General features: G+C 45.7%; 1 protein-coding gene and 1 pseudogene across 2 annotated transcripts; both read left to right on the top strand.

Annotated features, from left to right (window-relative positions):
• The first annotated feature begins 27,331 nt into the window (after positions 1-27,331).
• On the top strand, positions 27,332-28,613 carry LOC147092658 (putative G protein-coupled receptor 139). Its single transcript, XM_085975753.1, has one exon. The coding sequence runs from the start codon at positions 27,374-27,376 to the stop codon at positions 28,235-28,237; it is 864 nt and encodes a 287-aa protein (XP_085831879.1). The 5' UTR covers positions 27,332-27,373; the 3' UTR covers positions 28,238-28,613.
• Positions 28,614-54,970: 26,357 nt separating this feature from the next.
• Positions 54,971-126,371, top strand: LOC147092657 (beta-1,3-galactosyltransferase 5-like; annotated as a pseudogene). Its single transcript, XR_015075018.1, has 2 exons — positions 54,971-55,081; positions 125,064-126,371. The product of XR_015075018.1 is annotated as a beta-1,3-galactosyltransferase 5-like (transcript).
• The last annotated feature ends 17,808 nt before the right edge of the window (positions 126,372-144,179 follow it).

The following is a 144,179-nucleotide window of genomic DNA, read 5'->3' as shown; positions in this document are numbered from 1 at the left end:
TCCAGCTGAGCTAGTCCCTGGGTATCTCTGTCCAGCTGAGCCAATCCCTGGGTCTCTCTGTCCAGCTCAGCTAGTCACTGGGTATCCCTGTCCAGCTCTGCTAGTCCCTGGGTATCTCCGTCTAGCTGAGCGAGTCCCTGGGTATCTCTGTCCAGCTGTTCTACTCCCTGGGTATCTCTGTCCAGCTGAGCTGGTCCCTGGGTATCCCTGTCCAGCTCTGCTAGTCCCTGGGTATCTCTGTCTAGCTGAGCGAGTCCCTGGGTATCGCTGTCCAGCTGTTCTAGTCCCTGGGTATCTCTGTCCAGCTGTGCTAGTCCCTGGGTATCTCTGTCCAGCTGTGCTAGTCCCTGGGTATCTCTGTCCAGCTGAGCTAGTCCCTGGGTATCTCTGTCTTGCTGAGCGCATCCCTGTGTATCGCTGTCCAGCTGTGCTAGTCCCTGTGTATCTCTGTCCAACTCAGCTAGTCCCTGGGAATCTCTGTCCAGCTGAGCTAGTCCCTGGGTACCTCTGTCCAGCTATGCTAGTCCCTGAGTGTCTCTGGCCTGCTGAGCTAGTCCCTGGGTATCTCTGTCCAGCTGTGCTAGTCCCTGCGTACCACTGTCCAGCTGTGCTAGTCCCTGGGTATCTGTCCAGCTCAGCAAATCCCTGGGTATCTCTGTCCAGCTGTCCTAGACCCTGGGTATCTCTGTCCAGCTGCGCTAGTCCCTGCATCCCGCTGTCCAGCTGTGCTAATTCCTGGGTATCCCTTTGCAGCTGAGCTAGACCCTGGGTATCTCTGTCCAGCTGTCCTAGACCCTGGGTATCTCTGTCCAGGTGTCCTAGACCCTGGGTATCTCTGTCCAGCTGTGCTAGTCCCTGGGTATCTCTGTCCAGCTGAGCTAGTTCCTGGGTATCACTGTCCAGCTGTGCTAATTCCTGGGTATACATTTGCAGCTGAGCTAGACCCTGGGTATCTCTGTCCAGCTGTCCTAGACCCTGCGTATTTCTATCCAGCTGAGCTAGACCCTGGGTATCTCTGTCCAGCTGTCCTAGACCCTGGGTATCTCTGTCCAGCTGAGCTAGTTCCTGGGTATCACTGACTAGCTCAGCTAATCCCTGGGTATCGCTGTCCAGCTGAGCTAGTCCCTGGGTATCTGTGTCCAGCTGAGCTAGTCCCTGGGCATCTCTGTCCAGCTCTGCTAGTCCCTGGGTATCTCTGTCCAGCTGTCCTAGTCTCTGTGTATCTCTGTCCAGCTATCCTAGTCCCTGGGTATCCCTGTCCAGCTGAGCTAGTCCCTGGGTATCGCTGTCCAGCTGAGCTAGTCCTTGGGTATCTCTGTCCAGCTGAGCTAGTCCCTGGATATCTCTGTCCAGCTGAGCAAGTCCCTGGGTATCCCTGTCCAGCTGAGCTAGTCCCTGTGCACCGCTGTCCAGCTGTGCAAGTCCCTGGGTATCTCTGTCCAGCTGAGCTAATCCCTGGGTATCCCTGTCCAGCTGAGCTAGTCCCTGCGTACCGCTGTCCAGCTGAGCTAGTCCCTGGGTATCACTGTCCAGCTGAACTAGTCCCTGGGTACCGCTGTCCAGCTGTGCTAGTCCCTGAGTCTCTCTGTCCAGCTGTGCTTCACCCGGGTGATCTCTGTCCATCTGTGCTAGTCCCTGGGTCACTCTATCCAGCTGTTCTTGGCCCGGGAGATCCCTGTCCAGCTGAGCTTGGCCCGGGCAATCCCTGTCCAGCTGAGCAACTCAGAGCTGATACATGTTGAATTAGCCCCTCAATGACCCATCGTAGAAACATGATGTTGAGAATCAGCGGTTGTGACCAATCAAAACCCGCCACAGTCACAGAGTTAGAATGACCATTTCCTGGAGGCGGAGGGCAGCCGGTTTCCGTCTAAATGGATCCTAATGGGAGTGATCTGATTGAGAAGATTCAGGGAAGGGCATTCGGGAACTCCTCCGGGAGTTTAATGATCTTTTAATGGATATTGCTCCCGTGTGACTTGTGTTGTTTCGAACGGTGAAATGTGTGTTAAAGAGATTCAGTATTTCACCTTATTCCTCAACACTGTCTCTGAACTGAGATCAAAAAGTTAGAAGTTTACGTCGTGTAGTGGTTATCACCTTTGCTTCGCATGGGAAATGTCCCTGCTCACTCGGTGAACATTTTCTTCACTGTGCAACAGAAAGCTGTGGGTTTATTCATAGTGATTGAAACAATCATCTTCATCTGACGGATTAACTGCTTTGTAAGAATTACTTCCCTGACAGGGAGTCGAATTGAGGTCGCCGCGGTGTGCATGCCACATCCTAAACACTGGGCCACCAGGGAGCGCAGGCTTCAAATCTTGCAACCGTCATAAATACAATTGGGCTTATCCCTGTTAAATATAGACATGTTTCTGCTTTCTTGTGTTGGATGTCCTGTAAATGGATTCCATGACTGCTGCTGACAAATCTGTTTACATGGATCTGTAATATTGATTCATTTATTCAGGTGAAGCTGCCTTCAGTATAACAATATTTTCTGGTTATTTATTTCTATCTTACTTTTCAATTACACGTAAACACATTTATACAGAACACAGATACACACAAATACATTGATAAAGAATACACAGCTACAAAGACATTTAATCATCACTAGCTCACTGATACACCCAAAATCCATTTAGAATTATCAAAGTTTCAATCATAGATCTTTATAGGTTTATATCCTGATGTATATTATACAAAAAAACTGACATACATACAAATCATCGCACTCATCACATAAGCACACATTATATATATAAACATGACAACCATATACACACACTCACAGTTTGTATTGTCACACCGCCCTGTTTGTAGTTCTAGGAAAAGTCTACACACCTAACATTTCCTTGTTTTTCAGAAGCTGCCCGTGCTCTTGTGTATTTGGTGCAGTTTCCTGCTTCAACAGTGGGGGTTCTGAGGGATGATTCTGGGGCTCAGTGCATGTATTTGGATTTGCTGCAGTCCACTGGCAACATGTGATGAAAGCGGGCATGACAATGTCGCTGACAGCTGAACACTGGACGGTGAATATGCTTTAACTTTTCCAGTGTATTCGTCCGTTGTTCACAGATCACTGGAAATTCATAGAGTCATGGAATAGTACAGCACAGAAGGTGTCCATTTGGCCCACCGAGTCTGTGCCAGCTCTTTCGAAGAGCCATCCAGTTAGTCCCGCTTCCCGCTCTTTCCCCATATCCCTGCAATTTTTATCCTTTGAGTCTTATCCAATTCCATTTTGAAGGCAGCTATTGTATTTGTGTCCATCACCCTATCAGGCAATACATTCAAAATCCTCACCACTCATTGAGTAAAAGGTTGTTCCTCATGTCGCCTCTGGTTCTTTTGTCAATCACCTTAAATCTGTACCTTCTGCTAATCGATCCTTCAACCATTGGAAACAATTTCTCTTTAGTGACTATCTAAACACGTCATGATTTTATACCCCTCTATCAAATCTCCTCTCAGCCTCCTCTGCTCTATGGAGAACGGCCCCAGCATATCCATTCTATCCACGTCACTGTAATCCCTCATTCATGAAATAATTTTATTTCCTTTCGACTGAAGACATGAAAAGCCAGGACATGCAACGAGATAAGAGGCCTTCTTGAATCATGCAAAGATTTCTAAAATTACGCAGTCATAATTAAAAACCACGGTTACAGTTTGTTTCAGTGTAAAAGAAGTGGATTGAAAATAACAATCGCCCATATTTTCCGATCCCTACGTGTGTGTACGAGGGGTGCACACACTTGCAGGGACCTCGCAAGAGCCTGTTTCAGGCATTGAAAAATGCATGGGCTGAAAACCGGCACTTCCGATCTGTCCAGATTCCTCTGGGCTGATCAACCAGCTGCCCTGAAGGGTCTGTGCGGGTGGAGAGCTCCGCTGAAATCGTTAAAAATCTTACGCCTGGTAAAATCAGGTGTAAGGCCTGCTTTTTGTATGAGGCCCCTTGGGTCGGAGCGATCATAATATGATCGAATTCTACATTAAGATGGAGAATGAAGTGGTTGACTCAGAAACTAGGGTCCTCAATTTAAATAAAGGAAACTACGATGGTATGAGGAGCGAGTTGGGTAGGATTGATTGGGGAATGGCACTCAAAGGGCTGACGGTGGATAGGCAATGGCAAACATTCAAAGACCGAATGGATGAACTACAGAAGTTTTTCATCCCAGTTTGGCATAAAAATAAAACAAAAAAGGTGACTCAACCGTGGCTAACAAGGGAAATTAGGGATAGCATAAGATCCAAGGAGAGGACATACAAATTGGCCAGAAAAAGCAATAATCCTGAGGATTGGGAGAAGTTCAGGATTCAACAAAGGAGGACAAAGGGATTAATTAAAAAAGGGAAAATAGAATATGAGAGTAAGCTTGCAGGGAACATAAAAGCTGACTGTAAAAGCTTTTATAGATATGTGAAGAGAAAAAGATTGGTGAAGTCAAGCATAGGTCCCTTGCAGTCAGAATCGGGGGAATTTATAATGGGGAACAAAGAAATGGCAGACCAACTAAATTCATATTTTGGTTCTGTCTTCACAAAGGAGGACACAAATAACCTCCCAGAAATACTGGGGAACATAGGGTCTGATGAAAGGGTGGAACTGAAAGAAATCAGTATTTGAAGGGAAATGGTGTTAGGAAAATTGATGGGACTGAAGGCAGATAAATCCCCAGGGCCTGATAATCTACATCCCAGGGTACTTAAGGAAGTGGCCCTACAAATAGTAGATGCATTGCTGGTCATCTTCCAGAACTCAATAGACTCTGGAACAGTGCCCATGGATTGGAGGATAGCTAATGTTACCCCACTGCTCAAAAAAGGTGGCAGAGAAAAAGCAGGGAATTATAAGCCTGACATCAGTAGTGGGGAAAATGCTAGAGTCCATTATAAATGATGTAATAGCAGAGCACTTGGAAAGCAGTGACAGGATCGGACAAAGTCAACATGGATTTACAAAAAATAAATCATGCTTGACTAATCTACTGGAATTTTTTGAGGATGTAACTGGTAAAATAGATAAGGGAGAACCAGTGGATGTGGTGTATTTGGACTTTCAGAAGGCTTTCGATAAGGTCCCGCATAAGAGATTAGCGTGCAAAATTAAGGCACATGGGATTGGGGCAAGGTATTGACTTGGACAGAGAACTGGTTGGCGGACAGAAAGCAAAGAGTTGGAATAAATGGGTCATTTTCCGAGTGGCAGGCAGTGACTAGTGGGGTACCGCAAGGATCAGTCCTAGGACCCCAGCTGTTCACAATATATATTAATGATCTGGACGAGGGAATTGGGTGTAATATCTACAAATTTGCAGACGACACAAAGTTGGGTGGGAGGTTATGCTGTGAGGAGGATGTCATGAAACTCCAATACGATTTGGACAGGTTAGGTGATTGGGCAGAAACATGGCAAATGCACTATAATGTGGATAAATGTGAGTTTATCCACTTTGGTGGCAAAAACAGGAAGGCAGATTATTATTTGAATGGCAATAGATTGGGAGAAGGGGAAGTGCAAAGAGACCTGGGTGTTCTTGTGCAGCAGTCGCTGAAGGTAAGCATGCAGGTGCAGCAGGTGGTTGAGAAGGCAAATGGTATGTTAGCCTTCGTAGCAAGAGGGTTCGAGTACAGGAACAAGGATGTCTTGCTACAGTTGTACAGGGCCTTGGTGAGACCGCACCTTGAGTATTGTGTGCAGTTTTGGTCGCCTTATCTGAGGAAGGACGTACTTGCCATGGAAGGAGGGCAACGAAGATTCACCAGGCTGATACCTGGAATGGCAGGAATGACGTATGAGGAGAGATTGTGTTGATTGGGCTTATACTCACTGGAATTTAGAAGATTGAGAGGGGATCTCATCGAAACCTGTAAAATTCTGTCAGGCCTGGACAGACTGGATGCTGGAAGGATGTTCCTGATGGTCGGGGAGTCCAGAACCAGGGGTCATAGTTTAAGGATAAGGGGTAGGACATTTAGGACTGAAATGAGGAGGAATTTCTTCACCCAGAAAGTGGTGAACCTGTGGAATTCTTTGCCACAGAGGGCGATGGAGGCCAGTTCATTAAATATATTCAAGAAAGAGTTGGATATATTTCTTAAAGCTAAAGGGATCAGGGGATATAAGGAGAAGGCAGGGACAGGGTACTGAATTTGGATGATCAGCCATGATCTCATTGAATGGCGGAGAAGGCTCGAAGGGCCGAATGGCCTACTCCTGCTCCTATCTTCAATTTTTATATATTTCTAAACATAGAAGATAGGAGCAGGAGTGGCCATTCGGTCCCTCGAGCCTGCTCCGCCATTTAATGAGATCGTTGCTGGTCATCCAAATTCAGTACCCTGTCCCTGCTTTCTCCCCATATCCCTCGATCCCTTTAGCCTTAAGAAATTTATCTAACTCCTTCTTGAATATATTTAATGAATTGGCCTCAACTGCCTTCTGTGGTAGAGAACCCCCACAGATTCACCACTCTCTGGGTGAAGAAATTCCTCCTCATCTCTGTCCTAAATGGCTTACCCCTTATCCTTAGACTGTGACCCCTGGTTCAGGACTCCCCCGCCATCGGGAACATCCTTCCAGCATCTAGACTGTCTAGTACTGTAGAATTTTATACGTTTCAATGAGATCGCCTCTCATTATTCTAAATTCCAGCGAATATAAGCCCAATCGACCCAATCTCTCCTCATACGTCATTCCTGCCACTCCAGGTATCAGTCTGGTGAATCTTCACTGCACTCCCTCCATGACAAAAACATCCTGCCTCAGATAAGGTGACCAAAACTGCATACAATAATCAAGGTGTGGTCTCATCAAGGCCGTGGACAACTGCAGCAAGACATCCTTGCTCCTGTACTCAAATCCTCTCGCTACAAAGGGCAACATACCATTTGCCTTCTTAACTGCCTGTTGCACCTGGATGCTTACCATCAGCGACTGGTGCACAAGGACACCAGGTTTCTTTGCACTTCCCCTTCTCCCAATCTATTGCCTGTCAGACAATAACCTGCCTTTACTGTTTTTGCCACCAACGTGGATAACCTCGCATTTACCCACATTATACTGCATCTGCCTTGCATCTGCCCAATCACCCAACCTGTCCAAATCATACTGGAGTTTCTCGGCATCCTCCTTACAGCACACACACCCACCCAACTTTGTGTTGTCTGCAAACTTGCAGATATTACATCTAGTTCCCTCATCTAGATCATTAATATATATTGTGAATGGCTGGGTTCCTAGCACCAATTCCTGCGGTACCTCACTGCCTGCCACTCGGAAAAAGACCCATTTATTCCAACTCTTTGCTTCCTATTTGCCAACCAGTTCTCTATCGAAGTCAGTACCTTAACCCCAAACCCATGTGCTTTAACTTTGCAAGCTAATCTCTTATGCGTGAACTTATTGAAAGCCTTCTGAAAGTCCAAATAAACCACATCCACTGGTTCTCCCTTATCAATTCTACGAGTTACATCCTCAAAAAATTCCAGTAGTTTAGGCAAGCACGATTTACCTTTTGTAATCCATGTTGACTTTGTCTGATCCTGTCACTGTTTTCCAAGTGCTTTGCCATTACATCTTTTATATAATTGACTCTAACATTTTCCTCACTGCCGATGTCAGGCTTACCGGTTTATAATTCCCTGTTTTCTCTCTACCACCTTTCTTGAATAGTGGGGTTACATTAGCTAACCTCTAATCCATGGGATCTGTTCCAGAGTCTATGGAATTTTGGAAGATGACCAGTAATGCATCTACTAATTCTAGGGCCACTTCCTTAAGTACCCTAGGATGTAGATTATCAGGCCCTGGGCATTTATCGGACTTCGATCCCGTCAATTTCCCTAACACCATTTCCCTACAAATACTGATTTCATTCAGTTCCTCCCTCTCATTAGACCCTATGCTCCCCGACATTTCTGGGAGATTGTTTATTTCCTCCTTTGTGAAGACAGAACCAAAGTTTGTCAATTCTTTGTTCCCCTTTCTAAATTCCCCTGATTCTGACTGCAAGGGGCCTACTCTTGACTTCACCAATCTTTTTCTCTTCCCATATCTATAGAAGATTTGCAGTCAGTTTTTATGTTCCATGCAAGCTTACTCTCATCCTCTATTTTCCCCCGCTTAAGTAATTCCTCTGTCCTGCTTTGCTGAATCCTAAACTGCTCCCAATCCTCAGGTTTGCTGCTTTTTCTGGCCAATTTATATGACCTGTCCTTGGATCTTATGCTATCCCTAATTTCCCTTGTTAGCCACGGTTGAGTCACCTTTTTTGTTTTATTGTTATGCCAAACAGGGAAGGAAAAATTACGTAGTTCATCCATGCGATCTTTAAATGTTTGCCATTGCCTATCCACCATCCACCTTTTAAGTAATGTTCCCCAATCCATCCTTGCCAACTCGCGCCTTATACCATCGTAGTTTCCTTTATTTAATTTCAGGTTCCCAGACTCTGAGTCAAATACTTCATTGTCCATCTTAATGAAGAATTCTATCATATTATGATCGCTCCGAGCCAAGCGGCCTCGCACAACAGGATTGCTAATTATTCCTTTCTCATTACATAATACCCAGTCTAAGCTGGCCTGATCTCCAGTTGGTTCCTCGACATATTAGTCCAGGAAACCATCCCGTATACACTCCAGGAATTCCTCCTCCACAGTATTGTTACTAACTTGGTTAGCCCAATCTATATGTAGATTAAAGTCACCCATGTTAATTGCTGTGCCCTTATTGCAAACATCTCTAATTCCCATTTAATGTCATCCCCAACCTCAGCATTACTGTTTGGGGGTCTGTATACAACTCCCACTAACGTTTTCTGCCGTTGTATGATGTTGTATTTCTCAGCTCTACCCATACAGATTCCACATCATCAGAGCTGGCATAAGAGTATAAAAGAAGCAGAGAAAAACATTTTCTCACTCATGTATAATTTAAAAAAGTTATGTTTATTTTTAGCCCCGTAAAAAACTTCAATTTTTATTCCAAATATTTAATTTTTGTTTAATATATTTAATTTAATGTAATTTTAACTAATTTTAAAAATGTGACTTTTAAAAATATTTATTCAATGTTTTGATGTGTTTTTGGAGTTAGCTCCATTCTTACTTTTGACGAGTCTAAGCTGAGAGATCTGTCAAAAGTATAATTGGGGATTCCCTTCTTTCATTGGTTCCCCACCGCCCATGTGATCCCAGAAACGCTTGCGAAACGCATGCGCTCGTGGGATGCCTGGGCCTCTGCGCATTTCGAAGTGGAGAGACCCAGGAGCAGAAATGTCTGAAACCGGAGCCCTGAGAAAGCCTCTGATGGGAAAGTACGGGCTACTAAAGCGCCAATTAGCGCCAGCGTTGAGACAGATTCGAACAACTGATGACGTTTATGCTGCGAAGTGACCGCCGAGCTAAAGCTGACCCCGATCGAAGGGGCAGAATAAAGTAAATATAAAGGATGAGCTCACACATATCAGGCGCATTGCGGGTCTGGCCACCGTCAAACCCCTCCTTTCTCATTCAATAGAGGAAGAAGAGACTCACCGGGAGTCAGACGGCAGAAAGATTCATAAATAGAACAACAAAAGACACAAATACAAGTAACACCCACTTTCCAAACATTTTCACTGTGAAATTCTTTCCCTTTATTGAAAAGGTTACTGATGTAAATCTGAAAAACAGCACCATGAAATTGCCGGTTCACTCGTGATGAATTTGCAGAAAGAGGAATTGAGCATCTCGCTGAGCAGTGTGAGGTGAAGCACTGGTTTCCGGACTGGAGCGGTTATCAGCTTCGGCTCATGCGCGGATTGTCCCGGGCCAGGGCGGGAACATTGTGCCAGAGAATATTATTGTCTGAGAAATAGCCATCCGTTAAGTTTAACGAAAGTTGCAGCAGATTCCTGATGTCAGAAGCAATGAACATTTTAAACCAGTCTCCTGTGTGTGAAATGAGATGTGGGTCACAGTTCATCACAGAAAAATATTGAAGTATCGACTCTGGGTTAGTCAGCATTTCCTTCAATCTGCAAAAAGAAGGCCATCAGTTCACTAATGGTGATTAAATAAATTATTTCTCATATTTGATGCATGAAGTCATTTTATTAAAAGATTTAATTTTATTTCTTATTTCCCTGATGCCGAATCGATCTCGGATCCCCAGTGCTAAAAGCACCGAAATCCTAACTACTAGCCCACCAGGGAAAACTGAATGAAAGGAATGTGATAATCTTAAATACAACTGGGTCTATCCGTTTTGGGTACAAATTTATTTTTGACTTGTTTTAAATGTGAATACATTTCATGACTCTGCTGCGAACACATATAATTCCATCTATCTGTGATATTGATTCATTTATTGGAGGGCATCTGTCTTCATTCCAAATGTGATTCCCTGTATCTGTGATATTGATTCATTTATTGGGGGGAATCTGTCTTCATTCCAAATGTGTTTCCCTGTATCTGTGATATTGATTCATTTATTGGGGCATCTGTCTTCATTCCAAATGCATTTCCCTGTCTGTGATATTGATTCATTTATTGGAGCATCTCTCTTCATTCCAAATGTGTTTCCCTGTACCTGTGATATTGATTCATTTATTGGGGGAATCTGCTTTCATTCCAAATGTTTTTCTGTGTATCCATGATATTGATCCATTTATTCTGGGGCATCTGTCTTTATTCCAAATGTGTTTTCCTGTATCTGTGATATTGACTCATTTATTCTGGGGCATCTGTCTTCATTCCAAATGTATTTTGTAAGTATTTACTTCTCAATGTGGTACTTTTAAATTACACATAAATACATGTATATAACAGACACACACAAATACAATGATAAATAAAACACAGACACACACAAATATATGTATAACTAGTGCATAATATGCCGAAGTATGTTTAGAAATATCACTGATGCAATTATATATATTTATAATTTTATGTAGGATACCTCATATTAGCAAAATAAACTTTAAATTGGCACACATATAAAGCATCACACGCATTACATAATCAATAACTTTATGCACACGCATCAGAACTACACAGGAGACCAGTTAAGAATTCGGAAACCCAATGGAAATAAGGGAAAAGTGAAGGTATAGATACTGAATTGACTCAGTGACAGGAAGCAAAGTGTGGTGATGGATGGGTGATTTTCAGACGGGGAGGTGGTTTGCAGTGGTGTTCCCAAGGATCAGTTGTTGGTCCATTACTCTTTGCAGTTTTTATAAACGACCTAGACTCGGCTGTAGGGAGCAGCATTTACAATTGCAGATGTTACAAAATTCGGGAACGTTGTAGACAGTGATAAGAACAGTTGTAGACTCCAGGATGACAAAGGCAGGATGGTGAAATGGGCAGAAGCATGGCAGATAGAGTTCAATGCGGAAATGTCTGACGTTATGCACTTTGGGAGGACTGAAATGGAAAGAAAGTTTACTATAAATAGAACGATTTTGAAAAGTGTAGATGAGCAGAGAGACCTTGGTGTCCATATACACAAACCTTAATGGTGGCAGGGCAAGGTGATAATGTGCTTTAAAAACATATGGATTACATGGGTTTATAAATAGGGGCATTGAATATAAAAGCAAAGAGATCATGCTCGGATTTTATAATTCACTGGTGAGCCCACAGCTGGAGTACTGTGGACAATTCTGGGCAACACACTTCAGGAACGATGTAAAGGCCTTAGGAAGGGGACAGAGGAGGTTTACCAGGATGTTACCAGGGATGAGGGACTTCAGTTATGAGGAGTGGTTGTTAAAGTTAGGACTGTTCTCCTTGGAACAGAGAAGGTGAAGAGGTGAGCTAATAGAGTGTTTCAAGACGATGAGAGGTTTTGATAGAGTAGATCGAGAAAACAATTATTCCCTCTGCCGAGAGGTTCAATAACCAGAGGTTATAGATTGAAAATCACTGGCAAAAGAGGGGAGATGAGGAGATTTAGAATCATAGGATAATAGAATGGTTACAGCACAGAAAGAGGTCATTCGGCCCGTCGAGCCCGTGCCAGCTCTCTGCAGGAGCATTTCAGTTAGTCCCACTCCCCCGCCCTTTCCCCCAGGCCCTGCATTTTCTTTCCCTCAGGTACTTTACCAACTCCTTTTTGAAAGCCGCGATTGAGTCTGCTCCAGCACTCTTTCAGGCATGGCATTCCAGGTCATTAATATTCGCTGCGTAAAGAAGATTTTCATCATGTCGCCTTTGGTTCTTCTGCCAATTACCTTAATTTTATTTTCACTCAGGGAGTTGTCGGGATCTGGAACGCTCTACCTGAAAAGATGGTGGAAGCTGATTCTGTAAATATTTAAAAAGGAGTTGGACAGGTACTTGATGATGAGGAACTCACAGGGTTACAGGCAAGAAGCGGGGTTGTGGGACTGAGCACGGCTGCTCTTTCTAAGCAAGCACAGACACGACGGGCCGAATGTCCTGCTCCTGTGCTGTGAGTTTCTATGATTCTATATTTACACACCCACAGTTTATATTTTCACACGGCCTTGTTTGTAGTTCTAACAACTGTCTACACGCCGAAAGTTTAATTGTTTCTCAGAAGCTGCTCGACCTGTTGTGTATTTTGAGCAGTTTGTAAGTTTCTTTTGGCTGATGTGATGACCTTGTGGCGCAACGATAGCGCATCTAATTCCAGGTCAGAAAGCTGCGTTTTGGAATCACGTTGGAGTCAGAATATTTTTGAACGTTGATTGTAGTCTGAACAATTCCGGATGAATATTTCCTTTGCTTTTTCACAATAAACAGAACCTTGCTATAAAGTCTGTCTCTCTAGTTCCTCCGCGTCAGGGAGAGAAGCGCCAGGTACCCTAATTTATTAATGTAACAAACAGACACAAACACACGTGTTCAGTAAAATGTTCCACACAGCTTAATAAAACCTGGGCCCCTCTCCACTTGTAGGGGGTCTCCCAATGCGCTTCAGAGAAGTGTGATCAAAAATATGGAAGGCAAATCCAAAGAAGGAACTATTAAGACCAAAAGACTCCTCACAGCTTACGGTTTTAAGGAGCCTCTTACAGGAAACGGGAGGTTTTGGGAAGGAAATTCCAGGCAGTGAGGCACAGGTTATGGCAGATTATTTGCAGTGTGAAGAGAAAGGTGGCGGCACAAGAGGCCGGAGTCACAGAATCATAGAATCTTAGCAACAATGAATATGGCAGCACAGAATGAGGCCATTCGGCCCGTCCTGCCTGTGCCGGCTCTTTGAACAAACTCTCCAATTCAGTCCCACACCGAGCTATTTCCCCACAACCCTGCTAATTAGTGATCTTCAAACACATGTCCAATACCGCTTGAAAGTTTCTATTGAATCTAATTCCCCCTAAAGACTAAAAACTCTCAATCCTTCTCCTCCGTTGCCTTTTACAAACATTTCACTGATCGAAACCACACAGGTCGCACAGGAAATTGTTTTTTTAACTGATTATCGTTCTGAAGGTGCTCCCTAACTGTCCTTCCCTAATCTCCTGAGACATATAATTCTCGTCGGGATCCTTTCACAGGATCACAGAATGATATAATGATACAGCACAGAAGGAGGCCATTCAGCCCCTCGTGCCTGTGCCGGTTCTTGGTAGATCTATCCCATTAATCTCAGGCCCCTGCCATGTCCTCATAGACCGGTAACTTGTTCCCTTCAAGTATTTTTCCAGTTCTCCTTTGAAAGTTACTATTGAATTTGCTTCCACCGCTCTGTCAGGCGGTGCATTCTAGATCACAACAACTCGCGTGTAAACAAAATCTCGCCTCTGGTTCTTCCTCGCCGTGGACCGTCTGCTGTCGGTCCCCAGGACGTGGCCATTCTAATTCTGTGACTGTCGCTAGTTCTGTTCGGACAGAGTTTTGACTGAAACGTCACACCTGCCTCGCAAAGGGCAATGAAGCAGAGGAGGTTGTAATCTCTGAGCAAATCTGAGGCCAGTCGGAAATGTTTGTTTATCGGAATCCCTAACTCTCTCTGATCCTTTTAAACGTTTTACCATTTACTGTACATTACTTGAAGGGAAACATGCAGGACTATGGGGAAAGAGCAGGGGAGATGAATTAATGGGATAGCTCTGCCAAAGAGCCGGCACAGGCATGATGGGCCGAATGGCCTCCTTCTGTGCGGTATCATTCTATAATTCTATGATTACCTGCCATCTACAAAGTTGTCTCCGGCACGTACAGTGAAGCGGAGGCCAGTTTTCACTCTTAAACCAGGAACTATAATATTAAGGAACAGGTGCCGCGTTTTCAAACTGGCGACACTGCCGCAGGAATTCAGAGCTGGGGGTCGCTGTGAAATCAACATGAAAGGTTGAAAAAACATTCACCCAATGGGAAGCTGGAACCAACGACTCCTGAAATTAAGAGTTTAATGCTCTTCTGACTGAACTAGCCAGGCCTGGTTAAACTTTCCTTCCTTGTCGCTTATTACAGCGAGGCGGCTGCTGGCTCCACCCCACGGGTTCAACTTGTTCTACAAGCCACGGACGAAGTCCTCCAGAATTCCAAGGTGTATAATAAAGTCAACAATCAAACCATTCATTGACCACAGGGGTTCAGGCAGTGTTCTGATGGCCTTTGTCCTTGTCAATAACTCTTGTCTATTTCCCGGTGTTTCCCGATACTCTCTGTATCTCTGGCTGTCTTTCTCAGAGTGTGACCACATGCAGGTTGATTTTGAACGAATACCTGTGTTTATGTCTGCTGCATTAAATAAAGGAGGCGCTTCTCTCCATGACACTGGGGAACTAGTGAGACAGACTTTAGAGCAACGTTTTAGTTATGTCGAAAAACAAAGAAATCTTGTGTGTATCTGGAATTGGACGAACACAATAAACAGATTTTTAGTTGCAAACGATATTTTGGTGTCGGAATTGAACTGATTGCATCTCCTCAAACTACTAATTAATTTCACGCTAATATTACACTGCATCTACTTTGACCTGTGGGGATTATCCATGTTCTGAGATGAATGAAGATGCAGTGAGAGGTGACAGAATGTCCAGGAAACAATTCCCGCAGTGAGATCCGCTGGTAGAGCCGGACTGTGTAACTCAGTGAAGACAGGACGTTCCCCGGAGTGGAACCGGGGGAATCTGCAGGACGTTGACATCATTCTGGGGAGTCCGCTCTCTTTGCACAGGCACGGTGGGCCAAATGCTCTCCTTCTGTGCTGTATCATTCTATGTCTCTATGATAACGTGGCACCGACAAAGTTATCTCTGGCACTTTTGTTGAGTATGTTCAGTGCTGAGATAGATAGATTTTTGAACTCTAGTGGAGTCAAGAGATATGATGATTGCGCGGGAAAGCAGAGTTGAGGTAGAAGATCATTGATGATCTTATTGAATGGCGGAGCAGGCTCGAGGTGCCGTATGGCCGACTCCTGCTCCTCATTCTTATGTTCTTATGCAGAGTAGGATTACTATCAGAAATGTTAAAGTGTGGTTATTAATAATGTTACTGTATATTCATCAAAAATAATGTTAGAATAGGGGTACCGCCAAAGCTGAAAGAGTTGACTGACAACCAGTAATAATACTGTAGACCTGCCATCAGTACGGTTACATGTCGTTCATAGCAAGTAATGATAGGTTAAGCAGCAATGCTAGAGTGCGGTCACTACCGGTAATGCTAGAGTATGCTTATCACAAGTAGGATAACTACCAGCAATACTTGATTAGATTCCTCAAAATGCATGTCAGTGTAGGGCCATTACCATTAATGTTAGAGTAGGGGGATCACCAGCAATATTACAATAGGGCTATCACCAGTAAAGTTAGTGTACGGTCACCAGCAGTAATGTTAGAGTGGGGTCACCACCAGTAATGTGTGAGCAGGGCCACCACCCTTAATGATAGAGTAGAGTCACCACCAGTAATGTTAGATTAGAGTGGAATCTTCTAAGACCTGTGGAATTCTCTACCATAGAAGGCTGTGGAGGCCAAGTCACTGAATATATTTAAGAAGGAAGTAGATAGACTTCTAGGCACAAAGGTATCAAGGATTATGGGGAGAGAGCGGGAATATGATATTCAGATAGAGGATCAGCCATGATCATATTGAATGGCAGAGCAGGCTCGAAGAGATGAATGGCCTACTCCTGCTCCTATTTTACTATGTTTCTTTTCTTTGGTCATCACCAGTAATGTTAGGGTAGAGTCACCACCAGTAATGTTAGAGTACGGTCACAACCGGTAATATTAGAGTAGAGTCAACACAAGTCATTTTAGAGTAAGGTCACCACCAGTAATGTTAGAGTAGCGTCACCAGCAGTAATGTTACAGTAGAGTCACCAGCAGTAATGTTTGAATAGGGTCAGCACCAGTACTTTTACATTAGGATCACCAGAATTAATGTTAGATTAGGGTCACAACCAGTAAAGTTAGTGCTGGGTCACTAACTGTCATTTTAGAGTAGGATCGCCACCAGTAATGTTTCAGTAGGGTCATCACCAATAATATTAGTCTAGAGTCACCACCAGTAATGTTAGAGTAGAACCACCACCAGTAGTGTTAGAGTAGGGTTAGCACCAGTAATGTTAGAGTAGGGTCACAACTAGTAATGTTAGTGCAGGGTCGCCACCAGTGGTGTTAGAGTAGGGTCACCACCAGTAATGTTAGAGTCGAGTCACCACCAGTAATGTTAGAGTTGGGTCACAACCAGTAATGTTAGAGTTGGGTCACCACCAGCAATGTTCAAGTAGGGTCACCACCAGTAAGGTTACATTAGGCTCACATAAGTAATGTTAGAGTAGGGCCAACACCAGTAATGTTAGCGTTGGGTCACTAAATGTCATGTTAGAGTAGGGTCACCACCAGTAATGTTAGATCAGTGTCACCAACAAAAATGTTAGAGTTGGGTCACTACGAGTCATTTTAGAGTAGTTTCACTACCAGTGAATTTTGAGTAGGGTCACCAATTTTGAGAAGGGTTACATAGAAGATAGGAGCAGGAGTAGGCCATTCGGCCCCTCGAGCCTGTTCTGCCATTTAATGAGATCATGGCTGACAAGAGTATGTCATGGCATGTTAGATTAGTGTCATCACCAGTAATGTTGGATTAGGGTCACCAACAGTAATGTTGGAGTAGGGTCACCACCAGTAATGTTAGAGTAGAGTCACCACCAGTAATGTTAGAGTAGAGTCACCACCAGTAATGTTAGAGTAGAGTCACCACCAGTAATGTTAGAGTAGAGTCACCACCAGTAATGCTAGAGTAAAGTCACCACCAGTAATGTTAGAGTAGAGTCACCACCAGTAATGTTAGAGTAGGGTCACCACCAGTAAGGTTAGAGTAGGCTCACCACCAGTAATGTTAGAGTAGGGTCACCACCAGTAATGTTAGAGTAGAGTCACCACCAGTAATGTTAGAGTAGAGTCACCACCAGTAATGGTGGAGTAGGGTCACCACCAGTAAGGTTAGAGTAGGGTCACCACCAGTAATGTTAGAGTAGGGTCACCAGCAGTAATGTTAGAGTAGGGGCACCACCAGTAATGTTAGAGTAGGGTCACCACTAGTAATGCCAGATTTGGGGCACAACCAGTACTGTCAGATTAACTTCACCACCAGCAATGTTAGAGTAGGGTCACCCCAGTAATGTTACAGAAGTGACAAAACCTGTAAAGTTAGAGTTAGGTAACCAGCAGTCATTTTAGATTAGGGTCACCACCAGAAAATATGCAGCAGAGTCACCAGCCTTTATGTTAGAGTAGGTCACCAGCAGTAATGTTAGAGTAGGATCACCACCATTAATGTTAGAGAAGTGTCAGAACCAATAATGTTAGAGTAGGGTCAGCACCAGTGATGTTGTGCTGGAGTCTCCACAAGTAATGTTGGAATATGGTCACCGCCAGTAATTGTAGAGCAGGATCAACAAATTTATGATTGAGTAATTTTACCAGCAGTAACGTTAGAGTGTGCTCTCACCATTAATATTTAGTTATTATTACCAGCGGTAATGTCAGACTATAATAACCACCAGTAACGGTAGAATAGGATCAAAACCAGTAACGGTAGAACAGGATCACCAGCATTAATGTTAGAGTAAAGTCACCACCAGCAATATTAGAGTAGTGTCACCACCAGCAATGTTAGAGAGGAGCCAACACCAGTAATGTTAGAGTAGGGTCACCACCAGTAATGTAAGAGTACAACTACCACCAGTAATATTAGAGCAGAGTCACCACCAGTAATGTTAGAGTAGAGTCAGCAGCATTAATGTTAGAGTAGTTTCACCACAAGTAATGTTAGAGTAGGGACACCACCAGCAATGTTAGAGTAGGGTCCTCACCAGTAATGTTACTGTAACGTCACCACCGTAATGTTAGAATAGATTCACCATCAGTAATGCTAGAGTAGAGTCACCACCATTAATGGTAGAGTAGGGTCACCACCAGTAATGCTGGGTAGGATCACCAGCAGTAATGTTAGAGTAGTGTCACCACCAGTAACGCTACTGTTGGGTCACTACCAGTAATGTTAGAGTGGAGTCACCACCATTAATGATAGAATAGTGTCACCACCAGTAATGTTACAGTAGAGTCACCACCAGTAATGTTAGAGTAGACTCACCACCAGTAATTTAAGAGAGGAGTCAGAGTCATAGAGTTATACAGGACAGAAAGAGACCCTTTGGTTCATCCTGTCCGCGCCGGCCATCAAAACCTGTCTATTATAAATCCATTTTTCAGCACTTGGTCCGTAGACTTGTATGCTATGGCCTTTCAAGTGCTCATCTAAATGCTTCTTGAATGTTGTGAGGGTTCCTGCCTCTACCATCCTTTCAGGCACTGACTTCCAGATTCCAACCACCCACTAGGTAATTTTTTTTTCCCTCAAATCCCCTGTCACCCTCCTGCCCCTTACGCTGAAACTATATCCCTGGTTATTGACCCCTCTACTAAGGGGAAAAGTTCCTTTCTATCTACCCTATCTATGCCCCTCATAATTTTGTACACCTCAATCAGGTCCCCGCTCAGCCTTCCTGCTCCAAGGAAAACAACCCCAGTCTCTCTTCAAAGCGGAAGTGCTCCAGCCAAGGTAACATCCTGGTGAATCTCATCTGCAAGTTCTCCAATGCAATCACATCCCTCCTATAGGGGTGGTGACCCTCACCTAACATTACTGGTGGTGACCAGAACGGCACACATTAATCCATCTGTGGTCTAGCTAACGTTTTGTACAGCTCCGCCTTAACGTCCCTGCACTTATATTCTATGCCTCAGCTAATGAAGGCAAGTATCCCATATGCCTTTTTAAACATCTTGTCTACCTGCCCCGCTGCCTACAGGGATCTATGTACATGCATGCAAAGGACCCTCTGATCCTTTGTCCTTCCTAGGGTCCTACCATTCATTGTTTATTCCCTTGCCTCACACTTTTCAGGGTTAAATATCATTTGCCACTGTTCTGCCCATTTAAGCAACCCGGCAATATCGTCCTGTAGCCTGAGACTTCCCTCCTCGCTATTTACCACTCCACCAATTTTTGTGCCATCTGCGAACTTACTGATCATATATCCTACATTCATATCTAAATCATTAATGTACACTACAAACAGCAAAGAAACCCCCCAGCACCGATCCCTGCGGTACACCACTGCACACAGGCTTCGAGTCACAAAAACAACCTTCGATCATCGCCCTCTGCCTCCTGCCACTAAGTCAATTTTGGATCCAATGTGCCAAAATGCCCTGGATCCCATGGGCTCTTACCTTCTTGACTCGTCTCCCATGTGGGACTTTGTCAGAAGCCTTACTGAAGTCTACCTAGACTACATTTACTACACTACCCTCATTCACACACCTAGTCAACCTCTCGAAAAATGCAATCAAATTGGTTAGACTTGATGTCCCCCTGACAAAGCGATGCTGACTATCCTTGATTAATCCTTGCCTCTCCAAGCGGAGACTAATTCTGTCCCTCGGATTTTTTCCAATAATTTCCTTACCACTGATATTAGGCTCACTGGCCTGTAATTCCCTGGTTTATCACTACTACCCTTCTTGAATAATGGTACTACTTTAGCTGTTCTCCAGTCCACTGGCACCTCCCCTGTGGCCAGACAGGTTCTGAAAATTTGTGTCAGAGCCCGTGCAATGTCCTCCCTTTCCTCACACAGCAGCCTGGGATACATCTCGACTGGTCCTGGGGATTTTTCCAATTTTAAGCCCGCTAAAACTGGTAGTACCTCCTCCCTCTCAATACTAAGTTGTTCACGTATATCACAACCCCCGTATCTGATTTATATGCCTATATCGTCCTTCTCCATAGTGAACACAGATACAAAATATTCATTTAAAACCTCAACTATATCTTCCGGCTCTACACAGAGTTTGCCACCTTGGTCCCTAATGGGCCCTACACTTTAACTGGTTATCCTCTTGCCTTTTAGTAAACTTATAAAACAACTTGCAATTTTCTTTTATTTTGCCTGCCAGTGTTTTTTCATGCCCCCTCTTTGCTCACCTAATTTATTTTTTAAATACCCACCCCTGCACTTTCTATACTCCGCTAGGGATTCCACTGTTTTAGTCCTTTGTATCTGCCAAAAGCCTCCCTTTTTTCCTGTTCCATTCTTGTATATCCCTTGACATCCAGGGTACCCTGGGCTTGTTGGTCCCACACTTGACCTTTACGGGAACATCTTGGCATTGTACTCTCTCTATTTCCTCTCTGAAAGACTCCCACTGCTCTGATGTGAATTTTCCTACAAGTAGCTCATCCCAGTCCAATTTGGCCAGATCCTGCCTTATCATATTAAATCGGCCTTCCCCAATTTAGAACCTTTATTTCTGGTCCATCTTGTCCATTTCCATGACTACCATTAATCTCACCGAATTGTGGTCACTGTCACCAAAATGCTATCCTACTGACACGTCTACAACTTGCCTGGCTACATTCCCTAGAATTAGGTCCAGTACAGCCCCCTCTCTTGTAGGACTTTCTACATACTTGCTCAAAAAGCTCTCCTGGATGCACTTTAAGAATTCTGTACCCTCTGAGCCTTTCACACTCTGACTATCCTAGTTAATATTGGGGAATTTGAAATCCCTTACTATTATTACCCTATTATTTCTACAGTTCTCTGAAATTTGCCTACATATCCTTTCCTCTATCTCCCCCTGAGTACACTCCCAGCAACGTGCTTGCTCCCATTTTGTTTCTAAATTCGACCCACATATCCTCATTAGAGGAACCTGCTAAGATATCTTCCCTCCTTACAGCAGTATTTGACTCCTTGATTAATATTGCAACATCCCCTCCCAATTTATACCCCTCTCTGTGTCGCCTGAAGATTCTATACCCCAGAATATTGAGCTGCCAGTCCTGCCCCTCACTCAACCATGTCACTGTGATAGCAACAACATCATACTCACATATGTCCATCAACATCTTCAATTCATCTGCCTTACTCGCAAGACTCCTTGCATTCAAATAAATGCCATCCAGCCTTGCCATACACCATTGTGCCATTAAATATTTGCTCTGCCTTCCGGGCTGACTTGTTTTTTCCTCTATATTTGGTTGTGCATCACCCGCTTCTATAGCTGCATTCCATAACCCATCCCCCTGCCAAGTTCGTTTATCTGCCCCCCCCGGCCCCCCTCACAACAGTACTAGCAAACCTCCCTGCAAGGATGTTGGCCCTTTCTGGTTCAGGTGCAACCCGTCTGACTTGTACAGGTCTCAACTTCCCCAGAAGCAGACCCAGTGATTCAGGAAACTAAAGCCCTCCCTCTTGCACCAACTCTTTAGCCACTCATTCGTCTGCTCTATTCTCCTATTCCTATACTCACTAGTACGTGGCACCGGGAGTAATCCAGAGATTACAACCATTGAGTTTTGTCCTGCTTTTTAATGTGCTATCTAGCTCCCTAAACTCTTGTTGCAAGACCTCATCCCTCTTTCTACCCACGTCGTTGGTACCAATGTGAACCACGACCTCTGACTGTTCGCCCTCCCCCTTGAGAATGCCCTGCAGCCGTTCAGTGACACCCTTGACCCTGGCACCAGGGAGGCAACATACCATCCTGGAGTCATGTCTGCGGCCACAGAAGCTTCTATCTGTTCCCCTTACGGTAGAATCCCCTATCACTAATGCTCTCCCACTAATTTTGCTCCCCTCCTGTGCAGTTGAGCCCCTCATAGTGCCACGGACTTGGCTCTTGCTGCATTCCCCTGAGAAACGATCTCCCTCAATCAGTATCCAAAATAGAAAACCTGTTAGAGAGGGAGATGGACCCAGGGGACTCCTGCACTACCTTCCTTGTTGATTTACTCTGTCTGGCAGTCACCCATTTCCTGTCTGCCTGTGCACTCTTTACCTGCGGTGTGACCACCTCGTTAAACATGCTAGCCACGAAGATCTCAGCTTTGCGGATGCTCCACAGTGACGCAAGCCAGAACTGCAACCCCAAAAAGCAGTTTTGAGTAGCTGCAGCTGGAAACACTTCCTGCACAAGTGTTCGCCCTGGACACCTAAAATGTCCCTGACTTCTCACATAACACAGGAGGAGCACTCCATGCTGCCAAGCTGCCTTGCCATGTCCTACCCTTAAGTTACTCCCTTTACTTCCTTTAAATAAAAGAATACTAAATACACTAGGGACCGTACTTCCATTTAAATGCTACATACTCTAAACTAGTGACCTTACTTTTACTTTAACGAATGGATGGTAAAAATACTCATCAGGTCCTACTTACCAATCAGCTCCTTCCCTGGTTGTGACGTCACTTTAACGGTGTTGCAGCTGTTTTTGTTTGACTGCTCCCGCTCTTGGGCTCTTTCCTGGGTGTAAAGTAAGAACCATTTCTGACAGGGTGAAAAGTTAGGAAAAACAAAGGCGAGCAAGGGAGCTCCTCCTTCCACTCCTCACCTAAATCCCCGATTCACCAAACTCGCAGCACTCTGTTTAAACTGCACTCACGAACAGTAATATTAGAGTAGAGTCACCACCAGTACTGTTAAAGTATGGCCACCACCACTAATGTTAGAGTAGAGACACCAACAATAATGTTACTGTTGGGCCACCGCCAGTAACGTTAAAGTAGTGTCAACACCAGTAATGTTACTGTCGGGTCACCACCACTAATGTTAGAGTAGAGTCACCACCAGTAATGTTAGAGTAGAATCATCACCAGTAATGTAAGAGTTTGATCACCAACAGTAATGTTAGAGTAGGGCCACCACCAGTATTGTTAGAGTAGGGGCACCACAAATAATGTTAGAGTAGAGTCACCTCCAGTAATGTTAGAGTAGAGTCATCAGCAGTAATGTAAGAGTAGAGTCACCACCATTAATGTTACTGTAGGGTCAACACCAGCAATGTTAGAGTAGAGTCATCAGCAGTAATGTAAGAGTAGAGTCACCACCATTAATGTTACTGTAGGGTCAACACCAGCAATGTTAGAGTAGGGTCACCACGAGGACTGTTAGCGTAGAGTCACCACCAGTAATCTTCGAGTAGGGTCAGCACCATGAATGTTAGCATAGAGTCACCACCAGTAACGTTAGAGTAGGGTAACCACCAGTAATGTTAGTATAGTGTCATCACCAGTAATGTTGGAATAGATTCACCACCAGTAATGTCAGAGTAGGGTCACCACCAGTAATGATATAGTCGGGTCACCACCAGTAATGTTAGAGTGGAGTCACCACTAATAACGTTAGAGTAGGGTCACCACCAGTAATGTTAGAGTAGGGTCACCACGTGTAATGTTAGATTAGGTTCACCACCAGTACTGTTAGAGTAGAGCCAGCAGCAGTAATGTTAGAGTAGGGTAACCAACAGTAATGTTAGTGTAGGGTCACCATAAGTAATGTAATACCATGGTCACCACCAGTTATGTTAGAGTAGGGTCACCACCAGTAATGTTAGTGTAGTGTCACCAACGGTAACGTTAGAGTAGGGTCACCACCAGTAATGTTAGAGAAGAGTCACCACCAGTAATGTTAGAGTAGGGTCACCACCAGTAATGTTAGGGAAGAGTCACCACCAGTAATGATAGAGTAGGGTCACCAGCAGTAATGTTGTAGTTGGTTCACCACCAGTAGTGTTAGGGTAGAGTCACCACCAGCAATGTTAGAGTAGGGTCACCAGCAATAATGTTAGAATAGGGTCACCACCAGTAATGTAAGCGTAGAGTTACCACCAATAATCATAAAGTACAGTAACCACCAGTAATATTAGAGTAGGGTCACCACCAATAATGTTGCTGTAGGGTCACCAGCAGTAATGTTAGAGTAGGGTCACCACCAGTAACGCTGGATTAGAGTCAACACCAGTAATGTTACTGAAGGGTCACCACCAGTAATGTTAGAGTAGAATCTCCACCAGTAATGTTAGAGTGGAATCAACACCAGTAATGTTAGAGAAGGGTCACCATCAGTAATTTTAGAGTAGATTCTCCACCAGTAATGCTAGTGTAGGGTCACAATCGGTAATGTTTTGGCATGGTCACCACTAGTAATGTTAGTGTAGTGTCATCAAATATAATGTTAGTGTAGTGTCACCAACAGTAATGTTAGAGTAGGGTCACCACCAGTAATGTTAGAGTGGAGTCACCACCAGTAATGTTAGAGTAGTTTCACCACCAGTAATGTTAGAGTAGGGTCACACCAGTAAAGGTAGACTAAGGTCACCACCAGTAATGTTAGAGTAGGGTCACCACCAGTAATGTTAGAGTAGAGTCACCACCAGTAATGTTAGAGTAGAGTCACCACTAGTAATGTTAGAGTAGACTCACCACCAGTAACGTTAGAGTAGGGTCACCACCAGTAATGTTAGAGTAGGGTCACCACCAGTAATGTTAGAGTAGAGACACCACCAGTAATGTTAGAGTAGAGTCACCAGCAGTAATGTTAGAGTAGCTTCACCACCAGTAATGTTGGATTAGGGTCACCACCAGTAATGGTAGACTAACGTCGCCACCAGTAATGTTAGAGTAGGGTCACCACCAGTAATGTTAGAGTAGGTTCACCACCAGTAATGTTAGAGTAGGGTTACCACCATTAATGTTAGGGAAGGGTCACCACCAGTAATGTTGGAGTAGTTTGACCATCAGTAATGTTAGAGTAGATTCACCACCAGTAATATTAGTGTAGGGTCACCACCAGTACTGTTAGAGTTGAGTCACCACCAGTAATGTTAGAGTAGGGTCACCAGCAGTAATGTTAGAGTAGGGTTACCAGCATTAATGTTAGGTTAGAGTAACCACCAGTAATCTTAGAGTAGTTTGACCATCAGTAATGTTAGAGTAGAGCCGCCATCAGTAATGTTACATTGGGCCCTCACCTGTAATTTGAGCGATGAATCATGGCCAGCATTGTTAGCGATGAATCATGGCCAGTAATCTTAGAGCGTGTCATCACTAGGTATCATTACAGTAAAAAAAAACACATTTAACTTCCACAATGAATGAGTGAACTTTTCACCGAATGAATTTGAGACCCCAAGAGCCTAACGCAGTGCCCAGGAGGGATGTTCCATTCAGCGTTGCGTACAATTTCCACATAGGCGGCCCGGCGCACTGAAGCGGAAAATCGCCACTTGTTTGTTAAGTGACTGTAATTAACGCCACTTATTGTGTAACACATTATTTTCTGAACGGGGCACAGATTTTCTATAAATGGGGAGTATTACTGATCTCATACACATTCCATTCTGAACCGTAAAGCTGGACAGATTTCGCAGGTTTTTTATTTAATGGAACTGCCAACAATTCTGCAGATAAAGCAAGTTTACTACCCTATTCTCGCAACATTTGGGGCTCCCGGTAAGTCAATGTATTCTGTTGGTTAATAGCTGTGGACTATCTTAGTGTTAATATAACCGATTCCGAGCATGTCCTCATTGCAGAGTCATTGATCCACCGGAATCAGTCGGTGAATATCAGCGGGAACGCTATTCGTCCGCGCGGCCGCTGATGCGCTGTTCTGGTCGCTCGATCGTGGCCACCGGGACCTCAACCTTCCTCCGTCTTCTGAGGGAGGGCCAGGCTGATCCCCCGGCCCCTCCAACAGTATATAGATCATTAAAGAATGTGTTGCTTAATGTCCATGGTAAACATTTCATCTGTACCGTTGTTTCCTGTCTACTTTAAGCTGATAATTCCTTGTTCCGCAGCCATCCATCAGAGGGCTGTGAAAGATATTTGGAGCAATAATTGCCGCTCAGGGAGCTGCTCCACTCCGCTCGGCTGCAAAGAACCTTCGCGGCTCCACCAGCTCGCGCTCTGTTACCGAGCAGCTCCATCGAGGCCATTAGAAATAGAAAAAACGCAGAGTTTCGACCTACATCGAATGTTTGTGGCTCAGCTGAATGTATTATTTGAATTCATATCTTTTCAGTAATTATTTGTAAATTATATTGAATACAACTGACATCTGATGCCGCTCCCGAGATCCCCCTCGTCAAGTAAACCGATGAGATTAAATGTAAAATTCCATCGATTGCTCACTGGGGCCGCTGTTGTAACTCATCAAATTGGCTCGGTGCATCACAAGATACCAGCCGCATGGCGGGATGAGTTCAGCACACCACACTGCAATGGAATATCTGTTTGGATGTATTTAAGCGAATCCGTTTGTTTATTGACTGTGAAAATTAACAAGTTATAGAACCATCCAAGGTTCCCCTTTAAGGGACTTTAATCTGTAACAGTGCTGTCCCTGTGAGGTACTGCAGCTTGACCTGGACCGCACCGTTAAAGGCTGAACGGAACCGCAATGGTTTTCTAACGAAAGGTTTCAACAGGAAACGTAAACGTTGTTTCCCTCACCACAGATGATGCTTCTCCTGCTGAGTATTTCCACCATTTTCTGTTTTCAGGCATGAATATAGTGTCAGTGGCGATAGCGATGGAGCTTCATTCGGAAGAGATGGATCATGTTCGGCTGATCCGGAGTCGCCCGTTTTACACTGTCGCCCAAAATCATAATTCCCCTCCGTTGAGCCATTAGTGCCAGGCTGTCGGTGGTGTTGGGGTCGCTATCCGTTACCATTGCCGTTACTGAATATGAGCGCCCTCCCAGCACCAACATCCACCCACCGGCTTGACTCAGTCTGACTGAAGTGTGCTGGAAGGACGGCGCCTTCTCAGCCCCTCGATATTGAGTGTTTAACGATTACTTTCGTTTGAAAAGGGCTATTGTCAATGTTCGTCTGTATAATAAAGTGTGCATAACCTTCAGCAGGAACACATCGGTTCATCTCCTGACAATACGATGTAAGATTTATCCGAGTGTCCCCATTACTTACCCTTGTCCCTCTTTCTTACAGCGAACCTATTGACAATGGTGATTCTCTCCAGAGGAAAATGCGGCCTTTCCAAATGTATCTCAGTCTACATGGTGGCCATGGCAACAGCAGATCTACTGGTCATGATCCTCAATGTAATCGTATATAACATTTTGAGTAAACACTTCCCATATTCATTCCTGTCCTACACATCCGTTTGTAAGGTCATGATGTACATGTCTTGCACCAACCTGGATATGTCGGTGTGGTTTACCGTCTCCTTCACATTTGACCGTTTTATTGCTATATGTTGTCAGAAGTTTAAAACAACGTATTGCACAGTGAGAACTGCGGCCGCGGTTATAACAACGGTCTCTGTCCTGGTTTATTTAGGGAAAATCCCATTTTGGTTTGCCTTTGAACAAAAAGAAATAATTAACAATGTTCCCTGGGGAATCCGCCCCACTGCGGCCTTTTTCTTATCGCCTGCAGGTGTAGCTTACTTCCGCTTGCAAAATATTTTCATTACGTGGCTTCCTTTTGTTTTGATATTATTGCTTAATTGTTTGACAATCAGGCGTATTTTAGTGGCCAGTAGAGCCCGCAGGGGACTCCGTGGTCACAGCAGTGAGAATCAGAGCGATCCAGAGATGGAGAACCGAAGGAAATCCATCATTTTACTGTTCACTGTATCGGCCAGTTTTGTATTGTTGTGGCTGACGTCTGCCGTAAGTTTTATACTTAACAACCTGGCCGTGCATCACCGAGGCGATTATACAGCCCCTGCTTACATCGCCTCTGAGACCGGATATCTGCTCATGTATTTGAGTTCCTGTACAAACACGTGTATATATGCAGCTACACAAACTAAATTCAGGGAAGAGCTGAAAAAGCTGGTGAAATCTCCTTGGGCATTTATTCAGATATTGGTTAAAAAAATTAAAAGTCAAACCAAAGCTTCCTGTCCAAACTAGAGTTAAATTATAGCTCGTGTTCTATTTTAGAATGTCTGCCTTTCTGTTCGGTCGAAAGCAGATTGTTGTTTTGAAATTGAACAGGTATCAGAAATCACTTCTCCCACTTTGTGCCGTGTGTTTTATGTGTGATGCATTCCCCGGGTGAACATAACCGTTTCCTGCTAAAACAGCGCCCTTCCCGCTCAAGATTCAAAGAGGCCGGTCATGATTGAGTTTCAGCAGTGGAGTGGAACATGTGCGCATCAGCGTTAATTGCCTCACAACGCAGGCACTGGAATGAGACTCCTTGTTTAATTAACAGATACAGTTTCCTTTAATATAGAAACAATGGCCAGAAATTCGGGTCTCCACGGGTGACTAAGCACGGGGTAATCACGCGTAGGCCCAACGAAAGTGCTGGTTTTGTGCATGCACTGCGCATGCGCGGTAAACCGGCACTTCAGTTCCCCTGAAAGAAGGGGTTAAGAGGCAGAGCGCGTGCGGGGGGGGAGGCTGCGCGTGCGCTTCGAACTTCCGTTTTTTTTCCAGGTTTCTCCGGGAAGGTAAGTCTGCAGAGGTTAGACATGTAAAAACCAGGCGCAAGGCCTGATTTTAACAAGGTAACTGGTGAATTAATTAAAATTAAAACATTTTTTCCACAGGTTTATTATTTGTAAATACAGTAAAGAAAGGTATGTTTATTTTTAGCCCCGTAAGGAAATGTAATTAACTTTTTCAAAAATGTAAATTGTTGTTTAAAATAGTTACTTCATGTAATTTATAGTTATTATAAAAATGTGATTTTAAAAAATGTATTTGAAGTTTTAGTGATGTTTTGGGGCTTATGGTATTTATAGGTTTGACAGGTCTTCCTGTCAAAATTATGAATAAAGCATTCCCTGCTACCATTGGCTCTCCATTGCCCACGTGATCCTAGGGGAAGCATTGAACTAACTGCGCCACTGGGATACGCAAGCACTGCGCGCGGGCAGTTGGAGGAGGCCCAGGATTGCAATTCCACGTGGGCCTACAGCTCAACGGCTAGCGCGCAAGATATGTGCAGGTCGGAGGCTTGCACCCACGGGAAGCCGCCGACCCGAATTTCTGGGCCAATGTTTTACAATGCTGGTTATCTGTAATTGTGTAATTTCGGTGTGAATATTGCAGGCGCTGGACTCCCCATCAGACTCCACCCCCATTGTCTCCAGAACCAATGGAACGGGGCCCTGTCTCCTGACCAGTGTCTAATGATGGAGACAGTAGGAACTTGACTTGTCAATGTGACATTAGACATCTTTGTTTACAGATATTTACTGAAATCCTCAACTGGTCATCACAGTGTTGGAATGTTATAACAGTCCATTTTCCACCCAACCAGTCCTTGTTGGCATTTACTCTCCAGCCGAGCCAATAGTTCCAATGACTTCACCCACACGTTCTCAACATCCCTTCAACCTATTTATATTCAGCCACATTTGCAATGTAATCTTCAATATTGATGTAACTTCTTCCTCCGTTATATTCAGTCTCACAACTCACCATGTAAAGAGGTTTTTCGTACCATTAGTTCAAATCGCTTACATTTATTAGTTAATCTCTGGCCGTTAGTCCTTGATCCTTCAACTAATTGAAGGTGTTCACTTCCATCTATCTTGTCCCATCCCTTCTTAATGTAAACCACCTGGGCAGGACTCGCCAAAAGATACGAGTCTGGTATCAATGCATAGTCTAGTGAAAGTCTGGACACTGTAGTGAAGTTGGTTAATTGCTAGCTTTCTCTTGGAGATGGTTGTGTCCTTGCTTTAGGTGAAGAAAGGAAATAATATAATTGATAGCCTGGCAAATATGTGAAACATCGGGACCATTCAAGGGCGATCCTAATCATTCACCGACCGACCCCCGATCCATTCATAGATTGCCAGAAGGGACAGGAATGGCTTGCATCGGATGACTGGCACTGTAAGTTCCTGGGAGATCGCTGTGTTTGCAGAAGTGACGCTTTGTGCATGAAGCAACCAGTCTGCTCTATGCGTGATGAAGTTACTCTGGAGAAAGAATCCAAAACATGGTCAGTCACGCAGGCAACAACACTACATGAAATGGTTAATGTGTCTCTGGAGAGTGAGAACATGTGTAAAACCAATGAATGGAGATCTCAGCAATAGAATAGGCCGAGGTAGACCTATGATGATGAGGAGATATTGTTTAGTTTTGACCTGAAATACTCTAACGTCAACAAAGAGGGCGCTGTAAGGAAAGGGTTAATCAGGCTAGCTGAACGTACGCTAATATTACACTGTGTTGTTTTTTCTTTTTTTCTTTCTATTGTAGTAATGTTAATTTTCAGCATTTTCCTGTTAAGCCGGAAATACAAGTCTATTTAAAGTATCGCGGGGCTGTTGGGCCAGGGCTGACCCTGCAGCAATGGTCAGTTTCAGGATGAAGTAATAAGCTATTTATTTAAACACATCCCATTGCAAACAGATTCGTCAATTTCAGGGAACTTTCTTCCTTTGGTAACAGTTTGGGAAGAGAGTTAGTTTTGCAAAAGGAAAACATCTGGACATCGATCATCATTTTCAAATAGTACTTTAGATACAGAGACAGTCTCACTAGTAAAGGTTTCACTTGGTACCATTGCAATTATATGAGTGAAATTATCTTTCAGATAAATCAATTATATTGTCTTTATGTGCAGTTTTATTTTAACTTTGATATAATTGTGTAATGCAGAATTGTGAGGATTTACATGTACTGGGAGCGAGAAAAATGAATAAAAACGAACTTTTGAATGAGTATTCGGTTTCGTAAAGGCCTCCGATACTGAGCTCAGGACTGTGACATATTTGGGTCATCACACCAATCATCATCAGGTGTGGATCTAATGTTTACCTTTTAATTGTGTGTGTAAGGAATATTTCATGTATTATGTACTTAATAAACCTATGACGCCTCACTCCAATGTTCAAGAACATTATTGAAAAGCTAATGCTGACAATAGCCTTTGTAATTTAATTGTGAATGGGCTTCATTTATTAACTGTGATTAAGACTCCGTTTTACCCGTCATTCTTTAACGTTTCACTTGACCCAGAAGTTCTCCAAAGCCAAAATCCTCTTGGTTGCAGGGCCACGTGGAGCGCCGGCTCTGTCAGTCTGTCTGGCATCCAACATCTGGGAAATTGCTCATTTGCCACGGGCAGTTCTGTGTAACAGGCTCATTCTCATTTAACTGGATATTTTCATTTAACTGGATTCAGACGGCCAACCGTATTTAAGGCAGGAGTCAGGCAGCAGGCAAAGGTTTTAAATCTATCAGTCAGCGATGTTCTGCACCCAGATACAATCGTGAGAAGTGGATGTGTAATCAACCACATTATCCAAAAATAACATGTAAAATAAAAAGCAAAAGCATGAAAATTAACCATTACATTACCAGGTCACATTGAATCTGATGTCGTTGACATTCCCTGTCCCCCGTTTCTAATTAACTAGTTGTTCTATTCCCTTTTGTTTCTATATTTCTAATTAAACAGTTACTGTGTTTCCCTGACAATCCCATCTCCTCTATTTCTAAATAAACAGTTACTGACCCCCAGTACCCTTGTTCTAAAAGAACAGTTATTTACTGTGTTACCTTTTATTTTATTTCTAATTAGACTGTTCATTTATTACCATGAAACACCTTGTCCTCTATTTCAAATTGTACAGTTGCTGTCTTCCCCTGTCCCCTAATTCTAAATGAAATGTTATTGTGTTCCGCTGGTCCCTATTTCTATCATCAGTTGCCATATTCCACTGACCTCTTTTTCTAATTAAACAATTACTGTATTCCACTGAATTCCCCTTTATTCTATTTCTAATTTTGCTGGCTTGTTCCCCTGAATTTCCCTGTCCTCTAGATTTTATTATGAAGATTAGGAAGAATCCTGTTCCATAGATAGACAGTCGCTACTGAAATGTTGTTTCCAGAGAACAGTTTTGAATTTACCCTCTTCAATCTCAGGTCGTGTCCTCTGGTCCTACTGTTCTGGACAAGCTGAAACAGCTCGACATGGTCCACATTATCGAGTGGATTAAGAGCAGTAACTCGCACACATTCAGCTCCTGGATATTCCTGGGATCCTTGTGTGTTAGTCATAGGATTGTTAACATGAAAAGAGTACCTGAACTTCTGGTGCTGAGGTCAAAAGTTTCAGTGGTTTTCAATTCAGGATCGAACAGCCTAAATCTCAGGCCGGTATAAAAAAACTAAGCAGACTTGCCCTGTTACTAAAATTTCACTATGGAAATCTCATATACTAACATACTCTACTTCACTACAAAGTTGCTAAAATAAACATTTTGAGTAGCGCGCAAGATCCCATTCGATTTAATGTTTGATGATTAAGTTGCTAATGGCCTAGTCAAAAACGCTGAAGGAATGTTGGCCTTTATCTCAACCGGGATGAAAAATTAAGGTGAGCAAGTTATGTTTCTGTTGCAGCGAGCCTTGGTGAGAGCCTATCTGGAGTGCTTCATTCGGTTTATGGCACTGCACCTCGGGAAGGATGCATTGTCTTTGAGGAGGTGCAGCTTAAACATCGCCTTAAATATTGAAAACTAACAGAGGCACAGACGGGGGATGAACACGCGCTCTGCGGTTTATCAGACCGACTGATTAATGCTGGATCACCGCAAAAGCTCCACGCATCATCATTGACCCCGGACATACCACTCCAGGTGTCATACTCCAGATGTCACCTACCAGGTGCCACACTCCAGATGCCATAGGCCTGATGTCAAACTTTTGCAATGTTCGTTTCTGAATTGATCTTCCGCCTCAAGGAGCTGGTGTTCTGATTGGTACTCGTTACATTTCTACCTCCATTAAAATGCATTAATAATATTCGCTTCAACATATTTCATGTGGTAGCGAGTTCCACATTCTAAACACTCTCTGGAAAAAGAGTTACTCTTGAATTCCTACTGGATTTATTAGCGAATATCATATATATCAGCACTATTTCGGATACCCCACAATCATAAATATTTTCCATACTTCTAGCCCCTGATAATTTTGGATACTCTATTAGGTCGGCCCTGAGCCTTTTCTTTTCTAGAGAAAACGTTCCCTGCATGTCGAGTCATTCTTGATATTTATAACCTCTCAGTGAATTAGATTTTTCCCTCGTGTTGTTTTTCTCACCACCTGCCGCAAGCCCAGTCTTCTTTTCAGCTTCTCCAGTGCCTCTATATCGCTTTTTTTTGTAGTTTTCAGACCAAAGTGTGCACAGTACACCAAGGTGCAATACAAGTCTACTGTTGGAGTATGTGGCCATCTTATTCCCCCTCCCAAAATAAAACACCACACGCATATTTATATTGAAATTAAATTGCCATTTACACTCCCATTCTGTAAGTTTGTTACCATCTTATTGTATGTGGTCGTAGTATTCTTCAGCATTAACTAACGCTGCCAATTTGGTGCCAACAGCAGACTTGATAGTGCACTTCAGATTATTGAGTCCAAGAATATTGTGCAAATGGTGATAACAGTGGTCCCAGCAACGATCATTGTTCAACGTCACTTCCGGCCTGCCACCAGTCTGAGTAACCCCCACTCTCTGTTTCTTCTGTAGCCAATTTGTTTTCAATTCTGTTACTTGTCCCCTGACTCCACATGCGCGAATCTTAGTCTTGAGTCTATGATGTGGAACCTTATCAAAGGCCTTTTGCATATTGACTGGAGTGGGAGACTCAATGGAATAGATCATATCAATGTATTGGGAAAGTCAATGGATCAGGATCTGTCAATGGGTTGGGGTAGTCAATAGACTGGGATATATAAATTGATGAGCACTTTCGATGATTGCAAACATCTATTCTTTTCAGAAACAGCAGCAGATTACGTTAGCATAGTGGTAACGTTTCTGGCATAGAAATCCAGAAGCCTGGGCTAATTATCCAGAGACGTTACTTCAAATCCCACCGAGGCATTTTGTGAATTTAAATTCAATAAATTCAACAAATCTGCAATAAAATGCTAATATCACTAATGGTGTCCATTAAACTATCAGATTTTCGTAAACACAACCAATTCACTAATGCCCCTTATGGAAGGAAACGTGCCATACTTACCTGATCTGTGACTCCAGACCCGCAGACATATGTTGACTCTTAACTACCCTCAGAAATGCCCTAACAATCCAATCAGTTGTATCAAATCACTGCAAAAATAGAATGAAATCGGATTGACCACTAGGCATTGGATTAGGACACAACCACGGCATGCCCAGCCAAGCCAACCATTTAAGACCCTGCTCACTAACATATGGGGCCTGGGGCCAAAATTGGGAGAGCTGTTTCCCAGACTAGTCAAGCAACAGCCTGACATAGTCATACTCACAGAATCTTACCTTTCAGTCAACGTCCCAGACTTCTCCATCACCAAGGAAACCTCAGTCTGATTACGACCTACCTTATCTGATGAATTATTATTCCTCCCTTTTGAATAGCACAGGGCACAGAATATAATCTGGGTGGGGGAGTTCAATGCCCATCACTTAGTGTGGCTCGGTAGCACCACTACTATCCGAGCTGGCCGAGTCCTGAAGGACACTACCGCTACACTGAGCTTGCTGCAGGTGGTGAGAGCATTAACATGAGGGAAAAACATACTTGAACTCGTCCTAAAAATCTGCCTGTCCCAGTAGAAACTCTACATGTCAGATTTGGCAGGAGTGACCACCGCACAAATTTGTGGAGACGAAATCCCGTTTTCACATTGAGAACACACTCCACCATGTTGTGTGGCACAACCACCGTGCGAAATCGGACAGATTCAGGTCACTCCTGCCTTCCACCCTATTACAGACCTTCCTTTTAGTCCCCCCAACTCTCCCAGCCTCTGTACTTGCTTAATACCTGTTACATCTCTATGATGCACAATGATCGACCTGAAACGTTAGCTTTATTTCCCGATAGATGATACACACTTCAACCACGGTGCACTGGTCGTGGAGGGAGTGAATGTTAAAGGTGCTGGATGAGGTGCCAATCAAGTGGGCTGCTTTGTCCTGGATGGTGTCGATCTTCTTGAGTGTTGTAGGAGCTGCACTCATCCAGGCAAGTGAAGATATTTCATCACACTCCAGACTTGTGCCTTTCGATGGTGGAAAGGCTTTGGGGATTGAGACTGAAAGTCACTTGCCGCAGAATACCCAGCCTCTGACCTGCTCTTGCAGCTGCAGTATTTATATGGCAGGTCCAGTGAAGTTTCTGATCAATGGATATTAATGTTGGGGGATTCCGGCTACGGTAATAATATTGAATGTCAAGGGGCGGTGGTTATACGCTCTCGTCTGGGAGATATTCATTGCCTGGTACATGTGTGGTGCGAATTTTAATTGCCACTTGTCAGAAAAAGCCTTAATGTATTTCAGGTCTTGCTGCATTCGGGCATGTACTCCATCATTATCTGAGGAGTTGCGAATGGCACTAAACACTGCGCAATCATCAGTGAACATCCCGACTTCTGACCTTATTATGGAGGGCAGGTTATTGATGAAGCAGCTGAAGATGGTTGGGCCTATGACATTGTCCTGAGGGACACCTGCAACGATGACCTGAATCTGAGATGTTGGGCCTCCAATAACCGCGACCAGCCAACCTTGTGCTCGCTAAGATCCCAGCAAATGGAGATTTTTTTCCCTTGATTCCCGTGGACTTCAGTTTTTCTAGGGCTCATTGATGCCACATCCTGACAAATGCTGCCTCGATATCAAGGGCAATCACTCTCATTCCCCTCTGGAAATCAATTATCTTTTCCATGCTTGGACCAAGGCTGTAATGAGGTCTGGAGCCACGTGGTCTTTGCGGAACCCAAACTGAGCATCGGTGAGCAGGTTATTGGGGAGTATATGCTGCTTGATAGCACTGTCGATGATACCTTCAATCACGCTGCTGATAACTGAGAGTACACTGAAGGGTCGGCAATGCCCAGGTTGGATTTTTCCTGTTCCTTTGTGGATAGGGCATACCAGGCAATTTTCCGTGTTGTCGGGTAGATGCCAGTGTTGTCAATGTAATGGAATAGCTTGCATAGAGGCGCAGCAAGTTTTGGAATACAAGTCTTCAGCACGCCAGCCAGGATATTGAAGGCGGCCTTAGCCTGTGCTGTATCCAGTATGCACAACCGTTACTTGATATCGTGTCTAGTGAATCGAATGAGCTGAAGACTGGCTTCTGTGATGGTGGGGACCTCGGGAGGAGGCCAGCCTCGTTCATCCAATGGGAACTTCTGTCTGAAGAAGCTTTCGAACTCTTCAGCCTTGACTTCTGCTTTCATGTCATGGGCTTTGCCATCATTGAGGATGGGGAAGTTCGTAGAACCCCGTCCTCCCATTAGTTGCTTAATTGACCACCAGCATACACATCTGTATGCGGCAGGACTGCAGAGCGTTGATCTGATCCCTTACCTTGGGAATTGTTTAGCTCTGTCAATGGATATGGACGCGAGATTTCTCACTTTTAATGGGAAGCATACTGGATTGAGAAACAAGAATGCATGATAAACGACCAGTCCATCATCATGCAAATGAGTTAGCTGAAATACGGGCAAGCAGCGATCAAAAAGAATTATGGACAGGATCTAATAACAGACGTAGAAATATCTTAATACAATGGATATTTAGATATACTGGTCATATCGCACAATGTTAAAAGATCGAGCCTTGCAAAGGCATAAAGTGGAGTTGAACCCGCGTTCTTTGTCTTATAATACCTACGCCTTAAAGCTTATCTCGCCGCAACTTAAATGGTGCTGATAAATTTAACTTTATTCCACTGCTGATGCCAAATAAATATCATCATCAATAGATTGGGAAAGTGAAAGGATAGATACCATCAATAGATTGGGAAAGTAAATGGACAGATGCCATCAATGGACTGGGAAATTGAATGGCCAGATACAATCAATGGATTGGGAAAATGAATGGACAGATACAATCAATGGATTGGGAAAGTGAATGGACAGATACAATCAATGGTTTGGGAAAGTGAATGGACAAATACCATCAGTGGATTGGGAAAGCAAATGGGCGAATACTATCAATGGATTGGGAAAGTGAATGGACAGATAACATCACTGATTGGGGAAAGTGAATGGACAGATACAAGAAATTTATTGTGAAAGTCAATGGACAGATATCATGAACGGATTGGGAAAGTGAATGGACGGATTCCATCAATGGATTGGGTAAGTGAATGGGTGGATATCAGCAATGGGTTGAATAAGTAAATGGGCTGATACCATCAATGGATTGGGAAAGTGAATGGACAGATACCACCAATGGATTAGGAAAGTGAATGGGCAGATAGCATCAATGGATTGGGAATGTGAATGGACGGATATCATCAATTAATTAGGAAAGTGAATGGGCAAATACTACCAGTGGAATGGAAAAGTGAATGGACAGATACCATCAATGATTGGGGAAAGTGAATGGACATATAAAATTAATTGATTGTGAAAGGGAATGGATAGATACCTTCAATATTTTGGGAAAGTAATTGGGCAAATACTACCAATGGAATGGGTAAGTGAACAGACAGATTCCATCAATGATTGGGGAAAGTGAATGGACAGATACCATCAATGGATTGGGAAAGTGAATGGACAAATACCATCAAGAGCCTGGGAAAGTGAATGGACAGATACCATCAATGGATGGGAAAATGAATGGTGAGACACCATCAATGGATTGGGAAAGTGAATGGACGGATACCATCAACGGACTGGGGAAGTAAATAGACAGGTACCATCAATGGATTGGGAAAGTGAATGGACAGATACCATCAATGGACTCGGAAAGTGAATGGACAGATAACATCAATGGATTGGGAAAGCAAATGGGTGTATACTATTTATTGATTGGGAAAGTGAATGGAAGATACAATAAATTGATTGTGAAAGTGAATGGACGGATACCATCAATGGATTGGGAGAGTGAATGGACAGTTACCATCAATGGATTGGGAAAGTTAATGACAGTTACCATCAATGGAATGGGAAAGTGAACGGACAGATAACATCAATGGATTGGGAAACTGACTGGACTGATACCATCAATGGATTGGGAAAGTTAATGACAGATACCATCAATGGATTGGGAAAGTGAATGGACAGATACCATCAATGGATTGGGAAAGTGAATGGAGATATATCATCTACGGATTGGGAAACTGAATCGATCGATATCATCAATGGTTTTGGAAAGCAAATGGGCAAAAACTATCCATGGATTGGGAAAGTGAATGGACAGATGCCACCACTGATTGGGGAAAGTGAATGGACAGATACAAGAAATTTATTGTGAAAGTGAATGGACAGATACCATCAATGGATTGGGAAAGTGAATGGACGGATACCATCAATGGTCTGGGAAAGTTAATGGACAGATACCATCAATGGATTGGGAAAGTGAATGGACAGATACCATCAATGGATTGGGAAAGTGAATGGACAGATATCATCAATGGATTGGGGAAGTGAATGGATAGATACCATCAATGATTGGGGAAAGTGAATGGACAGATAAAATAAATTGATTGTGAAAGTGAATGGACAGACACCATCAATAGACTGGGAAAGTGAATGGACAGATGCCATCAATGGATTGGGAAAGTGAATGGACAGATAACATCAACCGATTGGGAAAGCAAATGGGTGTATGCTATCTATTGATTGGGAAAGTGATTGGACAGATACAATAAATTGATTGTGAAAGTGAATGGTCGGATACCTTCAATGGATTGGGAGAGTGAATGGACAGATACCTTCAATGGAGTGGGAAAGTGAATGGACAGATACCTTCAATGGATTGGGAAAGTGAATGGACAGATACCATCAATGGATTGGGTAAGTGAATGGACAGATACCATCGAAGTATTGGGAAAGTGAATGGACAGATACCTTCAATGGATTGGGTAAGTGAATGGATAGATACCATCAATGGATTGGGAAAGTGAACGGACAGATAACTTCAATGGATTGGGAAACTGAATGGAGAGATACATCAATGGATTCTGAAAATGAATGCACAGATAGCATCAATGGATTGGGAAAGTGACTGGACGGATACTATCAATGGGTTGGGAAAGTGTATGGGCAGACACCATTAATGCTTGCGGGAAGTGAATGGACAGATACATAAATGGATTTGGAAAGTGAATGGACAGATCCCATCAATGCATGGGGAAAGTGAATGGACAGATACATCAATGGATTGGGCAAGTGAATGGATGATGTTTTCCTGTCACGCTGTGGGATATATGAATGGATTGGGAAGTCACTGGAATCGGAAATGTAAGTATTTCTGTTCATCTCTATCTCTGCCTGTCTCCAGGTCTTCTAAATGTTTTGCCTCCGGTTTCCTCGGACTCCTTCATCTGCAGTTATTCATGTGGCAGATTAGATTACAGAACGGAAACTGCGAGGCGAGGGGTCTCCGAGTGAGGGTCGCTGTCACTCTCACACCCACAAATATGAGACTGATAGACAAAGGCAGTAAGTGATTCGGTTTATTGTTGCCCCTGTCCGATTTCTGCCGCTGTCCGATTTCAAACCAGTGAATCAAGGATCGGCGAGTCCTGAAGAAGTGCTCAATGCTCAACGTGCCCAAGTTTATACAGAGAGATTGTCACAGCAGCTGATACATTCAGAAATATAGCGGCTGGGCAATGTACGAGCCACTCGCAAAACATCGCTAGGAATATTTGCCACCGAGAGAGTGCAACAAAGGTTCACCAGATTGTTTACTGGGATGGGGGGATTTTTCTAACAGGACAGATTGAGTAGGCTAGGCCTTTATTCTCTGGAGTTTAGAAGAATGAGGTGACTTCATTGAATCATTCAGAATTCTTACAGGGCTTGAGAGAGTAGCTGCAGGGAGGATGGTTCCCCTGGCTGGGGAGTCGAGAACCAACGGTCACAGTCTCAGAATAAGGAGTCAGTCCTTTAGGACTAAGCTGAGGTCCAATTTCTTCACTCAGAGGGAGGTGAATCTTTGGAATTCTCTACCCACGAGGGCTGTGGAGGTTCAGTCGTTGACGTTATTCAAGATAGAAATCGATAGATTTTTGAATATTAATATATTGAAGGGATATGGGGACCGTGCAGGAAAGTAGAGATGCGGCAGAAGATCAACCGTGATCTTATTGAATAGTGAAGCAGGCTCGAAGGGCCAAATGATCTACTTCTGCTCCTAATTCTTATATTCTATATATTCAAACCCAACACAGGCACGGATGTCAAACTCAAGCTAGTCAGTTTAAAAGACAGACGCCTTACCTCTTGGCCCCCGCGCCGCCGTTATACAAACGCCAGATGGCACACTTCAGGTATAATATTCCCGATATTACACTCCAGATGTCAAATACTTTTCAACCTTAGTTTGGGAATTGACATACCCCCCACGCGGAGCTGGAGTTCTTTCCGATAGTTTGAACTCCAGATGACCTGATATTGGCTTCTGTTAAACGATACATTCGAAGAAACGGCGCCACCGTCAGTGCGGCGAACAGTGCTGCGCCGGGGCGGAGCCAACAGCCGCCTGGCTGCAATAAGTGACAATGACGCCTCATTGAATCAGGACCGGCTCGCTCAGTCGGTGGAGCGTTGCATTCTCAATCTCAGTGTCAGGGATTACAAACCCACGTTGCGCTGAGTTTTATTTTGTTTTCATGGTCTGAATCCAGCTGTGAATTCCCGCGGTAGTTCATTCTCAGACTGGCAATCAGTAACTAGTGGTGTTCCGCAGAGGTCTGTGCTGGGTCCCCAACTCTTTACAATCTATATTAACGATTTGGAGGAGGGGACTGAGTGTAACATATCAAAGTTTGCAAATGATACTAAGATTGGGGGGGGGCAAGTAGTGAGTGAGGAGGACATAAAAAACCTGCAAGGGGACATAGACAGGCTAAGTAAGTGGGCAGAGATTTGGCAGATGGAATACAATACTGGAAAGTGTGAGGTTATGCACTTTGGCAGGAAAAATCATAGAGCAAGTTATTATCATAATGGCAAGAAACTGGAAAGTACTGTAGTACAAAGGGATCTGGGGGTCCTGGTGCACGAAACTCAAAAGGTTAGTATGCAGGTGCAGCAAATGATTAAGAAGGCCAATGGAATGTTGGCTTTCATTGCTAGGGGGATAGAATATAAAAATAGGGAGGTATTGCTTCAGTTGTACAAGGTATTGGTGAGGCCACACCTGGAATACTGCATACAGTTTTGGTGTCCATACTTAAGAAAAGACATACTTGCTCTCGAGTCAGTACAAAGAAGGTTCACTCGGTTAATCCCGGGGATGAGGGGATGGACATATGAGGAGAGGTTGAATAGATTGGGACTCTACTCATTGGAGTTCAGAAGAATGAGAGGCGATCTTATTGAAACATATAAGATTGTGAAGGGGTCGGATCGGGTGGATGCGGGGAGGATGTTCCCGATGATGGGTGAAACTAGAACTAGGGGGCATAGTCTTAGAATAAGGGGCTGCTCTTTCAAAACTGAGATGAGGAGGAACTACTTCACTCAGAGGGTGGTATGTCCATGGAATATGCTGCCCCACAAAGCTGTAGAAGCTACATCATTACATAAATTTAAAACAGAAATAGACAGTTTCCTAGAAGTAAAGGGAATTAAAGGTTACGGGGAGCGGGCAGGAATTTGGACATGAGTCTAGGTTCGGATCGGTTATGGCCCTGTGGGTAGCGGAGCGGGCCCAGGGGTCGTGTAGCCTGATCCTGCTCCTATTTCGTGTGTCTAATTCTGTTAGATTCAGGAGATGGTTCTGTGATAGTAGATTGGCGGTTAGGATCAGATCAGCCATGATCTTATTGAATGGCGGAGCAGGCTCGAGGGGCCGATTGGCCTACTCCTGCTCCTATTTCTTATGTTCTTATGTTCTTATGAAAACGGGTCTTTAACCGGCACCTTTTGCTTAATAATATAATTGCTGTTTTAAGATTGAAAACTGGCCTCTGCTTCACTGTAACTGCCAGAGACAACATTGTAGGTGCCAGGTCATCATAGAATTATAGAATGATACAGCACAGAAGGAGGCCATTCTTCCCATCGTGCTTGTCCCGGCTCTTTGGCAGAGCTGTCCAATTAATCCCACTCCCCTGCTCTTTCCCCATAGACCTGTATTTTCCCCTTCAAGTAATGTACGATAAATGGTAAAACTTTAAAATAACAGGAAATGTTAGGGATTCTGATACACAAACATTTCTGACGGGTCTTAGATTTTCTCAGAGGTTACAACCTCTCCTGCTTCATTGCCCTTTGCGAGGCAGCTGCGACGTTCCAGTCAAAACCCTATCCGAACAAAACTGGTGATAGCCACAGAATTAGAATGTCCAGGTGCTGGGTACCGATACCAGCCGGTCCACGTCGAGGAAGAGCCAGAGGCGACATGACAAAATATTTTTTTACACAGCGAGTTGTTGGTAATTGAGGGAACGCTCCACGAGTGTGATACCACCTGCACATCATTAAATCACGATATTTTAGGAAATGACTGCAGAGCAGAATAAGGAGGATGGAGTGCTTGGTTTATGGGTGAGTATGTGAGCAGCAGTGTGGTGCGGGGCTGGCTGTGCTCTCATTATCGGAGGGTCAGGTCCTGCGCACTATTCAATATAACTGTGGCACTCGATCTGCAGCATACGCGGAGCTGGCAGCGGTGATGTCGGTGCTTGAAGAAGGCACTCGGGAGGAGGAGTTGGGTATTGTTATCGATTCCGGTCATCATAATGGTCCCGTATTTTCCGATGCCTACGGGTGTGTACTGGCTGTGTACACACCCGTAGGGACGTTGGAAATGCTGGTTTCAGGCATGCGAAGCGCAAGAGCTGAAAACCGGCGTTTCCGATCTGTCAAGAATCCTCTTGATAAATCAGCGGCATGCGCAGGAAAAGTAGCCCTACTTGATCAGATTTCCGATGCTTTCTCAACTGCGTGAGTTCAGTTACGTCCGAAACAGCTGCGACTAGTAGAAGCAGGCGTACAGCCTGCATTCTACCGGAAGAAGCTTCAGGAAGAAGACCTTTTTCAGCAGTGGGCTTGGAAACGGAACATTTTTAACTGTGAAAGTGATCAAAGTTCTTTTTAGAAAGCCTGTTGTAAGTGTTTAACAACTTTAATTTTATAATACTTTATTAGTTTTAGATCTTATTTTGAGGAGCGTAGTTAATTTAAAGAGCAACTCTCTCTGTGCGCAAGGTTAACATTCCATTGAATTGGATTTAATTTTTAAACGTGAAAATGGCTGTTTAATAACGATGTATTTCACATTTACTAATGTTTTAAATAATTATGCCAGTATAAATAAATTATATTATATATGTTAACATTTTTATGCCCTTTAAAAATTGTATGTACGAATTTGTGAAAATGTTAAAGTTCTTTGAAAATCATCTCGGGCCGTGATATTAATCAGGCGGGTATAACGTTTTCCAGATCCGATACTGCACGTTTCCCACCACAGCCCGACGTGATTTTCTAGACAATCACTTTATTAAAATTACTTTAACAACTCTTTCCATTGTTTCCATACAAGTACTTCATCTGTTTAAAGAGGAAGCCTGTGAGGGAGAAACATGCCCTTTGCCCTGATCCTCGGTGCGATTTTGCACCAGAGAATTGGAAACGCCAGGGAACAACAAAGAAGACTGTGGGTCCATCACCGTCTCCAGATCAGGAGGAGGTACTACTTACCCCAGAGAGTGTACAGGGAGAGGCTCTCATTTGAGTTGCTGTCAGAAGAGTTGTGTGTGAGGATGCATCGCTTCAGTAAAGAGACAATCGGCCGACCATCTAACATGTTAAAGGAGGACCTTCCAACACGCTCGAAGACCCCGACTGCCTTGTCAGTGAACATGGAGGTAACCACAGCACTGAACTTGTTTGCAAGCGGGTCAATACAGGCAGGCACCAGTGACAATTCCAACATCTCCCAGAGCGCTGTGCTGGCCGGCATTAACCGGGTCACAGATGCTATTTTCCGTAGGGTTTCAGAATGCATAGACTTTGACTTGTCCACCTTCAATCAAAAAGAGATGGCCCTTATATTTTATAGCATTGCTGGATTCCCCAAAGTGATTGGGGTCTTCGATGGAACCCATGTTGTATTGAAGGCATCAATTGATGCACCTGTGACATACATCAACAGGAAGGGGTTTCATTTATTGAATGTCATGATAGTCCATGATGCGCACCTCAGGATCCTAAACATAAATGCAGGACAAAGGAGTGCTCATGACTCCTTTGTTCTCCGTAACTCGGCTTATATGGCATGCTCAGCACATTCGCTCCAGGATCCGCATGGATATTGGGTGACAATATTGGGCTACCTGCTAAAACCGTGGCTGAGGACTCCCTACCTCAAGACCAATAATGAGGCTCAGGGGAGATACAGCCAGGCACACGTGTCCACACGGCAAGTGGTGGAGAGGACAATTGGGGTTCTGAAATCACGCTTCCGGTTCCTTGACAGGTCAGACGGTACCTTACAGTATTAACCTCTGAAAGTAGCAAGGATTGTGGTGGCCTGTTATGCTTTGCATAAATTTGCCCTGTGGGAAGGACTGACCCTTAACCCAGCAGATGAGCTCCCTGCTGAAATGGAGGACATGGACGATGCCAATGTGCCTGATGTCAGGCCTGACACGGAGGATCCAAGCGCTGCCGAAAGCAAAGCTGCTCGGGAACTGCTAGCAGCCAACACCTTCACGAGATGATGATAGTGTCGCCTCCGACTTCCCCCTCCCTCAGCAAGGCAAAGAAAGGAACAGACACATTTTAAAGCGGAACAGTGAACATTTATTGCAGCATCAAAGGCATTTGAGGTACAGTTTTGATGTTCTCATTATTTAATTTTTAAATGTTAACAAGCTATTTTCTACTTTGCAGACATTCACAAAACTAATTTTATTGAATACAATTTCTAAGCAGTTTAAAGTTACTTTTTTGTTTTTTTAGTGCAATAAAGACATTCAATTTGGAAACTAGGCATTTTCTAATTTTCAAACAGTTGTAATGTTGAATTACTTTGCAAATAAAAAAGTTGAAATATTTTTCAATGTTACTAGAGGCTGCACATTTTAAACGAAACGTTACATACACTTTCAGTCACAAATTTATATTTCAATATATATCAACAACATTTAAATAAAACGAAACAATAAAGAATTGAATGATATACCCCACTCACATCTGTGCATGAGGGTCAAGGAAGGTGGATTGTGCAAAAGGTGGCAACATACTGTCTCCTGCACTTTGCATTTCCCCGTGACCGGAGGCCTCTGCTCCAAATTGAAAGGCCCCTCTTTGCCATCTCTTGCCTTTCAGCAATTGCCTCTTGACAGGGTTGCTGCTGATGCTGCTGCTGCCGCTGCTGCTGAAAGGCAATGTTTGCTTGCATCAGGACTGGCGGAGCTGCTGTCCCGTCGGCCTGCACTGTCTCTGCACTGGGACCAGTCAAGGGCGGTTCTGCAGGAGTCAAAGTAATGGCGGCCAAACCTGGTTTAAGCAACTGCAATAGTTGACCGAGAGACTCATTAATCTGATTAAGCACCATGTTATCATTTTATCAGCAAAATCAATTCCCTGCCTGTTAGAGGCAAGATTCAACTTCATTCCCATGAAGAGTACACATCTCTTGGCTCAAACCTTCAATCTGTTGCAGCTGAGCTTCTATGCCATTCCGATGCATTGAACGACTGGCTGCCTCTCCCATCTGCTCTGCAGTATCACTTTGGTGTCTGGCTGTGGAACTACAGTCATCTGTGCCTCGCACAGAGCCAGAGGGGCCAGGAGATGGAGAGCTGCTGTGCAGCAACCCAAGGTCATTACCCCGCCCTTCCACTAGCTCACACAATGCAAATTCATCCTCCTCCTCCACCTCACTTACTGCTCGCACTGCACCTGAAACCCCTCCCCCAATGCCCTCTGCAGCAACAGACTCAACGCACTGTTCATCTCGTGTGTGAGAAGGATGCTGTCTACCTGTGGGAAGGAAACAGTAAACATTTACAAAGGTGAAGCAGGATCTGCCACAACACAGAAGCTGATATTCAACACACACCTAACAGTTTTAAACATACAGCTGGGCAGACCAACTCACCTTTCCTTACCCCAATGTCTGATTGGGCAGCAGGCACTGAGCATCCGCTACTGATTCCAAGCAACTGCTCGACCCTTTCCTCATGCTTCGATACATCCCTTAGCATGACAACACCTTCACCTGTCAATGCACATTCACTGGCGTTGTTAACAATTTTACACCAAAATGAAAATAGAAAATATGAAACGTCATGAAACTGCAGTTTTTTTCTGCAGAGTTCACCCACCTGCCTCTGAGACACAGGACCAAATGTTGCTTTGGAGGCAGTTTTTTTTTCCACTCACTAATTGAAATTTTACAACTCAAAGTTGTGGAGTCAAGATAAGAGCACAATGGATGACCCTGAGCTGGTCCCAAAGCCATAAAATGTAATGACACGCTCAGATGCCTGGATAATGAAGTTATTTTACCACACCCGTGCATCTAAGAGATTTTTAAAAATAGTTCAGTTAAACTTAAAGAAATGTTACAATTGACTTTTCTAATAACTGGCAGATCGCATCAAATCATTAAATTTTGGGGGTTATTTGTTCCGCTGTCCGTGGAATGGTGGAGTTCGCGCTGAGAGCCTTCTGACAAGCTGTCATCTGTCCTTTGCACGGCGCCCTGGACTTCTCATTCCCAAGGATCCGCAGGCACTTCACCTCAACCTCATTGAGGAGTGTGCTGATGTCATCAGCAGTGAAATTCTGAGCTCTCTTAATCATGCCAATTGTGCTTGGTCCTACCATTTCACTTTGCTGATTAATTAAAAATAATGAAAACGTTTTCAGGGCTTTTAAAACTCTTTAAATTGCTTGAAATCTCTTTAAAACTATTTAAGGTTCTTCAAATCCATGTAAAAGTCTTTAAAAGTTTCTAAAAGATTACAGAAGTTTTTTTTTCCCAAAAAACTATAAAGAAAGAACTTACCATTGAGATTTTCAGTTACTTTCAGTGCTAAACGCCTCTGAAGAATTTAACAAATAGGGGGCGTGGCCTATTAAAATAAAAATTTTGACAGCTCCTGTGGGCGGGTCTCCCATATGATCGAAGCCCGAGGCTCCCACGCTGCGCTCTTGGGCGGCATGATGTCATACGGTGCCCAGGCGTCCCCCTGATGAAATCGGAAGAATACGTGGGCCAAGAGTATTTATTTCGGTGCGGATCTATTTTGCATGTCGCGGGCTTCTGTCCGCAGGATGCCTCCGCGTGGAAAATACAGATCCATTTTGTTCTAAGTCACATCGTTACATCCGGTCCCATTGGACTCCAGATTGAACAACAACTGTCTCACAGACGCTTGTATCGAGGAACTATGCTCCGGTCTCTACAAGAACAAAATACTGAAAATTTTGAATCTCAATTCCAATAAAAATTATGGCGAAAGTCAAAGTTGTTTCACAAATAAAGCCTATTTTCAGATATAGAAACTCATTTCATATACCGTAAAGAGCCTTTCTACATGCTTAATTTTATATTTACTTGAATAGCTAGATTCAATCCATACCATAGATTAAAGGGCATTATACGATTGTTGTGCTAAAACATGGGTTGATTGAGGATAATTGAAAGATTTTTACTTTTTCGCTGCTACTGGTACACTTGAGTGTTGGTTCACACATCGAGATTCTGCGAACACAAACCAGGAGGGAGAGAATTAAAATAAATTTTATAATGTGACAGGAAGTTAACGGTCTTGAAATTGGACATCAATAGCAACCTGCCAATGTCACCACGGCCTCGGGCTTACAGCCACTGAAAATGGGCACAGTGATACCGGGGGTGGAGATTTGTATCGCAGCATTGATTCCAGTCTAACGCCCTCCTGGTGGCGATGGTGGAGACATCCAACCCGAACTTCCCGTCCAGGAGCGGTGTTGCAGCTTCTTACAGCCTCTTGGAGCGAGGCTGTGGAGTTCGCAAAGAATTGTTGGCAACTAAAAGGCTGTGAATTAAAGGGACAATGCATTCAGAGCTAAGGAAAATTAAAACGCAGTGAAAAAATCCAGTTTTCAGCCATTACGCACTTCCAAAAAAACAGTATTAAATAAATCTCAAATGCGAGTCTTCAGAACTTAAAGCAGAATTCACTTCCCCACCTTAAAAAAATGGGAAATGTGCCTCAGCACTAACACAAATGGCTCAGCCAGCCAGGGCAGGGGCATCCAGGTTCCCACACGCAGCACTCCAGCTGTGTGCAGGGGATCAATACTGCAAGAGAGGTCCTCTACCCATAGGGGTCAGGAGGTCCACCAGAATGAAGGAAGTGGGACCACATCAGAGAGGCCATCACTGCCAGCAGCTTAGCCCCACCACCTGGCTCCAGTCCCCAAATAAGCTTCATGGCCTCAGACCACTTTTCAAGTTTAGTGAATACATCTTCTAAAGCCGTCTCCTACCAACTGTATCACTAGCCTCATGCATTGCATGACCCCGCCCTCTAATCACTCACCTACCAAGAATCAGTCCCAGTCACGGGCATATATCCCATTCCTAGCCTCCCCTCGCCCCCTTGGATGAGACGTGCAGTTCATTCTTGAGTGGGGCATGGCTAGGCCCTTGGCCAGCGGCGGGGCTGAAAGGATATATGCTGCTGGTATCCTCATACCTTATCGCCCTGCTCGCATGCACCTCCTGCTTTCTCGCCCTCCCCTCACCAGAGCTCTGCCATTGTGCCTTCCACATTTCACACACCCAGCAAATGCAAAAACAGAGAGCAGAGTGAAGAAGAATAAAAGGAATAGGAATAATAATAATAATAAGAAGAAGAAGCACCATATCTCGATGGGGCACTCCCAGTCGTAAGCTCCTCAAGGTTGGTCAGCAAGGCCATCTGCATTGTCCCCCATTGGAAGTCAGCAACTTTCCACCAGCCATGCTGCACCCACTGCGGTAGCACGTATAACATCAGTAGGATAGGGAAACGCACACATAAGACAGTCACTAAGAGAATGCATAAGTGTGATGAATTGATTTCTTAATGTCATATTGGATGGATATATGTATAATGATGGTATGGAAATTTTACTTTGAGTGGTTTTCTTGCTACATTGTGGCCAACAGAACGTTGCTTGCTGATTGACGTCACCCTCTCTTCATTTAAATCTCCAAGCCAGCACTTTCATCTGCAGCGCTAAGGCCCTCACCAAAATGGAAGCCGCCTAGTCCCGCGCCAGAGAAGGGCACTTGAGTGGCAGCCGCCATTTTCCCCAGGATATCGGAGCAAACGGATGGTGGTAAGTAGTGCAATTTCTGAGACAATAGCCCAGGCTACTCCGACACTCTACATAGCCCAGGTTACCCTGGCCCACTGCAGACTCAATAGAACAGGAACAGTGACCTTCTAGAGATTCAGTAGCGCAGGGTGCTCAGACACTCTACTGACTGAGAAGTGCAAGCACTCTGACCCTCTACAGACCCATTAGCTCAGTGTACTCTTACACTCTTTATAGCTCAGCATACTCTGACCCTCAGCAGTTCCAATATTTGAGGGTACTCTGATTCTCTGCAGACAAAATAGCTCAGATAATTCTGAACCTTTATATAAAAAGGACTTGGAAGCACTCGAGAAAATGCAAAAAAAGAGTGATTACAGCTATCGGGAAAAATTGAACAGGTTGGTGCTTTTTTCTTCAGAAACGAGAAGGCTTCGAGGTGACCTGATGGAATCATTAACTTTGTGAATGGTTTGGACAGGGCAGACGTGGAGTGAATGTTTCCATTTCTGGGAGAATCCAAAGCTAGGGGTCATAAATGCAAGGTAGTTATTAATAAATTCAATAGGTAAATAAGGAGACATTTCTTTACTCAATTAGTCTTTAAAATATGGAACTTACTATAACAGGATGTGGCTGAGGCAAGTAACTTCGATGCTTTCAAAAGGAAACTAGATGAGTACCGGATAAAAAATGGAATAGAATGATATGTTCAAAGGCTGCTTTACGGTAGATGGAATGAGAGGAGACTTGTGTGGAGTATAAACACCAGCACAGACTATTTGGGCCGAATGGCCTGTTTCTGTGTTATATATTCTAATCAATTTTATCTATGTAATAGAGAAAAACTATTTCCTCTGGTGGGAAAGTGCATAACAAAGGGGCAGAACCTTTAAATTAGAACTAGACCGCTCAGGGCCTGTCAGAAAGCACAACTTCATTCAAAGGCTAGTGGAAATGTGGACGTCTCACTGGCAAACATTCTATTGAGGCTAGATCGATTGAAAATTTCAAAACAAGATGGTTAGGTGTGTTGTTAGGCAAGTGTTTTAAAGGTTACAAAACAATGACGGGTAGCATCTATTAACAGAATAAAATGTCTAAGTTTAAACTCAGATGCTATAATTCTGCTGTTGTAAATAGAATTCACATATTTGAACATTTATGACACGTTTGCATGCAAAGAGTTAGAGGTTTAGATATTTCACAATACCATGCAGTCCCAAATTATCACCGAAATCCAATTTTTCCAGCCACGGGTGCCTAACAGTTTGACCCACATTGAGCTCAGGATTCTCGGGATCCTTGGTGCTAAACCGAATCAAATGCCGCCTGGTTGGTGAGTGGAGATACTGTCACCTTTTCTCTTGCAATTAGCTCTTGTATATGTGAATAATTCTCAATCCGAGGATTTCAGGCAAGACACGAACTGAGCATCGGTGAGCAGATTATTGATGAGTGAGTGTGGCTTCATGTCGCTATTGATGACTCCATCCAACATTTCCTGATCACTGTGTGGTGGCTGGATTCTCTCCTTTATATTCAGGATAGGCCACAGCTGGTCATCCAATCATATCCCAAAAGAGCAGAAAATCAAAATGATACGGTCAACCAAGGTAAGGTAACCATGGTGAGGAGATGCCGGTGTTGGACTGGGGTGGGCAAATGTAAGAAGTCACACAACACCAGGTTATAGTCCAACAGTTTTATTTGAAATCACATGCTTTCGGAGCGCTGCTCCTTCGTCAGGTGAAGTGGATTATATAGTCAGAGAATAATGCCAGATGATTACAGGTAATCTTTCTAACTGCCATTTATCACACCTCGGAAGAGAGATAATCACAGCAATCAAAGGTGTGAATGGTATCCAAACTGGTCAGTCAGGAAAACATTACATCAATGAACAATGAGGTGGGGTCACAAGGGGTAAAATGTTGCAGATGCTGGGGTCTGTATGAAAAACAAAAACAGACAAAAACCATTTTCTTTGCTGGAAATCACAGCAGGTCCAGCCGCATCTGATCTTTGATAAGCATTCTCCAAGGCGGCCTTCGAGACACACGACAACGCAAAATCGTAGAGCAGAAACTGATAGCCAAGTTCCGCACTCATGAGGACGGCCTCAACCGGGATCTTGGGTTCATGTCACGGTACATGTAACCCCACCTGACGTAGGGTCATCCAGACTCGAGTCATCATTGGCTTGTTCTCTCTACACAGATGCGGCCAGACCTGCTGTGATTTCCAGCAAAGAAAATGTTTTTTGCCTGTTTTTGTTTTTCATACAAACCCCAGCATCTGCAACATTTTACCCCTTGTGACCCCACCTCATTGTTCTTTGTTGTAATGTTTTCCTGACTGACCTGTTTGGACACCATTCACACCTTTGATTGCTGTGATTATCTCTCTGCCGAGGTCTGATAAATGGCAGTTAGAAAGATTACCTGCAATCATCTGGCATTATTCTCTGACTGTATAATCTGTGTCTATAGGCATCACTCCACTTCACCTGACGAAGGAGCAGCACTCCGAAAGCTTGTGATTTCAAATAAAACTGTTGGACTATAACCTGGTGTTGTGTGACTTCTTACAAAGGTGAGGTAAGTTGCAGTATAAATCTAAAGGAAGTGTCTCACTCAATTACCAAGAAAAGTGGTAATCCAGAGAATTGGGAGAAATAAAGAAAACAACAACGGAACACAAACAAAATTTAAAGGTCTGCAGATAGGAAATAGGAAAAAAACTTGGAAGTAACATAAAGGTTAATAGTAAATATTTATGTATGTATATTAAGAGTAAGAGTGTTAATGAGGGAGATGTGATACTATCAAAGACCAGTGTAACGGTAATAGCTAACAAGATAATTGTAGATTTTTTTCATCACATACTATATATCTGTTTTCACAGAAGAGGCAAAGGACAAAATACCAGTGATCGAAGGGAAACTGGAAACAGTTCAAGTGGAAGAACTTACTTTATTTAAAATGTAAAAAATGTTGATGGAATAAATACTGGGACTCAGAATCTAAACATTTCTAGGAACTGACGGATTCCGCTCAAAGTTATCTAGGTTTGTTGGGAATTGCAGAAGCTTTAGTTATAATCTTTCAAAGCTCCCTTTATTCGGGAATTGTGCCATTAGACTGGAAATTCCTATCGTCACTCCATTATTTAAGATGGGTGATACAGATAAACCAGCTAACTACAGACATGCCACTTGAAATTTGGTTGAGGGGAAGCTACTCGAATCGGTCATTAGGGGTAGAGTGACTCAGTACTTGAGCAAATGTGAGCTGATATAAGCTGATCATGGCTTTGTTAAAGGTAATCTGGTCTGACTAATCTAGTTGAATAATTTGAGAAGGTCACTAATAAGGCAGACAAAGGAATGTCTATGGATGTTATCTACGTGGAATTATAGAAGCCATTTGAAGAGGTTACACACAATAGATAATTGGCAAAAATGAGAGTGCATGAAATTGAAGGCAGCCTATTGACCTGCTTTAGAAGTTTTTAGGGAGTTAGGAGAAAGAGTGGAGATCAATGGTATAATCACAGATTGGCAGGTTGCATAAACTTGGCTTTTATTCTCTTGAGTATAGAATATTGAGAGGTGATCTGATCGAGGTGCTTAAAATGTTAAACGGTTTCTATGGGCTAGTTAGAGTGAAGCTATTTCCTCTGATGGGAGTTTCAAGATCAGGGGATAAAATTGGAGTTTAGAATGAGTCCCTAATAGAGTGTAACTAAAACATAGGCAAAATACTGCAAGTGGAACTTTTAAAATGAGGATGTGAAACTAAAGAGTAAAGAATATTAAGGAGAAACAATAGCCATCTGTTGGTTCCTTAATGTAGGTAGCATTTCTCGAGTCTGTAACCATATTCGATGAAGATAACGTGGGATTGGCTGTGCAGGTAATGCTAGTGTGACGCTGCAGCTTTGGCTGGCTTTGATTTATCCTTTGTGGTGGATAGGGAATCCTACATGCAGAAGGATGGGAACAGTAGCAGCGAAGACAATCAGACACGGGGCAGGTAGAAAGGAAAGGAGATTGAGATGCAAATATGGAGTAGGAAGGCGAAAGTATGTGGAGAAGATCGGGAAAGAGCAGCAGGAAAGAAAGGGCAAGTGCCAATTAGGGTTGCAGCAGATGGGGTAAGGAATAAAATATTATTGGAGTGAGTTAGGGTTGAAGGAAGGTTGTAGAGCTGGAGACGGTTGCAGATGTAAGGGAGATTCAGGCAGGCATGGAACAGGCGGAATGGAAAGTGCATCTGGGGAAGAGAGTTAGAACAGAATCAGATATAGAACTGATGGAAATGATAACGTGGGAGAAACAGATATGGAACTGTTGGCGGATGGAAGCAAACCTTAATGGCCATGGACAGAGTCGGTGAGGGAAGCAGCGATCTCCGAAACTTAGCAGAGGGAGCCGGACACAGAATGAAAGCTTCAGCAGAAAGAAGCAGGAAGTAGAATGAGACACGGAGGAGACACGAGGTAGCACTAAATACAAAAGCTAATTTGGAAATCAATTCAATGTTCAAAATTTCTCAGTCTCATAATAATTTGAAGACGTTGCCAAATTGTTAGAAAAAAGACGAAATGAAAATGTGAAATTATATCACCACCACAAAAGGTTAAAGGCCGATAAAGGAGAAATTTCATTGTTTTCCGCCTACATTTGCTGATTCAGTTCCAGTTACTGAAACCCGGAGCTTTATACTCATGGGTGTGAATACCCTGATGAAAACGGTACTCATTAACTCAAGACTATTTCCAGGATTTTATAATCATTGCCCTGTTGCTCATAGAAAAATAACATGTGACGGCAATTGTTAAAATTAGGTCAATAAGGATGATCTTAACATTATAAAGGGCCTCATACTGAGATTAATGGAGCTGCGATCCAAATGTAGTTCATTTAATCTGAGTTTGAATCGGGACAAAGAAACAGTTAATGATCGAAAGGGAAGATAATTCCAAACACAGCGTTTCACCGCATAGTTTTCATTGTGTTCTTCCAACTGGTGCTGGATGAAAGGAAAATAAGCAGCGATCTTTGTCCCTTGCCATCTGTGCCCTTTTATAATCCGATAATAAACGGTTTTATTGGTGAGCAATAAAATTGAGTTGAAGACACAAAAGTGATTCCCGCAGCAGAAACCTGTTTATTTGCAGCGTTTTCTGAAATGCAGAGGGAAGAGTTGTGGGAAATGTAATCACTGTTAACTCATACAGAGTTAATCACTTTGGTAAAACTATCAGTAATTCAACAGAACATTTCAATATGACTGAGACCGTGTTTGATTCAGTTCGAACCCTGCACCAGAGAACAGAGCGGGGAGGGATTGTACTGATCAGGCTGAAGGTCGTGTTTATGACTGTGATGAGTAACTGATCTTTACCCAGGGTGTGTGCATTAACCTGCAGAACACACAACGCTAACTTACCCAGGCTCTCTGGAACCAGAATCAGGAGCCCCAGCCCAAGGTAAGCATTCAAAATGTACCGAGCACCATTATTGTGTCTAATTGTACAGGCATGGACACATTGCCGTTGATTTGTTTAGCTGTTCAATTATATTAAAACGTTGTAGGAACCATACTGGATCAGGTAAGGAAGGATTACATTTAGTCAGAAATTAGCGTGCTGCAGTCACCGCAATACAGCAGAGTAAAACTTCCAAATGTTAACTGCAACGCTAAAGGTCCACTGTTGCAAATAGTATTTAAATGTATTACTCGTTTATGACACTATTACGAATATAAATTTCGAGGTCGCGACTTTTCAACGTAAAAAACCCCCACTAAGCGTCACTGAAATCCGAAGTTTCCAATCAAGGAAACTGCAATAAGACCTTTTGACTCGCATTGGCCTCATTATGCCAGGATTCCATGGTGCCAAACCGAGTAAAAAACTGTCTTGTTGACGAGGTGAGTTCCGGTTACCTCTGCTATGGTGACAAATCCTTGAATCTGTAAACAAGTCTGGATCCGAGGATTTCAGGCACTACCGAAAACAGCGTCGGTGAGCAGGTTATTGATGTATGAATGTTGCTTAATTAATCCGTCCATTACTTTGCTGCTCATTGTGAGGTGCTGATAGGGCGGGGATTGGCTGGATCCAGTTTGGTATTAACTTTGTGGTTAGCACACTGCTCTATGGTCTTTATATATTGTCCATCAGATGCCAGTATCAGATGCACTGGAATTGTTTGCCTAGGGCAAGGGGACAACTAGTTCTGAACTTCAGCACTTCTTCAGCTAATGGTGGGATATAGTCAAGACCAAAATCATTCAATGTGTTCTGTGCATTCAGCTGCAAGTGGAGTGAACTGAATTTACGGGACACTGACTCAATTAAGGTGGAAAACTCTCGATGATTCCGAATAGAATCATCCACTTGGCTCTTTTGCATGAAGACACTTTCAGGCCCTTTGACAATCTCTCTTGAAATCACGTGATTATGGCCCACTTATTTGAGGATAGGAATGTTCATGGAGTCCCATCCTTCAGTTAATTGTGTGATTGTCCAGCACCATACTGGTCTGTACACAAGTGAGCTCTGGCTCGTCATTCTGGTAAACGGTTTTGCTCTGTCTATCGGATTCCAGTATTTTACCTGCGGGTGCTGATGTACCTCCTTGTATATTCCCCTTTGAACCAGGGTTTGTTTATTGCCTTGGAAGTGACGAAGTGCTGAAGATATTCCGGATTGTAAGGTTATAATTCATCGGCGGGCGGGGGAGATGTGCGTGGTAAGCTGGTAATCAGCAGGAGGTCTTCTTAACCCTTCTTTGACCTGTGGGTACGTGGCAGAGTGCATGGCTGAGGTACTCAATTAACACTTAGCATCGGTCTACATTGGAGAAGAGGATACTGTCAATGAAGCAGTAAAGGAGAAGATAGTGGCGATATTGGATAAGATTTTGGTTAAAGAAGAAGTACTTAAATGTTTGGCAGTATTCAACGTAGAGAATTCATTCTGTCCAGAGGGGCTGCATCCCAGATTGTTGAGGAAAGTAAGTGTGGAAATTGTGGAGGCTCTTTCTGCAATCTTCCAATCCTCTGTAGATATGGGGGCTGTGCCAGAGGCATGGTTAATTGCAAATGTGACACCGCTGTTCAAAAGGGGAGAGAGTTAAACCCGCAAATTACAGGCCAGTCAGCCTAAAGTCGGTGGTGTGGAAACTTTGCATGACAATTTCTCCCGATGGCCTCATATTTCACATTTCCATGTTTAGAATATAACTGAACATGAAAGAATAATACCAGGTCAGTATTGATTATTTAGACTTTCATTACATTTTATTAGCACCAAACAATTTACATGCAAAATATCAGGAAACTAGACGGGACAATAATTCATGAAAAATTAATTTCCATTTGGAAAATTATGCACTAATAAATGAAAGTGAACACGGATTGTTAAACGCAAATCGTGTTTGACTAACTGGACCGAGTTTTTGATGAAGTAACTGAAAGTTGGTCAGGATAGTGCAGTTAATTTAGTGCATACAGACTTCCGAAATACATTTGATAGAGTCCCATATATAGTCTTGTCAGAAAATCAAATCCTAAGGGATTAAAGGGTCACAGGCAGCACAGATACAACATTTACAAAGGGACAGAAAACAAAATACTGCTGTACTGTTGTTTTTCGAACTGGCCGGACGTGTACAGTGATGTTCCCCAGGGGTCGGTATTAGGGTCACTGATCTTTTTGATATATATCTTACCGACCTGGACTTGTGTATACAGGGTACAATGTCATAGTTAACAGATCAGTTGACATTTCGAAAATTCGGAAACAACGGGGAGGATAGTTACATACTTCAGGACGACATAGATTACTGGATGGGCAGACATGTGGTAGTTTTCATTTAATGCAGAGGAGAGTGAAGTGAGATACTTTGGTAAGGTAAATGAGGAAAGACAATGTAAACTAAAAGGTACTCTTTTAAAGGACATGCAATAAGAGATAAGCGTGGGGTTTGTATGTAAACACATCTTTGAAGATGGCAGCTAAAAACCTGATGACATCCTTGGCTTTACTAATAAAGGCATAGAGTACAAAACCAAGGAAGTTACGATGAAGCTTTATAAAACGCTGTCTACGCGTCAGCTGGAGTATTGTTTTCAATTTCCGACACCACACTCTAGGATGGATGTCAAGGTTTTTGATAGGTACAAAGAGATTTACTAGTATGGCACCAGAAATGAGGAACATCATTAATGTGGAGAGAATGAAAAAGCTGGGGATGATCTGTTTAGAGCAGAGAAGGTTGAAAGGAGATTTGATCGAGGTGTTCAAAATTATGAACGGTTTTGAAAGACTAAGTAAGGATAAATCGTTTCCAGTGGCATAATATTTGGTTACTAAAGGACACAGATTTAATGTAACTGGCAAAAGAAACATAGGCGACTTCAGGGAACATAATTTACGTAGGGAGTTTTCGTGGTCTGGAATGCACTGTCTGAAATGCTGGTCGAAGCAAATAAAATAGTAACTATCAAAAGTGAATTTTATGAATATTTGAAGGAAAAAAGAGGTAAGAGCAGGGGTGTGGGACTAATTGGGTAGCTCTACCAGCGAGCCGCCACAGGGATGATGGGTGGATTGGCCTCCAATGTGCTGTATCATAATATGACTTCATGGATAGAAGTGTCAACATTGAAGATTTCACAAGCATTCCAACTCCGACTAAATGCCATTCTGTCCGAATTCATGTGGGACTGCCTTGCTGAAAGGACAATTCAAACCAAAGGATGGTTATAGAGGAGTCTGTGATAATTGTTAACAGATATGACTCTGCTGATATGACTGTCATGCAGGCTGGTCAAATGTACAACATTTCAAACAATAGCTTGCATTGATATAATACCTTTTAATATAGAAAAATGTCCCAAGGCACATCACAAAATCATAATCAGAAAAAGTTGAAATTGCGCCAAAAAAGGACGTATTAGGAAGGGTGGATGTCTACAGGTTTATTGAAAAAAGTGGGTTTATGGAAGGCAGAAAGGAGGAGATGGAGCTGACGGGCTTCAAGGAGGGAATTATGCAGCATGGGACTTAGCTGAGATAAACACAGCTGTCAATGTTAAGGCAGAAATAGCTTAGAAGCTTTGAAGAGGAAACTAGAAGAGTATATGAGAGAAAAGGTAGTTTCCCTACAAATACTGATTTCTTTCATTTCCTCCCTTTCATCAGACCCTATGTTCCCTGGCATCTCTGGGAGGTTATTTGTGTCCTCCTTTGTGAAGACAGAACCAAAGTATGTATTCAGTTGGTCTGCCATTGCCTTGTTTCCCATTATAAATTCCCCTGATTCTGACTAAGGGACCTACGCTTGACTTCACCAATCTTTTTCTCTTCACATATCTATAAAAGCTTTTACAGTCAGTTTTTATGTTCCCTGCAAGCTTACTCTCATTTGCAATTGTCCCTTTCTTAATTAATCCCTTTGTCCTCTTTTGTTGACTCCTAAACTGCTCCCAATCCTCAGGATTAATGCTTTTTCCTGCCAATTTATATGTCCTCTCCTTGGATCTTATGCTATCCCTAATTTCCCTTGTTAGCCACGGTTGAGTCACCTTTTTTGTTTTATTTTATGCCAAACTGGGATGAACAAATTCTGTAGCTCATCCATTCGGTCTTTGAATGTTTGCCATTGCCTATCCATCGTCAACCCTTTGAGTGCCATTCCCCAATCAATCCTAACCAACTCGCTCCTCAGACCATCGTAGTTTACTTTATTTAAATTGAGGACCCTTTTCTCTGAGTCAACTACTTCATTCTCCATCTTAATGAAGAATTCGATCATATTATGATCGCTCCGACCCAAGGGGCCTCGTGCAACAAGATTGCTAATTAATCCTTCCTCGTTACATAATACCCAGTCTCAGATGGCCTGATCTCTTGTTGGTTCCTCGACATATTGGTCCAAGAAACCATCCCGTAAACACTCCAGGAATTCCTCCTCCACAGTATTGTTACTAATTTGGTCGGCCCAGTCTATATGTAGATTAAAGCCACCATGATGACTGCTATGCCTTTACTACACGCTTCTTTAATTTCCCTTTTAATGCCATCCCCAACCTCCACCTTACTGTTTGGAGGTCTATATAACACTCCCACAAATGTTTTTTTACCCTTAGTATTTCTTAATTCTACCCATACAGATTCCACATAATCAGAGCTAATATCCTTCATTACAATTGTATTAATCCCTTCTTTAACCAGTAATGTTACCCCACCTCCCTTTCCTTTTTGCCTATCTTTCCTGAATATCGAATACCCCTGGATGTTGAGTTCCCAGTCTTGGCCATCCTTGAGCCACGTTTCCGTAATCCCAACCAAATCATATTCGTTTACCGCTATTTGTGCAGCTAATTCATCCACCTTATTACAAATGCTCCTCGCATTAAGACACAAAGCCTTCAGGCTTGTTTTTTTAACGCTCTTAGACCTATTACAATTATTATTTACAGTGGACACGTTTGATTTAAACCGTTGATTTTTCTGACTGCCACTTTGGTTTTTCTCCATCCTATCTTTTGCTCTTATCCCTGTTTCCCTTTCCTCTGTCTCCCTGCTCGGGTTCCCAACCCCCTGCCATTTTAGTTTAAACCCCCCCCCTGAACAGTGCTAGCAAACCTCCCCGCAAGGATATTTGTCCCACTCTGGTTCAGGTGCAAACCGTCCAACTTGTACAAGTCCCACCTTCCCCAGAAGAAGGCCCAGTGATCCAGGAAACTAAAGCCCTCCCTCCTGCATCAACTCTTTAGCCACACATTCATCTGTTCTATCCTTCTATTCCTATATTCACTAGCACGTGGCACCAGGAGTAATCCAGAGATTACAACCTTTGAGTTCCTACTCTTTAACCTGCTACCTAGCTCCCTAAATTCTTGCTGCAGGACCTCATCCCTCTTCCTACCTATGTCGTTGGTACCTATGTGAACCACGACCTCTGACTGTTCACCCTCCCCCTTCAGAATGTCCTGCAGCAGTTCAGTGACATCCTTGACCCTGGCACCAGGGAGGCAACACACCATCCTGGAGTCATGTCTACGGCCACAGAAACGCCTATCTGTTCCCCGTACGATAGAATCCCCTACAACTATTGCTCTCCATCTATTTTTCCTCCCTTCCTGAGCAGCAGAAGCATCCCTGGTGCCAGGAAGTTGGCTGCTGCTTCCTTCCCCTGGTGAGTCATCCCCCTCAACAGTATCCAAATTGGTATACCTGTTTGAAAGGGGGATGGCCACAGGGGTCCCCTGCACTACCTGCCTTCTTCTATTGCTCTGCCTGGTGGTCACCCATTTCCCTTCTGCCTGAGCAGCCCTAACATGCGGCATGACCAACTCATCAACCGTGTAATCCATTACCCTCTCAGCATCGTGAACGTTCCACAACCCATCCATCCGCAGCTCCAGCACCTCAATATGGCCCGTTAGTAGCTGCAACTGGATGCATTTCTGGCACACGTGGTCGTCAGGGACACTGGTAGCGTCCCTGAATTCCCACATAGGTCCAACCCTAAAACGAAATCCCACTGACCCAGCACACACCCAAATGACACAGCACCACACAGATAGACCATAGACCCAACCCTACACCCACAGACCCAGCACACACCCCAATGACTCAGCCCCACACCCAACAGAAGCAGCACCACACGGAAACCCCACTAATCCAGCCCGACACCTCCCTGAGCCAGCCGCACACCCCACTAACACAGGCCTATACCGACAACATAGTGACCCAGGCCCATACCCCACTGAACCATCCCCACACAAACCCCTCTGTCCCAGCACTCACCCAACTGACACAGCCCCACACAGACAGAACATAGGCCCCGCCCTACACCAACAGACCACTGACCCAGCCCTAAACCGATGCCAACTGACCCAGCCCTAGTCTGACAAACCACTGAACCAGCCACTGAACCAGCATTAAAACCCAATGGCCCTGTTCCACTCACCACTGAATAAGTCCTACACCACATTGCCCCAGACCGACACTGCATTTTCGCACCTCTCTTCACTGACCCGGCTCGAATCCCCACTAATCCAGTCCCTCACCCACTCCCCAGTGAACCAGCCCACAGAGAAATACCATTGACCTAGCCCTACAACATCCCAGCCCTACACCCTTCTGTCCCATCCCTACATCCCATTGATCCATTCTCACAACGACAAGACACTGACCAAGCCCCAAACCCCACTGACCCAGCCCCACAAACTTCTGACCCAGCCCCACACCCCACTGACCCAACGCCACACCCCACTGACCCAGCCCCACACCCCACTGACCCAGCCCCACATTCCATTGATCCAGTCTCACAACGACAAGAAACTGACCAAGCCCCACAACCCACTGACACAATGCCACACCCCTCTGACCCAGCCCCACACCCCTCTGACCCTGCCATAACACCGACTGACCCAGCTGCACAACCCACTGACACAGCACCACAACACACTGACCCAGGCCCACACCGAAACTGCACTGACCCAGCCCCACAATCCAATGACCCAGCCCCACACAGCACTGACCCAGCCCTACACCCCACTGCCCCAGCCCCACACCCTTCTGAACTAGCCCCACACGCCAGTGGCCCAGACCCAAAACCCACTGATCCAGCTGCACAAACCCACTGACGCAGCCCCACACCACACTGACCGAGGCCCACACCAAAACCCAACTGATCCAGCCTACACCCTACTGACCCCGCCCTATACCAACACCCCACTGATTCAGCCCTGCACCCAAATGAACAAGCCCTAAAACCCACTGACCCAGCCCCACACTCCACTGAATAAGCCCTACACCACAATGACCCAGCACGACACCGAATCCGCTCTGTTGTCCCACATCTCACTGACCCAGCTCCACATCCGAATGACCAAGCACCAAACCCCACTGTCACAGCCATGCACCCCACTGAACCAGATCCTCACCCGCACCACAGTGACCCAGCCCCATAGAAACACACCATTTACCCAGCCCTACAACCCACTCTCCCAGCCCCATAGCCCACTGATCCAGTCTCTCACTGATAAAACACTGACCCAGCCCCACACCCTTTTGACCCATCTCCACACCCCACTGACTCAGCCCTACACTCCACTGTCACAGCACCACAACCCACCGACGAAGCTGCACACTCCACTGACCCAGCCCCACACTCCACTGACCCAACCCCACACCCCACTGACGCAGACCCACACCACCTGACCCAGTGCCACACCCCACTGACCCAGCCCCGCACCCCACTGACCCAGCGATACAGTGACACCCGACTGACCCAGCCACAGATCCATCTGACCAAGCCCCACACCGAAACCCGACTGACCCAGCCCTCACCCAACTAACCCTGCCCCACAATCCTTTGACCCAGCCCCTCACCCCTCTGATCCAGGCCTACACTCACTGTCCCAGCCCCGCAACCCAATGACACAGCAGTACACTGACTCCCAACTTACCCAGTCCTACACCGAAACCTCAATGACCATACAGAAACACGCTTCTGGCACAGCCCTACATCGACACCAAACTTACCCAGCCATGAACCGAAACGCCAGTGACGCAATCCTGCACCGATATCTCACTAACATATCTCTACACCGGCACCTCACCGTCCCCTCATTACAATGAAACGCCACTCAACTAGCCCTACGCCAATGTTGTAGCGTCCCAGACCTAAACCAAACTGTAATGTCTCAGGCTTCAACTGACACCTGACTGACAAGCTAGACACTGAATCCCCACTGATCCGGCCGCACACTGAAACACAACAGATGCAGCTGTAAACTGGCATCTCACTGACATGGTCTGGCACGATATCCAACTGTCTCGGTCCTACACCGAGAAAGCTGCGACCCCGTACTAAAGAGACCCCACTGAGCAAGCCCGCAACACACATCTCATTATCCCAGCGCAATATGGAAATTCCATTGATCCAGCCACAGACCGACACTCAACTGACACACCCTACACCGAATGCCAAGTGAACCATATTGATACAGATACTCTACTGACCAAAACCTACACCAAAACCCCACTAACCCAGCAACACCCACTCACCAAACCATGCAACTTAACTCCACTAATTCAGCAATATAACAAGACCCAACTGCTGAGACCCGACACTGACATCCAACTGACCCATACCGGCATACCTCATACCCTGTTTTACACCGACAATCTATTGATTCAGAGCCGATACCGAGACCCCACTGAAGCAGCAGTAAACCGACACCCACTGACACAGACGGACAACGACACTCCACTGACCGAGTCTAAACATACACTTCCCTAACCCAGCATACATTGATACACCATTAATCCCTTCCTACACAGATACTACTCAGAAACTGCAAACAGCCAGCCCTACACTGATGCTGCACTGTCGCCGCCCTAAACCGACACCGCACTGACCCTGCGCTACATCGACACCCCACTGACCGAGCCCCATACCGGCACCCCACTGACCCCGCCCTACACCGACACCACACTGATCCAGCTCTATCCCGACAACCCACTGATCCCGCCCTACACCGACACCCCACTCATCCAGCTCTATCCTGACAATCCACTAACCCAGCTCCACACCGACACCCCACTGACCAAGCCCAACACCAACATCCTACAGACCTAGCTCTATCCTGACAACCCACTAATCAGCCCCACATCCCGCTGACCCCGCCCTACACCAACACTCCATTAACCCAGCCCCACAACGACACCCCACTGACCCAGCCCCACACCGACACCCCACTGACCCCGCCCTGCACCGACACCCCACTGATCCAGCTCTATCCTGACAACCCACTGACCCAGCTCCACACCGACACCCCACTGACCAAGCCCCACACCAACATCCTACAGACCTAGCTCTATCCTGACAACCCACTGACCAGACCCACATCCCGCTGACCCCGCCCTACACCAACACTCCATTAAGCCAGCCCCACACCGACACTCCACTGACCCAGCCCCACACCGACACCTCACTGACCAAGCCATGCACCCGACACCCTACTGACCCAGCCCCACACCGATACCCCACTGACACAGCCCCACACCGACACCCCACTGACCCAGCCCCACACCGACACCCCACACCGACACCCTACTGACCCAACCCCACACCGACACCCCACTGACCCAGCCCCACACCGACACCCCACTGACCCAGCCCGACACCGACACCCTACTGACCCAACCCCACACCGACACCCTACTGACCCAACCCCACACCGACACCCCACTGAACCAGCCCCACACCGACACCCCACTGACCCAGCCCCACACCGACACCCCACTGACCCAGCCCCACACCGACAGCCCACTGACCAAGCCCCACACCGACACCCTACTGACCCAACCCCACACCGACACCTCACTGACCCAGCCCCGCACCCGACACCCCACTGACACAGCCCCACACCGACACCCTACTGACCCAACCCCACACCGACACCCCACTGACCCAGCCCCACACCGACACCCCACTGACCCAGCCCCAAACCGACACCCTACTTACCCAACCCCACACCGACACCCTACTGACCCAACCCCACACCGACACCCCACTGAACCAGCCCCACACCGACACCCCACTGACCCAGCCCCACACCGACACCCCACTGACCCAGCCCCACACCGACACCCCACTGACCCAGCCCCACACCGACACCCTACTGACCCAACCCCACACCGACACCTCACTGACCCAGCCCCGCACCCGACACCCCACTGACACAGCCCCACACCAACACCCCACTGACCCAGCCCCACACCGACACCCCACTGACCCAGCCCCACACCGACACCTCACTGACCCAGCCCTGCACCCGACACCCCACTGACCCAGCCCCACACCGACACCGAACTGACCCAGCCCCGCACCGACACCCCACTGACCCAGCCCCACACCGACACCCCACTGACCCAGCCCCACACCGACACCTCACTGACCCAGCCCCACACCGACACCCCACTGACCCAGCCCCACACCGTCACCCTACTGACCCAGCCCTGCACCCGACACCCCACTGACCCAGCCCCACACCGACACCCCACTGACCCAGCCCCACACCGACACCTCACTGACCCAACCCCACACCGACACCCCACTGACCCAGCCCCACACCGACACCCCACTGACCCAGCCCCACACCGACACCCCTACTGACCCAGCCCTGCACCCGACACCCCACTGACCCAGCCCTGCACCCGACACCCCACTGACCATGCCCCACATCCCACTGGCCCCGCCCTACACCGACATCCAAACCACACTGACACATCTGAGTGACATCTGCTACCTTTCCTTTCTCTCCTTTTCGAGGGAAATGCAGTAAAATAGACAGATTTGCTGAAGGTCACGGGGACGTCCCAGCTGTTGGTAATGAGTTGTTAATTAATAATGGCCCAGAAATTCCGTTCGCAGGCCTCCCGCAGGCGGAGGGCAGGGAATCAGAGCAGGGGATCACTGTCAAATATATGAATAGAGATCATCCCCAAAAATAACCAAAACTTAAATCATTTTTTTTAAATCACATTTTTAAAATGACTATAAATGACAAAAATTAACTATTTTAAACAAAAATTCAAATTTTTGAAAAAAATAATCAAATTTTTTAACGGGGCTAAAATAAATCTGTCTTTCTTTAAAGTATTTTAAAATGATAAATCAGTGGAAATTTTGTTTTACTTTTTTCAACTCTTATCCTGGTAAAAGCAAGCCTTGCAAGAATTGTAAGTGTTTTCTGTGGGCGGCGATTCGCCAAAAACCCGAAACCCTCCACCCGCAGAGGCCCTTCTCCCGGGCAGCCGGCGGATTTGTCAAGAGCTTTCTTGACAGTTCGGAAATGCCGGTTTCCAGCGCCTGAAACCGGCATTTCCGATGTCCCTACACAGCGCGTACACACCCGTAGGGATCGGAATATCTGGCCCATCATGAAAGATACAGCAAATCGTTTACTCCTATCTGTGAGAAAGGTGCTTTCAAGCCTGATACCGCTTTCTGCCTAAAACATTCCTGAAGTTAGATTCTCTAAAGGGAACGGCATCTCTGATTTTCACTTCAGCTGGTTTGACAATAACTGCCTCATTAACTTGAACCATTTCCCAGCAAAAACATAAATCCCTGCCCCATTCTCCCACCTAATTCCCCTCCTTTTCTAACTGACTGAAACTGACATATCTCGGTTGCACAGCACTTCATTATTATAATTCATCGGGGACAAGTTTTAACTCCGAGTTGCTCGATGTTGTGATTGGATCGCGTTCAGTCCGGCATCAGGTAACCAGAGGCGTATTTTGTCGGTGCTCGGCAGAGAAGGATAATCGCCCAGTGCGAATGTGTTAACCCGTGACTGTGCTGAACTATGTGCTCGATTTCAACTGCTGGGCCTGCCTATTATCAGTTAAATAAAAATCTACTGGACACCAAACATTTCAATAATAGTGAACAATATAATAAAGTAAATCACGCTGAGTTAGATGTTGGTGCACCATGAAACAACTAAAGGGAGGAGGAGGCTCCATGAATATCTCCATCCTCAATGATGGTGGAGCACAGCACGTGAGTTCAAAAGAAAAGGCTGAAGCGTTTGCAAACATCAACAACCAGAAGTGCCGAGTGGATGATCCACATCAGCCTCCTCCTGAGGTCCCAATATCAGAGAAGCCAGTCTTCAGCAATTCGATTCACTCCATGTGATACAAAGAAACGGCTCAGCGCACTGGTTACAGCAACGGCTATGGCACTGATAACATCTCGGCTATCGTGCTGGTGACTTGTGCTCCAGAACTAGCCACGCCTCTAGCCACGCTGTTCCAGTACAGCTACAAAACTGGCATCTATCCGACAATGTGAAAAACTGCCCACGTATATCCTGTCCACAAAAGGCAGGGCAAATCCAATCTGGCCAATTACCACCCCATCAGTCTACTTTCAATCATCAGCAAAGTGATAGAAGGCATGATCGACAGTGTTATCAAGCGGCACTTACTCACCAATAACCTGCTCACTGATGCCCAGTTTGTGTTCTGCCAAGAAAACTCGGCTTCCGACCTGGTCTTGGTCCAAACATAGCAAAAGGAACTGAATTCCAGAGGTGAGGTGGGAGTGACTGCCCTTGATATCAAGGCAGTATTTGACCGAGTGTGGCATGCAGTAGTAAAACTGAAGTCAATGGGAATCAGGGGGAAAACTCTCCACTGGCTGGAGTCATACCTAACACAAAGGAAGATGGTTGTGCTGATTGAAGTTCAATCATCACAGCCCCAGGACATCGCTGCAGGAGTTCCTCAGGACAGTAACCTAGGCCCAACCATCCTCAGCTGCTTCATCAATAAACTTCCCTCCAACATAAGTTCAGAAATGGGAATGTTCGCTGATGACTTTTGGGAGTCAGGAGGTGAGGCACTCGCTGCAGAATATCTGCTCTTGTTGCCGCAGCAATTCTGTGGCTGGTCCAGTTTAGTTTCTTGTCAATGGTGACCCCCAGGATGTTGATGGTGGGGGATTCGGCGACGGTAATGCCGTTGAATGTCAAGGGGAGATGGTTAGACTCTCGCTTGTTGGAGGTAGTCATTGCCTGGCACGTCTCTGGCGCGAATGTTACCTGCCACTTATCAGCCCAAGCCTGAACGTTGTCCAGGTCTTGTTTCATGCGGGCATGGAATGCTTCACTATCTGAGGAGACGTTCACTGGTCCAGGGCTTCACTGATTAATTTTGATTGGGCACAGTTGGGAACAGTCCTTTTTTTTACGAAGATGATATTTTTACACTATTGACCTCGGTTTTCTGGCACCGATTATCTGACCTTTACTTCACTGGAATTCTGTGAATTTCACAACAGATGGAGCTCAGCCTTAAACAAAAAGAGCCAATCACATCCGTTTAAAAGGGACTTTCAAACCCAATGGTGCTTAAGTCATTGTTCGGAAACTCCGATAAAGCTTCACATGTAACAAATGGCGGAATTTTTCACCCAACTGGTCATTCAATGGAGGAACAGGAGTTGAGGCCATTCAGGCCGTCGAGTCTGTTTTGCCATTTCAATCAGATCATGGCTGATCTGTACATTAACTCTACATACCCACCTTTGATCAGTATCTCTTGATAACCTTACCTATTAAAAATCTCTCGCTATCAGTCTTGAAAGCTTCCTTTCATCCAGAATCCACATCCTTTCTGAGGAGACAATGTATAGTTCCACCTCGCTTTGTGTGACAGGTTCTTCCAGATTTCACTGTTTAACGGCTTAGCTCTGATATTGAAATTTTGCCCCAATGTTATGGATTCTGCCACCAGAGTAAATTGATTCTCTGTAGCTACTACATCGAATCATTTTATAATTCTGAACATATTAATTAATTCCCTATGGCTGATTCAAACCGGCAATTTACACGAACTGTCTATTTAACAGTTAATTTAATGAGATGGGATTGTTCGTTTTAATATTCTTTTATCGGAATGGAAAACACTCTGCATAAAAAAGAAAGGTTGAAACAAGCAAGAAAGAAAAGGTCTGTGGCGAGATAGCTCACTTCAACATGAATATTGGGGAATGTTTGGGGCCTGCAATAGGCTGCGTTTCCATCCGAGTGAATCGTTAATCCTACTCAAACAAAACAGAGGAGAAATGAGAGAGTAAAAGGGAAATATTGCAATCTGCCCCTCGGATTATCACCACAATCTGTCCTCAAATGCTTTCTTTCGGACATTTCCATCCAGGGAAGGGGATATTTTTTACTGTCTGATTACCACCCAAAAAATGAGGAAAAGGTAACCTTCAAAACAATGACAGCACAGGGCTGATCTTTACTGTATCTAACAATGTAACGAATGTGTTTGCTGCAGGTTTACAATGATACATGTAACTGTGGAATGGCAGTTATCATTCCCCAGTAGCTCAGGCGATTGATGCTCAGGGTTAGTTTAATTCGGCGGTTAAATGGTTGATATCCTCACGTACAGAAACAGCCTGCCCTCAGCTCACTGACAAGACACTGGCTCTTGGGCCCTGGCCTAAGAAGTGCAAACATCAGTCAATCGATTGGACGTTTAGCAAACCGTCTCCCAGGTAAAAATGTAACAATTTATTTCTAAATATGTGCCTGTTTTACTGAACTCCCCATGAATAAGAAGGAATCAAGAAAATATATCACTAACTTTGTTCACAGTTGAAGTGGCAGCGAATTGGCAACCTTATTCCATTTGATTTGAGTACACTGGCCGCTCCCAGTTCTGAAGCAAATGAGAATACTCGAGTTGAAATCCATCCTGCGGGCTGGCAGCAGCTTTCAAACAGAGGGAGGAGCGCTGAATCTCACAGAAAAAGGATCAGATCAAACCCACAATATTTGACTTGCTAATATCAAACAACGAAACACTACCTGTTTGGTTTAGTGAAATAACAAATTCATAACGATCAAAATCTACACGGAAATACAGAGACAGAAAATGCTTGCGGGATCAAGATAAGCGTAATGCAGCTGCTAAGCTTCATTTCTGTGTTTTATTTCATTTCTACTTTTATTCTTCCTCTTTTAAACCTATTTCCCGCGGTCTGATATATTCCCCCTGGGCGGGGATACGTTTATTCTGTGAGTGTGGGCTCAGACTGTGATTGAGGGCAGTCCATTTTACACCGTGGGTTTAAGGGCTAAACCCACTCCTGATCTCCACCAGTCTCCCCACTGTCACATTTTAAAGCGGTTGCGGGACTGAAAGCAGGAACACAAACACTGGGGCGTTACATGAGCCTGCTCCAGAGGTGTCTCCTCCCTGTTTTAGAATTCACAGTTTAGACAGCCAGGGTTGGAAAAATGTGTCTTTATAACTCCAGGTGATTTTTTAATTTGTTTGCTGCATTTTCTAAGCCGTTTCGTGCCCAGTATAGTTTTATTTAACTGAAAAAGGCGGGACCAGCAGTTCAGACCGAACACGTAGTTCAGCTCAGTAAAAGGATAACACGTTCGCGCTGGCCGATTATGGCTCTGTGCCGAGCACCTGGAAAATCAACCTCTGGTTACCTGAGGCCGGACTGACCACGATCCAGTCACAGCATCGCAGGAACTTCGGAGATAAAACTTGACAATTAATTATAATAATGAAATGCCGTATAACCGAGAAATGTCAGTTTAAGTCAGTCAGGAACTTATGTGAATTACGGGGGGAATGGAGCAGGAACTTCTGTATTTGCTAGAACAATGTTTATGTTAATGATGCGATTTTTATCAAACTGTCTGAACAGTAAACCGGAGACTCGCTCCCTTTAGAGAGAAACTGAATTCAGGAATATTTTAGACAGAAGCCAGTTTCAGGGCTGAAAGCAACTTTCTCACAGGCAGGAGGAAACCAATCACTGATCTTTATATAACAAGTAATTTTTCAGATTAACAACAGGTAGGAGGATCCCATCACAAATATTTATCTAGAAATGAACTACGCAAATCACCAACAGGTAGGAAGGCCCCGGGACGTTTAGCAAATGTATCTGTTTTACAGCACTTCCCAGAAGAAGAGATGAAGGGATATTTATAACTAACCTTAACGGTAAGGTGACTGCGAATTGTGAAAAAAGTTGGACTTGACGTGACCAGAAAGGCCGCTCCCTGTCCTGAAGCCAATGGTGTATGTTTGAGTTGAAATCCATCCTGAGGTCAGGGAGCAGCTTTCACACAGAGGGCGGAGCTCTGAGTCTCACAGATCAAGGATACGATCAAATTTAAAATTCGTGACTTGCTAAAATAAAAAAAGGAACTTCTAACTGATTGGTTGTAGGGAAATAACAAAGACATAACTTGCAAAATCTACACGGAAATAAAAAGACAGAAAATCCTTGCGGGATCAGGGTAAGGTGAATGCAGCTTCTGAGCTTCATTTTTGTTGTTTTATTCTTTAAATTCTCCCTTCATTCTTCCACTCTAAGATTTATTTCCCGCGGTCTGATATATTCCCCAGTGGCGGAGATGTGGCTATTCTGTGATTGTTAGCTCAGGCTGTGAATGAGGGCCGTCCATTTTACACCGGGAATTTCAGTGCTAAACCCACGCCCGGTCGCCAGCAGTCTCCCCGCAGACACATTTTAAAGGGGTTGCGGGAAAGAAAGCAAGAACACGAACTCTGGGAACTTCCCCCATCCTGGTCCAGCGGTGTCTCCTTCCCATGTTAGAATTCACAGTTCAAACAGACAGAGTTAGGAATCTGTGTTCTTCGAACTCGGTGTGAATTGTTTTATTATATCACTACTGAACCGTTTGGTGTCCAGTACAATTTAATTTAACTGATCAAAGGCGAGACCAGCTGTTCAGACCGAACACAAAGTGGAGTTCATTAAAAGATAAATCAGCCTCTGGTTACGTGAGGCCGGACTGAAAGCGATCCAGTCACAGGATAAGAGAAACTTCGGAGATAAGCTTGACTCCACTGAATAATAATAATGAAGTGCTGTATACTCGAGAAATGTCAATTTCAGTCAGTTAGAAAAGCCGGCGAATTAGCTGGGAGAATGGAGCAGGGGCTTTTGCTTTTGCTGGGAAAAGGTTCATGTTAATGATGCGGATAACATCAAACCGGCTGAATTCACGAACTTAGAAGTTGCTCCCTTTGGAAAGAAACAAACTTCTGGTAAGTTTTAGACGGATGGCGGTGTCAGGCCTGAAAGCAACTTTCTCACAGATAGGAGGAAACGAATTGCTATTCTTTATATAATAACAATCTACTGAAATCACCAATAGGTGGGAGGGCCGCGAGACGTTTTGCAACTCTCTCTATTTCACTGAAATTCCCTGGAACCAGAGATGAAGGAAAGGCCGCAGTCATCAGAGTGATGTGTCAGTATGGTGTCTGTGTAGTGCTGGGTCAGTTAGGTGATGGTGTAGGGCTGGGTCAGTGAGGTGATGGTGTAGGGCTGGGTCACTGGGGTGTCGGTGTGGGGCTGGGTCAGTTAGGTGATGGTGTAGGGCTGGGTCAGTGAAGTGATGGTGTAAGGCTGGGTCAGTGAAGTGATGGCTTAGGGCTGGGTCAGCGAGCTGATGGAGTAGGGCTGGGTCAGTGAGGTGATGGTTAAGTGCTGGATCAGTGAGGTGATGGTGTAGGGCTGCGTCAGTGGGGTTTTGGTGCAGGGCTGTGTCAGGAGTGTGTTTGTGTAGGGCTGGGTCTGTGGTGTGTCTGTGTCGGGCTTTGTCAGTGGGGAGTCGGTGTAGGGCTGGGTCTGTGGGGTGCTGGTGTAGGGTTGGGTCAGTGGTGTTTTGGTGTGGAGCTGGGTCAGTGAGTTGTCGGTGTAGGGCTGGGTCAATCAGCTGATGGTGTAGGCCTGGTTCGGTGAGGTAATGGTGTAGGGCTGTGTCAGTGGGATTTTGTTGCAGGATTCTGTCAATGGTGTGTTTGTGTAGGGCGGGGTCAGTGTGGTGTCGGTGCCGGGCTGCGTCAGTGGGGTTTCGGTGTGTGGCTGGGTCTGTGGGGCTTCGGTGTGGGGCTAAGTCAGTGGGGTGACAGCGTAGGGCTGCGTCAGTGGGGTTTTGGTGCAGGGCTGTGTCAGGAATGTGTTTGTGTAGGGCTGGGTCAGTGGATTGTCTGTTTAGGGCTGTGTCAGTGGGTTGTCGTTGTTGGGCTGGGTCAGCGGGGTTTCGGAGTGGGGCTGGGTCACCGGGGTGTCGGGGTGGGGCTGGGTCAGTGAGGTGACAGTGTAGGGCAGCGTCATTGAGGTGATGGTGTAGGGCTGGGTCAGTGAGGTGATGGTGTAGGACTGCGTCAGTGGGATTTTGGTGCAGTAGTGTCAGGAGTGTGTTTGTGTAGGGCTGGGTCAGTGGTTTATCTGTTTACGGCTGTGTTAGTGGGGAGTCGGTGTAGGGCTGGGTCTGTGGGGTGTCGCTGTATGGCTGGGTCTGTGGGGTATTTGTGTGGTGCTGGGTCAGTGCCGTTTCGGTGTGCGGCTGGGTCAGTGGGGTTTCAGTGTGGGGCTGGGTCAGTGGAGTTTCAGTGCGGGGCTGGGTCAGTGCTGTTTCAGTGTGGGGCTGGGTCACTGCTGTTTCAGTGTGGGGCTGGGTCAGTGAGGTTTCAGTGTGGGGCTGGGTCAGTGCTGTTTCAGTGTGGAGTTGGGTCAGTGTGGTTTCGGTGTGGGGCTGGGTCAATGGGGTTCCAGTGTGGGTCTGGGTCAATGGGGTTTCAGTGTGGGGCAGGGTCAGTGTGGTGTCGTTGTTGGGCTGGGTCAGTGGGGTTTCTGTGTGGGGCAGGGTCAGTGTGGTTTCGGTGTGGGGCTGGGTCAGTGGGGTTTCGGAGTGGGGTTGGGTCAATGGGGTGTCGGTGTGGGGCTGGGTCAGATGGGTGATGGTTTAGGACAGGGTCAATGAGGTGATGGTGTAGGGCTGGGTCAGTGATGTGACGGTGAATGGCTGTATCAGTGAGGTGATGGTGTAGGGCTGGATCAGTGAGGTGATGGTGTAGGGCTGCGTCAGTGAGGTGATGGTGTAGGGCTGGGTCAGTGAGGTGATGGTGTAGGACTGCGTCAGTGGGATTTTGGTGCAGTAGTGTCAGGAGTGTGTTTGTGTAGCGCTGGGTCAGTTGTTAATCTGTTTAGGGCTGTGTTAGTGGGGAGTCGGTGTAGGGCTGGGTCTGTGGGGTGTCGCTGTATGGCTGGGTCTGTGGGGTATTTGTGTGGTGCTGGGTCAGTGCCGTTTCGGTGTGCGGCTGGGTCAGTGGGGTTTCAGTGTGGGGCTGGGTCAGTGGAGTTTCAGTGCGGGGCTGGGTCAGTGCTGTTTCAATGTGGGACTGGGTCACTGCTGTTTCAGTGTGGGGCTGGGTCAGTGAGGTTTCAGTGTGGGGCTGGGTCAGTGAGGTTTCAGTGTGGGGCTGGGTCAGTGGGGTTTCGGAGTGGGGTTGGGTCAATGGGGTGTCGGTGTGGGGCTGGGTCAGATGGGTGATGGTTTAGGACAGGGTCAATGAGGTGATGGTGTAGGGCTGGGTCAGTGATGTGACGGTGTATGGCTGTATCAGTGAGGTGATGGTGTACGGCTGGATCAGTGAGGTGATGGTGTAGGGCTGCGTCAGTGAGGTGATGGTGTAGGGCTGGGTCAGTGAGGTGATGGTGTAGGGCTGTGTCAGTGAGCTGATGCTGTAGAGCTGGATCAGTGGGGTTTTGGTGCAGGGCTTTATCAGTGGTCTGTTTCTGTAGGGCTGTGTCAGTGTTGTTTCTGTGTAGCTCTGTGTCAGTGGGGAGCCGGTGTGGAGCTGGGTCAGTGGGGTGTCGGAGTGGGGCAGTGTCAGTAATGTGTCGGTGTAGGGCTGGGTCAGTGATGTGTCGGTGTGGGGCTGGGTCAGTGGTGTGTCTGTGTAGGGCTGTGTCAGTGGAGAGTCGGTGTAGGGCTGGTTCTCTGGGGTGTCGCTGTAAGGCTGCGTCTGTGGGGTGGCGGTATGGTGCTGGGTCAGTAGTGTTTCGGTGTGGAGATGGGTCAGTGAGTTGATGGTGTAGGGCTGGGTCGGTGAGGTGATGGTGTAGGGCTGGGTCAGTGAGCTAATGCTATAGAGCTGGATCACTGGGGTTTTGGAGCAGGGCTGTGTCAGTGGCCTGTTTCTGTAGGGCTGTGTCAGTGGTGTTTCTGTGTCGGTCTGTGTCAGTGGGGATCCGGTGTAGGGCTCGGTCTCTGGGTGTCGGTGTAGGGCTGCGTCAGTGATGTGTTGGTGTGGGGCTGTGTCAGTGGAGAGTCGGTGTAGGGCTGGCTCTCTGGGATTCGCTGTAGGGCTGGCTCTGTGGGGTGTCGGTATGGTGCTGGTTCAGTGGTGCTTCGGTGTGGAGCTGGGTCAGTGAGTTGATGGTGTAGGGCTGGGTCGGTGAGGTGATGATGTAGTGATGCGTCAGTGAGGTGCTGGTGTAGGGCTGCGTCAGTGGGGTTTTGTTGCAGGACTGTGTCAGTAGTGCGTTTGTGTAGGGCGGGATCAGTGTGGTTTCGGTGTGGGACTGCGTCAGTGTGGTTTCGGTGTGGGGCTCTGTCAGTGGAGTTTCGGTGTGGGGCTGTGTCAGTGGGGTTTCGGAGTGGGGCTGGGTCAGTGGGTTTCGTTGTTGGGCTGGGTCAGTGGGGTGTCAGTTTGGGTCTGGGTCAGTGGGCTGTCGGTGTTGGGCTGGGTCATTGGGGTGATGGTTTACGGCTGGGTCAGTGAGTTGATGGTGTAGGGCTGGGTCAATTAAGTCATGGTGTAGGTCTGGAGCAGTGAGGTAATGGTGTACGGCTGGGTCAGTCAGGTGATGGTGTAGGGCTGTGTCAGTGAGGTGATGCTGTAAAGCTGGATCAGTGGGGCTTTGATGCAGTGGTGTGTTTCTGTAGTGCAGGGTCAGTGGTGTGACTGTGTAGGGCTGTGTCATTGCGGAGTCGGTGTGGGGTTGTGTCAGTGGGTCTTCTGTGTATGGCAAGACCAGTGGGTTTTCGGTGTTGGGTTGTGTCAGTGTGGTGTCGGTGTAGGGCGAGGTCAGTGTGGTGCCGGTATAGGGCTGGGTCAGTGTGCTGTTTGTGTAGGACTGTGTCAGTGGGGTAACGGTAAGTGCTGGATCAGTGGATGCTGGGGTTGGCTCAGTCAATTGTTGGGCTGGGTCAGTGGGATGTCAGAGTAGGGAAGGGCCAGTGTGGTTTAGGTGTTGGGCTGGTTCATTGGGGTGTCGGTGTAGGGCTGGGTCGAAGGGGTGTCACTGTAGGATGGCGCCAGTGTGGTTTCGGTGTCGGGATTGGTCATTGTTGTGTTGGTGTAGTGCTGGGTTAGTCTGGAGTCGGCGTAGGGCGGGTGTCAATTTAGGACTGGGCTAGTGGGTTGCTGGTGTTGGGCTGGGTCATTGGGGTGTCGTCAGTTCTGCTTCATTGTGTTGTCGGTGTAGGGCTGGGTTAGTGGGGTGTCTGTTTAGGACTAGCTGATTGTGGCTTCAGTGTACTGTCTGCATAGGAATCATTCATTGTGATTTCAAGGTAAGCTGGGTCACGAATGGGTATTTTTGGACTCGGTCAGTGGAGTGTCATTGTAGGTCTGTGTCAATGGGTGTCGGTGTACAGCTGCTTCAGTGGGGTCTCGGTATCGGGTCTGAGTCAATGGAGTTTCGGTGCTGGACAGGGTGTGAGGTAGGCCGGTATAGGTATGGGTCAGTTGAGTGTCGGTGTCAGCTCTCAGTAGTTGTGTACTGGTATATTGCTGGGTTAGTGTAGCTCTGGTGCTGGTTTCGGTGAGTGGGTGTCGCTATATCTCTGGGTTAGTGGCGTATCGTTTTAGTATTGGGCCAGTGGAGTGCCTGTATAAATCTGATTCACTGAGTTTTCTGTGTGGGGCGTATCAGTTGGGTTACCGATGGATCAATGGAGTTTCATTTTAGGCCTGGGTTTGTGAGATGTCTGTTTAAGGCTGGCTCAGTTGGGTTTCGGTGTATTAAGGGGTCGCAGCTGTCTCGGTACAGGGTTTGGTCAGTTGGATATCGTGCAACACGGTATCAGTGGGGTGCCGATTTATGACGGGGTCAGTGGAGTTTCAGTGTAGGGCTGGGTCAGTGGGGAGACGATGTCTGGCTGGGTCAGTGGGGTGTCGACGTGGGGCTGGATCAGTGGGGAGTCCGTACGGGATTGGGTCAGTGGGAAGCCAGTTTGGTTTGATTTAGTGGGGTATAATTTTGGGGCTGGGTCAGTTGGGTTTCGGTGTTGGGCTGGGTCAGCGGGGCGTCAGTTTGGGTTGGGTCTGTGTGGAGTCGGTGTAGGGCTGGTTCAGATGGGTGTCGCTGTGGGGGGTGGGTCAGTGGTGTGTCAGTGTGGGGCTTTGTCAGTTGGGTGTCAGTGTAGGGCTAGGTCAGTGGGGTGCTGGTGTGGTGCTGGGTCAGTGGTGTGCCTGTGTAGGGCTGTGTCAGTGGGGAGTCGGTGTGGGGCTGTGTCAGTGAGGTGTCAGTGTGAGGCTGAGTCAGTGGTCTTTCGGTGTGGGCCTGTGTCAGTGAAGTGTCAGTGTAGGGCTGGGTCAATGTGGTGATGTTGTAGGGCTGGTTCGGTGACGTGATTGTGTAGGGCTGGGTCAGTGAGGTAATGGTGTAGGGCTGGGCCAGTGGGGTTCTTTGCAGGTCTGTGTCAGTGGTGTGTTTGTGTAGGGCGTTGTCATTGGTGTTTCGGTTTGGGGCTGTGTCAGTGGGGTTTCGGTGTGGGGCTGGGTCAGTGGGGTTCCAGTGTGAGGCTGGGTCAGTGGGGTGTCGGTGTTGAGCTGGGTCAGTGGGGTGTAGGTGTGGGGACGTGTCAGTAGGGTGGTGGGGTGTCGATATTGGGCTGGTCCAGTGGGGTGTGTGTGTGGGGCTGTGTCAGTGGGGATTCAGTGGGGGCTGGGACAGTGGGGTTTCGGTGTCAGTCTGGGTCAGTGGGGTTTCGGTGTGGGGCTGGGTCAGTGTGGATTCAGTGTGGGGCAAGGAAGTAGGCTTTCGGTGTGGGTCTGGGTCAGTGGCGTGTCGGTGTGGGGCTGGGTGAGTGGGGAGTCGGTGTGATTCTGCGGCAGTGGGATTTTTGTTGGAGGACTGTGTCGGTGGTGTGCTTCTGTGAGGCGGGGGCAGTGGGGTTTCGGTGTAGGGCTGGGTCAGTGCAGTGTAGTTAAAGCGTTGGGTCAGTGGGGTGTCGGTGTCGGGCTGGATCACTGGTGTGTTAGTGTGGAGCTGGGTCAGCGGGTTGTCGGTGTGGGTTTGGGTTAGTGGAGTCTTGTTGCAGGACTGTGTCAGTGATCTGCTTGTATGGAGCGAGGTCAGTGGGGTGTTGGTGTAGGGCTGGATCACTGGACTGTCGATGTGGGGCTGCTCAGTGGGTTGTCGGTGTATGGTTGTGTCAATGGATGTCGACGAGGGCTTGGTCAGTGTGCTCTTGGTGTCGGGCTGGGTCAGTGGGATGTCTGCTCAGGGCCAGACCAGTGGGTTTTCGGTGTTGGGATGTGTCAGTGTGGTGTTGGTCAGTGCTTGGGCAGTGTGTTGTTGGTGTCGGGCTGGGTCAGTGGAGTGTCGGTGTGTGGTTAGGTCAGTGGGTTGTCTGTGTATGGCCGGACCAGTGGGTTTTTGGTGTTGGGATGTGTCAGTTGGGTGTCGATGTTGGGCGAGTTCAGTGTGATGTCGGTATAGGGCTGGGTCAGTGTGCTGTTGGTGTAGGGCTGGGTCAGTTGGGTTTCGGTAAGGGCTGGATCAGTGTGGTGTCGGTGATGCATTGTTCCAGTAGGCCATCAGTATTGGGCTGGGTCAGTGGATTCTGGGGTTGGGTCAGTGGATTGTAGGGCTGAGTTAGTTGGATGTTGGCGTAGGGCGGGGCCAGTGTGTTTTCGGTGTTAGGCTGGGTCGATGGGCTGTCGGTGTAGGATGGGGCCAGCGTGGTTTCGGTGTCTGGCTTGGTCATTGTTGTGTAGGGCTGGGTTAGTTTTGAGTCAGTGTAGGGCGGGGACAATCGGGTGTCAATTTAGGACTGGGCTAGTGGGTTGCTGGTGTTGGGCTGGGTCATTAGGGTTTCGGTCAGGTCTGGTTCATTGGGTTGTCAGTGTAGGGCTTGGTCAGTGGTGTGTTGGGCAGGGTTGGTTCAGAGGGATTTCGGTGTAGAGCTGGGTCAGTGGGGAGTCTGTTTAGGAATTGCTGATTGTGGCTCCAGTGTAGTGTCTGCATAGGAATGGTTCATTGCTGCTTCAGGGTATGCTAGGTCATGAATGGGTATGTTTGGACTCGGTCAGTGGAGTGTCATTGTAGGTCTGTGTCAATGGGTGTCGGTGTCCGGCTGCTTCAGTGGGGTCCAGGTATCGGGACTGAGTCAATGGAGTTTCGGTGCTGGACAGGGTATGAGCTTTGCTGGTATAGTTAGGGGCCTCAGCAGTTGGGTTTGGTATATTGCTGGGTAAGTGTAGCTCCGGTGCAGGGTTCAGTGAGTGGGTGTCGCTATATCACTGGGTTAGTGGAGTGTCGTTGTAGGTTTGCGTCAGTGGAGTATCTGTATAAATCTGGTTCACTGAGTTTTCTGAGTGGGGCGTGTCATTTGGCTGACCGATGTGGGGTTGGATCAATGGAGTCTCCTTGTAGGTCTGTGTTTGTGAGATATCTGTTTAAGGCTGGCTCAGTGGGGTGTCAATGCAGTTTGTGTTGTGTGAGTTGGGTTCTGTTTCTGTCTCGGTCAGTGGGGTGTCGGTGTTGGGCTGGGTCTGTGGGCTGCCAGTTTGGGCTGGGTCAGTGGGGTGCCAGTTTGGGGCTGGGTCAGTGAGGTTTCGGTGTTAGGCTGGATCAGTGGGGTATTAATTTGGGTTGGGTCATTGGCTGTCAGTTTGGGGCTGGGTGAGTGGGGTGTCAGTGTGGGTCTGGGTCAATGGGGTGTCGTTTTGGGGCTGGGTCAGTGGGCTGCCAGTTTGGGGCTGGATCAGTGGGCTGACAGTTTGGGGCTGTTTCAGTGGGTTGTCTGTGTGGGCTGGGTCAGTGGGATGTCGGTCTGGGGCTGGGTCAGTGGGGTGACGGTGTGGGGCTGGGTCAGTGTGCTCTCGGTGAAGGGCTAGGTTAGTGGGGTGTCGTTGTTGAGCTGGGTCTGTGGGTGTCGGTGTGGGGTTCGGTCAGCTGGTTCTCGGTGTTGGGTTGTGTCGGTGGGCTGTCGGTGTGGTGCTGGGTCAGTGTGGATTCAATGTGGGGCTGGGACAGTGTGGTGTCAGTTTGGGGCTGGGTCAACGGGTACTCGGTGTCTGGCTGGATCAGTGGGGCGTCTGTTTATGGCAGGCACATTGCGACTTTGGTGTTGTGCTGGGACGCTACAATGTCGGTGTAGGGCTAGTTGAGTGTCGTGTCGGTTTTGGGTTGGGACACTACAATGCCTGTGTAGGGCTGGTTGAATGGGGTATCGGTATAATGCTGGGACGATAGCGTGCCTGTGTAGAGACATGTCAGTGGGATATCAGTGCAGGACTGCGTCTCTGGTATTATGGTTTAGGGCTGGGAAAGTGAGATGTCCGTGTGTGGCTGTGTCTATGGGTTGTGGGGCTGCGATAGTTGTGTGATGGGCTGGGTCAGTGGGTTTGGGACTGGGTCAGTGCCTTGCTTTGTGTGAGACTGTGTCAATGCAGTGTCGGGCTGGGTCAGTGATGATTCGGTGTGGAGCTGGATCAGTGCGGTGTAAGACTTTTCAGAGGGGTATGGGGCTGTGGGGTTTTGATGTAGAGCGGGGTCTTGGGTTGTCGGAGTGGGGCTGGTCAGTGCAATTTTAGTGTAGGGCGGGTATAGAGGGGTGTCAGTATAGGGCGGGGTCAGTGGAATGTGGGGCTAAGTTAGTGGGTTGTCGGTGTAGGGCGGGGTCAGTGTTGTCCCGATGTATGGCGGGGATAGTGGCGTGTCAGTGTAGGGCTCGTTCGATCGGATGCCAGTGTAGGACGGAGAAAAGGAGTTTCAATGTAGGGCTTGGTCGATAGTGTGTTGGTCAGGGTTGGGTCTGGGGGTATCGGTGTTTGGCTTGGTCAGTGGGATGTCAATCATGTCTGGTTCGGTGGGATGTCGGACTATGGCTGGGTCAGTGGGGTGTCGGTACGGGCTAGGTAAGTGGAGTGTCGTTCAGGGTGGGTCAGTGTGATTTTGGTGTAGGGCTGGCTAAGTGGGGTATCAGTGGATTAAGGGGTCACAGCTGTCTCAGTGCAGGTCTAGGTCTGTTGGACGTCGTTCAAATCTGTGTCAGTGTGGTGTCAGTTTGGGGAGGGTAAGTGGGGTGTCGGTGTCCGGCTGGGTCAGTGGGTTGAGGGATTGGGTCAGTGGTGTTTCATGTTGGGGCTGGGTCAGTGGGGTGTCGGTGCCTCGCTGGGTCCGTGGGGTACCGGTGTCTGGCTCGATCAGTGGGGTGAGAGGCTGGGTCAGTGGGGTGTCAATTTGGGGCTGGGTCAGTGGGGAGCCAGTTTGGGGCTTGGTCAGTGGGGTGTCAATTTGGGGCTGGGTCAGTGGAGTGTCAGTTTGGGGCTGGGTCAGTGGGGTGTCAATTTATGGCTGGGTCAGTGGGGTGTCAGTTTGGGGCTGGGCCAGTGGGGTGTCAGTTTGAGTCTGGGTCAGCGGGGAGCCAGTTTGGGGCTGGGTCAGCGGGGTGTCAATTTGTGGCTGGGTCAGTGAGGTGTCAGTTTGGGGCTGGGTCAGTGGGGTGTCAATTTGTGGCTGGGTCAGTGGGGAGCCAGTTTGGGGCTGGGTCAGTGGGGTGTCATTTTGTGGCTGGCACTTTGCTTTTCCGTTGTTGGGCTGGGACCTTGCCATCTTGGTGTTGGTCTAGTTGAGTGGGGTTTCGGTGCAAGGCTGGGACGCTGCAATATCGGTGTACAGCTAGTCGAGTGGAGTGTCGGTGCAAGGCTGGGACGCTACAATACTGGTGTACAGCTTGGCGAGTGGGGTGTCGGTGTTGGGGTGGAATGCTACAATGTCAGTGTAGGACTGGTTGAGTGGGGTGTCAGGGTTGGGCTGGGACGCCACAATATTGGTGTAAATCTAGTTGAATGGGGTGTCGGTGTTGGGCTGCGATGCTACAATGTCGGTTTTGAGCTAGTTGAGTGGGGTGCCGGTATAACGCTGGGAGGTGACGTGCCTGTGTAGAGACATGTCAGTGGGATATCGGTGCAGGACTGCATCTTTGGGGTTTTGGTGTCAGTGTGCGGCTGGGTCAGTGGGGTGTGGGGCTGGGAGAGTGGAGTGTGGGGCTCGGTCAGTGAGGTGAGGCGATGGGTCAGTAGGCTGTTGGGTTTGGTCAGCGGGGTGTGGGGATTTTTCAGTGGGTATGGTGCTGGTCAGTGGGGTGCGGTGCTGGGTCAGTGGGGTGTGTGGCTGGGTCAGTGTGGTAGGGGCTGGGTCAGTGGGCTGTGGGGCTGGGACAGTGGGGTGCGAGGCTGGGTCAGTGGAGTGCCGGGCTGGGTCAGTGGTGTGAGGGGCTGAGTCATTGGGGTGTGAGGCTGGATCAGTGGAGTGTGAGGCTGGGTCACTGAGTAGTGGGGCTGGGTCAATGCGGTGTGCGGCGGGGTCAGTGGCGTGTGTGGCTGTGTTAGTGGGATCTGTGCGTTGTTCAATGGGGTGTGGGACTTCTTCAGTGGCGTGTGCGGCTGGGTCAGTGGTCTGTGGGCCTTGTTCAGTGGGGTGTGGGACTGTGTCAGTGGGTTGTGGGGCTCGGTCAGTGGCGTGTGCATCTGGGTCAGTGGGGTGTGGGGCTGGAGCAGTGATGTGTGTGGCTGAGTCAGTGCAGTGTGGGGTGGGTCAGTGGTGTGTGCAGCTGGGTTAGTGGGCTGTGGGTCTTGTTCAGTGATGTGTGGGGTTGTATCACTGTGGAGTGGGTGAGGCACTGGGTCAGTGGGGTGTGAGGCTGGGTCACTGGGTTGTGGGGATTTGTCAGTGGACTGTGGGCCTGATTCAGTGGGGTGTGGTGCTGGGTCAATGATTTGAGTGGTTCGGTCAGTGGGTTGCGGGGCTGGGTCGGTGGGCTGTGTATCTTGTTCAGTGGTGTGTGGGGCTGGGTCAGTGAGGTTTGGGGCTGGATCTGTAGGGTATGCATCTGGTTCAGTGACATGTGGGGTTGGGTCAGTGGGGTGTGGGGTTGGGCCAGTGGGGAGTGGGGCTGGTTCAGTGGGGTGCGGGGTTGCGTCAGTGGTGTGTGGGGCTGGGTCAGAGAGGTGTGGGTCTGAGTCTGTGGGGTGTGCGGCTGGGTGAGTGACGTGTGGGTCTGGGTCAGTGGGGTGTGGGGCTGGGTCAGTTGGGAGCGGGGCAGGGTCTGTGGGATCTGGAGCTGGGTCAGTGTGGTGTGGGGTTGGGTCAGTGGGGTGTGGAGCTGGGTCAGTGGGGTGTAGGGCTGTGTCAGTGAGGTGTGGGGTTGGGTCAGTGGGGTGTGAAGCTGGGTCAGTGGGGTGTGGAGCTGGGTATGTGGGGTGTGTGACTGGGTCAGTGTGGTGTGGGGCTGGGTCAGTGAGATGTGGGGCTGGAACGGTAGGGTATAGGTTTGTGCCAGTCGTGTGTCAGTATGGGTTGTGTCACTGAGGAGTGGGTGAGGGTCTGAGTCAGTGGTGAGTGGGGCTTGGTCAGTGGGCTGTGGAGATGGGTCATTGGGGTGGGGGGATGGGGAAGTAGGGTTTGAGACTTGGTCAGTGTGGTGTGGGGCTGTGTCTGAGTAGTGTGGTGTTGGGTTATTTGGGTGTGGGGCTGGGTCAGTGGGGTTTGTGGCTGGGTCAGAGAGGTGTGGGTCTGGGTATGTGGGGTGTGCAGCTGTGTCAGTGAGGTGTGGGTCTGGGTCAGTGGAGTGTGGGTCTGGGTATGTGGGGTGTGCCGCTGTGTCAGTGTGGTGTGGGGTTGGGTCAGTGGTTCGTGTGGCTGTGTCAGTGAGATGTGAGGCTGGAAATGTGGGATATAGGGTTATGTCAGTGGTGTGTCGGTGTGGGGTTGGCTCACTGAGCAGTGGGTGAGGGACTGAATCAGTGGTGTGTGGGGCTTGTTCAGTGGTGTGTGGAGCTGGGTCTTTGGGTTGGGGGGATGGGGAATTTGGGTGAGATGCTGGGTCACTTTTGTATGCGGCTGGGTCAGTGAGGTGTAGGGTTGGGTCAGTGAGATGTGGGGTTGGGTCAGTGGGGTGTGGGGGTGGGACAGTGGTGTGGGACTGTGTCAATGATGTGCGGAGCTGTGTCAGTGGGGTGTTTGGCTAGATAAGTGTGGTGCGGGGTTGGGTCAGATTAGTGTGCGGTTGGGTCAGAGTAGTGTGGGACTGGGTCATTGAGGTGTGGGGCTGGGTCAGAGTAGTTTGGTGTTGGGTTCGTGGGGTGTGGGGCTGGGTCAGTGTTGTGTGGGGTTTGGTCAGTGGGGTGTGGTTTTGAATCAATGAGGTGTGGGGCTGCATCAGTGAGGTGTGGGGCTGCGTCAGTGAGGAGTGGGGCTGTGTCAGTGAGGTGTGGGGCTGGGACAGTGGGGTGTGGGACTGGGTCAGTGTGGTGTGGGGTTGGGTCAGTTTAATGTAATACTTTACCTTCTGGAAACCTGCATTCCTTACCTGGTCTGATCTATATGTGACTCCAGAATCACAGAAATATGATTGACTGTTAACTTCCCTCTGAAATGACCTAGCATGTCACTCTGTTGTGTCAAACTGCTATGAAATTAACTAAAAGTATAAAACCCGATGGAGGATATGGTGTCGGCATCGGCATTGATAAAGGCTTACGCACCCCAGTCGACCGTGCAAACTCCTCCTCACATCTTGTGACATGTGCCAAAATAGGTAGAGCTGTCCCACAGAGTAGTTAAGCAACAGTCTAGCCACACTCGCAGAATCATACATTCCAGCCAATGGCCCAGAGACCTCCATCACCATCCTTGAGTATATCATGTCCCACCTGCACCAATGGTGGTGGACAAGTAAACAAATAACGGGAGCAGGAGGATCAGAAACCAACCACATCATTAATGATGGTGGAGCCCAGCAATCATCCTCAGCCAGAAGTGCCGAGTGGCTGATCCATCTCAGCCATGTCGCGAGGTCCCCACCATCACAGAAGCCTGGCTTCAGCTGATTCAATTCATTCCACGTGATATCAAGAAACGGCTTTTGGACTGGACAGCAAAAGCTATCGGCCCCGATAAAATCCCAGCTATCGTGCTGAAACCTTGTGCTCCTGAATTAGCCATGCCTCTAGGCAAGATGTTCCAGTAGAGATACAACACTGGCATCTAACCGTCAATGAGGAAAACTGCCAGGGTCTGTCCTCTCCACAAAAAGCAGGACAAATCCATTCTGGTCAATTACTGCCCATCAGTCTACTCTCAATCATTAGCAAAGTGATGGAAGTGGTCGTCAACAGTGCTATTAAGCGGCACTTACTCGCCAATAACCCACTCACCCATGCTAAGTTTATATTCCGCCAGGACCACTCAGCTCCAGAACTCATTAAAGCTTTGTTCCAAACATGGACAAAAGAGCAGAATTTCAGAGGTGATGTGAGAGTGACTGCCCTTTGATTGTGTCATCAAGAAACCCGAGTAAAATGGAGGTCAATGGGATCAGGGGAAAAAATCTCCATTGGCCTGTGTCCTACATAGCACAAAGCTAGCATCTTGTGGTACTTGGAGTCCAATCATCTCAGCTCCAGGAAATCGTTGCAGGAGTTCCTCAGGACATTGTCCTGGGCCCAACCATATTCAACTGCTTCATCAATGACCTTCCCTCCATCATATGGTCAGAGGTAGGGATGTTCGCTGATGATTGCACCATGGTCACTTCCATTCGCATCTCCTTAGATAAGGAAGCAGTCCGTGCCCGCATGCATCAGGACCTGGACAACATTCAGGCTTCGGCTGCTAACTGACAAGTAACATTCGCACCACACAATTTCCAGGCAAAGACCATCTCCAACAACAGGATGTCTAACCACCTCACCTTGACATTCAACGGCATTACCATCATCGAATCCCTCCACATCAACATATTGTCTGCCAACAAATGTAACTGGACCAGCCACATAAATACTATGGTTACTTGAGCAGGCTGGGTATTCTGTTGCGAATGACTCACCTCCTGACTCTCCAACGTCTTTCCACCACCTACAGTGTGATCGAACACTGTCCAGTTGCATTGATGAATGCAGCTCCAACAACACTCAAGTAGCTCGACACCATCCAGGGCAAAGCAGCTTGCATGATAGGCACTCCATCCACCACATTAAACATTCACTCCCTCCACCTCCGGCGCATATTGGCTGCAGTGTGTAGCACCGACAAGCTACACTGTAGCTACTCGCCAAGGCTCCTGCCATAGCACCTCCCAAACCCACGACCTGTACCACCTAGAAGGACAAGGGAAGCATGCGCAAGGGAACACCACCACCTTCAAGCTCACTTCCAAGTCACACATGATCCAGACGTGAAAATATAACGCCGTTCCTTCATCGTCGCTGGGTCATATTCCTTGAAATTCCTTCCAAAGAACACTGGAATACCGTAACCTCGTGGACTGCAGCGGTTCAAAAAGGATGCTCAAGAACACCTTCTCGAGGGCAATTAGGGTTGGCCAATAAATTCTGTTTTGTCCAGCGAAGCATTTGGTCATTTATATAGAAAATTTGGTGATATAAATGAAGCATTTGGTGACAGATATAGAACATTTGGTGATATAAATGAAGATTTGGTTACATCCTGTTGATGCCAACTGGAACTCTCATTAATGTCAATGCGATCCTAGGGTCAGTGTAAGACATTGAACACACAAACTAGGCTGACACTCCTGGTGCTGCAGTTTCCGAGGAACCGCTTTTTTTGGATGAAGCACGAAACCGAGGCCAGTGCCGGGTCAGCGGGAGGTCTGACTCCGCATGGGGAAAATTAAATTTCGAAAGTAACATTGAAAAATGTTTGGCCTCTGGAGTGTGACATCAGGAGAGTGATACCTAGACAGTGACATCTGGAGAGGGACATCGGGAGTGTGATATCAGGAGCCTGATATCTAGAATGTCACATCTGGAGTGTCACACCCGGCAGTGCAGATGCTGTGGCAGTGGTAAATTGAAGAACGTGAGTTAGAACCTTGTCTCTGTCTGTCCTATTTTGGACGTTATTTTCTGAGCAGCTCGTTCCTTTCCAGCCAATAAATTTTTTATGAACCCCTTCTGTGACATTCTCTCTGTCTAAAGCTGGAGACGTTGCACATTGAGCAATTAGATGGACTCGCCATTCTTTGATTCACTGATTTGACATAGGACAGAGGCATAAATATATTTCGGCCGGTTCCTTTTTATGTCCCTCACATTTTCAGATGGTGAGAGAGGTACTGACCCTCAATCTGAAAACCCATGCCTCATGCTTCCTCGTCTGTAATGTCATCTCCCACATAAAAAAGGGGAAACGAACGAGAGACAGGAACCCAGAGATAAAAATTGAGAAAGGCATAGAGACAGATGGAAATGGAGAAGGATGAAGCAAAATACTGCGGATGCTGGAAATCTGAAATAAAACTCTAAATGCTGGATATACTCAGTCGGTCAGGCAGCATCTGTGGAGAGAGAAACAAAGTGAACGTTTCAGGTCGATGGCCATTCGTCAGGACTGGGAAAGGTTCGAGATGTAACAGATTTCAGGCACGTACAGAGGAGGGAAAGGGGAGGGGAGCAAATGCAAAAGGGAAGGTCAGTGATAGGGTGGAGGCAGGAGAGAATAAATGAGAAATGCGATTATGGTGCCTGGCGAAAGGAGATGGTAATGTGGAAAAAAATTTGGGTCTAGAGGAGGTGTAAGTGGGAATATATAAAATTCGTGCCAGACCTTTCAGGAATTAAATTAGGAAATACTGCTACACAGCAAGGGTGGTAAAAGATTGGAACTCTCTTCGGCAAATGGACATTGATGCTAGAACAATTGGTAATTTGAATTTGGACATCGATTGCTTTTTGTGAACTAACAGTATCATGGATATGGTTAAAAGGCGCGTATGTGGAGTTAGGTCGCAGATCGGCCATGATCTCATTGAATGGTGGAACAGGTTCGAGGGGCTGAATGGCCTACTGCTGTTCCTATGTCACTAATGGAACCAGAGATAACAGTTGTGAGGGAACATAAGAACATACGAACATAAGACATAGGAGCAGGAGTAGGCCATATGGCCCCTCGGGCCTGCTCCACCATTCAATAGGATCATGGCTGTTCGGAATCTAGACTCACGTCCACTTCCCTGCCCTCTCCCCATAACCCCTAATTTCCTTACCTGCTAGAAAAATGTCGATCTCCAATTTAAATTTATTTAATGTTGCAGCTTCCACAGCTCTCTGGGGTAGCAAATTCCATAGATTAACTACCCTCTGAGTGAAGAAGTTTCTCCTCACCTCAGTTTTGAAAGGGCAGCCCCTTATTCTAAGATTATGCCCCCTAGTTCTAGTCTCACCCATCAGTGGAAACATCCTCACTGCATCCACCCGATCAAGCTGCCTCACAATCTTATATGTTTTGATAAGATCGCCTCTCATTCTTCTGAACTCCAATGAGTAGAGTCCCAACCTACTCAACCTTTCCTCATACGTCAAGCCCCTCATCTCTGGAATCAACCGAGTGAACCTTCTCTGAACCGCCTCGGGAGCAAGTATATCTTTTCTTAAATATGGAAACCAAAACTGCACGCAGTATTCCAGGTGTGGCCTCACCAATACCCTGTATAACTGCAGCAAGAATTCCCTGTTTTTATACTCCATCCCCCTTGCAATAAAAGCCAAGGTTCCATTGGCCTTCCTGATCATCTGCTGCACCTGCATACTAACTTTTTGTGTTTCATGCACCAGGACCCCCAGGTCCCTTTGGACTGTAGCACTTTGCAGTTTCTCTCCATTTAGATAATAACTTGCTCTTTGATTTTTTCAGCCAAAGTGCATAACCTCACACTTTCCAACATTATATTGCATCTGCCAAATCTCTGCCCACTCCCTTAGCCTGTCTATGTCATTTTGCAGGTTTTGTATGTCCTCCTCACTCACTGCTTTCACTCCCATCTTTGTATCATCGGCAAACTTGGATATGTTGCACTCGGTCCCTTCCTCCAAATCGTTAATATATGTTGTAAAGAGTTGGGGTCCCAGCACTGATCCCTGCGGAACAGCACTAGTTACTGATTGCCAGCCCGAGAATGAACCATTTATCCCAACTCTTTGTTTTCTGTTAGATAGCCAATCTTCCACCCATGCCAGTATATTACTCCCAATCCCGTGATTTTTTTATCTTGATCAGTAATCTTTTGTGTGGAACCTTGTCAAATGCCTTTTGGAAGTCCAAATACACTACACCACTGGTTCCCCTTTATCCACCCTGTATGTTACATCCTCAAAGAATTCGAGCAAATTTGTCAAACATGACTTCCCCTTCGTAAAACCATGCTGACTCTGTCCTATTAAATTATGTTTATCCAAAAGCTCTGTTACTGTTTCCTTAATAATGGACTCCAACATTTTGCCAACCACAGATGTTAGGCTAACTGATCTATCGTTTCCAGCTTTTTATCTACTTCCCTTCTTAAATAAGGGTGTTACATTAGCAGTTTTCCAATCTGCCGGGACCTTTCCTGAGTCCAGCGAGTTGTGGAAAATGATCACCAATGCATCCGCAATCCCTACCGCTACTTCTCTCAAGAGCCTAGGATGTAGGCCATCAGGTCCGGGTGATTTATCCGCCTTAAGTCCCATTGTTTTACTGAGTACCATCTCCTTAGTGATTTTAATCGTGTTCAGCTCCTCCCACCCCCCCCCCCGCCATTGCCCCTGTTTGTCCAGTGTTGGGATATTTTTAGTGTCCTCTTCTGTAAAGACTGATACAAAATATTTGTTCAGCGTCTTTGCCATCTCCATGTTCCCCACCACTAGCTTCCCGGTCCTATCCTCTAAGGGACCAACGTTCACTTTAGCCACCCTTTTTCTTTTTATATAGCTGTAGAAATTCTTGCTATCTGTTTTTATATTTTTTGCTAGTTTACTTTCACAATCTATCCTCCCTTTCTTAATTAATCTTTTAGTTATTGTTTGCTGGATTATAAATGCTTCCCAATCTTTTATCCTCCCACTAGATTTGGCTAATTTATATGCCCTTGTTTTCAGTCGAATACTATCCTTTATTACTTTACTAAGCCACGGATGGCTGTCTTTTCTTTTTCTCCCCTTTTTCCTCAGTGGAATATATTTATCTTGAAAGATGTGAAATATCTCCTTGAATGTAGACCACTGCTCTTGTACCGTCTTACACTTTAATCTGTTTTCCCAGTCCACTTTTGTCAAATCTACTCTCATACCTTCATAGTCTCCTTTATTTAAGCTTAGTACGCTGGTTTGAGATCCAACTCTCTCACCCTCAAACTGAATTTGGAATTCAACCATATTATGGTCACTCATTCCAAGGGCATCCTTTACTAGGACATTTTTTATTAATCCTGTCTCATTACACAGGACCAGATCTATGTTTGCCTACCCCCTGGTTGGTTCAGTTACATACTGCTCAAGGAACCCGTCCCTAATACACTCTATGAGCTCTTCCTCAATGCTGCCATGCCCAATTTGATTAGTCCAGTCAATATGAAAGTTAAAATCCCCCATGATTATAGCTGTTCCCTTGTTATAAGCCCCAAATATTTCCTGATTTATACTGCGACCAACAGAGTTGCAACTGTTAGGAGGCCTATAGACTACGCCCACTAGTGACTTTTTCCCCTTATTATTCCTTATCTTCACCCAAACTTTGACCCAATATCATTTCTGACTATTGCAGTCATTCCATCCTTGATTAACATAACAACCCCACCTCCCTTTGCTTCCTGGCTGTCCTTCCTAATTGTCAAATACCCATGTCTGTTTAGTTCCCAGTCATGATTATCTTGCAGCCATGTTTCCGTAATAGCCAGCAGATCATGCCCATGTGTAGTTATTTGCACCATCAACTCGTCAATATTGTTACGAATGCTGCGTGCATTCAGATAAAGAACTTTCAAATATGTTTTCTGACAATTTATTCCTGCTTTTACCCCTTTTACTACTTTACCTTTATCATTATACATTCTGTCCCTTCCTGACACGCTCTGGCTTTTAATTCCCCCACTGCTACCTTGCTCTATTGCCTTCTCTGCTGTCATTTTTATTTTTTGCTCTCTTAAAACCTTCCCCCCAATAATTAGTTTAAAGCCCTCTCTATAGTCGCCCTGTGCTAGGAATTCAGTCTCTACTAGAAAGTTACCTTTTTCTTTCTACCTGGTCTGTACAGTGTGCTTAAACAGAGCGTTCCTAATCAGAGTGTTAAATTTGGGAATTTGGAGAGTTTGGGAGAAGGAGGTGTTGATTTTTGGCTCCAATATTTGGAGTGCATTGTGGTAAATAATTAACATAATTTACCTAGATTTAAAATAGACCTAGCAATTAGCTAAAACTACACTATAAGCTAAGTTAATTAAATACGTAATTTAATTTATTTTACTAAATAAATTAAGCAAGATTATAAAGGGAGGGTTACACAGGAGGTGCGACGCAGCTGCAGCATGTGGGAGTTTGTGGAGTGAATTGTGATCTCGCACAACCACATTTGCAGTAAGTGCCTGCAGCCTGAGGAACTCAGAGTTGTTGTGATGGAGTCTGAGGTGCAGATATTGCGGGGCATCAAGGAGGGGCAGAGTTATATGGACACTTTGATCCAGGAGGCAAAAGCACCTATGACGGGAGTGTGTGACTGCAACTCAAGCAGGTAAATGGACCCCAGGTGCAGTGCTGGAGGAGCCGCATTCTTTGCCCATTTCCAAGAGATATTAGGTATGGATGAGGGCAAATTCTGCAGGATGGTTGAGCAAATTGACCAAGACACCGTGGCCATTTAAGTGGATCTTCACTGTTTCTAGCTTTGGATCTACACTGTGTCTAGCTTTGGACGTTAAAAGTTTCTAGCTTTGGATCTTCACTCTTTCTAGCTTTGAATCTCCACTGTTTCAAATTTTGTATCTCCACAGTTGCTAGATTTGCACCCTCACAGTATCTAACTTTACTCTTCTCTGTTTCTAGCTTTGGACCTCCATTGTTTCTAGCTTTGAAACTTCACAGATTCTAGATTTGGACCTCCACTGTTTATAGCTTTGGAGCTCCACTGTTTCTAGCATTGGACCACCACTGTTTCTAGCTTTGGAACTTCACTGTTTCTTGCTTTGAAACTCCACAGTTTCTAGCTTTGTATCTCCACTCTTTCTTGCTTTGGACCTCCAATGTTTCCAGCTTCGAACTCCAAAATTTCTAGCTTTGAACCTCCAATGTTTCTAGCTTTGGACCTTCACTATTTCTAACTTTTGACCTTCACTGTTTCTAGCTTTGGACCTCCACTGTTTCTAGCTTTGGAACTTCACAGATTCTAGCTTTGGACCGACACTGTTTCTCGCTTTGGACCTCCACAGTTTGTAGCTTTGGAACTTCACGGTTTCTTGCTTTGAAACTCCACAGGTTCTAGCTTTGGACCTCCACTGTTTCTTGCTTTGGACCTCCACTGTTTCTTGCTTTGGACCTCCACTTTTCCTAGCTTTGGATCTCCACTGTTTCTAGATTTGCATCTCCACAATTACTAGATTTGGAACGTCACTGTTTCTAACTTTGGACCTTTACTGTTTCTAACTTTGCACGTTCTCTGTTTCTATCTTTGGACCTCCACACTTTCTAGATTTGGATCTCCACTCTTTCTAGCTTTGCACCTCCACAATTTCTAGCTTTGGAACTTCACAGTTTCTAACTTCGGACCTTCAATGTTTCTAACTTTGGAGATTCACTTTTTCTAAATTTGGACAATCACAGTTTCTAGCTGTGGACCTTCACATTTTTTAGTTTTGGACCTCCATTGTTTCTAGCTTTGGAACTTCAATTTTCCTAGCTTTGGCCCTTCACATTTTCCCCCTTTGGTCCTCCACTCGTTCTAGATTCGGAGCTTCACAGTTTCTAGCTTTGGACCTTCTCTGTTACCAGCTTTGCAACAGCACAGTTTCTAGCTTTGGTCTATCAGATTTTCTAGCTTTGGACCTTCAGTGTTTCTAGCTTTGGTCCTCCACTGTTTCTAGCTTTGGACCTTCACTGTTTCTAGCTTTGGACCTCCACAGGTTCTAGCTTTGGACCGCCACTATTTCTAGTTTTGTACCTTCACTGTTTCTAACTTTGGGCGTTCTCAGTTTCTAGCTTTGGACATTTACTGTTTCTAGCTTTGGACCTTCACTGTTTCTAACTTTGGACCTCCATTGTTTCCAGCTTTGGACATTCACTCTTTCTAGCTTTGGACATCCACTGTTTCTAAATGTGGACCTTCACTGTTTCTAGCTTTGGACCACCACTGTTTCTAGCTTTGGAGCTTCACATTTTCTAGCTTTGGACCTCCATTGTTTCTAGCTTTGGATCTCCACTGTATCTATCTTTGGTCCTTCACTCTTCCGGACTTTGGACGATCAATATTTCTAGCTTTGGACCTCAACATTTTCTGGCTTTGGACCTCCACTGCATCTAGCTTTGGAACTTCACTGTTTCTAACTTTGGACCTTCACTGTTTATAGCTTTGGACGGTATTTTTTCTGTCTTTGGATCTCCACTCTATCTATCTTTGGACCTTCACAGTTTCCAAGTTTGGACCTTCACTGTTTCTAGAATTGGGCCTCCAATGTTTCTAGCTTCGGAACTTCACAGCTCATAGCTTTGGATCTCCACTGTTTCAAAATCTTGACCTTCACTGTTTCTAGCTTTGGAACTCCACTGTTTATAGTTTTGGACCTCCATTGTTTCTAACTTTGGACCGTCAATATTTCTAAATTTGGACCTTCACCGTTTCTAGCTTTTGACCGTCACAGTTTCTAGCTTTAGACCTCCATTGTTTATTGCTTTGGACCTTCGCTATTTCTAGCTTTGGACCTCCGCTGTTTCTTGTTCTGGAACTTCACTGTTCCCACCTTTTGGGCTTTCACTGTTTCTAAATTTGAACGTTCTCTGTTTGTATCTTTCGACCTCCACTGTTTCTAGCTTTGGACCTCCACTGCTTCTAGATTTGGCCCTTCACTGTTACTAACTTTGGACGTTCTCTGTTACTAGCTTTGGACATTTGCTGTTTCTAGCTTTCGCGCTCCAATGTTTCTAACTTTGGAACTCCACTGTTTCTTGCTTTGGACCTCTACAGTTTCTAGCTTTGGACCGCCAGTGTTTCTAGCTTTGGGCTTCCACTGTTTCTAAAATTGGACCTTCACTGTTTCTTACTTTGGACGTTCGCTCTTTCTATATTTGGACCACCTATATTTCTAGCTTTGGATCTCTGTTTCTAGGATTTTACCTTCACATTTTCTAGCTTTGGATGTGCACAGTTTCTCCACTCTTTCTAGCTATTGGACCTTCAGATTTTCTAGCTTTGGAACTCCACTGTTTTCAGCTTTGGACCTTCACTGTTTCTAACTTTGGACGTTCTCTGTTTCTATCTTTGGAGCTCCACTGTTTCTAGCTTTGGATCTCCACTGTTTCTATCTTTGGACCTCCACTCTTTCTAGATTTGGATCTCCACTCTTTCTAGCTTTGCACCTCCACAATTTCTAGCTTTGGAACTTCACAGTTTCTAACTTCGGACCTTCAATGTTTCTAACTTTGGAGATTCACTTTTTCTAAATTTGTACAATCACAGTTTCTAGCTGTGGACCTTCACATTTTTTAGTTTTGGACCTCCATTGTTTCTAGCTTTGGAACTTCAATTTTCCTAGCTTTGGCCCTTCACATTTTCCCCCTTTGGTCCTCCACTCGTTCTAGCTTCGGAGCTTCACAGTTTCTAGCTTTGGACCTTCTCTGTTACCAGCTTTGCAACAGCACAGTTTCTAGCTTTGGTCTATCAGATTTTCTAGCTTTGGACCTTCAGTGTTTCTAGCTTTGGTCCTCCACTGTTTCTAGCTTTGGACCTTCACTGTTTCTAGCTTTGGACCTCCACAGGTTCTAGCTTTGGACCGCCACTATTCCTAGTTTTGTACCTTCACTGTTTCTAACTTTGGGCGTTCTCAGTTTCTAGCTTTGGACATTTACTGTTTCTAGCTTTGGACCTTCACTGTTTCTAACTTTGGACCTCCATTGTTTCCAGCTTTGGACATTCACTCTTTCTAGCTTTGGACATCCACTGTTTCTAAACGTGGACCTTCACTGTTTCTAGCTTTGGACCATCACTGTTTCTAGCTTTGGAGCTTCACATTTTCTAACTTTGGACCTCCATTGTTTCTAGCTTTGGATCTCCACTGTTTCTATCTTTGGTCCTTCACTCTTCCGGACTTTGGACGATCAATATTTCTAGCTTTGGACCTCAACATTTTCTGGCTTTGGACCTCCACTGCATCTAGCTTTGGAACTTCACTGTTTCTAACTTTGGACCTTCACTGTTTATAACTTTGGACGGTATTTTTTCTGTCTTTGGATCTCCACTCTATCTATCTTTGGACCTTCACAGTTTCCAAGTTTGGACCTTCACTGTTTCTAGAATTGGGCCTCCAATGTTTCTAGCTTCGGAACTTCACAGCTCATAGCTTTGGATCTCCATTGTTTCAAAATCTTGACCTTCACTGTTTCTAGCTTTGGAACTCCACTGTTTATAGTTTTGGACCTCCATTGTTTCTAACTTTGGACCGTCAATATTTCTAAATTTGGACCTTCACCGTTTCTAGCTTTTGACCGTCACAGTTTCTAGCTTTAGACCTCCATTGTTTATTGCTTTGGACCTTCGCTATTTCTAGCTTTGGACCTCCGCTGTTTCTTGTTCTGGAACTTCACTGTTCCCACCTTTTGGGCTTTCACTGTTTCTAAATTTGAACGTTCTCTGTTTGTATCTTTCGACCTCCACTGTTTCTAGCTTTGGACCTCCACTGCTTCTGGATTTGGCCCTTCACTGTTACTAACTTTGGACGTTCTCTGTTACTAGCTTTGGACATTTGCTGTTTCTAGCTTTCGCGCTCCAATGTTTCTAACTTTGGAACTCCACTGTTTCTTGCTTTGGACCTCTACAGTTTCTAGCTTTGGACCGCCAGTGTTTCTATATTTGGGCTTCCACTGTTTCTAAAATTGGACCTTCACTATTTCTTACTTTGGACGTTCGCTCTTTCTATATTTGGACCACCTATATTTCTAGCTTTGGATCTCTGTTTCTAGGATTTTACCTTCACATTTTCTAGCTTTGGATGTGCACAGTTTCTCCACTCTTTCTAGCTATTGGGCCTTCAGAGTTTCTAGCTTTGGAACTCCACTGTTTCCAGCTTTGGACCTTCACTGTTTCTAACTTTGGACGTTCTCTGTTTCTATCTTTGGAGTTCCACTGTTTCTAGCTTTGGATCTCCACTGTTTCTAACTTTGGATCTCCACTGTTTCTAACTTTGGATCTCCACTGTTTCTAACTGTGAACCTTCACTGTTTCTAGCTTTGGACCTCCACTGTTTCGAGCTTTGGATCGTCATAGTTTCTAGCTTTGGGCCTCCATTATTTCTAGCTTTGGACCTCCACTGTTTTTAGCTTTGAATCTTTACTGTTTCTAACTTTGAACCTTCACTGTTTCTAGGTTTGGACCTTCACTGTTTCTAGCTTTGGACCTTCACTGTTTCTAGCTTTGGACCTTCACGGTTTCTAACTTTGGATTTTACAGTTTAGAACTTTGGACGTTCTCTGTTTCTATCTTTGGAACTCAACTGTTTCTAGCTTTTGACCTCCACTGTTTCTAACTTTGGACCTACACTGCTTCTTGCTTTGGAGCTCCACTGTTTCTAGCTTTGGAACTTCACGGTTTCTTGCTTTGAAACTCCACAGGTTCTAGCTTTGGACCTCCACTGTTTCTTATTTTGGACTTCTACTGTTCCTTGCTTTGGACCTCCGCATTTTTTGGCTTTGGATCTCCACTGTTTCTAGATTTGCATCTCCACAATTTCTAGCTTTGGAACGTCACTGTTTCTAACTTTGGACCTTCACTGTTTCTAACTTTGCACGTTCTCTGTTTCTAACCTTGGACCTCCACTGTTTCTAGATTTGGATGTCCACTGTTTCTAGCTTTGCACCTCCACAATTTCTAGCTTTGGAACTTCACAGTTTCTAACTTCGGACCTTCAATGTTTCTAAATTTGGACTCACACCATTTCTAGCTTTGCCCGTCACAGTTTCTAGCTTTAGACCTCCATTGATTTATGCATTGGACCTCCATTGTTTATTGCTTTGGACCTCCGCTATTTCTAGATTAGGACCTTCACGGTTTCTAGCTTTGGTTCTCCACTCTTTCTAGCTTTGGAACTTTAGAGTTTCTAGCTTTGGACCTCCGCTGTTTCTTGTTTTGGAACTTCACTGTTTCCACCTTTGGACTTTCACTGTTTCTAAATTTGAACGTTCTCTGTTTGTATCTTTCGACCTCCACTGTTTCTAGCTTTGGACCTCCACTGCTTCTAGATTTGGCCCTTCACTGTTACTAACTTTGGACATTCTCTGTTACTAGCTTTGGACATTTGCTGTTTTTAGCTTCCGTCCTCCAATGTTTCTAACTTTGGAACTCCACTGTTTCTTGCTTTGGACCTCTACAGTTTCTAGCTTTGGACCTCCAGTGTTTCTATATTTGGATCTCCTATGTTTCTAGCTTTGGATCTCCACTGTTTCTAGCGTTTTACCTTCACATTTTCTAGCTTTGGATGTGCACAGTTTCTCCACTCTTTCTAGATTTGGACCTTCAGAGTTTCTAGCTTTGGAACTCCACTGTTTCCAGCTTTGGACCTTCACTGATTCTAACTTTGGACGTTCTCTGTTTCTATCTTTGGAGCTCCACTGTTTCTAGCTTTGGACCTCCACTGTTTCTAGCTTTGGAACGTCACAGTTTCTAGCTTTGGACCTCCACTATTTCTAGCTTTGGACCTCCACTGTTTTTAGCTTTGGATCTTTACTTTTTCTAACTTTGAACCTTCACTGTTTCTAGCTTTGGACCTTCACTGTTTCTAGCTTTGGACCTTCACTGTTTCTAGCTTTGGACATTCACTGTTTCTAGCTTTGGACATTCACTGTTTCTAGCTTTAGCCCTTCACTGTTTCTAGCTTTGGACCTTCACTGTTTCTAGCTTTGGACCTTCACTGTTTCTAGCTTTGGACCTTCACTGTTTCTAACTTTGGATTTTACAGTTTAGAACTTTGGACGTTCTCTGTTTCTATCTTTGGAACGCAACTGTTTCTAGCTTTGGACCTTCACTGTTTCTAACTTTGGACATCTACAATGTACAACTTTGGACCTTCACTGTTTCTAACTTTGGACTTTTACAGATTATAACTTTGGACGTTCTCTCTTTCTAGCTTTGGAACTTAACTGTTTCCAGCTTTGGACCCTCATTGTTTCTAGCTTTGGACCTCCACTGTTTCTAACTTTGGACTTTTACAGTGTATAACTTTGGACGTTCTCTGTTTCTATCTTTGGACCTCCACTGTTTCTAGCTTTGGACCACAACAGTTTCTACCTTTGGAACTCCACTGTTTCCAGTATTGTATCTCCACTGTTTCTAGCTTTGGAACTTCACTGTTTCAAACTTTGGACAGTCACTGTTTCAAGCTTTCGATCTCCACTGTTTCTAGCTTTGGACCTTCACAGTTTCTTGTTTTGGGTCTCCACTGCTTCTAGCATTGGCTCTCCATCGTTTCTAGCTTTGGCCCTTCAACATTTCTAAATTTGGTCCTTCACTGTTTCGAACTTTGTACGTTCTCTGTTTATATCTTTGGACCTCCACTATTTCTAGCTTTGGATCTCCACTGTTTCTAACTTTGAATCTCCACTGTTTCAAGCTTTGAATCTCCACAGTTTCTGGCTTTGTAACTTCACAGTTTCTAGCTTTGGACCTGCACTGTTTCTAGCTTTGGGCCTTCACCGTTTCTAGATTTGGACCTTCACTGTTTCTAACTTTGGACTTCTCAGTTTTTAACTTTGCACGTACTTTGTTTCTATCGTTGGACCTCCACTGTTGCTGGCTTTGGATCTCCACTGTTTTTATCTTTACACCTTCACAGTTTCTAACTTTGGACCTCCACTGTTACTAGCTTTGGATCTTCACAATTTGTAGCTTTGGATCTCCACTGTTTCTAGCTTTGGAGCTCCACTGGAGCTCCACTGTTTCTAACTTTGGGCTTTTACAGTTTCTAACTTTGGACGTTCTCCGTTTCTATCCTTGGACCTCCACTGTTTCTAGCTTTGCATCTCCATTGTTTCTAGCTTTGGACCTCCACAGTTTCTAGCTTTGGAACTCCACTGTTTCCAGCTTCGGATCTGCAGCTTTTCTAGCTTTGGACCTCCACAGTTTCTAGCTTATGAACTCCACTGTTTCTAGCTTCGGATCTGCAACTTTTCTAGCTTTGGTCTTCCACTGTTTCTAGCTTTGGTCCTCCACAGTTTCTAGCTTTGGAGCTCCACTGTTTCTACCTTTGGATCTCCACTGTTTCTAGCTTTGGATCTCCACTGTTTCTAGCTTTGGATCTCCACTGTTTCTTGCTTTGGATCTCCACTCTTTCTAGATTTGGAACTCTACTGTTTCTAACTTTGGATCTCCACTGTTTCTAGCTTTGGATCTCCACTGTTTCTAGCTTTGGTACTTCACTGTTTCTAACTTTGGACCATCAGTGTTTCTATCTATGAATCTCCACTGTTTCTAGCTTTCGACCTGCACTGTTTCCAGCTTTGCATCTCCACCGTTTCTAGCTTTTGGGCCTTCATCATTTCTAAATTTGGTCCTTCACTATGTCGAAATTTGAACGTTCTCTCTTTCTATCTTTGGACCTCCACTGTTTCGAGCTTTGGATCTCCATTGTTTCTATCTTTGGACCTTCACAATTTATAGCTTTTGATCTCCACTGTTTCTAGCTTTGGATCTCCACAATATCTAGCTGTGGACCTTCACAGTTTCTAGTTTAGACCTCCATTGATTTTTGCCATGAACATCCATTGTTTCTAGCTTTGGACCTTCGCTATTTCTAGCTATGGACTCACAGTTTCTAACTTTGTACCTCCACTCTTTCTAGCTTTGGAACTCCACTGTTTCTTGCATTGGACCTTCACTGTTTCTAACTTTAGACTTTCACTGTTTCTACCGTTGGACGTTCTCTGGTTCTATATTTCAACCTCCATTGTTTCTAGATTTGGACCTCCACTGTTTCTAGCTTAGGACCTCCACTGATTCTGGCTTTGCACCTCCACTGCTTCTAGCTTTCAACCTTCACTTTTACAGACTTTGGACGTTCTCTGTTTCTAGATTTGAACAATTATGTTTCTAGCTTTTGACCGCCAATGTTTCTAAATTTGGACCTCCATTGTTTCTTGCATTGGACCTCTACAGTTTCTAGCTTTGGACCTCCACTGTTTCTAGAATTAGACCTTCACAGTTTCTAGCTTTGGATCTCCATTGTTGCTAGCTTTGGACCTCCACTGTTTTTAAATTTAGGCCTTCACTGTTTCTAACTTTATACGTTCTCCCTTTCAATATTTGGACCTCTACTGTTTCTATCTTTTGATCTCCACTTTTTCTAGCTTTGGATCTTCACAGTTTCTAGCTTTGGTCCTCCACTTTTTCTGGCTTTGGACGTTCACTCTTTCTTGCTTTTGGTGATCACTGATTATAACTTTGGACCTTCAATGTTTATTACTTTGGACGTTCGCTCTTTCTATATTTGGACCTCCTCTCTTTCTAGCTTTGGATCACCACTGTTTCTAGCATTTCACCTTCACAGTTTCTAGCTTTGGATCTCCACAGTTTCTAGCTTTGGACCTTCACAGTTTCTAACTTTGAAGCTTCAATGTTTCTAGCTTTGGACCTCCACTGCTGGTAGCATTGGACCCCCAATATTTCTAGCTTTGGACTTTCACTGTTTCTAACATTGAAGCTTCACTCTTTCTAACTTTGGACGTTCTCTGTTTCTATATTTGGACCTCCACCTTTTGCTAGCTTTGGATCTCCACTGTTTATAGCTTTGGATCTTCACTGTTTCTAACTGTGGACCTTCACTTTTTCTAGCTTTGGACCTACACTCCTTCTAGCTTTGGAGATTCAGACGTTCTAGCTTTGGAACCCCACTCTTTCTTGATTTGGATCTCCACTCTTTCTAGCTTTTGAACTCCACTGTTTCTAGCTTTGGACCTTCACTGTTTCTAACTTTGGAGTTTTACTGTTTCGAACGTTGGACAATCTCTGTTTCTATATTTCGACCTCCATTGTTTCTATATTTGGATCTCCACTGTTTGTAACTTTGGACCTCCACAGATTCTGGCTTCGCACCTCCGCTGCTTCTTGCTTTGGACCTTCACTTTTACTGACTTTGGACGTTCTCAGTTTCTAGCTCTGGACAATTACAGTTTCTAGCTTTTGACCTCCAATGTTTCTAGCTTTGGACCTCCACTGTTTCTTGCTTTGGATGTTCACTGATTCTAACTTTGGACCTTCACTGTTTATAACTTTGGACGTTCGCTCTTTCTATATTTGGACCTCCTCTCTTTCTAGCTTTGGATCACCACTGTTTCTAGCGTTTTATCTTCACAGTTTCTACCTTTGGATCTCCACAGTTTCTAGCTTTGGACCTTCACAGTGTCTAACTTTGGACGTTCACTGTTTCTAGATTTGGACCTCCACTGTTTGTAGCCTTGGACCCCCAATGTTTCTAGCTTTGGACTTTCACTGTGTCTAACATTGAAGCTTCACTGTTTCTAACTTTGGACGTTCCCTGTTTCTATCTTTTGTCCTCCTCTGCTGCTAGCTTTGGATCTCCACTGTTTCTATCTTTCGACCTTCACAGTTCCTAATTTTGGACCTTCACTGTGTCTAGCGTTGGACCTCCACTGTTTCTAGCTTTGGAACTTCACAGTTTCTTGCTTTGGACCTCCACTTTTTCTAGCTTTGAACCTCCATGGTTTCCAGCTTAGGACCTCCACTATTTCTAGCTTTGGACCTCCACTGTTTTTAGCTCTGGACCTTATTGTTACTAGCTTTGGACCTTCGCTGTTTCTAACTGTGGACTTTTCCTGTTTCCAACATTTGGATGTTCTCTGTTTCTATCTTTGGACCTCCTCTGTTTCTAGCTTTGGGTCTCCAGTGTTTCTAACTTTGGACCTTCACCGCTTCTAGCTTTGCACCTCCACTACTCCTAGCTTTGTACCTTCACTGTTACTAACTTTGGTCATTTTCTGTTTCTAGCTTTGGAAATTTACTGTTTCGAGCTTTTGACCTCCAATATTTCTAAATTTGGCCCTCCACTTTTTCTTGCATAGGACTTCCACAGTTTCTAGCTTTCAACCTCCACTGATTCTACTTTTGTACCTCCACTTTTTCTAGCTATTGACCTTCACAGTTTGTAGTTTTGGACCTTCATTGTTTCCAGCTTTAGATCTTCACTGTTTCTAGCTTTTGACCTACACAGTTTCTTGCTTTGGATCTCCACTATTTCTAACTTTGGATCTTCACTGTTTCTAACTTTGCAGCTCCACAGTTTCTAGCTTTGAACTTTCACTGTTTCTAACTTGGAATTTCACTGTTTCTAACTTTGGACGATCTCTGTTTCTATCTTTGGACTTCCACTGTTTCTAGCTTTGGATCTCCACTGTTGCTAGCTTTGGAGCTCCACAGTTTCTAACTTTGCACCACCACTGCTTCTAGCTTTGGACCTTCACTGTTACTAACTTTGGACGTTTTCTATTTCAAGCTTTGGACGTTTACTGTTTCTAGCTTTTGACCTCCAAAGGTTGTAACTTTGGACCTCCACTGTTTCTTGTTTTGGAACTGCACAATTTCTAGCTTTGAACCTCCACTGGTTCTAGTGTTGTACCTCCACAGTTTCTAGCTTTGGACCTTCAGAGTTTCTAGCCTTGGATCTCCACTGTTTCTAGCTTTGGACCTCCACTGTTTCTAAATATGGATCTTTGTTGTTTCTAGCTTTGGAGCTCCACTATTTCCAGCTTTGGACCTCCAATGTTTGTAGCATTGGGCCTTAACAGTTTCCAGATTTGTACCTCCATTGTTTCAAGTGTTGGGCCTTTACTGTTACTAGCTTTGGACCTCCACTGTTTCTAGCTTTGGACCATCACTTTTTCTAACTTTGGACCATCACTGTTTCTTACTTTGGATCTCCACTGTTCCTTGTTTTGGACTTTCACAGTTTCTATCTTTTCCTGTTTCCAACATTTGTAGGTTCTCTGTTTCTATTTTTGGAACTCCACTGTTTCTAGCTTTGGACCTCCACCGTTTCTAGCTTTGCACCTCCACTGCTTCTAGCTTTGTACCTTCACTGTTACTAACTTTGGTGGTTCTCTGTTTCTAGCTTTGGACATTCACTGTTTCGAGCTTTTGACCTCCAATGTTTCTAAATTTGGACCTCCAGTTATTCTTGCTTTGGACTTACACACTTGCTTGCTTTGGAACTCCACTGTGTCTAGCTTTGGACCTCCATTATTTCAAGCTTTGGAACTCCAATTTTTCTAGCATTGGACCTTCACTGTTTATAACTTTGCAGCGTCACTGTTTCTAACTTTGGAAGTTCACTGTTTCCATAATCGGAACTCCACTGTTTATGGCTTTGTATCTCCATTGTTTCTAGCTTTGGACTTTCACTGTTTCTTAATTTGGAGCTTATTGTTTTTAACTTCGGACATCTCTGTTTCTATCTTTGGACCTCCATCCTTTCTAGCTTTGTATCTGCAATCTTTCTAGAGTTGGAACTTCACAGTTGCTAACTTTGGATCTTCACTGTTTCCAGATTTGGACCTCCACTGTTTCTAGATTTGAAACTTCACAGTTTCTAGCTTTGGATCTCCACTGTTTCTAGCATTGAAGCTCCACATGATTCTAGCTTTGGACCGCCACTTTTTCTAGCTTTGAACGTCCACAGTCTCTAGCTTTGGACCTCCACTCTTCCTAGGTTTCGAACTTCACTGTTACTAACTTTGGACCTTCACAGTCTCTAGCTTTGGATCTCCACTGTTTCTAGCTTTTGATCTCCACAGGTGCAAGCTTTGTGCCATCGCTGTTGTTAACTTTGAACTTTCACTATTTCCAGCTTTGGAACTCCACTGTTTCTAGCTTTGGACCTTCACTGTTTCTAACTTTGGAACTTAGAGCGTGTCAGGAAGGGGCAGAAGGTATGGAGTAAAGGTAAAGTAATAAAAAGGGGAAAAGCAGGAACTAAGTGTCACAAAACATACTTGAAAGTTCTCTGTCTGAATGCTCATAGCATTTGTAACAAAATAGACAAGTTAATGGCACAAATAACTACATATGGGCATGATCTTGTGGCCATTACAGAAACATGGCTGCAGGGTGACAATGCCTGGGAATTAAACATACCAGGTTATTTAACAAATGTAGGAAGTTACACATATCCAGAGAGGTTCTCACACAGGGTTCCGTTGCCTGATGCGATAGGACGTCCAGGTGTGTTGAGGGCATCCTGAAACCCATCGTACAGGGAACCCCCAGCTTCTGTCGCAACACTACAGACTTCTTACAGAAGCTCAGCACCCACGGACCAGTTGAACCAGGAACACTCCTCGCCACGATGGACATCTCAGCACTCTACACCAGTACCCCCCACGATGACGGCATCGCTGCAACAGCCTCAGTACTCAACACCAACAACAGCCAATCTCCAGACGCCATCCTACAACTCATCCGCTTCATCATTGACCACAATGTCTTCACCTTCGACAACCAGTTCTTTACCCAAACACATGGAACAGCCATGGGGACCAAATTCGCACCCCAATATGCAAACATCTTCATGCACAAGTTCGAGCAAGACTTCTTCGCTGCACAGGATCTCCAACCAACGCTATACACCAGATACATCGACGACATTTTCTTCCTATGGACCCACGGCGAAGAAGCACTGAGAAGACTACATGATAACATCAACAAGTTCCATCCCACCATCAAACACACCATGGACTACTCCTCAGAATCAGTCTCATTCCTGGACACACGAATCTCCATCAAAGACGGACACCTCAGCACTTCACTCTACCGCAAGCCCACGGACAACCTGACGATGCTTCACTTCTCCAGCTTCCACCCTAACCACGTTAAAGAAGCCATCCCCTATGGACAAGCCCTGCGAATACACAGGATCTGCTCAGACGAGGAGGAACACGATGGACACCTACAGACACTGAAAGACGCCCTTGTAAGAATGGGATATGACGCTCGACTCGTCGATCGACAGTTCCGACGGGACACAGCGAAAAATCGCATAGACCTCCTCAGAAGACAAACATGGGACACAACCAACAGAGTACCCTTCGTCGTCCAGTACTTCCCCGGAGCGGAGAAACTACGCCATGTTCTTCGCAGCCTTCAACATGTCATCGATGACGACGAACACCTCACTAAGGCCATCCCCACGCCTCCACTACTCGCTTTCAAACAGCTGCCTAACCTCAAACAGACCATCGCTCGCAGCAAATTACCCAGCTTTCAGGAGAACAGCAACCACGATACCCCACAACCCTGCCACAGCAACCTCTGCAAGACATGCCAGATCATCAACAAAGATACCATCATCACACGCGATGACACCACCCACCAGGTACATGGTACATACTCATGTGACTCGGCCAACGTTGTCTACCTCATACGTTGCAGGAAAGGATGCCCCGGAGCATGGTACATCAGCGAGACCATGCAGACACTGCGACAACGGATGAACGGACACCGCGCAACAATCACCAGGCAGGACTGTTCCCTCCCAGTCGGGGAACACTTCAGCAGTCAAGGACATTCAACCTCCGATCTTCGGGTAAGCATTCTCCAAGGTGGCCTTCGAGACACACGACAACGCAAAATCGTTGAGCAGAAACTGATAGCCAAGTTCCGCAGCCATGAGGACGGCCTCAACCGAGATCTTGGATTCATGTCACGCTACATGTAACCCCACCTGATGTAGGGTCATCCAGACTCGAGTCGACATTGGCTTGTTCTCTCTACACAGATGCGGCCGGACCTGCTGTGATTTCTAGCCAAAAAAAATGTTTCTTGTCTTTTTTTGTTTTTCATACAGACCCCAGCATCTGTAATATTTGACCCCCTGTGACCCCACCTCATTGTTCTTTGATGTAATGTTTCCCTGACTGACCTGTTTGGACACCATTCACACCTTTGACTGCTGTGATTATCTCTCTGCCGAGGTGTGATAAATGGCAGTTGGAAATGTTACCTGTAAACATCTGACATGATTCTCTGACTATATAAGCTGTGTCTTTATGCATTTCTCCACTTCACCTGAAGAAGGAGCAGCGCTCCGAAAGCTTGTGATTTCAAATACAGCTGTTGGACTATAACCTGGTGTTATGTAACTTCCTACATTTGTCCACCCCAGTCCAACTCCGGCATCTCCACACCAAGATTATTTAACGCTCAGGAAGGACAGGCAGGAAGGAAGGGGAGGTGGGGTAGCTATGTTAATAAAGGAAGGAATCACTCTAATACAGAGAAATGATATTGGGTCAAAAGATCAGGATAATGAAACAGTTTGGGTGGAGGTAAGGAATAATAAGGGGAAAAAAACACTAGTGGGCGTAGTCTCTAGGCCTCCGAACAGTTGCAACTCTGTTGGACGGAGTATCAATCAGGAAATAGTTGAAGCTTGTAATAAGGGAGCATCTATAATTATGGGGGATTTTAACTATCATATTAATTGGACAAATCATTAATTGGACAAATCAAATTGGGCAGGGCTGCCTTGAGGATGAGTTCATTGAGTGTATTAGGGATGGGTTTATTGAGCAGTATGTAACTGAACCGACCAGGGGGCAAGCAACCTTAGATCTGGTCCTGTGTAACAAGACAGGATTAATTTAAAATGTCCTAGTAAAGGATCCCCTTGGAATGAGTGACCATAACATGGTTGAATTCCATATTCAATTAGAGGGTGAGAGGGTTGGATTTCAAACAAGCATGCTAAGCTTGAATAAAGGAGACTATGAAGGTATGAGAGCGGAATTGAGTAGAGTGGATTGGGAAAATAGATTAAAGGGTAAGACGATACAAGATCAGTGGTGTACATTTAAGGAGTTATTTTACAACTTCCAAAAAATATATATTCCACTGAGAAGAAAAGGGTATAAAAGAAAAGAGAGCCATCCGTGGCTAAGTAAGGAAATTAAGGATAGTATTCAACTAAAAACAAGGGCATATAAGGTAGCCAAATCTAGTGGGAGGATAGAGGATTGGGAAAACTTTAAAAGACAGCAAAAAATAACAAAAAGATTGATTAAGAAAGGGAAGATAGATTATGAAAGTAAACTAGCAAAAAATATAAAAACAGATAGTAAGAGTTTTTATAGTTATATAAAAAGAAAAAGGGAGGCTAAAGTAAATGTTGGTCCCTGAGAGGATGAGACCGGGAAATTAATGGTGGGAAATATGGAGATGGCAAAAACACTGAATGAATATTTTGTATCAGTTTTTACAGTAGAAGACACTAAGAATATCCCAACACTGGACAAACGGGGCTATAGGGGGGAGGAGCTAAACACGATCAAAATCACTAAGGAAGTGGTACTCGGTAAAATAATGGGACTCAAGGCGGATAATTTACCTGGACCTGATGGCTTACATCCTAGGGTCTTGAGGGAAGTAGCGGTAGGAAATGTGGATGCATTGGTAATAATTTTCTAAAACTCCCTTGACTCAGCAAAGGTCACGGCAGACTGGAAAACTGCTGATATAATGCCTTTATTTAAAAAGGGCAGTAGACAGAAGGCTGGAAACTATAGACCGGTTAGCCTAACATCTGTGGTAGGTAAAATATTGGAGTCCATTATTAAGGAGACAGTAACAGGACATTTGGATAATCATAATTTAATAGGACAAAGCCAGCATGGTTTTATGAAGGGGATGTCATGTTTGACAAATTTGTTGGAGTTCTTTGAGGAAGTAACATATAGGGTGGATAAAGGGGAAGCAGTGGACATAGTGTATTTAGACTTCCAAAAGGCATTTGACAAGGTGCCACACCAAAGATTATTGCTTAAGATAAAAAATCACGGGATTGGGTGTAATATTCTGGCATGGATAGTGGATTGGCTATCTAACAGAAGGCAGAGAGTTGGGATAAATGGTTCATCCTCGGACTGGCAATCAGTAACTAGCGGTGTTCCGCAGGGGTCAGTGCTGGGTCCCCAACTCTTTACAATCTATATTAACGATTTGGAGGAGGGGCCGAGTGTAAAATATCAAAGTTTGCAGATGATACTAAGATGGGAGGGAAAGTAGTGAGTGAGGAGGACATAAAAAACCTGCAAGGAGACATAGACAGGCTAAGTAAGTGGGCAGAGATTTGGCAGATGGAATACAATACTGGAAAGTGTGAGGTTATGCACTTTGGCAGGAAAAATCGTAGAGCAAGTTATTATCTTAATGGCAAGAAACTGGAAAGCACTGAAGTACTAAGGGATCTGGGGGTCCTGGTGCACGAAACTCAAAAGGTTAGTATGCAGGTGCAGCAAGTGATTAAGAAGGCCAATGGAATGTTGGCTTTCATTGCTAGGGGGATAGAATATAAAAATAGGGAGGTATTGCTTCAGTTGTACAAGTTTTGGTGAGACCGCACCTGGAATACTGCACACAGTTTTGGTGTCCTTACTTAAGAAAAGACATACTTGCTCTCGAGTCAGTACAAAGAAGGTTCACTCAGTTAATCCCGGGGATGAGGGGATGGACATATGAGGAGAGGTTGAGTAGATTGGGACTCTACTCATTGGAGTTCAGAAGAATGAGAGGCGATCTTATTGAAACATATAATATTGTGAAGGGGTTGGATCGGCTGGATGCGGGGAGGATGTTCCGGATGATGGGTGAAACTAGAACTAGGGGGCATAGTCTTAGAATAAGGGGCTGCTCTTTCAAAACTGAGATGAGGAGGAACTACTTCACTCAGAGGGTGGTAGGTCCATGGAATATGCTGCCCCAAAAAGCTGTAGAAGCTGCATCATTACATAAATTTAAAACAGATATAGACAGTTTCCAAGAAGTAAAGGGAATAAATGGTTATGGGGAGCGGGCAGGAATTTGGACATGAGCCTAGGTTCGGATCGGTCATGGCCCTGTGGGTAGCGGAGCGGGCACAGGGGCCGTGTAACCTGATGCTGCTCCTATTTCGTGTGTCTAATTCTGTTAGATTCAGGAGATGGTTCTGTGATAGTAGATTGGCGGTTAGGATCAGATCAGCCAAGATCTTATTGAATGGCGGAGCAGGCTCGAGGGGCCGATTGGCCTACTCCTGCTCCTATTTCTTATGTTCTTATGTTCATATGTAACTGTTTCTAAATTTGGACGTTCGCCGTTTCCATTTTGGACCTCCACTGTCTCTACCTTTGGATCTTCACTTTTTCTAACTTTGAACCTTCACATTTTTTTGCTTTGTACATCCATTGTTTCTTGCTTTGGACCTCCACTGTTTCTAGCTTTGGATCTTCACTTTTTCTAGCTTTGGTCCTCCACTGGTTTTAACTTTGGACCTTTACAGTTTCCAGCTTTGCTCCTCCACTCTTTATAGCTTTGGTCCTTCTCAGTTTCTAGCTTTGAACCACCACTTTTTCTAGCTTTGGACGTCCACTGTTTCTAGCTTTGGATCTCCACTGTCTATAGCTTTGGACCTTCACTGTTTCTAATTTGGACTTTCACTGTTTCTAACTTTGGACCTTCACTGTTACTAACTTTGGACGTTTTCTATTTCTAGCTTTGGACGTTTACTGCTTCTAGCTATTGACCTCCAAAGGTTGTAACTTTGAACCTCCACTGTTTCTAGTGTTGTACCACCAGAATTTCTAGCTTTGGACCTCCACTGTTTCTAGCTTTGGATCTCCTCTGTTTCTAGCTTTGGACCTTCACTGTTTCTAAATATGGACCTTCGTTTTTACTAGCTTTGGAGCTCCACTATTTTTAGCTTTGGACCTCCAATTTTTCTAGCATTGGTCCTTAACTGTTTCGAGATTTGTACCTCCATTGTTTCAAGCTTTGGACCTTTACTGTTCCTAGCTTTGGACCTCCACTGTTTCTAGCTTTGGACCTTCACTTTTTCTAACTTTGGACCGTCACTGTTTTTAACTTTGAATCTCCACTGTTTCTAATTTTGGACCATCACAGTTCCTAGCTTTGTACCTCCTCTGTTTCTAGCTTTGGGCCTACAGTGTTTCTAACTGTGGACTTTTCCTGTTTCCAACATTTGTACGTTCGATTTTTCTATTTTTGGACCTCCATTGTTTCCAGCTTTGGGTCTCCACTGTGTCTAGCTTTGGACCTCCACCGTTTCTAGTTTTGCACCTCCACTGCTTCTAGCTTTGCACCTCCACTGCTTCTAGCTTTGTACCTTCAGTGTTACTAACTTTGGTCGCTCTCTGTTTCTAGCTTTCGACATTTACTGCTTCTAGCTTTGGACCTCCATTGTTTCAAGCTTTGGACCTCCACTTTTTCTAGCATTGGACCTTCACTGTTTATAACTTTGGACCGTCACTGTTTCTAACTTTGGAAGTTCACTGTTTCTATATTTTGACCTCCACTGTTTATGGCTTTGTATCTCCACACTTTCTAGCTTTGTATCTCCACTCTTTCTAGAGTTGGACCTTCACATTTTCTAACTTTGGACCTTCACTGTTTCTAGATTTGGAACTCCACTGTTTCTAGCTATGAAACTTCACAGTTCTAACTCTGGATCTCCAGTTTCTAGCTTTGAAGCTCCTCATGATTCTAGCTTTGCACCTCCACTTTTTCTAGCTTTGAACCTCCACAGTCTAGCTTTGGACCTCCACTCTTTCTAGCTTTGGACCTCCACTGTTTCTAGCTTTAGATCTTCACTGTTACTAACTTTGGACCTTCACAGTCTCTAGTTTTGGAACGCCACTGTTTCTAGCTTTGGATCTCCACAGTTTCTAGCTTTGGATCTCCACAGTTTCTAGCATTGATCCATCGCTGTTTCTGATTTTGATCCTTCACTATTTCTAGCTTTGGAAATCCACTCTTTCGAGCTTTGGACCATCACTGTTTCTAATTTTGGAACTTCACTGTTTCTAACTTTGAACGTTCGCCATTTCAATTTTGGACCTCCACAGTCTCTAGCTTTGGACCTCCACTCTTTCTAACTTTGGATCTCCACTGTTTCTAGCTTTGGATCTCCACAGTTTCTAGCTTTGATCCATCGCTGTTTCTGACTTTGGAACTTCACTATTTCTAGCATTGGAACTCCACTGTTTCTAGCTTTGGACCTTCGCTGATTCTAACTTTGGCTCTCCACTGTTTGTAGCTTTGGATCTCCAAAATTTCTAGCTTTGGACCTTCAGAGTTTCTAAATTTGAACGTTCACATTTTCTAGCTTTGGACTTTCACATTTTCTAGCTTTTTACCTCCATTGTTTCTTGCTTTGGACCTCCACTGTTTCTAGCTTTGGACCGTCACTTTTTTCTAGGTTTGGTCCTCCACTGGTTTTAACTTTAGACCTTCACAAATTCTAACTTTTGTACTCCACTCTTTATAGCTTTGATCGTTCTCAGTTTCTACCTTTGAACCACCACATTTTCTTGCTTTGGACCTCCACTGTTTTTAACTTTGGAACTTCAGTTTTTCTAGCTTTGGATCTCCACTGTCTTTAGTTTTGGACCAGCACTGTTTCTAATTTTGGACTTTCACTATTTCTAACTTTGGACTTTCACTGTTTCTAACTTTGGACGTTCTCTGTTTCTATCTTTGGACTTCCACTGTTTCTAGCTTTGGATCTCCACTGTTTCTAGCTTTGGATCTCTACTGTTTCTAGCTTTACACCTCCACTGCTTCTAGCTTTGGACCTTCACTGTTACTAACTTTGGACGTTTTCAATTTCTAACTTTGGACCTTTACTCTTTCTAGCATTTGAACTCCAAAGTTTGTAACTTTGGACCTCCACTGTTTCTTGTTTTGGAACTCCACAATCTCTAGCTTTGAACCTCCACTGTTTCTAACGTTGTACCTCCACAGTTTCTAGCTTTGGACCTTCACAGTTTCTAGCTTTGGATCTGCACTGTTTCGAGATTTGGACCTCCACTGTTTCTAAATATGGACCTTCGTTGTTTCTAGCTTTGCAGCTCCACTATTTCTAGCTTTGAACCTCCACTTTTTGTATCTTTGGACGTTAACTGTTTCCAGATTAGTACCTCCATTTCTTCAAGCGTTGGACCTTTACTGTTCCTAGCTTTGGACCTCCACTGTTTCTAGCTTTGGACCTTCACTGTTTCTAACTTTGGAACGTCACTCTTTCTAAATTTGGACCTCCATTGCTTCAAGCTTTTGACCTCCACTGTTTCTAGCTTTGGACCATCACTTTTTCTAACTTTGGACCCTCACTGTTTCTAACTTTGGATCTCCACTGTTTCTAGTTTTGGACCTTCACATTTCCTAACATTGGACCTCCACTGTTTCTAGATTTGGACCTTCACTGTTTCTAACTGTTGTCTTTTCCTGTTTCCAACATTTGTACGTTCTCTTTTTCTATTTTTGGACCTCCACTGTTTCCAGCTTTGGGTCTCCACTGTCTCTAGCTTTGGACCTCCACCGTTTCTAGCTTTGCACCTCCACTGCTTCTAGATTTGTACCTTCACTGTTACTAACTTTGGTCGTTCTCTGTTTCTAGCTTTGGACATTTACTGTTTCTAGCGTTTGACCTCCAATGTTTCTAAGTTTGGACCTCCAGTTATTCTTGCTTTGGACTTCCACAGTTTCTAGCTTTGGACCTCCACAGTTTCTAGCTTTGGACGTCCAATTTTTCAAGCTTTGGACCTCCACTTTTTCTAGCATTGGACCTTCACTGTTTATAACTTTGGACCGTCACTGTTTCTAACTTTGGAAGTTCACTGTTTCTATATTTGGACCTCCAATATTTATGGCTTTGTACCTCCATTGCTCTAGCTTTGGACTTTCACTCTTTCTTACTTGGGAGCTTCACTGTTTCTAACGTCGGACGTTCTCTGTTTCTATCTTTGGACCTCCACTCTTTCTAACTTTGTATCTCCAGTCTTTCTGGAGTTGGACCTTCACAGTTTCTAAATTTGGACCTTCACTGTTTCTAGATTTGGACCTCCACTGTTTCTAGCTTTGAAACTTCACAGTTTCTAGCTTTGGATCTCCACTGATTCTAGCTTTGAGGCTCCACATGATTCTATCTTTGGATCTTCACTGTTAATAACTTTGGACATTCACAGTCTCTAGCTTTGTATCTCCACTTTTTCTTGCTTTGAATCTGCACAGTTTCTACCATTTGGAATTCCACTCTTTCTAGCTTTGGACCTTCACTGTTTCTAACTGTGGAACTTCACTGTTTCCATCTTTGGATGTTCGCCGTTTCTATTTTGGACCTCCACTGTTTCTAACTTTGAATCTCCACTGTTTCTACCTTTGGAACTTCACAGTTTCTGGCTTTGGATCTCCACATTTTCTAGCTTTGGACCTTCACATTTTCTAAATTTGAACCTTCACTGTTTCTCACTTTGGATCTCCACTGTTTCTAGTTTGGACCTCCACTTTTTCTAGCTTTGAACCTCCACAGTCTCTAGTTTGGTCCTCCACTCTTTCTAGCTTTGGATCTCCAGTGTTTCTAGCTTTGGATCTCCACAGTTTCTAGCCTTGATCCATCGCTGTTGCTGACTTTGAACCTTCACTATTTCTAGCTTTGGAACTCCACTGTTTCTACCTTTGGAACTTCACAGTTTCTAGCTATGGATCTCCACGGTATCTAGCTTTGGACCTTCACAGGTTCTAGCTTTGGATCTTTATAGTTTCTAAATTTGAACCTTCACTTTTTCTCACTTTGGATCTTCACTGTTTCTAACTTTGAAACTTCACATTTTCTAGCTTTGGACCTTCACATTTTCTAGATTTGGACCTTCACATTTTCAAACTTTGTACCTCCATTGTTTCTTGCTTTGGACCTCCACTGTTTCTAGCTTTGGACCATCACTTTTTCTAGCTTTGGTCCTCCACTGGTTTTAAATTTGGACCTTCACAGCTTCTAGCTTTGTTCCTCCACTCTTTATAGCTTCGGTGCTTCTCAGTTTCTAGCTTTGAACCACCACTTTTCTATCTTTGGACCTCCACTCTTTCTAGCTTTGTATCTCCACTCTTTCTGTAGTTGGACCTTCACAGTTTCTAGCTTTGGACCTTCACTATTTCTAGATTTGGACCTCCCCTCTTTCTAGCTTTGAAACTTCACTGTTTCTAGCTTTGGACCGCCACTATTTCCAGCTTTGTACCTCCACTTTTTCTAGCTTTGAAATTCCACCGTCTCCAGCTTTGCATCTCCACTGTTTCTAGCTTTGGATCTCCACTGTTTCTAGCATTGGATCTCCACTGTTTCTAGCATTGGATCTCCACTGTTTCTAGCATTGGATCTCCACTGTTTCTAGCTTTGATCCATCACTGTTTCCGACTTTGAACCTTCACTATTTCTAGCTTTGGAACTCCACTGTTTCTAGCTTTGGACCTTCACTGTTTCTAACTTTGGGACTTCACTGTTTCCATCTTTGGACGTTCGCCGTTTCTCTTTTGGACCTCCACTCTTTTTAGCTTTGAATCTCCACTGTTTTTACCTTTGGAACTTCACAGTTTCTGGCTTTGGATCTCCACAGTTTCTAGCTTTGGAACTTCACAGTTTCTAGCTTTGGACCTTCACAGTTTCTAAATTTGAACCTTCACTGTTTCTCACTTTGGATCTCCACTGCTTCTAGCTTTGGACCTCCACTCTTCCTACCTTTGGATCTCCACGGTTTCTAGATTTGAACCTTCACAGTTTCTAGCTTTGAACCTTCACAGTTTCTAGCTTTGGAACTTCACTATTTCTAAGTATGGACCTTCGTTGTTTCTAGCTTTGGAGCTCCACTGTCTTTAGTTTTGGACCTGCACTGTTTCTAATTTTGGACTTTCACTGTCTCTAACTTTGGACTTTCACTATTTCTAACTTTTGACGTTTTCTGTTTCTATCTTTGGACCTCCACTGTTTCTAGCTTTGGATCTCCACTGTTTCTAGCTTTTGACCTCCACAGTTTTTAGCTTTGCACCTCCACTGCTTCTAGCTTTGGACCTTCACTGTTACTAACTTTGGACGTTTTCAATTTCTAGCTTTGGACGTTTACTGTTTCTAGCTTTTGAACTCCAAAGTTTGTAACTTTGGACCTCCACTGTTTCTTGTTTTGGAACTCCACAATCTGTAGCTTTGAACCTCCACTGTTTCTAGTGTTGTACCTCCACAGTTTCTAGCTTTGGACATTCACAGTTTCTAGCTTTGAACCTCCACTTTTTCTAGCATTGGACCTTAACTGTTTCGAGATTTGTACCTCGATTGTTTCAAGCTTTGGACCTTTACTGTTCCTAGCTATGGACCTCCACTATTTCTAGCTTTGGACCTGCACTGTTTCTAACTTTGTACCTTCACTTTTTCTAACTTTGGACCTTCACTGTTTCTTACTTTGGAACGTCACTGTTTTTAACTTTGGACCTCCATTGTTTCAAGCTTTTGACCTCCACTGTTTCTAGCTTTGGACCTTCACTTTTTCTAACTTTGGACCGTCACTGTCCCTAACTTTTGATCTCCACTGTTTCTAGTTTTGGACCTTCACAGTTCCTAGCTTTGGACCTCCACTTTTTCAAGCTTTGGACCTTCACTGTTTCTAACTGTGGACTTTTCCTGTTTCCAAAATTTGTTCATTCTCTTTTTCTATTGTTGGACCTCCACTGTTTCTATCTTTGCACCTCCACTGCTTCTAGCTTTGTACCTTCACTGTTGCCAACTTTGGTCGTTCTCTGTTTCTAGCTTTGGACATTTACTGTTTCTAGCTTTTGACCTCCAATGTTTCCAAAATTTTTAGCTCGAGTTGTTCTTGCTTTGGACTTCCACAGTTACTAGCTTTGGACCTCCACTGTTTCTAGCTTTGGACCTCCATTGTTTCAAGCTTTGGACCTCCACTTGTCCTAGCATTTGACCTTCACTGTTTCTAACTTTGGAAGTTCACTGCTTCTATATTTGGACCGCCACTGTTTATGGCTTTCTATCTCCATTGTTTCTAGCTTTGGGCTTTCATTGTTTCTTACTTTGGAGCTTCACTGTTTCTAACTTTGGACGTTCTCTGTTTCTGTCTTTGGACCTCCACTCTTTCTAGCTTTGTATCTCCACTCTTTTTATTGTTGGACCTTCACAGTTTCTAACTTTGGACCTTCACTGTTTCTAGATTTGCACCTCCACTGTTTCTAGCTTGGATCCCCACTGTATCTAGCATTGAAGCTCCACATGATTCTAGCTTTGGACCTACACTTTTCCTAGCTTTGAACCTCCACAGTCTCCAGCTTTGGACCTCCACTCTTTCAGACTTTGAACCATCACTATTTCTAGCTATGGAACTCCACTGTTTCTAGCTTTGGACCTTCACTGTTTCTACCTTTGGAACTTCACAGTTTCTCGCTTTGGATCGCCACATTTTGTAGCTTTGGACCTTCAGAGTTTCTAAATTTGATCCTTCACTTTTTCTCACTTTGTATCTCCAAAGTTTCATAGCTTTGGACCTTCACAGTTTCTAAATTTGAACCGTCACTGTTTCTCACTTTGGAACTTCACAGAATCACAGAATCTACAGTGCAGATAGAGGCCATTTCGGCCCATCGAGCCTGTACCGACACATATCCCACCCTATCCCCGTAACCCCACGTATTTAATCCCCTAACACTAAGGGTCAATTTATCATAGCCAAATCAACCTAACCTGCACATCTTTGGACTGTGGGAGGAAACCGGAGCACCCGGAGGAAACCCACGCAGACACAGGGAGAATGTGCAAACTCCACACAGACAGTTGCCCGAGGCCAGATTTGAACCCGGGTCCTTGGCGCTGTGAGGCAACAGTGCTAACCATTATGCCACGTGCCCCCCTTCTCTGTTTCTAACTTTGAACCTTCACATTTTCTAGCTTTGGACCTTCACATTTTCTAGCTTTGTACCCCCATTGTTTCTTGCTTTGGACCTCCACTGTTTCTAGCTTTGGACCTTCACTTGTTCTAGCTTTGGTCCTCCACTGTTTTTAACTTTGGACCTTCTCAGTTTCTAGCTTGGAACCACCACTTTTTCTTGCTTTGGATCTCAACTGTTTTTAACTTTGGAACTTCACTTTTTCTAGATTTGGACCTGCACTGTTTTAAACTTTGGATCTCCACGCTATCTAAATTTCGACCACCGCTGCTCCTGTCTTTGGATCTTCACAGATTCTCCCTTTGGATCTCCACTGTTTCTAGCTTTGGAGCTCGACAAGATCCTAGCTTTGAACCTCCTCTTTTTCAAGCTTTGAACCTCCACAGTCTCTAGCTTTGGCCCTCCAATCTTTCTAACTTTGGGTCTCCACTGTTTCTAGCTTTGGATCTCCACAGTTTCTAGCTTTGATCCATCGCTGTTTCTGACTTTGAAACTTCACTATTTCTAGCGTTGGAACTCCACTGTTTCTAGCTTTGGACCTTCACTGTTTCTAACTTTGGCTCTCCAATGTTTGTAGCTTTGGATCTCCAAAATTTCTAGCTTTGGACCTTCAGAGTTTCTAAATTTGAACGTTCACATTTTCTAGCTTTGGACTTTCACATTTTCTAGCTTTTTACCTCCATTGTTTCTTGCTTTGGACCTCCACAGTTTCTAGCTTTGGACCGTCACTTTTTTCTAGGTTTGGTCCTCCACTGGTTTTAACTTTAGACTTTCACAAATTCTAGCTTTTGTACTCCACTCTTTATAGCTTTGATCGTTCTCAGTTTCTACCTTTGAACCACCACATTTTCTTGCTTTGGACCTCCACTGTTTTTAACTTTGGAACTTCAGTTTTTCTAGCTTTGGATCTCCACTGTCTTTAGTTTTGGACCAGCACTGTTTCTAATTTTGGACTTTCACTATTTCTAACTTTGGACGTTCTCTGTTTCTATCTTTGGACCTCCACTGTTTCTAGCTTTGGATCTCTACTGTTTCTAGCTTTACACCTCCACTGCTTCTAGCTTTGGACCTTCACTGTTACTAACTTTGGACGTTTTCTATTTCTAGCTTTGGACGTTTACTGTTTCTAGCATTTGAACTCCAAAGTTTGTAACTTTGGACCTCCACTGTTTCTTGTTTTGGAACTCCACAATCTCTAGCTTTGAAGCCCCACTGTTTCTAATGTTGTACCTCCACATTTTCTAGCTTTGGACCTTCACAGTTTCTAGCTTTGGATCTGCACTGTTTCTAGATTTGGACCTCCACTGTTTCTAAATATGAACCTTCGTTGTTTCTAGCTTTGCAGCTCCAGTATTTCTAGCTTTGAACCTCCACTTTTTGTATCTTTGGACTTTAACTGTTTCCAGATTAGTACCTCCATTTCTTCAAGCGTTGGACCTTTACTGCTCCTAGCTTTGGACCTCCACTGTTTCTAGCTTTGGACCTTCACTGTTTCTAACTTTGGAACGTCACTGTTTCTAAATTTGGACCTCCATTGTTTCAAGCTTTTGACCTCCACTGTTTCTAGCTTTGGTCCATCACTTTTTCTAACTTTGGATCTCCACTGTTTCTAGTTTTGGACCTTCACATTTCCTAACATTGGACCTCCACTGTTTCTAGATTTGGACCTTCATTGTTTCTAACTGTTGTCTTTTCCTGTTTCCAACATTTGTACGTTCTCTTTTTCTATTTTTGGACTTCCACTGTTTCCAGCTTTGGGTCTCCACTGTCTCTAGCTTTGGACCTCCACCGTTTCTAGCTTTGCACCTCCACTGCTTCTAGATTTGTACCTTCACTGTTACTAACTTTGGTCGTTCTCTGTTTCTAGCTTTGGACATTTACTGTTTCTAGCGTTTGACCTCCAATGTTTCTAAGTTTGGACCTCCAGTTATTCTTGCTTTGGACTTCCACAGTTTCTAGCTTTGGACCTCCACAGTTTCTAGCTTTGGACCTCCACAGTTTCTAGCTTTGGACGTCCAATTTTTCAAGCTTTGGACCTCCACTTTTTCTAGCATTGGACCTTCACTGTTTATAACTTTGGACCGTCACTGTTTCTAACTTTGGAAGTTCACTGTTTCTATATTTGGACCTCCAATATTTATGGCTTTGTACCTCCATTGCTCTAGCTTTGGACTTTCATTGTTTCTTACTTGGGAGCTTCACTGTTTCTAGATTTGGGCCTCCACTGTTTCTAGCTTTGAAACTTTACCGTTTCTAGCTTTGGATCTCCACTGATTCTAGCTTTGAGGCTCCACATGATTCTATCTTTGGATCTTCACTGTTAATAACTTTGGACATTCACAGTCACTAGCTTTGTATCTCCACTTTTTCTAGCTTTGAATCTCCACAGTTTCTACCTTTGGAATTCCACTCTTTCTAGCTTTGGAACTTCACTGTTTCTAACTTTGGAACTTCACTGTTTCCATCTTTGGACGTTCGCCGTTTCTATTTTGGACCTCCACTGTTTCTAGCTTTGAATCTCCACTGTTTCCACCTTTGGAACTTCACAGTTTCTGGCTTTGGATCTCCACATTTTCTAGCTTTGAACCTTCACAGTTTCTAAATTTGAACCTTCACTGTTTCTCACTTTGGATCTCCACTGTTTCCAGTTTGGACCACCACTTTTTCTAGCTTTGAACCTCCACAATCTCTAGTTTGGACCTCCACTCTTTCTAGCTTTGGATCTCCAGTGTTTCTAGCTTTCGATCTCCACAGTTTCTAGCCTTGATCCATCGCTGTTGCTGACTTTGAACCTTCACTATTTCTAGCTTTGGAACTCCACTGTTTCTACCTTTGGAACTTCACAGTTTCTAGCTATGGATCTCCACGGTTTCTAGCTTTGGACCTTCACAGTTTCTAGCTTTGGATCTTTATAGTTTCTAAATTTGAACCTTCACTTTTTCTCACTTTGGACCTTCACTTTTTCTAGCTTTGGACCTTCACATTTTCAAACTTTGTACCTCCATTGTTTCTTGCTTTGGACCTCCACTGTTTCTAGCTTTGGGCCGTCACTTTTTCTAGCTTTGGTCCTCCACTGGTTTTAAATTTGGCCCTTCACAGCTTCTAGCTTTGTTCCTCCACTCTTTATAGCTTCGGTGCTTCTCAGTTTCTAGCTTTGAACCACCACTTTTCTATCTTTGGACCTCCACTGTTTCTAGCTTTGTATCTCCACTCTTTCTGGAGTTGGACCTTCACAGTTTCTAGCTTTGGACCTTCACTGTTTCTAGATTTGGACCTCCCCTCTTTCTAGCTTTGAAACTTCACAGTTTCTAGCTTTGGACCGCCACTCTTTCCAGCTTTGGACCTCCACTTTTTCTAGCTTTGAAATTCCACCGTCTCCAGCTTTGCATCTCCACTGTTTCTAGCTTTGGATCTCCACTGTTTCTAGCATTGGATCTCCACTGTTTCTAGCTTTGATCCATCACTGTTTCCGACTTTGAACCTTCACTATTTCTAGCTTTGGAACTCCACTGTTTCTAGCTTTGGACCTTCACTGTTTCTAACTTTGGGACTTCACTGTTTCCATCTTTGGACGTTCGCCGTTTCTCTTTTGGACCTCCACTGTTTCTAGCTTTGAATCTCCACTGTTTCTACCTTTGGAACTTCACAGTTTCTGGCTTTGGATCTCCACAGTTTCTAGCTTTGGAACTTCACAGTTTCTAGCTTTGGACCTTCACAGTTTCTAAATTTGAACCTTCACTGTTTCTCACTTTGGATCTCCACTGTTTCTAGCTTTGGACCTCCGCTCTTTCTACCTTTGGAACGCCACTGTTTCTACCTTTGGATCTCCACGGTTTCTAGCTTTGAACCTTCACTGTTACTAACTTTGGACGTTTTCAATTTCTAGCTTTGGACGTTTACTGTTTCTAGCTGTTGAACTCCAAAGTTTGTAACTTTGGACCTGCACTGTTTCTTGTTTTGGAACTCCACAATCTCTAGCTTTGAACCTCCACTGTTTCTAGTGTTGCACCTCCACAGTTTCTAGCTTTGGACCTTCACAGTTTCTAGCTTTGGATCTTCACTGTTTCTAACTTTGAACCTTCACATTTTATAGCTTTGGACCTTCGCAATTTCTAGCTTTGGACCTTCACATTTTCAACCTTTGTACCTCCATTGTTTCTTGCTTTGGACCTCCACTCTTTCTAGCTTTGGACCGTCACTTTTTCTAGCTTTGTTCCTCCACTGGTTTTAAATTTGGACCTTCACAGCTTCTAGCTTTGTTCCTCCCCTCTTTATAGCTTTGGTCCTTCTCAGTTTCTAGCTTTGAACCACCACTTTTTCCATCTTTGGACGCTCACTGTTTCTAGCTTTGGATCTCCACTGTCTCTAGCTTTGGACCTGCACTGTTTCTAACTTTGGACTTTCACTGTTTCTAACTTTGGACTTTCATTGTTTTAACTTTGGAAGTTCTCTGTTTCTATCTTTGGACCTCCACTGTTTCTAGCTTTGCACCTCCACTGCTTCTAGCTTTCGACCTTCACTGTTACTAACTTTGGATGGTTTCTATTTCTAGCTTTGGGCGTTTACTGTTTCTAGCTTTTGACATCCAAATGTTGTAACTTTGGACCTCCACTGTTTCTTGTTTTGGAACTCCACAATCTCTAGCTTTGAACCTCCACAGTTTCTAGCTTTGGACATTCACAGTTTCTAGCTTTGGACCTCCACTTTTTCTAGCATTGGACCTTAACTGTTTCGAGATTTGTACCTCGATTGTTTCAAGCTTTGGACCTTTACTGTTCCTAGCTATGGACCTCCACTATTTCTCTTTGGACCTGCACTGTTTCTAACTTTGTACCTTCACTTTTTCTAACTTTGGACCTTCACTGTTTCTTACTTTGGAACGTCACTGTTTTTAACTTTGGACCTCCATTGTTTCAAGCTTTTGACCTCCACTGTTTCTAGCTTTGGACCTTCACTTTTTCTAACTTTGGACCGTCACTGTCCCTAACTTTTGATCTCCACTGTTTCTAGTTTTGGACCTTTACACTTCCTAGCTTTGGACCTCCACTTTTTCAAGTTTTGGACCTTCACTGTTTCTAACTGTGGACTTTTCCTGTTTCCAAAATTTGTTCATTCTCTTTTTCTATTGTTGGACCTCCACTGTTTCTAGCTTTGTGACTCCACTGTCTCTAGCTTTGGACTTCCACCGTTTCTAGCTTTGCACCTCAACTGCTTCTAGCTTTGTACCTTCACTTTTGCTAACTTTGGTCGTTCTCTGTTTCTAGCTTTGGACTTTTACTGTTTCTAGCTTTTGACCTCCAATGTTTCCAAATTTTTAGCTCGAGTTATTCTTGCTTTGGACTTCCACAGTTACTAGCTTTGGACCTCCACTGTTTCTAGCTTTGGACCTCCATTGTTTCAAGCTTTGGACCTCCACTTGTCCTAGCATTTGACCTTCACTGTTTCTAACTTTGGAAGTTCACCGCTTCTATATTTGGACCGCCACTGTTTATGGCTTTCTATCTCCATTGTTTCTAGCTTTGGGCTTTCATTGTTTCTTACTTTGGAGCTTCACTGTTTCTAACTTTGGACGTTCTCTGTTTCTGTCTTTGGACCTCCACTCTTTCTAGCTTTGTATCTCCACTCTTTTTATTGTTGGACCTTCACAGTTTCTAACTTTGGACCTTCACTGTTTCTAGATTTGCACCTCCACTGTTTCTAGCTTGGAAACTTCACAGTTTCTAGATTTGGATCCCCACTGTTTCTAGCATTGAAGCTCCACATGATTCTAGCTTTGGACCTAAACTTTTCCTAGCTTTGAACCTCCACAGTCTCTAGCTTTGGACCTCCACTCTTTCAGACTTTGAACCATCACTATTTCTAGCTATGGAACTCCACTGTTTCTAGCTTTGGACCTTCACTGTTTCTACCTTTGGAACTTCACAGTTTCTCACTTTGGATCGCCACATTTTGTAGCTTTGGACCTTCACAGTTTCTAAATTTGATCCTTCACTTTTTCTCACTTTGTATCTCCACAGTTTCTAGCTTTGGACCTTCACAATTTCTAAATTTGAACAGTCACTGTTTCTCACTTTGGAACTTCTCTGTTTCTAACTTTGAACCTTCACATTTTCTAGTTTTGGACCTTCACATTTTCTAGCTTTGTACCTCCATTGTTTCTTGCTTTGGACCTCCACTGTTTCTAGCTTTGGACCTTCACAGTTTCTAGCTTTGGTCCTCCACTATTTATAGCTTTGGTCCTTCTCAGTTTCTAGCTTGGAACCACCACTTTTTCTTGCTTTGGATCTCAACTGTTTTTAACTTTGGAACTTCACTTTTTCTAGATTTGGACCTCCACTGTTTTTAACTTTGGATCTCCACGTTATCTAAATTTCCACCACCGCTGTTTCTGTCTTTGGATCTTCACACTTTCTTGCTTTGGATCTCCACTGTTTCTAGCTTTGGAGCTCGACAAGATTCTAGCTTTGAACCTCCTCTTTTTCAAGCTTTGAACCTCCACAGTCTCTAGCTTTGGACCTCCACTGTTTTTAGCGTTGGCCCTCCACTGTTTCGAGCTTTGGATCTCCACTGTTTCTAGCTTTGGATCTCCACAGTTTCTAGCTTTGAACGTTCACCGTTTCTGTTTTGAACCTTCACTATTTCTAGCTTTGGGCCTTCACTGTTTCTAACTTTGGACTTTCACTGTTTCGAACTTTGGACGATCTCCGTTTCTATCTTTGGCCTCCACTGTTTCTAGCTTTGAATCTCCACTCTTTCTTGCTTTGGACCTTCACTGTTTCTAGCGTTGGATCTCCACGGTTTCTAGCTTTTGATCTCCACAGTTTCTAGCTTTGGACCTTCACAGGTTCTAAATTTGAACTTTCACTTTTTCTCACTTTGGGCCTTCCCTCTTTCTATCTTTGAACCTACACATTTTCTAGCTTTGGACCTTCACATTTTCTAGCTTTGGACCTCCATTGTTTCTTGCTTTGGAGCTCCAGTTTCTAGTTTTGTCCCTTCACTGTTTCTAGATTTGGACCTTCAGAATTTCTAGCTTTGGTCCTCCACTTTTTCTAGCTTTGGTCCTTCTCAGTTTCTAGCTTTCAACCTCCACTTTTGCTTGCTTTGGATCTCCACTGCTTCTGGCTTTGGAACTTCACTTTTTCTAGATTTGGATCTCCACTGTTTGTAACTTTGGACCTCCACTCTATCTAACATTGGACCTCCACTTTTTCTCTCTTTGGATCTTCACATTTTCTAGCTTTGGACCTCCACTGTTTCTAGCGTTTGCACTCCACTGTTTCTAGCATCACACTTTTCTTCTGTTTCCACATTTATAAGTTAATGCTGAAGAAATGACTGCTGCCTTCGTCTTCCTGACCATTGCCTTTGTTTATTTTAGCAGCAACTTGAACTTATTTAAATTAAAGCAGTTATTGTCGGGGGAGTTGTTAAAATGGGACAACACCAGGCCAATAAGTTTAAATTTGTTATGATGAATTTGCTCCATTCACTTTCAGTCAAAATGTTAAATTATGAGGACAGATTACATACACTTGGCTTGTACTGCCTGGCATATAGAAAATTATAAGTTGATCTGTTAGAGACGATTACAGTAGATATAATGTAGGTAATAGAGGGAAAATATATACCTCTGGTGGTGGAGTCCAGACCAAGGGGGAAAAGAATAAACTGAGAGCTGGTCCGTTCAAGGGTGATGTCAGGAAGCATTTTTCACAAAAAGTGTGCTGGAAATATGGATCAGCCTCCCTCGAAAATGTGTTGATCCTGGGGTCAATGAACCGTTCAAGACTGCGATTAATAGATTTTACGTTGGGTAAGGTTATTAAGGATTACAGTACGAAGGCGGGTAAATGGAGTTCAGATACTGATCAAACATGATCTAATTGATGTCTGAGCATGTTCGATTGGCTGAATGGCCTCCTCCTATTCCTATATTACTAATCGAGCCAAATAATCTTAAACTGGAAAGTGTTTCCCCTTGCATTAGCAGGAATCCACCAAAATACATTTGTTTATTCTGTTTTACAGCTGATTCAAAATATGAAGACATTACCCTGTTCAATATCGTGTTTTAACTTCAGTCGAAAAAAACATTTATCTGTTTGTGTGTCCCTTTTGCTGATACTTATTATACTCGAATATTTAAGCCACAACAATTCTGACTATTGGCAATACCCAGAGTTAAATGACCCCTCCTTCTTAATGCGACCTGACAGCAGGTGTGACGTCAGTCCACCATTCCTGGTCCTTCTTGTCACCAGTACCCAGGACCAGTTCAAAGCTCGCTCAGCCATTCGCCAGACCTGGGGGAGAGAGCGGACAACACATGGCAAGAGGGTGGTGACCTACTTCCTGCTTGGGTACAGCCGGGAGCATCAGGAGCATCTGCTAGAAGAAGGTTTGCTGTACAAAGATATCATACAGAAAGAGTTCAGTGACACTTATTACACCCTGACCATCAAGGTGCTGATGGGCCTGGAATGGGTGAGCCGATTTTGTCCGTCAACCTCCTTTGTGATGTAAACCGATTCAGACATGTTTGTCAACGCTGATTATCTGAGAGAGCTCTTGTTGCGAACAAGTCACAGGAATATTTTCACCGGCTACATAATGAGACACGCAAGACCCATCAGGAATAGATCCAGTAAATGATACATGAGTGAACAGGAATACCCTTTGGGAACGTATCCAGCATTCTGCTCCGGCACTGGGTACGTGCTCTCGACTGATGTTGCATGCGGAGTTTGGAATGTTTCAAAAACCATCCCCAAATTGAAACTCGAGGATGTTTTCGTCAGTCTCTGCCTGGCTAAGATGAAGATAGAACCGGTGGAAATCCACGCGCGCCCAACGTTCCACATTTCAAAGGTCAAGTTTTCTGTTTGCACTTTTCGGAAAATTGTGACCTCTCATGGAGTGAACCCATTCGAGCTGCTGATCTACTGGAAAGCAATGGCAGATGCATCAACAGAGGACTGCCCTGGAGATCCGTGAAGGAGGCCACCTTGAAGAGGCTTGTCATTTGCCTCTCCCAATGCCACTTGCCTCAATCCATTTATTGTGCCGCATTATTACACCCATACCAGATTCTATCACTGCTGCTGCTGGTGTGTAGGCATAATACTTACTGCACCTCCGAAATAAACTGTGTCAAGTGCTTTAAGATGATTCTGGGAGATGCGAATAGGTGTTAGGTTTATCTGTCCTATATTGGAATGTGTGCATCACTATTCGTTTCCTCCATTCTCTTCACATTTATTAAGAACTACCTGGAGTGCCCGGCGGTGCCGAGGCTTTTTCGCAGGCATGTTGTTGTTGGAAGAGAAAGAGAGAGCGACTGGGGGGAAGAGAGAGAGCGACTGGGGGGGAAGAGAGAGAGCAACGAGGGGGAGGAGGAGGAGGAGGGGGAGGGGGGAGGGGAGGAGGAGGGGGAGGGGGGAGGGGAGGGGAGGGGAGGGGGGAGTGGGGGAAGGGGAGGGGTGGGGGGCAAGGGGACGGGGGAAGGGGGTGGGGGAAGGGAAAGGGGGAAGTGGAGGAGGGGGAAGGGGTGGAGGGAGGGAGGAGAAAGGGGAGGGGCGAAGTGGAGGTGGTGAAGGGAGGGGGGGAAGGGATGGGGAAGGGAGGGGGAGGGGAGGGGGTGGCAAGAGGGGGAAGGGGGGAAGCAGGGGGGAGGGGGGGAAGCAGGGGGGAGGGGGGGAAGGAGGGGGGGAAGGGGTAGGTGAGCAGGGGAAGGGGCGGGAAGGGGAAGGGGAGGGGGGGAAGGGGAGGGGGGAGGGGGAGGGGAGGGGGTGGCAAGAGGGGGAAGGGGGGAAGCAGGGGGGAGGGGGGAAGCGGGGGGAAGGAGGGGGGCAGGGGGAAGGTGAGCAGGGGAAGGGGCGGGAAGGGGAAGGGGAGGGGGGGAAGGGGGGAAAGGGAGGGGGAAGGGGGTTGGAAGGAGGGGGGAAGGGGGCTGGAAGGAGGGGAAGGAGGGGGATGAGATGGAGGGGGGAGGGGGGAAGGTGTGGGAAGGGGGAAGGGGAAGGCGGGAAAGGGGGGGAAGGGGGGGAAGAAGGGGTGGTAGGGCCGGGAAGGGGTAGAAGGGGGCAGGAGTGGGGGGGAAGGGGGTAGGGGGGGAGGGAAGGGGATGTGCGAGGGAGGTGGGGGTGGAAGGGGAGGTGGGAGAGAGGTGGGTTGGAAGTGGAGGGCGGGGGTGGAAGGGGAGGTGGGAGAGAGGTGGGGTGGAAGTGGAGGGCGGGGGTGGAAGGGGAGGTGCGAGGGAGTTGGGAAGGAGGTGGGGGGTGGAAGGGGAGGTGGGTGGGAGGTGGGAGGGAGGTGGGGGTGGAAGGGGAGTTGGGGGGAATGGGGAGTGTGGGGGGGAAGGGGGGCTGTGGGGGGGAGGGAAGGGGAGGTGGGAGTGAGGTGGGGGTGGAAGGGGAGGGGGAGGGAGGTGGGAGTGGAAAGCGAGGGTGGGTGGTGGAAGTGGAGGTGGGAGGGAGGTGGGAGGGAGGTGGGGGGTGGAAGGGGAGGTGGGGGGAAGGGGAGGTGGGAGGGAGGCGAGAGGGCGTTGGGTGGAGGGAGGGGAGGTGGGGGGGAGGTGGGGTGTGGAAGGGGAGGTGGGGGTAAAGGGGAGGTGGGAGGGAGGCGGGAGGGAGGGGAGGTGGGGGGGAATGGGGAGTGTGGGGGGGAAGGGGGGTGTGGGGGCGAGGGAAGGGGGGTGTGGGGGGGAGGGAAGGGGGAGGTGGGAGTGAGGTGGTGTTGGAAGGGGAGGTGGGAGGGAGGTGGGGGTGGTAAGGGAGGGTGGGGGCGGAAGGGGAGGTGGGAGGGAGGGAGGTGGGGGGGAATAGGGAGTGTGGGGGGGAAGGGGGGTGTGGGGGGGAGGGAAGGGGGAGGTGGGAGTGAGGTGGGGGTGGAAGGGGAGGTGGGAGGGAGGTGGGGGTGGAAGAGGAGGTGGGAAGGAGGTGGGGGTGGAAGGGGAGGTGGGAGGGAGGTGGGGGGGAAGGGGAGGTGGGAGGGAGGCGAGAGGGAATTGGGGGGAGGTGGGGGGGAAGGGGGAGTGTGGGGGGGAAGGGGGGGTGTGGGGGGAAGCGGGGGTGTGGGGGGAAGTGGGGGAGTGTGGGGGGGAAGGGGAGGTGTGGGGGGGATGGGGGGTGTGGGGGAGAAGAGAGTGAGCGACTGGGGGGGAAGAGTGAGAGAGAGCGACTGGGGGGGAAGAGAGAGAGCGACTGTGGGAAAGAGGGAGAGCGAATGGGGGGAAGAGAAAGTGCAACTGGGGGGAAGAGAGAGAGCGACCGGGGGCAAGAGAGAGAGTGTCTCGGGGAAGAGAGAGAGCGACTGCGGGGAAGAGAGAGAGCGACTGCGGGGAAGAGAGAGAGCGACTGGGGGGAAGAGAGAGAGCGACTGGGGGGAAGAGAGAGAGCGTCTCGGGGAAGAGAGAGAGCATCTCGGGGAAGAGAGAGAGCGACTGGGGGGAAGAGAGAGAGCGACTGGGGGGAAGAGAGAGCGATGGGGGAAGAGAGAGAGCGACTGGGGGGAAGAGAGAGCGACGGGGGAAGAGAGAGAGCGACTGGGGGGAAGAGAGTGAGCGACTGGGGGGAAGAGTGAGAGAGAGCGACTGGGGGGGAAGAGGGAGAGGGACTGCAGGAAAGAGGGAGAGCGAATGGGGGGAAGAGAGAGTGCGACCGGGGGGAAGAGAGAGAGCGATCAGGGGGAAGAGAGAGAGCATCTCGGGGAAGAGAGAGAGCGACTGGGGGGAAGAGAGAGCGACGGGGGAAGAGAGAGAGCGACTGGGGGGAAGAGAGAGAGCGACTGGGGGGAAGAGAGAGAGTGACTGCAGGAAAGAGGGAGAGCGACCGGGGGGAAGAGAGAGAGCGACGGGGGCGAAGGGAGAGCGACGAAGGGGGAAGAGTGTGAGCGACAGGGGTGAAGAGAGAGAGCGACCGGGTGGATGAGAGAGAGCGACCGGGGGGGTGAGAGAGAGCGACCGGGGGGAAGAGAGAGAGCGACCGGGGGGAAGAGAGAGGGCGACGGGGGTGAAGGGAAAGCGACGAGCGGGTAAGAGTGTGAGCGACGAGGGGGGAAGAGTGTGAGCGACGGGGGTGAAGAGAGAAAGCGACTGGGTGGATGAGAGAGAGCGACTGGGGGGAAGAGAGAGAGCAACGGGGGGAATATAGAGACGGGGGAAGAGAGAGACGGGGGGAGAGAGAGACTGGGGAGAGAGAGAGGGGAGAGAGATAGCGATGGGGGGAGAAGAGAGAGAGAGTGGGAAGGAGAGAAGGAAGGAAAGAGAGCGAGAGAGAAGGAGAGCGAGAGGGAAGGAGAGCGAGAGGGAAGGAGAGCGAGAGGGAAGGAGGGAGAGACAGAAGGATAGAGAGACAGGGAGCAAAGAAGGGAGAGAGGGAATGAGAGAGACAGAGAGGGAGAGGGAGAGGGAGAGAGACAGAGACAGATGGAGGGAGAGAGAGAGAGACAGAGGGAAGGAGAGAAAGGGGAAAGGGGTGGGGGAGCAAGGGGTGGGGGAGCAAGGGGTAGGGGTGCAAGGGGTGGGGGAGCAAGGGGTGGGGGAGCAAGGGACGGGGAAGCAAGGGATGGGGGAGCAAGGGATGGGGAAAAATGGGTTGGTGGGGTGGATGGGGGAGAAGCGTGGGGTGGGTGGAGGAGAAAGGGGTAGGTGGGGTGGGAGGGTGTGGTGGGAGAAAGGGGTGGGTGGGCTTGGAGAAAGGGGTGTGTGGGGGGCTGGGGGAGAAAGTGGTGGGTGGGGGGGTGGGGGAGAAAGTGGTGGGTGGGGGGGTGGGGAGAAAGGGGTGGGTGGGGTGTGGGGGAGAAAGGGGTGGGTGGGTGAGGGGGTGGGGGAGAACGGGGTGGGAGGGTGGGGGGGGTGGGGGAGAAAGGGGTAGAGGGAGCAGAATGTGGGGGAGCAAGGGGTGGGGGAGCAAGGGGTGGGGGAGCAAGGGATGGGGAGAAAGGGGTGGGTGGGGGAGAAAGGGGTGGGTGGGGTGGGAGAGAAAGGGGTGGGTGGGGTGGGAGGGTGTGGTGGGAGAAAGGGGTGGGTGGGTGGGGTGGGATGGTGTGGTGGGAGAAAGGGGTGGGTGGGGTGGGAGAATGGAGTGGGTGGGGGCTGGGGAGAAAGGGGCGGGTGGGGGGGAAGGGGGGTTGGGGGGGAAGGGAACGAAGGGGGGAAGGGAAGGGGTGGGAGTGGGGGGAAGGGGGTGGGAGGGGAAGGGGGGATGGGGAAGGGGGGTGGGGGAAGGGGTGGGGGAAGGTGTGAGGGAAGGGGAAGAAGGGGTAGTGGAAGGGGGGGTGGGGGAAGGGGAAGGGGGGGTGGGGTAAGGGTGTTGGGGTGGGGGGAGGGGAGGGGGGGAGGGGAAGGTGAAGGGAAGGGGAAGGGAAGGGGTGGCGGGAAGGGGGGTGGGAAGGGGTTTGTGTGAAGGGGGTGGGTAAGTGGAAGGGGGGCAAGGGGAAGGGAAGGTAGGGGGGAAGGAGTGTGGGTGGGAACGGGTTGTGGGGGAGGTGGGAAGGGGTCAGGGGTGGAAGCGGGGGGTGGGGAGGTGTGGGCGGAAGGGGGTTGGGGGGGAAGGGGGTGTGGGGTGGGTTGGGGGGGAAGGGGGTTGGGGTGGTGTGGGGGGGATGTGGGTGTGGGAGGGGTGGGAGAGGGAGAAAGGGAGGAGGGAAAGGGAGGGGGGGACGGGGGGTTTGGTGGTAAGGGGGTGTGGGGGAAGGTTGTGGGAAGGTGGGGAAAGGGAGGGGGAAGCCAGCAGACCCTCTCCCAGTGTTGGTCCCTCTCTGGGCCGGAAGCCTGGGACTGGAGTTGCACTGCAGGTCGTTGGAGAAGCCTAGGCCTCGGCCTCAGGCCCTTGCACTGACATGGCCCAGCTTACCTTTTAATACCTTGCAACATGAAACTTAAAGTACTTATAAAACATTTTTGGTAAATCTTTCTATAACATACACTTTACAACCTCACCAATCTGTTTATTAAAAAAAGGGATCCTCACCTGTCAGTGTGTTGTATCACAAACAATCGCCGCCGCTTGCTTTTCAGTTGGAAAGATTAGGCCCCGCCCACACAGTCGATTGTCTGTCCTGGTCACCAGGACCCGATTGGGAGCACTGAAGCCCCACCCACTCTATGTTCCTGTGCTAAGATGGCCACGAATGCACTCTGTTACACACTGAATCAAAATGGCGTCGCATTGAAACTTTTCACCCTCCTTGACAAAGATGGCTGCCATTAACCTGGCGCTGTCAGCAGACTAAATTCCCTCAGCTGCAAACACAGGATCTTTAGATTATCATTCGGGGCTTGCGACCTACCCCAGTTGCTTATGAAGCATCCCCACCTACCGACGCCGGGAATGGAGCTGAGGCAGCACACCCTCTCCCCTCTGGAAATGTTGGTCCCTGTCTAGGCCGGGAGCCTGGGACTGGAGTTGCACTGCTGGCAGTTGGAGAAGCCTAGGCCCCGGTCCTGGAAAAACGGTGAAAGGTAGGAAAATTATAGATGTTAGAGAAAAGATTTACAAATTAATTAACTTTTTTTAAAAACAATTTGTGCTTTAAAAGCAACTTTTCTTTTGCTGGAAATGTAGATTTGAAAAGAAACACGCTGAAAATGGGAAAAAGAAATGAACAGTTTGGAATCAAAATGGCGGCCACTCACCTCATTTCAGAACGATAAGGCCCGCCCACACACACACCAATTGGTTGACCGTCATGTCACCGAAGCGTAGGATTGACCAATCGTCCTGTCACTCAACTCTAGGAGGGCCCGCCCGCACGCACGACGAACCCGCCCCCGCCACGCAGCGATTGGTCGATCGTCGTGTCGCTCGATCGTACGGTTGTTCGACCTTGATGTCACTCTATGCTAATGAGCAGATAATGAGCGGAATTTTGATAGTTTTTTGGACACCGCGGTCGCAATTTTTGTCTTGCCGAAAAGTAAATACGCTTATGACCGTTCTGGTATCGTAAGCTTTCTTTTGATGTGACGCACGTGTAGGTACGCTCTATAACTTTAGAGTGTATAGCCAGACGGACAGACAGACAGACAGACAGATGGAAGGACAGACAGACAGACCGACCACTTTATTATATACTAGCTGAAGTGCCCGGCGGTGCCGAGGGATTTTTGAGGGCATGATGTTTTTGAAGAGAGAGAGATAGAGCGACTGCGGGGAAGGGGTAACGTGACTAGGGGGAAGAAAGAGCGTGACTGGGGGGAAAAGAGAGAGCGACAGAGAAAGAGAGAGTGCGACTGGGGGGCAGGGGGGATGGGGGAAAGGGAGGAGAAGGGAGGGGTGGGGGGAAGGGAGGGGGGAAAGGGAGGGGAAGGGAGGGGTGGGGGGAAGGGAGGGGGGAAAGGGAGGGGAGGGGGGGAAGGGGAGGGGGAAGGAGGGGGGAAGGAGGGGGGAAGGGGAGGGGGGAAGGAGGGGGGGGAAGGAGGGGGGGAAGGTGGGGAAGGGAGGGGAAGAAGGGGGGGAAGGGGGGTGCGGAAGAGGGGGGAAGGAAGGGAGGAGGAAGGGGGGAGGAGGGGGAGGGGGAGGGGAGGAGGGGTGAGGGGAGTAGCGGGGGAGGGGAGGGGAGGAGGAGCGGGGGAGGGGAGGGGGGAGAGGGGAGAGGGGGGAGGGGAGTGGGGGGAGGTGGGGGAAGGAGGGGGGAGAAAGGGAGCCAACAGACCCTCTCCCCTCTGCCGGCGATGGGAGGGAAGGGGGAAGGAGGGGGAGAGGGGGGAAGGAGGGGGGAGTTCCCGAGCCCCCGAGCCCCATCCCCTGATCTCCCGCCCCCCCCAATCTCCTGCCCCCCCTGCCCCCCGATCTCCCGCCCCCCGATCACCCGATGTCCCGCCCCCCGATCGCCCGATGTCCCACCCCCCGATGTCGCAAGCCCCACCCCCGATGTCCCGAGCCCCGCCCCCTGCCTTCCCGAGGCCTGATCTCACGAGGCCCGATCTCCCAACCCCCGGCTCCAATCTCCCGAGCGCCGATCTCCCGAGGCCTGATCTCACGAGCCCCGCCCCCCCAGCCCCGATCTGCCGAACCCCGATTTCCCAACCCCCGACCCCCACCCGAGCCAGCTTCAAGAGCAGAGAGAGAGACGCCGCCGCGCAGCCTACTGCGTGAGGCCCGGCCAGACTCAAGTCACGCGCGTTGACTCCTGCCCCATCCGCCATTACTAAGATGGTGGCGGTGGCGACGCTCGGCTCAGGCCCGCCCCTCCAGCCTTCTCAAAGATGGTGGTGATAGCGAGCCGCTTGTTGAGCGTGACGGGTGGTGCCTAGCTCGGGCGTGGCTGGGCAACAGAGGCCCAGGCTTACAGGCCTGGAAAAACGGTGAAAGGTAGGGAAATTCTAGATGTTAGAGAAAAGATTTACAAATTAATTAACTTTTTTAAAAAACAATTTGTGTTTTAAAAGCAACTTTTTTTTTGCTGGAAATGTAGATTTGAAAAGTAACACGCAGAAAGTGAGAAAAACAAAAGAAAAGTTTGGAATCAAGATGGCGGCGACTCACCTCGGTTCAGAATGATGAGGCCCGCCCACACATGCACCGATAGGTCAACCGTCAGGTCACTGAACTGTAGGATTGGTCAATCATCACGTCACTCAACTGTAGGATGGCCCGCCCGCAAACACAATGAGCCCGCCCCCACTCGATGCAAATGAGCGGATAATGAGAGGAATTTTTTACGTTTTTTGGATACCGTCGGCACAATTTTTGTCCGAGCAAAAAGTAAATATGCCGACAAGAGTCCCCTAATGATGAGCTTTCTTTTGATATAATATATGTGTAGGTACGCTCTATAACTTTTGATTGTATAGCCGGCCAGAGAGACAGACAGAGAGACAGACAGACAGAGAGACAGACAGAGAGATAGACAGATAGACATATCCTTTTATTTATATATATAGATTTCGATACCTCCTGTGTGAACAGCCCATGCTGTAATTACACGCTCCTTCCAGTGGTGATGCTGTAGAGCCTCAGTGTGACATCTCCAAGCTCCTCCGTCTGTACCACAGAGAAGACCAATCCACATCTCCGCTTCCTAAATTGCAATTTACCTCGATTCCTGACCATAAATAATAAAATTAAATCAAGTTATGTAAAGATGTATATTTTTAAGGTAGTTACCGATTGATCCATAGGGAAGATGAGGTGAATTTGACTCTCGCAGCGAGTTGCTATGGTCTGGAATGCGGCGCTTTGAAAGGGTGGTAGAAGCAGTTTCAATAGAAACTTTCAAAAGGGAATTGAATGAATAATTGAAGTGGAAAATATGTAAGGCTATGGGGAAGGAGCAGAGGAGTGGACTAAATGGAGGCTGCTTCACAGAGCTGGCACAGGAACGAATTTCTAGATCAACCAATCAAATTAATCAAACAGCTTCTTGAAAATAATTTCGATCATTTCTTTCATTATCTGAAATGTCTGATCCTCAAAATAAGCTTCTTAATAAAACACAAAATAATCTTTTTCGCATCAACAGCATTAAATCTATTGATTACATTGTTTTTTAATATTTATTTTATCGCCATCCATGAAGGTTTAACTTCAAAGCCTCAGCATGTCTCAAGAACCTGGGTTTACATCAATATATTTTAAGCTCAGAATAGTTGAATAAATCTTTCAAAGACATATCTACATTCCGAGTTGTTCGAATTTCTGCATCCCAGACAGCCACGTTTCATATTTGTCCCAATTACCTAACTCCAGAGCCGCTCTCTCTGCTCACAAACCTTTAGACCACATCGTCAGTGCTCCCTGATCCCAGGCCTGGCCCCAGTGCTCTACCACACTGAGATCCCCTATCATTTACCCAGGATCCTAATATTAATGCTAAACTGAGCGACCTCAATGTACACAGAAATATATTGATGATAAAACATGGAAACAATCCATTCCACCCAATCAATCAATGGCTTTCTTTATCCTCCACACGGGCAAATATCTCCAATCATATCGACCCGCCCTGTTCAAAATCTTTTGCGAATTTCAAGGTAATTGACAGAAGAACCAGAATCGACATGAGGAAACATTTTTTTGCACAGCGAGTTGTTGTTATCGGGAATGCAATCGCTGAAAAAGTAGTTGGGGCAGATTCAATTGTAAATTGCAAAAGAGAATTGGAAACAGCGATAACTGCTGCTGTAAAATCCGGCCCATGGGATAATTTGAAATAAATGAGAGTTTATTCTGCACCGTTACAAGTTTTAAATGTTCCTGCACAACTAATTTATAGCAGCGGGGAGTCTCTCACTTTATTTCCCATTAAACGGAGTCTACAAATGTTTCATGTGTAACTTGCTCGACCGTTTTTGTGGATGTTAGGGAAGTTCCATCTCTGAGCAGAGCCTGACACAGAGGGTTATCGTGGTTCTTTCCGGCACCAGTGACAAAGGGTAAAAAAGTAAGGAGTTCTTGCTGAGGGAATATGTGGAGTGAGGAGCTACATTAAAAACCATGCCTTCAAGGATGCAAATCTCACGATTATTACCCGAGCCACGTGCTAATTGCCGTAGAGTCAAACAGACCAGAAAGGGGAAGACGTGGCTTGATGAGTGTTGTGGGAGGGACGAGTTCCTTTCATGGGACACTGTTACCAGTACTGGGTGAAGGCCGTACCTGTACTGGGCTGAAACCAAAGTCCTAGTGGAAAGGATAAATAGCGTGTCAAAAATTAACGTTAAAATATTAAATGGGGTATGGGCAGGGCTCAGTCATAAGCAACAGCAAAAATGATAATTGAGCGATAAAAGCGTATATGAGCAGAGTTCAGGTCACCACAGTGACACACCAGGTGAAGGGAATACTAAAATAATTAAAGTAGTAACAGCAGAATTGATAAAAAAGAAACCTGTTAAGTTATCATAGAGTCATAACGGATGGAAAGGGGGCCATTCGGCCCATTGAGTCTTTGCCGGCTCTCTGTAGAGCAATCCAGTCAGTCCCATTCCCCCACTCTATTCCCGTAGCCCTGCAAGTTTATTTCCCTCAAGTCCCTATCCAGTCTCCCCTTGAAAACATTGAATGTCTTCACTTCCATCACTTCTGTCAGCAGCGAATTCCAGGTCATCACCACTCCTGGCTGGTCCAGTTAATTTTCTGGTCAATGGTAACCCCCAAGATGTTGATGGTGGGGGTTTTGGCGATGGTAATGCCGTTGAATATCAAGGGGCGGTGGTGAGTCTCTCATTATTTGGAGATAGTCATTGCCTGGCACTTTTGTGGCGGCAATGTTACCAGCCACTTATCAGCTCAAGCCTGTATATCATTCAGTTCTTGTTGTAGGCGGGCGTGAACTGCTGCATTATCTGAGGAGTTGTGAATGGTGCTGAAGACTGTGCAGTCATCAGCGAACATCCCCATTTCTGACCGTATGTTGGAGGGAAGGTCATTAATGAAGCAGCTGAAGATGTTTGGACCTAGGACACTGCCCTGAGGAACTCCTGCAGCGTTGTCCTGGGGCTTTGATGATTGACCAACGGTTGTAAAACGGTGTAAGAAAAACAGCATCACGTCAAAAGTTCAGCTTAGGGTCTCTTTCCCAAATAAGAGTTTTATATACTAAGGTATGGGGTATGAGAAATAAATCTAGTGAGTTGGAGGCTCACATTTGTCAAATGGATCCGCGATTGCTGATGACATAAAGCTAGGTGTGAAAGTAAGTTGTGAGGCAGGATGCAAAGATAATTCAAAGGGATATAACATGGCAGATGGAACATAACGTGGAGAAATGTGAAGTTATCCGGTTTGGTAGGAAAAATAGAAAGACTGAATATTTTTAAGTGGTGGGAGTTCGGGAAATGTTGGGATTCAGAGAGAACTGGGTGTCGTTATACACTGCAAGTTAGCATGCAGGTGCAGGAAGCAATTAGGAAATCAAATACTATGTTAGCTATAATTTTTTTAAAATAATGGATTACAATAGTGAATAAGTCGTACTGCAATTATATCAGTCCTTGGTGAGACCAGCACTGGAGTACTATGTAAAGTTTTGTTCTTCTTACCTAAGGAAGGAAATCCTTGCCTTAGACTAAGTGCAACGAAGGTCCAACAGACTGATTGCTTGGGATGAGGGTATTGTTCTATGAGGAGAGATTGAACAGAATAGTCCAATATTCCCTCGAATTTAGAAGAATGAGAGGTGATCTCATTGAAACATATAACCTTATTACAGGGCTTGACAGGGTAGATGCTGGGAGAGGTTTCCACTGGCTGGGGAGTCTAGAGCTAGGGCACACAGTCTCAGAATAAGGGGTTGGCAATTTAGGACTGAGATGAGGAGGAATTTCTTCTTTCAGATGTTTACGAATCTTTGGAATTCTCTACACCAGAAGACTGTGGGTGCTCAGTCGTTGAGTATATTCAAGACATAGATCAGCATAGTTTTGGATATTACCAGAATCAAGGGACACGAAGTTAGTGAGGGAGGGTGGAGTTGAGGTAGAATATCAGCCATCATCTCATTGAATGGCGGAGCAGGCTCGAGGGCCTGTATGGCCTACTTCTGATACCATTGCTTCTGTTCTTAAATACAGCTTTGAGGGCACTAATCGTACTTATTACTGGGACATGCAATAATCTGGTCATGATTGGGAGATGAATATTCGAGGGTATCTATTCTGTAGAAAGGTTAGGGAATCTGTAAGAGGAGGAGGGGTAGCCTTAATGTTTAAAGCTGTATTACAGCATTAGTAAGAGAGGATATAGGTAAGGGGAACAATCATCAGCCGGGACTCTGTGGTGGTAATTGAGGAATAAGCATGTACTTAAAGCTTTAATGGGAGTTGTCTACAGACTTCCCGATAGCAAGAATGATGATACAGAATATGTTAATTCAGAGATTATCGTGTATTATAGCAAAAGCATGGTTGTTCTATTTTGAAACTAAATTTCAGATGTAATGTGAAGAGCAGAGTAGCACAAGTCGGACATGTAGTGACTTTATTGAGTCCATGCAAGATAGTTTTCTGGAGCATTATGTGGAAGAACCAACAGGAGGGCCGGCCGTAGTAGGTTTAGTAATGAATAATGAGCCAGTCTTATTATTAATCTAACATTAAGAGAACTACTATCTAAAAGTGAGCAAAATATGATCGAATGCAAGGCTAGGTTCTAAAAGGAGAAATGTAACACAATTTTAAGATTCTACAGAAAGGTGTCAGAGAGAAACCAGGAATTTATAGGCCTGTTGTGGCGAAATAAAATTAATTAAATCCGCACACTAGTCTGTAAATGGTAAAACAGCCAAGCAGTTTATTTAAAACACAAAATTATTCAACAGTACAATACAAACAGTCCGTGGAGGTACCTAAAGGGCTGATCAGGGAGTTCAGCTTAGAGTTCCCGCAACTCGTTCCTGGCTGACTCCCCGATTGTCTTTGGTCTCCGGTATTTAAGCATACAAAAGCTGTGGCAGGCTATAGAGCGCGCGTCACTTTCGCTAATTGGCTGATTCCCTATCTCACATCACATAACCTTTCACCTATATTTATTGTCACATGATCACCTGTTGTTTTATTTCGTGACCCTTAGTAAAACCACATGTATGCATTTCTGTCTGACTGTGACTCGTGTGGTTTTACTTAACTCTAGGTTCCAATGCTTGTGGTTGGTGCTTCTGTACCTGTTTTATCTAATCTTGCAAAAACATCAAGACCTTGCGGTCAACATGTCTGAACTGTCTACACTGTTGCCTCGTGTGCAAGCTGCATTGTTAACCCTTTAATTTCTGAAGGGTGCCAGTGCTTTACTTCTGAGCCATCTGCAAAGCCTCTTTTGCCAGACAGAAATGCCTTGACTACTTATTCTTACCCATGAAGCTATGCTTCTACTAAGTGTGATTTCTAAAAATCCACTTCAAGACCCTTTAGTCTAATATCTGTTGTTGGGGAGTTATTGGAAACTATTCTTAAAGACAGCGTGACTGAGCACATCAACAATATCGAACTGTTTAGAGAGAGCCAACATAGATTTGTAAGTGGGAGGTCATTTCCAATGAAGCGATTTGAATTTTTTTGAGGAGATAACTAAAGTGGTAGTGAGGAAAAAGTATACTGATCCCAAAAGGCATGCGATAGGATTCCACATAAGAGTCTGTTTGCTCAAATTAACGTTCATGGAGTTGAAGGCAAATTGTTGAGGTAGTTAGGATACAGGTTATGCGGTAGAAGAGAGAGTAGGGTTAATGAGTACATACTCACATTGGAAGGAAGTGACTATTGGTGTCCCACTAGGAAGTGTGCTGGGACTTAAACAATTCACTTCATTTATTAATGTCTTCCATAAAAAATAGAGAGTCATATATCGAAGTTTGCCAATGAAACAAAGTGTGGTGGTACAGTAAGTAATGTAGACGGGAACATAACATTACGAAGATTTATTGATAGATTAAGTGAATGGCAAAACTGTGGCAGATAGACTTCAATACAGGTAAATATACATCTTGGACCAAAAAAACGGACAGATCTGAGTATTTTGAATGGAGGAAAGATAGGAACAGTGGAGGTCCTAACAGATTTAAGGTTCCATGTACAAAGATTATTAAAATGTATTAGACAGATACAAAATAATCATAACGGCTCATGGAATATTAGCATTTATAACTAGAGGGCTGTCAGGTAAAGGGTAGAATGTTTTGCCACAACTATATAAAACCCTGCTTAGGCCACATCTGGAATACTGTTCTGGAATAGGACATCGTGGATATCATGCTTGATCAGTTGGTCACACCGCAGGCAAAGGTTGGACAGGCAGAAAGGGAATGGTTGACCAACAGACAGAGTACTAGGCACAGGCAGGTAGTGCAGGGGCCCCCTGTGGACATCGCCCTCTCAGACAGATACACCACTTTGAGTACTGTTGGGGGGAAGGCTTATCAGAGGAAGGCAGCAGCAGCCAACTTCCTGGCACCAGGGGTGGCTATGCTGCACAGGACGGGAGGAAAAAGAGGGATAGAGATATAATAATAGAGGATTCTATTGTAAGGGGAATAGATTGGCGTTTCTGCGGTCGCAAGCGAGACTCCAGGAATGGTGTGTTGCCTCCCTGGTGCAAGGGTCAAGGATGGCTCAGAGCGGCTGCAGACCATCTTGGAAGGGGAGGGTGAACAGCCAGTTGTCGTGGTGCATATAGGTACCAACGATATAGGTAAGAAGCGGGATGAGGTCCTCAAAGCTGAATATAGGGAGTTAGGAGGTAAATTAAAAAATAGGACCTCAAAGGTAGTAATCTCAGGATTGCTACCATTGCCACGTGCTAGTCAGAGTAGAAATAGAAGGATATTTCAGATGAATACGTGGCTAGAGGAATGGTGCAAGGTGGAGAGATTCAAATTCCTCGGACATTGGAACCGGCTCTGGGGGAGGTCGAACCAGTTCAAACCGGATGGTTTGCACCTGGGCAGGGCTGGACCGATGTATTAGGGGCAGGGCAGGACCGATGTCCTAGGGGGAGTGTTTGCTAGTGCTCTGGGGGAGGGTTTATACTAAAATGGCAGCGGGTTGGGAACCTGAGCAGGGGGACAGAGGAAATGGAAACAAGGATAAAAGCAAAAGATAGGAAAGAGAGAAACAGAAGTGGCAGTCAGAGAAATCAATGGTTTAAATCAAACATGTCCACAGTAAATAATAATTCTAATAGGTCTAAGAGCATTAAAAAAACAAGCCTGAAGGCTTTGTGTCTTAATGCGAGGAGCATTCGTAATAAGGTGGATGAATTAGCTGTGCAAATAGAGGTAAAAGAATATGATTTGATTGGGATTAAGGAAACATGGCGCCAGGGTGGCCAAGGCTGGGAACTCAACATTCAGGGGTATTCAATATTCAGGAAAGATAGGCTTTGCTGGTTAAAGAAGTGATTAACACAATTGTAAGGAAAGATATTAGCTCTGATGATGTGGAATCTTTATGGGTAGAACTGAGAAATACCAAGGGGCAGAAAACGTTAGTGGGAGTGGTATATAGACCCCCAAACAGTAATGCGGAGGTTGGGGATGGCATTAAAAGGGAAATTAGAGAAGCGTGCAATAAGGGCACAGCAGTCATCATGGGTGAATTTAATCTACATATAGATTGGGCTAACCAAATTAGTAATAATACTGTGGAGGAGGAATTCCTGGAGTGTTTACGGGATGGTTTCCTGGACCAATATGTCGAGGAACCAACCAGAGATCAAGCCATCTTAGACTAGGTATTATGTAAAGAGAAAGTATTAATTAGCAATCTTGTTGTACGAGGCCCCTTGGGTCGGAGCGATCATAATATGATCGAATTCTTCATTAAGATGGAGAATGAAGTAGTCGACTCAGTGACTAGTGTCCTAAATTTAAATAAAGGAAGCTACAATGGTCTGAGGCGTGAGTTACGTAGGATTGATTGGGGAATGTCACTCAAAGGGTTCACTGTGGATAGGCAATGGCAAACATTCAAAGACCGTATGGATGAACTACAGAATTTGTTCATCCCAGTTTGGCATAAAAATAAAAAAAAGGTGACTTAACCATGGCTAACAAGGGAAATTAGGGATAGCATATGATCCAAGGAGAGGTCATATAAATTGGCCAGTAAATGCAGTAAACCTGAGGACTGGGAGCAGTTTAGGATTCAATAAAGGAGGACAAAGTGATTAAGAAAGGGAAAATAGAATATGAGAGTAAGCTTGCATGAAACATAAAAACTGACTAAAAGTTTTTATAGATATGTGAAGAGAAAAAGATTGTTGAAGTCAAGCATAGGTCACTTGCAGTTAGAATCAGAGGAATTTATAATGGGGAACAAAGAAATGGCAGACCAATTAAATCCACATTTTGGTTCTGTCTTCACAAAGGAGGACACAAATAACCTCCCAGAGATGTCGGGGAACATAGGGTCTGATGAAAGGGAGGAAATGAAAGAAATCAGTATTCGTAGGGAAATGGTGATAGGGAAATTGATGGGATTGAAGGCCCATAAATCCCCAGGGCCTGATAATCTACATCCTAGGGTATTAAGGAAGTGGCCCTGGAAATAGTAGATGCATTGCTGATCATCTTCCAACATTCGATGGAATCTGGAACAGTACCCATGGATTGGAGGGTAGCTGATGTTACCCCACTCGTCAAAAAAGGTGGTAGAGAAAATGGGAAATTACAGACCGGTAAGCCTGACATCGGTAGTGCGGAAAATGCTAGAGTCCGGTGTAAAAGATGTAATAGCAGGGCACTTGGAAAACAGTGACAGGATCGGACAAAGTCAACATGGATTTACAAATGGTAAATCGTGCTTGACTAATCTTCTGGAATTTTTTGAGGATGTAACTGGTAAAATAGATAAGGGCGAACCAGTTGATGTGGTTTATTTGGACTTTCAGAAGGCTTTCAATAAGGTCCCGCATAAGAGATTAGCGTGTAAAGTTAAGGCACATGAGATTGGGGCAAGTTATTGACTTGGATAGAGAACTGGTTGGCAAACAGAAAGCAAAGAGTTGGAATAAACGGGTCTTTTTCCGAGTGCCAGGCTGTGACTTGTGGGGTACTGCAGGGATCGGTCCTTGGACCCCAGCTATTCACATATGAAAGATTAATAGGTGAAATAAATTAAGTTTATTTTAGGATTGTAAAAGGAATAGTCCGGGACAAAATTAACAGTGACTTGGACAAGTTTGAATTAATTAAGGGAAGCCAGCATGGATTTGTTAAATGCAAATCGTGTTTAACACACTTGATTGAATTACTTTTTAATGATGCAACAGAGAGTCTTGATTAGGGCAATGCGGTTGATGTGGTGTACATGGAATTCAAAATGGCGTTTGAAAAAGTGCCACATAATAGGCTTGTCAGCAAAGTTGAAGCCCATGGAATAAAAGGGACAGTGGCAGCATGGATATGAAATTGGCTAAGTGACACGAAACAGGGAGTAGTGGTGAATGGTTGTTTTGTGGGCTGGAGGAAGGCACACAGTGGTGTTCTCCAGGGGTCGTGTCGTTACCACGACCACTGCATTCTTGATATATATTAATGATTTGGACTTGGATGTGAATGGCGCTATTTCAAATTTTGCAGATGTCACAAAACTTGGAAGTATAGTGAACAGTGTCGAGGACAGGGATAGATTTCAAGGGGATTAGACAAGCTTGTGGAATGGGCAGACACAGGGCAGATGAATTTTAATGCAGAAAAGTGTGAAGTGATATATTTTGGCAATATGAACTAAAGTGTGCAATTCTAAATTGGTTGCAGGAACAGAGAGACATGGGGATATATGTACACAAATGGTTGAAGATGGCAGGGAAGGTTGCGAAAGCGGTTAAAAAAGCATATGGGATCCTGTGCTTTAGAAATAGTGGAATAGAATACAAAAGCAAGGAAGTTATGATGAAGCTTTATAAAATACTGGCTCGGCCACAACTGGAGCATTGTGTCCTATTCTCGACACCGCACTTTAGGAAGGAAGTGAAGGCTTTCGAGAGGGTTCAGAAAATATTTACAGGGATGGTTCCAGGGATGAAAGACTTCAGCTACGTGGATAGACTGGAGAAACTGCTGTTGTTTTCGTTAGCGCAGAGAAGATTGAGAGTAGATTTCGTGCTGAAAATCGAGAGAGGTCTAGACAGTGTAGGTAGAGAGAAACTGTTACCATTGGCGGAAGGTTCGAGAACCAGAGGACACAGGTTTAAGGTGATTGGCAGAAGAACCAAAGGCTATATGAGGAGAAACTGTTTTACTCAGCGCGTGGTTTTGATCTGTAATGCCCTGCCTGAGCAGGTGGTGGAGGCAGATTCAATCGTGGCTTTCAAAAGGGAATTTGATAAGTACCTGATGGGAAACAAAATTGCATGGCTACGAGAAATGGGCGGGGAAGTGAGACCAGCTTAAGTGCTCTTGCAGAGAGCCGGCACCGGCTCAATGGATCGAAAGGCCTCCAAGATGTTAGGAAATAATTCTTCACGAATGTAGTGGTGGAAGTTTGGAACTCCCTCCCACAAAAAGCAGTAGATGCTAACGAAATTAATGATTTTAAATTGGAGATCGATAGGTATTTGCTGGCCAAGATTATTAAAGTATATGGAGTGAAGGCGGTTAGTTATAGTTAGGGTAAAGATCATCCCTGATCTAATTGAATGGTGTAGCAGGCTCAAGGGGCAGAATGGTCTATTCCTGTTCCTATGGTTCTATTTTAAACATACACTC

The sequence above is a fragment of the Somniosus microcephalus genome, unplaced genomic scaffold (genome assembly GCF_052327205.1).
Source record: "Somniosus microcephalus isolate GS21.2 unplaced genomic scaffold, FLI_Smic_1.0 unresolved_chr2, whole genome shotgun sequence".
NCBI lineage: Eukaryota > Metazoa > Chordata > Chondrichthyes > Squaliformes > Somniosidae > Somniosus > Somniosus microcephalus.
This window is presented reverse-complemented; position numbering and strand designations above follow the sequence as displayed.

What these genes read in the sequence shown, in the direction of transcription:
- LOC147092658 (XM_085975753.1), top strand. Translation starts at nt 27,374, where the DNA reads ATGGTGGCCATGGCAACAGCAGATCTACTGGTCATGATCCTCAATGTA.